This window comes from Opisthocomus hoazin, chromosome 16, assembly GCF_030867145.1.
Source record: "Opisthocomus hoazin isolate bOpiHoa1 chromosome 16, bOpiHoa1.hap1, whole genome shotgun sequence".
Lineage (NCBI taxonomy): Eukaryota > Metazoa > Chordata > Aves > Opisthocomiformes > Opisthocomidae > Opisthocomus > Opisthocomus hoazin.
The window spans coordinates 14491256-14626782 of record NC_134429.1 but is presented as its reverse complement, the minus strand read 5'-3'; the positions used below and the strand labels follow the sequence as shown (position 1 = coordinate 14626782).

The window sequence follows — 135527 nt, the reverse complement described above, 5'->3', positions numbered from 1 at the left end:
TGCTAGAAAAGCTGAAAAACTAAACTAACAGTAAGGTTCTGTCTTTAGACTTCAAGAGAGATGAACTAGGAAGAAACTGAAGGTCATGTCAGGTAGATCTGCCTGTGGAAGCAGATCTTTAATCTTATATGGGATTTTTTTGTTTGTTTTTGTGGGTTTTTTTGCAACATGAAGGCACTAATCACTTGTAAGTTTTGTGACTTGTTTGGCTGGCTAGTGATGTAATAATTAGACTGACGAAATTGTACGCTTCAAATAATTTTGAAGAGGATAATTTAAATGAGTTCAGTGCTATCACGGACGATGCCGAGATAAAATATTTAAAAATAGATTAATTAGCAGGAACCATTTGTGTGCTTGCAAACTGCCTACACTGCACTAGGTCCACAAACTGACTTCATTACTATTTTCTTTATTTCTTCACATGTGAAAGTGTAAAGAGCTGTTCTTATGGTAATTTATCATTGTGGCCTCTGGAAAAGAAAAAAAAAGGTGTGCGTGCAGATTTTGAATCCACAAAGCCATATCCTGCTAAAAAGAATTTCACTGATACTGGTGGAGAGACATCTGCCAGGACATATTTATAGTTATTTTAGCACTTCAGAAAGTACTGAGGTACAATGTTCTGTCAGGAGCGTTTCACAGCAAGTACACAGAATGCAAGAATTGCCCCTGTATCGCTTGTCTGCCTAATGAAGGACGCCTGATGGTGTTTTTAGGCTTTTTCCTGATGCATTTAGAGCTGAAAGTTGAATCCAGTCCTCCTTAGATTTACTGGGAGATGAGCCTTTGTCAGCCTTCTGCAGCCCTACCAGACATACCTGTTTACAAATATTATCTTCAGCTGCCTGTAAAGAAAGGGAAATAGTAATAAGATTCTTGAGCAACTTCTTCAGAGTGAAATGTTTTGAATAGCAATATAGAGAAACTGTGACTGAGATGCAGCTGATAGAACATTGCCAGCTACGACCTAGAATCAGAAGTCTGTGCGTGATTTTTCTGGCCAGATTTGTTAACATCGAAGTGTGTTAGCTTTCCACACCATGCTGAGGGTATTTCTCCGATTTATGTCTCCAAAAAGAAACTGGAGTGACGTGTCTGTGTCTTCATTTGAATGGTAAATGCCCTGTTCGCGTGTTCCGAGAGCTCATTATTCATTCAAGGATGCTTGTCACTAGGGATGTTGGGCAACAGAAGACTGACTTTCAGGTCAGCCTAGTAAGGGGTTTTGTTTGGATTAAGGACTAATCCATGCTCTGGAGCAAGGGTGGTCCTTCGAAGCATGAGGTAATTGAAAGGACGCTTCACAGAAGAAGTGCAGCTGCCTGCATGGCACAGGACTAGACAAATAGTTTCCAGTGCACTGTCTCCGCTAGCTTTCTCTGGCACAAAGAGGCTGAACATACGAAGAGAGGGAAGACACGGATGAAGCCATCTAATGGTTAATGTCATTAATTCTCTCCAAAATGTCGTGTCATAGATAATGGCTCCAGGCTTATTACAACAAAATTATTTCATTTCTGTTGGTTAGGAGCATGGAAAATATTGTTGCATTATCACTCATCTGTTTTTTTCCTAGAAAATACTGTTGTAACTAAACTCTATAGGACTTCCTGTGCAAAACAGTTTCTGTTCAAATGCTAACTTCTCAAAATGTGAGATTCTGCAAGAAAATCAGCTGTGTTGAGAGAGAAATGCAACACAGATTCACTTGAACAAAATTGTTTCCAGTTTTCCTAACCTGTCGAGTTCATAGGATCACAGTTTAATTCAAGTTGTAAAGGACGTCAAAGAGGTCATCTAGTCTGACCTCAAAGTGGGGTCAGCCATGAGGTCAGACCAGGTTACTTGGGGCTTTATCGAGTCTGGATTCTTGATTCTTCAGGATCAAATTCTTAATTCTGAATCCTAAGTGAATGATTGAGGACAGAGCGTCCTCATGATGACAAATGATCGGGAGATTTAAAAGCAACTTTGCAGCTGTTCTAGCTGTAACTTGGATCATCATGCTGCCCATTCTTTGGGTTACGAAGTTGGTCGTGAAACACTAACAGCAATGCAAGAGCCATTCATCTAGACCAAGAGACTACTTAAAATGCAGAAAAGTTCTCATTTGTGATCATAAGATTCTGAGGGCTTTTTAAGTAATTTGATCAAGTGGATTTCACTGCGACTTCAGCTGAAGGTAAAATCAATAGCAATTATTTCAAGGCTTAAAGCGGTATGGCTGAGAATTACATGGCCTAGGTTTCCTTGCAAAATGGAAAAAATCATATTTTTGAGGTTATTTAGCCTGTGTCACCCAAAACCCCACAACTCTGTACTTTGATAGCAATGTGGATTATACTGATGTGCAACAATACAAGAAGTTTGGCAGCTGGAGCCTTTCCTCCTGCTCTTTGTGGCTTTGATTCCTGTCTGATTTCTATTCAGTCTGTGAATAATTAACTTGAACAATGTTGGGTTTTTTTGAAGTACCCATTTTATCAGAATGGAGGTTTATAGGCATGAAAACATGGCATGCTTCTGGTATGAAAATAGCTGTGTAACGTCTCCATACTCAACTTCGCAGTCTAGTGAAGGATGAAAATGTTAGCCTGCCTTCTGGAAATGCTACAAAGCTAAGTGGCTTACTTTACGTCGTGCAGCGCCTTCCATGTAAGGAACCCAAATGGCTTTTTAATAATATAAGCCTTCTTGCTTTACAGGAACAGTGACTAATGACTAAGACTATCCCAGTGGGAAGGAAGGAGAAACCAATGATTATTCCTCAGGAATACTGAAGTGCCCCTGGAATAAGCCAACTTTCTTCAATAACCATCACGAGTAACTCTTTATACTCCAACAAACTGTTTCTGTACATGAAACAAAGTTCTGTTGCTTGTTTTGTATCATGTCTGGAAAGTGCAAGGAAGAGCTCTTCTGGGAAATAAATAAAAGAAAAATGGCCTTCTCTGGTGTGTTGACTTTGTATGTGAGGGAGAGAGAGAATGGAAGCAGAGGACTTCATTTTGAGTACCTAGCAGCTGTGACCACCTGGGTGAAAGCCACTGTGAGAGCTCTTCAGAAAAGACAGCCGTCATATGTACCTCTCCACTCTGGAATGGCAACCCCCCTCTAACATACAGTTCAAAGAAGCATTCCCACCTCATAAATCACCCACTAGACCCCTGCTGCTTGTGCCGGTGTTTGGAGAGGAATATAAATACTCCTATGTCCTGTTTGTACAGTTGCTGTTTAAAATTGGAATTTTGTCCTCTCCGAAGAGGCAGAATCCAAAAGGGCAGATCTGAGCTGTGTGACTGCAGCTAGCCAGTGCTGTCTCTTGCAGCTTTGAGTCATGGAGTGACCCAAGTTTGGAACTTCCCAGGATGGTGGGTGAATTAAACAGATGCACATGCCATCTGGCTCTGAGCTTACTGTTTAGGTTGATTGTTTTTTCACCCCTCTTCTGTGGGAGAACATACAAGTTTCAGTGTCTGGGAATGGGTCATGAATATTTAAAGCTCTTTATTACCTTGGGAAGTCACTGGTCCAGTACTCCCTTCTACTTTTCATTTACCCCAGTCTCTGTCATTGCTTGTTGGCATGTTGTCTGCTGCTCTTTTTCTGATTCAGGAGGTTGTCTTCACCACTTAATTACTCAGCACAATTTCCTAGCTATTGCATGGCTCTCAAGGACCTCTTTTCTTTCTCCCATGCTTGCTGCATGTTGTCTGCGTACCACAAGATGTAAATGCATGTCTCCCGAGAGAGAAAGGGAATGGTATAGATTGATATGGAGCTTTCCTTTAGTGAAAGCCTGTTCTGCTTTGTGCTGAATGCTGGCAGATGGAAGAGTGACAAAAAAAAATTTCCAGAAAGGAAAACACAATGGAAAACAAGTTGTGCAATATTTGTTTTTTAAACCATGCCAGAAAAGGAAGGGGATGGGCTAAGGGGCAGTCTTCAGAGTTCAGAGAGCTTGAGAAACTCCTTATCTTGCTGAGCCATGGCACAGATTTGGTCTGGGTACTACAGCAGTCCTGCACCCCCACATCCCCCTGGGCACTTGTGCGTGCATCTTGCCCACTGAAGAAACACGTTGAGCTGTGCCCAGAGTCAACAGAAGCTGAAGAGCTTGCCTGGAGCGATGGACTTGTGAAATAAAATAGCTTTAATGCTAGAGCAGCATTAAAGACTGTCAAAGCATGTTACCATCCAGGACCATTGCTTGAGCATGTCCTTGTTTTTCCACCTCCTCCCTCGCCGGACTGCATTCATCAGTCAGGTCAAAACAGCTTATTGGAAACAGGATCTCTTTCTTTCTTTCCATTTTTGAATCATTTTATCTGGCCCCAATTTTTAATTTGAACTATGTACTTTGGAGCCATAGCTCTTCTGTGGTTTGGAAAGTGTTTTTATTGAGTTCTGTGTGTGTGTGCTGCGATGCTAGCGGTCTGGTAAGGCAGCGGGCTCAGCTGGAGAGAAGAGCGTCAACCTGGGTAAGAAACAGGAGAACCAAAAGCAGTAGCAACGCTCTGAGTAGAACGACTGTCAGCATGTAGGAAAAGCTTGCTAGATGTTGGGTTCCATTGTCATTTGGTTTCCCTAGTAATGAGTTGTCCTGCCCTGGCAGGCTCTGCTTTAGTTTGAATGTGACTTCCTAGCGTTAATTCTTACTGAATATGATCTACTGTGACCCGTGGTCAAGTGGTTCTTCTGGCCCTGGAACTCAGAGGGTACCCTGGTAGATATCCATTCACAATGCATCATTTATTGATAGAGTAAGAATAATCAAAACAAATGTTCTTGCTTGTTAATATGAAATTCACCAGGGTGAGTGTGGAAGAATTGCACAATTTTACTGTAGAAAGTAGAATTTAAATTTTGTCACTACTTTTTCACAGGTTACTCGGGGGGCTACGAATTTAATAGTTTTGTTTCTCACAGCTGCCTTGCTTCTTGTTGTTTGTGTTGAGATATATATATGCATATATAACTAGCACATAATGGGCCTGTATTTGTTTTGGTTTAATTAAAGTTGGATTATTCAAAACCTATTTTTGAACCTGTCCATGTAAGCTGTGCAAAGGATCTCCTTGTGAGGAGAAGTCTCCCGTTCCGCTCTATGGTAATGAGACCATACTGTTCCCAACTGAGGTTGGAATAGGAACGGTTTCCTGCTGCTTGATTTCTAATTACATAAATGGAAGGGGGAAAAGTGGAAATTCTAAGTACCAAAAGGCATGTTAAATTTAGTATAATACACTCATCTGGAAACTATCACATTTTTCCTTCTTTCTTAAGCCTGCTGAAATCATTGCTTCATCTAACTGTAGCGTGATTTGGATCTGTACCAAAAAGTGCAAACAAGATAGGCCTAAAAAAGTCAGGTGTCCCTACCCAAAACTTAATGAGACCTTTTAGTGGAGAAGTTACTGTATCACCCTGGTGCAGTTTTAATAGGAAAATGGTGAGTATACAGTGAGTAAAGAAACCATACCGCTATCTAGGAGAAGCGAAAAAAAACACAAAAACCAAGGAGAAGCTTGTTGCTGAACAGAATTGTTTCTGAGCGTTTAACAACACCCCAAGTGCTTGACTGGCCACAAATATGACTCTTAACAGCTTGTTTAGATGTCTGCTGAGGCTTTGAGATGAATAAACAAGTCATGGAAAAGCAGAGACTGCAGGAAAAAAAAGATCAAGCTGCTTTTCTGTTGTTTATCCGAGTTCTTCATGTTTGATCAAGATACTGTCATTTCTTTGTATTTCAGTCATGCCTAGGAGCCTTAGCCAAGATCGGGACCTTGCTGTATGTGGTGCTGTACACACAAATAAAAACCAGTCTCTGCCCTGGAGAATTTACAAACTAAACAGATGGAATTAAGGGAGGTAGAAAGGTTTATAATTGCCATTTTAAAAACGGGAGAAGCTGTAGGCAAGGTCAGTGCTAAGTCTTGGAGGAAATGTGGCATGCAGCTGGGACTCTGATTTGAGCCTGGAGCCGTTGACTCCATCGGCCGTGCTTTCCGACTGCTTTTTCACTTGGCAGGTCCTGGAGCCTCGGGAGAAGGCTGTCCGCTTCATAGTCTGGGAGACTCCAGAAGAGCATGTTCTGCAACCATTTGTTATCCTCAAATTGCCCCAAATTCTTAATGGCAAATCTCTGAGATTTAAGAATTCTGTGGAGGTGATTGCTTGTAGAATTACTAATAGGTGTAAGTCACTGAGATCCTCAGTATTGACTTTGGTGTAAATCTGAATCTGGTAAGGAGAGAAAATACTGAAATGTAGTACCCGTTTTTTGCGTCTTGTGGATCTCACCACTGTGTTAGGTATAATATCAGCATAACACCAGAAGATAGTCACTGCCTTAGTAGATCTACCTTAAATACAAACTTAGGTAACAGATCGAGATAGCAGGGATGGCGTAACTCAACTCTTCCAGAGGGTTCACACGGATGATTCTCCAGAGGAGAACGAATTGGTTTTCCAGATATTTTTATTGGGTTCCCTCCGAGTTTTTGGAGCAATGCAAAAGAAATTGCAAAGGTGCTTGTTTGCAAATGCAAGCAGTGGATGTGTGAGTGGACTAAAGGAGACTGTGGTTGTTGTGGGAGTGATCTACCATGAGATACAGCTCTTACACTTTAGCTAGAAGGGAGAGGCTAGTGGCAGAGCTCGGGAACACATGAGCAGTGACCTGCTAGGAAAACCACATTTTTCAGCAGTGTTCTGGATCAGTGAGGCGTTGCTGACCCTTCCTTTTGCTCTGAGCTGGCTGGGTTTTGTTGCTTTTCCCTTCTACCACACACATCCCGACAGTAACAAATAAACTTTTTCCTCTTCTTCCACCCCACCCCTGCCTTTGTAAATGGGATTGGTGCAAATTTTGGCACGCCAGCTCCAGTAGGCAGCTGTGTGCAATGCGTACTGTGTCTTGACTGCTCTGAGTGTCCTGCCTATAGCCCACCCACAGTGAAATGCTTAACTGAGGCTGAAACTAAATGGGAACACAGTTTATGGAAATTCAGCTGTGGATCGCTGTTTCTCTTGTGACTTCTGCCTGTCAGCACTTAGCTGTACAACACTGCTAGCTATTTAGAGCTGGATGTTCCTCGTGGTGGTGGATACCCACCTCCTGTAGCTTATAAAGATGCTGAGAAAGTTGTTGGTGACTAATAAATCACTCTTCATCTATAGTCTTTATTGGTAGTGCTTGTAAAGTCTCCAGCTCTGGGTTAGGCGTGTGTGCCCCTTCCTAGAAAAGGTCATGCCCTTATCAGTTCAAATTCACTTCATAAATCTCCTGTTGTATGAAGGAGTGTGTTTCTTCTTCGAAGTTTTAGAGGGTATTCTTCCTCCCCCTCCGTGCTGTACTTGAAGCTTGTTAGTCACTACTAGTAGTGACTAACAGCTTAACCCAAAACCATTACTAATCCCATGAACCGTACATTCCCTGAGGATTTAGGAGTCCAGTTATGATAGACAGCACCTCAGTTTTCTCCCCTGTAAAATGGAAATGGTGATACTCTCTGCACTTGGTCATGGCTTTAAGACCTGCTTCTTTCCCGTGTAAAATTCAGCTCTGTACGGTCAGCTGGTGTATATTATTGTGGGGCACCACAGTTCACTGCCCGTCTGCGCTGGGTGCAATCGCACTCCACACTTCACAAAACACTGGCTTCTGCTCTTTGAAGATGCTGGAAGAACAAGGGGAAGGTGTGCTGTGGAAGGGGAGCATTTCTACACTTTTTTTATCTACCCTTTCATTTCTTCCAGTCACCTCCTTCTGTCACCTAACTGCTGCGCCTGCTCTCCAGGCCAATGTGCTGTAGCACAGAGCAATAAGGGAGAAAGGGGAAAAGAGGTTTAGGCTGGAGGTTACTGACGCGGGTTGCATCATCTCTGTTTAGCAGCCGCTTTCTAGGTTCAAAGCTTGATTGAGGCCACAGGAGAAGAAAATAATTTCATGTCCTGATGGCCCCTTGTCTGATTTGCAAAGCAATGGCACTCTGGGGTCTGTGGATGCCGTGTCTTCCTCAGGAATCAGTATAATGCTTTGTGTTATCTGTAATTTTCATTAATTATCTGGAAGTAAATATAAAACTGGTGGCAGACAAATAATTGCTATTTGGTGGGATGCTATGCAAATGAAAAAGAAAGTGGAGCAAGGTAGATTTTGATAGAGTCAAATACAAAGTTCAACATCTAGGTGCAACAAATGCTGATCATACCTAGAGGTCGCAAGGACCTGGGGGTTACCCAAAACCCAGGAACTGAAGGGTTTGCTGCTAACAGGGAGAGGCACAATGAGAAGCAATGGCTGGAGGCCGAAGCTTGACCCACGCAGACAAGCAGCAAGGCCCTGAATTATAAGCAGAGAGACTGGGATAAGCTAGTAGAGGAACGGGTGGATTTTTCAACTCTTGATTTCTTAAATGCAAGTTACTGTGCTCCATGTGGGAGTGACTGGGTGAAATCAAGTGACCTGTAACACACATGGATTCAGGTCGGATGATCTAACTGTTCTTGTTTGCCATAAATTCTCTTAAACTTCCAAGGCCGTAAAGGTTGACTGCATTGCTCCTGGGCTCTGTCCCGTGGCTTAATGCAGTAGGAACTAAAAGCAGAAACTTTTCAGCTCAAGGACCCTGTTTGTTAGACACTCCCTGAAGATGTTCCTGCTGTGGTTCTCAGATACAAGGCAACCTATTTCTATGAGGATCATTGCTGCTTTGTTCTTCCAGCTCCTCCCTTTTGGGCTGTTTTCCTTGGTTTTGTTTGAGGGAATGGCTGATGGCGTGTGCTTCCTCCGCTCCTTTTTCCAGGCACGGGGCCCGGTTTTTGTTTAATTCTCTCGGAAGATTACATGGTTTCACAGATAATCTGTCGAGAGTTTGGTATTTCATATGTCAATAAATGCATCTTTGAATGATGGATGGAAGCCTGGGGCTGGAACTGCCGGAGTGTTTGTGGGCTGGGACTGGAGGTGCACTGTGGGAGAACTGCATGGGAAATTCCGCTTAGTCCTGCTGTCTGCACCGCGTCAGACAGAACAGAGAAAGTGAATATACTGGGGTTTTTTAAGGCCTGAGAAATAATTCCCTTAAATCTTTGGGAGCATCCTGGTAGGCAACACGCTTGTGGGAGTCTCTAGTTTACTATCTGCTGAGTTGTGGATTTTATATCCATATTAGGTATAAATAGAGGTAGGCTGGGAGATAGAGAGAAGGTCACGGTGACTCCTCTGAGCACAGGATGAGCCTGTAATTATTTAACTGAGGCTTCAGTGTTAACTCTTATCATACACTGGAGCAACCACTGAGGCAGTCCCTGTTACAAAAATTAAAACCAGAATGATGAAAAATCGATACAGTGCTAGCACAGATCGCTTGGCATGTTCAAGAAAGCAGCGATAAGCTAAGACTCCTGGCCGGTTTCACGCAGTTCCTCATCAGCTGCAGTAGTGTTATCTGCATTACAAACTCAAAAATCACAATCCTGCTTCAGGGCAGGAGGAGAGGAAGGCAGTGAAAGCAGATTTCTCAGGGTCCCACATTTCTATGGTTTTATGAACCACGCCCTCTAAAATATGAAAATCCTGTTATCACCTTAAGGATCGTATTTGCATTTGTCTTCTGTAAGGCAGGGAGAGTGGGAGCAGAGGAGTTTAATCTGGTAGCGAATACATTATACACATTCTTTTTATTCTGTTACCCTCATTTTAGAAAACGCCAACGCTCTCTTGCAGTAGCAGGACTTCAGAAACTGGCGCTTTGAGACTTCTGAATTTGGGTGCTTTTCTTAAAGGCCAGAGAGTTTGTGCACGAGCCTCTTCCCATGCAGCGGCAGTGCAGTACGGCTCTGGGCTGAGTCACCCCGTTTCAGGCGGGTGCTGGTTTCCTTTCGGTAATGTGCAAAATGTTCCCTGCGCACATGTGTATGTGCTGAGTCTGTACTGCCGGTTGACAGTTTGTAGGCGCTTCAGTGCCAGAACTGTCTCTAAACACATACAAGTACCTATTGTGACGAGGCCCTGAGCTTGGCTGAGGCCTTCAGGCAGCGCTGCAAGAAAAATAATTAATATAATAAGAGGTTCTGAGCGATTGCAGCAGGGGGAAGTTGTGCAGCAGAAAAATAAGATGGTTATCAGAGGGGATTTAGCTGGTTGTAATGGAGTCGGAGGAAAGTGGTATTTTTGAAGTAGAAAGAAAAAAGCTGTTTGAACTTGTAGGGGAGAGGGCACCTGCAAACGAAGCCCAGCAGCTTCTTCCCAGCCCTCCCTGCTAGAAACTGCCCCTGCAGACATGAACTGAATAGGAGAAGGATTGTGCATGACCTGAGTTGCTGGGGAAGCGAGGGAGGGAGGGACGAAGGGGCCTACAGTGCCTGGGAGCAGGGACCGATTGGGCAAGGTGGAAAATGAAGCGATTAAACACACTTGGACTTGCTTGGAGATGGGAGGGGTACATTTTTTTTCCTGCCGCCCCAGGGCCCCAAAATGCATTGGCACGACACTACAGAGAAACCACTAATCCCAGTCGCCAAGGGGAGGGAACGGGGCTTTCTCGTTCTCTCCTGCTCGCCGAGCGCTTGGACCCCTGTTGAAGGAAAGGCTGATGGGATTAGAGGAAACAGCTGGCTCGAGTCTTACCCTGCGGGAGCTCACATTCTCGGGACTCGGGAAGAGAGGAGCGCCCTGCTGCCGAGTCGCATTCCAGGTCATTTGCTGAGCCCAGATGTTTTCTAATGAGCTCTATGATAAATCCTTTTCCTTTAGTACCGAGCCCAGTCCCTGCCAGCCAGGTCTGTCCCCAGATCTCTCTCTCTACGCATGGTCAGGCAAGTTGGACTTTGCAGTTCAAGCCAGCTAGCCAAATTGCCACTAGGACTCATGCCTTTCCGCTTTGCCTCCAAAAAGGGATTCAGTGCAGAGCTCCAATCTGTTATCCTAAAGCTGTGGCCTGATGGAGGTTGCTGGTCCAAATTCCCCCCGTGGCTGAAATTTACCCTCTAGCCTCTCCTTACTTCCATGTGTGTTATTAAGCCAAGCCAGATGCAGTGCTCAGGGTAGATTGACCTGGCGGTCTGAATGAGCAGTGAAGTGCTTCGGGTGAGTCTTAAAAAGCAGGAATGGTGTTTGTAAGGACTGCTCCATCCTTGCTCTTGGGTGCTGGAACTGCACAGAGGTGCGAGTCTCACGCTAGCAGCAGTGGGAGGATGCACTCCTCACACCCTCCCTGCCACCACTGTCCCCTCCCTTTATCTGCCTGAGATGGGAACGGGAAATCATCCTCCAGCTTTCGTAGCAGTAAAACCTTCGCCTCCATCTCCTGAGTACTGCTCCCTTCTCCTCAGGCGTGTATGCCCTTACACACAGCAATTTGAGGTCCTGAGCTGTTACCTTGGGAGATGTCTCAGGGCTTATTTAGGGACCAAGAAGTAGGAGTTCAACGCCAGCAGGTGATGGCCCGGCGAGAGAAGGGAGCTGATAAAGAGCCGTCTTTATTCCAGGGAGCTGCAATGCAATTCTGTACCCTTTTGCAAGTGAGATGCGGAGAGGTGAAGCGAGTTGGGTGATATGAGGTGGGGCAGGGTAGTTCACGGCAGACCCAGCCGTCGGTCTCCCGAATCCCTCGCGGGTCATGCCAGGAGGTTTAGCCCTTGAAAGTGCTTCTTTGGACCCTACACGGTGTGTCTCGGGGATGGTGAGCAAAACGCGAGTCGCTGGGGCAGAGACAGAGCGTGGGCCCCGCTGCGGGGGTCTGTGAAGGGCAGTTGCCTCTCATTGCTCCCCGCAGCCCTACGTGGACTCACACACTCTCACTTGCTCTTTCTTTTCCCAGCTGCCTTTCTCTGCGTGTGTTTTCTAGCATCCACCTATGGGCAGGGAGCCTTGGAATCTGCATTAAGACACAAATAAAAGGAATAGTTTTATTTTTAACTTACAAATACACCCTTTTAATTCTCACACCCACAGTTCCTAGTCCTGTCCTGACAAGCGGGGAGCCCCTGGCACTGTGGGCGTTTGTCAGCAGGCCCAAAACAGCAACAGCGGGTGAGGGAGGGAAGCTCCTGGAGAGCAGGTTTCTGCTGTGTCTCGGTGATCCAGCAGCAGGGGAAAGGGCTGAGGGGGAAGACGTAGGTGGGTGTGTGGATGTTTTGGGCAAGGCTCTGTGCACCTGTGTTTTCATATGGTGTCTGTCTCTGGTGGCAAACAACAGGCTGATGAAACGGGCTGTCGTCGGGGGGCGAGAGGAGAGTCGTGTTGTACTAACCCACGCGTCGCGTCGCGCGGTGTGAAAACAACAGCGTGGTTTGGCACGGGTGTTTCAGGGCCGGGCAGCAAGCTCCTCACAGCCTGCGAGGAGCGGGAGGTGGTAAGGGAGGGGGTGATGTCGAGCAAGAATCTAACAATGCTGCAGAAGCCAGGGACCCCGGCTAGGGGCAAGGGGCCTGGCCGGTGGGGACGGCTCCCTTTCTGCCGGTGTTGCCTCCCTGCGCTCCCTCCCGTCCACTCCCAGCTGCGGAGCGGCTGCTTCTAGCCCGTGCCTGAGCCAGTGTCTGTCCAGATGACATCTGCAGGCATCAGGTCTTCACTCCTTGTGCTGGCTGCCATACCGCATTGCCAGAGTGGAAGGGGGAAAGTGTTGGCCCAGGGCTCTGACAGCCTCTCGGCAGCTTCTTTCATCCTCCAACCAGCCTGCTCTGTCATACCGCGCCTCTGCCTGACACCAGAAAACCTGGACTCTGCTCCTGGTGCCTCCCCACCCCCAGATTTACACATTGGTGCGTTTCCCTTTTCTGCTGTTTGACTGTTTACCGAACTGGAACACGAATGAATAGTAGGAAGCTGTGAATGAACTGCACGCTCACATCTCTGCATGCAGCCTGGCAGGTTACTGGGAGTAATCGCACCCCAGTGCCGAGGATCCCACACAAACCATCAAAATACTGAACAGTGGACCTGAGACACTTGGGTGAGTTTCACCTTAATGCCCGCGGTCTGTTGCTTTGTAGCTGGTTGCGGCTACATCTTATTTTAATTCGTTTATCCACAGACCTGAGAACTTCCAAGCTTCCGATGTCTGCTGTTTCCCTCATTGTATTATTCAAAATAAAATAACCTCCTGGGCAGGAGCTCACTGCTGGTCATGCTGGCCATGAGGAGCAGGTGGAGATTATTCAAAAGCCCAAGGTCAGCAATGGATGAAAATGTTGGGAGATGAGAGTTTGGGCTCCCGATATGGTACGTGGTCGTGGCAAAAGGCTGCTTCTTTGTCTGTTGTTGGCCCTTTTGGAGCTGAGCAGTACAGTACAGTTCAGGGCCGGGTAGGTTGCATCTAGCAGGATAAGAAAATGATGATGGGATCCGGTTTTTGCCATCTGTGTACAAAATCCTATTGTCCCAGAGCTGGAAGGAACCAAGCAGTGGGAAACCGTTCCTCCGCTGGCAGCCTCCAGCCCCCTTCAGCTAACACCCAGCCCCAAAGCTGGCTTCCCCAGCTTCTGTAGTGATAGGACAAGGGGGAACGGCTCTAAACTAAAAGAGGACAGATTTAGATGAGATACTAGGAAGAAATTCTTCACCATGAGGGTGGTGAGGCACTGGCACAGGCTGCCCAGAGAAGCTGTGGCTGCCCCCTCACTGGAAGGGTTCAAGGCCAGGTTGGATGGAGCTCTGAGCAACCTGGGCTGGTGGAAGATGTCCCTGCTGATGGCAGGGGGGTTGGAACCAGATGATCTTTCAGGTCCCTTCCAACCCAAACCGTTCTATGGTTCTGTGATTCTCCCCAGGAGCATTGCTGGGCTCGGCCAACACTTCTCTCTGCACTGCTGCTGCTCTCTAGCCATCTCCTCTTCCTGCGTCTCTGATCTCTGTGCAAATCTGCACCCAAACGGGAGCCAGAAAAGCCCTGCCGAGCCTTGCCGGTATCTGTTGATTTGGGTGGTTCCCTGCCAGCGTTTAAGGTGGAGGCCTTAATTGCGCCTTTACAGAAGCAGGGCCCTTCCAGTCTCCGACCGTCACCGTCACTGAAGGATAGCAATGAGTGGGGTTTCACTGGGAAGGTGTTTGGCCGACAGCTTTTTAATGGGAAAGAGAGAAAGAAAGAGAAGAGGAGGAAGGGAAGAGAAAAGAAAAAGATAAAAGATGAACCCGTCCTTCCTGGTGTTGTAGAACTTTCCCAGAGGCTTCACTGCAGCTGGGGCTCTGCCCCAGGCCGTCTCTCTCCCAAGCAGGGCGTTTAATGAGGAGCCGCTCGCGTTCACTGAGCCGAATCCAGACTTGGTGCGAGTCATGGCGGGGGCAAACGCTGGGAAATCGCCTTCGCGGCGGGGTTGGCTCTCCTGGCCAGCTCGTTCCTAGGGACGCGCCTTCCCCTTCGCCTTCAGCCCTCGGCGGGGGCTTCACCGGCCCGGACGGGCGCTCGGTGCCCACCCCGAGGGCTGCCAGTCCGCCGCCGGTCCCCGGGACTCCCCGCACCGCTCCGCACACCGGCGGGGCGGGCCCGGCGCTCCCCTCCTCCTCCTCCTCCTCCTCCTCCTCCTCTCGCTTCCCCGCCCCGATTGTGCAATCGCGGGCGGCGGGGCCGGCGGCACCGCCCGGAGCCCGGCACCGGCGAGAGGGAAGGGAGAAGCGGGGGGGGGAGAGGACGGCAGCTCCCGCCCGCCCCGCGCCTCCGGGCCCCGCCGCGCCGGGGATGCGGCAGCCGCCGGGCACCGCGGGGCTGTAGCCGCCCGCCGCCCCGCAGCCCATGGGATGCGCCCGCCGTCGGCTGGGTGGTGAGTACCCCTCCGCTTTGTGTGCGTGTGTCCCCCCAAAACGGAGCGGCGGCTCTTCCTCCGCCCTGCTCAGCACCGGGCGTTCCTCCTCTTCCCCTCTCCGGTCTGCTCTCCCCGCTCCCCGGGCGATCGGTGAGGGTATCGCCACGGGCAGAAATCCGTTGCGGGCTCGGTTAAACTATTTCCACCGCCGCTGTGGAAATCAAATGAAAGAATAGGGTATGGGGAGCCGCGCTCTACCGGTTGCACATCTGCGGGACAGAGTCTGTCCCGGCTATTTCAGGTTTCAAACAAAAGTGCGGAGGAAAGAACGGCGATGTTCAGCGTATCGATAACCGCAGCTCCAGAGGACATAGAGTATCATGAAGGAAGGACATTTTTCTGATGGAAAAGGCAGTAAACTTTTGTTGCTTGAAAAGTTTGCACTGGGATGAATTTATATCCGTGTATCCTGCAAACAGCTTTTGTGCTTGCTGGAATGTTGCAAAGGCTGATGTCTGATACGGCTCTACCTGTTTCTTGAGTCGTAACCTAGTATTTCAGTTTGTCTAAGTATTTGTGGCAGTTCTTATTTGTTATATAAAATAATCTCTGCGTTTTATGCACAGTGGGGATTTCTCTTTTTCTCCGAAAGATGTTCTGGGGTCAGAGCATGCTTCAGCTCATTTTCAGGCTGCATTAAAGTCGATCCGGACAATCCCTTGTTGCCTGCTAACATTTCTCTTGCGAGGGCACTCTTACGAGAAACTTATGCTCTGCTCCACAGCTGAACTTTTACGTATAGGATGAACCCCATCAAATTCAAAAGCCTCTGTGAAGTGTTTGTGGAGTCAGGGCACCGTAGCTTTGCCATGCGGGGTTTTTTGGGAAAAATCTGGACCCTGCTGAAATGAGTGGGAAGGATCCTCATGATACGGCGAGGCTCAGATTTTCCCTTGTATTTTTAGCCTAAGAACTTTGTGTCCTCTTTGCAATGTCCAACCAGCCAAAAATCAGCTGCATACAATGGGCACTTTTGCTTTTCAAAGGCAGTCTCCCATCTCGAAAAAGGCAGCTCGCCTCAAATTTGCAAACCGCAGGATGGGAAATGGAATTTGCCTTCAGTATAAAAATCCCAAGTGTTTGCAAACAGCCCTGAGAAGAATCCGGGCTCTTGGCTTGACCTCTCTGCGCTGAATTCCAGCTTGGGGAGTTTGCGGTCTTGCAAAGAGGGCAAACGAGCAAAGTGTTGCTGAGCACCCGGTCGTCTTTCTGGAGCGAGGAAAACAGTCAAGCTGGAGGGAGTTTTGGGTGCCCAGGAAGTGCAGGATCTGGCCCCAAGCCAAACTGCTTTTAAAGTAGCCTTGAAGACCTGCCCGTATTGGAGTAACTTTGCTCGCGGCGTGTGTTGGCATTGCCAAGGTCGTGCTAAGCCGGTATAGTCGTGGGAAACCCGCCCGAGAAGCCGAGTAAACTCCTGGGCAGTTATTCCTCGCCGAGCTCTGTGCTGTTCCCACTGAAGTGTTAGCAATACCTCCGCCAGCTCCCGTATCGGAGCTGCAGCGACCGCGGGGGAGGCAGAGCCGGGGGCTTGCTCCGTCCTAGGGCCTTGCTCTTGCTCTTATTTTTTGAAGTCTGCTGGAAAAAAAAACCCTTCTCTATAGTTGCCCGGGCTCGGAGATCCACTGCGATAAAGCAAGGACCAGAGTGCCGGTCGGTTCAGCAAGGCTTAGGGCAAAGAAACTTCACACCCGCTCAAATCAGACTCTTAAAAATGTAAATGGCTGATAAAATCGCCCTTTTGGGGGAGGACCGGAGTGGGAATGAGGGGTGGTCTGTCCTCCGTGCCTCCCGTTAGCAATGGCAGGAGCTGTGCTTGCTCTTTCCCCAGACCTTTGTTTCTCGCCCAGCGCTGTTTAGGGAGGGAGCGACACGGGGCGGTGGGGACCAGGGCTCTCCTGGGTGTAAATTAGCTCCGATGGTGGGAACGGAGCAACCCAACACTCATTTCTACTGGTTGTGGAGCTGGCTGGGCTGCTACCCCCATTCCAGGCAAGATTTCAGCCCTTTGGAGATGAGCTTTGGAAATGGCGTCAGGATCAGGCCCTCGCTTTGGTCACTCTCTCAGATGGGGCTTAAGTGTCTTTCTTCTCTGATACAGAACTCAGATGACTTGTCCAGAGAGGGGAAAGGCCGGCAGCTGGCATTCAGTTCACGATTTGATTTCATTGTGGTTACTGGGCCCGATCCTGCAGTTTCAGGAAAGACTGTTTAAACGTCAAGTGGGAGGTCAGCCCCCAGCACGTCTGGTAGCGACTGAGAATACCAACCGGGCTGCGAGCTGTTCTGCTAGCCCCGAAAGCCCCGGCCCTGCACCGCCGCGCGTTTCTGTGCTTCGGTACTGGAGATAGTGCAGCCAGTGCCGTGGGTGAATAACACAGACGCTGGGTTTTATGTCATCAACACTGAGAAGGCTGGCGCAGTGTAAAGCAGAGATTAAAAAAGAGGGCAAAACAGCACTCAGGTTGACTGGATTTCTGCTGCTGTGGCCAGGATATGGCCCAAGCGGGTGTAAAGGGGGAGGGAAACTTCAGGCAGGATCCTGAACGGTCATTGAAAGATCCACAGCTCCAGCCGCAAACCCCTTGCTCCTTCCCTCTTTCCACCTCTTGCTCCAGCAGCTGGGAACCTGATCCTGCAAGCGCAGCCCCGCTGCGTAGGACAGGGCTTGATTTTTTATGCAAGTTTGGTAATGAATGACCGAGCAAGCCGAAAGCCAGTGTGGTTGGCATTCGAGACAACTCCCATCTCTGCCTGCGGGATGGCCTTACGCGGCGTGTGTGCTAAATTAAAAAAATAATCATCCTGGTGGCCACTACGTACTAGAACTGGTTTTATCTGGTTCCAGTTATGCTTGTTTTGAGTAAGACGAGCGGTGCCAGATTCTGATCTCATTTGCACCAGTGGAGTCATTCGGAGGAGCCGGTCCCAGTTTACCTCACACTAAGTGAAAGCAGAACTGGGCCTGCTGGGAGAAGCGCTCCCTGGGGAAATCGCTGGTGCCTGTGTGCAAATCAAACACGGGTAACAGTGAACGACTCTTGGGACCCTTCCCAGAGGCGGCGCAGATTTTACTGCCGACCCCGCGAAAGCTGTTTTCACCGAAAAAGGAGGGGAGAGGCTGCGGCTTCGGTTGCAGGGGGGAACGACGTGACTGCACGCTCCGGAGCGAGCCGGGTGCTTTGGGGAGATGCTGTCGGCGAGTGATAGTGGTCAGGCTCTCGATTAGCGATGCTGTGGAGGAGGAAAAGACAGAGCCTCTTTCCACGCTGGGTGGGAGACCGTCGCTTGCAGGGGTCAGAGACAGCTTCCGCGAGAGCAGCCCAGCTGGAGCGCAGCAGTCACGGTGGCTGCGTGGGGTTTTCACGGGGTTTCAGATCTACTGTCCACGTTTGGACGCGTGCGGTCCTCCAGCCGATAGCTCAGCCCCCGCCGGGCTGACGGTGCTGCCCGTGGCGGGTGGCTCTGCCTGCGCGCTCTGCGGCAGCGAGCGTGTGGGAAACGCCAGCTCCAGGGGAAACGCGGGAGGGAGTCGAGCCTCCGTCAGGTCCAGACATGCGAGCAAGGCCTCTGGCTGAAACGCTGCTAACAGCTGTGTTTGAAAGCGCCGATTTCTCATCTTATCTGCAACGCGCTGGGATACGACCTACCGCTAGCCAAAGCTCTCCCTTTCCCCAGTTCACTGAGGCACCCCGGTCCCTTCGCTCCCCAAAACTGCTGGCTGCTGGAGGCCGGTACCAGGCTTGTTTTCCAGGTCCCCAACGCAGCTGATCCTTGCTCCCACCCCACTGCTCTCAGCGGCTGCAGAGCCCCGCATTTTGAGCAGGGGCTGGAAGAAGAGAGGGAGTGGATGGTAGTGTGGGGCCAGGATATATTCCTGTGCTTTAGGCTGATGCGTTTTCCTGGCTGTGATTGTTCTTGATGCTGAAGAAATTGAGCAATTGAAATAAATTACCAAAAACTGTTTATAGTACTCTTGCCTTCTCCAAAGGCCATTAGTGTGTCCCTTTTCCAGCAGAACTCCTTTAGGACCCCATTCTAAGCCTATCTAAGTCCATAGGTAGCTTTCTGATTACTTTTGTAGGTAAAGGAACTTGAAGTTTTTTCCCAGCTGCAAAAAATGAGTTTCTCGAGTGCTCAGTGCGTGGTCGAGAAGCCAGATTTAAACTCCCAATGTACCAAAGTCTTTTGAAATTCTGGCCAAAGTGGGGAGGGGAGAGGGCTTTAAGAATGCTGCACTGCTTCTATCTCTGCTTTGTTTCTGAGAATCACCCACCCATGCTGGAGTGGAAATTAATATGTTACGGAAAGGGAAGCTCTAACATCTCCTGCTTTTGAAAGGAGCAGAGACTGCCAGACCCACAGTGAGAAACGACATGGCTCTTGCTCCATTATCAAAAAGTTTTTAGGATTGATTCCTGTACGTTAAATATCAGATGTCTTCCTATGGTAGTTCCCTTCTTATTTTTTTTGTAATTTCTGCCCAGATTCTGCAGCTCAGCCAAGCAAGGCTGAAGCTCTCAGCTCAGAAGAGAGCTTCTGTGTTCAGTTAAGCACTCATCTGTCTTGCTGTCCTGAAGAATTACCTCTAGACATTTTCAGTGCATAGTTCTCTTCCCTCTCCCCTGGCGATATTGTCGTGACATCGGTCAGATTAATTTGGGCTATTGCAGGCTCAACAGTAGACCCCCCAGAAGAATGTTGTGCTTTGTAATTTTTGCAACCAAATTGAAAAATGTAAAGGTCTAGCTAAATGCAAGTTTCAAACAAGAGGGAAGGATTGAATAAGGACAAGTATTGAATAAAATCACTTGTTTTGATTTTTTTTTTTTAGTACACTGATTTTTGAGGTTTTCGCAGTTTAGGTGTAAACTCTTCCTACTAATAATGCTCGCTTATAGTATTTTTTGTTCCGTGTAAGCAAATATTATTTAAGATTCCTAAGAGGCAATTCCCTGTAGTATTCAGAAGTTTCTGTATAGACAAAATCCTTTGTCTAAGGAGACCTGTGCCCTGGATCTTCCTGGGACAAGTACATGTTTCTTTCCAGTTGCCACCAAATCAGACACTTACTGTGGCTTTGCTTCCTTTTAGGTGCCCAGATAATGGGCTGCCTTTTAGCATTTACAGCTACCTGCAAGAGGGATCGCTCCTGGCCACCTCCACACGCGGGAGTGATCCCACCCGAGTCCTTGGAGAGCTTTCTCTTCTCCAAGGCAGCAAACTGCCCATGCCCTGCGTCGCAGTGTCCCCGTGTGACTCTCCCACGGCACAGCGATGTCCTGGCCTGACTCCTGCCTGCCTGGCACCGCAGTGTTTCCCCCGAGCACCTTCCCGGCGAGGAAAGCGCGCCGCACCGTGTGGGGCAAGGGCTGTTGGCAGCCGTCCCTCTGCTCCTGCCCCGGGCAGCCTCTTCCCTCGAAGGAAGTCTGGCACTCCAAAGACCTCCCCGTGCTTTCCCGCTCTCCCCTCACCCGTCAGCTCGCTTGGTGTGCGGTGCTCTTACGAGCAGGGAAACTGAGGCACAGAGCAGCGCATCTTTGGGGACTCCTCCCAGCAGCACCGTGCAGCAGCTTTTCTCAGCAAAATGGCCCAAATAACTACTTGAACACAAAGGCCTGACCCGGTACCGCTGTGGTTTGTGTCTAACACCAACGTGGGTTTGCTGTCGGCAGCTTGGTGTGGTGTAGCTTGAGAGCCAGGCTGGGTGGGAAGGACAGCCATGCGTCCAGGGACTCAGGAGAGAAAGGGGAAGGTCCCACCTCTGATCCAGACCGGGAGCTGAAACCTTCACCTCGTCCATCTCGCTGAGATCTCACGCATCTCCCACAGGGGCTTGAATCACTGAGTTAGGCACTGAGGGAAGGCCATTTCCCGGCTTCATACCTTGTTTTCCTCAGCCGCAGCGTGGAGCTGACACTATTTCTGTGCTGTATTCATAGGCTTTGAGCCTTGGCTAAGCAATGTTTGTAAAGCTTAGGGATTTCTTGTCTCTCAGACCCTGGGGTGCTGTGTGTGTGGCCATGAGCACAATATACCTGTGTCTGTGTTTTTATGTGTCTGGCAACATTGCAAGATCTTGGATCAGAAAAATACCTATAAATGTATTAAACTACTCATGAAATGTTCCCCATGTCCACCTGCAGGCTTGTCTTGTATTATGGTGTAAACTTCCCTCTGGAAAAAGAAGGTAAAACTGATTAGATCTTTTTTATTTCCTCCAGAAGTGTTTGGTTTCCAAATGGCCGGGAACAGCTGTGGGCTGGATGGTGGGAACGTGGCCTCCGAGGTAATTCCCGTGATTGTCCTCCAGCCCAAGTAATGATGTAGATTTTCCCAGCTGCTTCCAGGCGTTGGCGGGGACTGTCCTGCTTGCAGGACTCCTGAGAGTCCCCGGGACTGCCGGGATGGGAGGAAGAAGCTCTTCTAGGTGACACAGAACATCTGAGCGTGCTGCCACCAGATCTCAGAACCAGGCTTGTGGGAGGCTCAGCCGTTGACAGGACTCCTGCAGACGCTCCAGACCTGGCGGGGATGCTGAGCTGGTAGAGCTGAGACCCCCCAGCCTCGGACATTTTGCCCCTTAGCTCCTCGGGCATGGGGACAGGGTGGAAAAAGGCTCCAGGGCCGCTCACCACAAGGCTGCAGCTGTGCGTGCGCTGAGGAGTTGTTTGTCTCCGGAGTCCGGGATGTGCCAGGCTCAAGGGCTGAGTCATTTGGTTTCTCAAACGCGTGCTGAAGGGATGGCGGAGGAAGCTGCCCTGTGCTTCCCTGCAGAGGTGGGAGAGCCTCATGGGCTGATGGGTCTGCCGTTACGGAGCTGAACTTTCTGCTTGAAAAGCTTTGACTAGCAGGAAAAAAAATGTGCCCTGGTGCGGAGGAGAGAAAGAAGCCCCTGTGTGTGGGGAAGTGCTTGCTCCCGCCGGCAGGCCAGGGCCGGGGTCAGCGCCGGGGAGCACACACTTGTTCCTTTAAGGGCTGCAATGTGTAATTTAGCTTGTCACGGAGGAATGTGCTCAGTGCCTTTATTTAATCGGGAGTTTGCAAACCTGCTGGGGTGCCTTGTCTTCCTTTTTTCCTTCCCTTCCCAGCCGGGGGGAGAAGGAACACGGTGCTTTTGTCTCTGACCCTGTGGCTGCTGTCAGATGAATGGTTTTCGTGGCAGCTCTGTTCGCATGACTGGTTTGAACTATGGCAGTGAACATGCCATGGTTGTGAGCAGGCTGTTTCCAGCTCCCTCCCAAACTCAGCTGCATCAGATGTTTTCCTAGGCACTGGCATAAACCCTGTTGCTTGCTAGAAATGTGGCCCTGCGGGTTCCAGGGCATTCTTGGGAGAAGGAAGACACTGTGTGTGGATGTGGCCTGTTCAAGGCTTCAGATCAGAGGGGGACAGCAGTGCTCAGCACCCGAGTGCCCTGGAGAACGGGGTGCAGCTGCCATTACCCCAGCTCTGTGTAGGTACCCAGTTCCCCAGCTCACCGACTGCCCCTCTGCACACCGGACCAGTGGCCATGCTGCTAGGGGCCCTGGTTACAAAGACATCCCTGCTCGGGAAAGGAGAGGGCTTAAGCGTGTGTTTAAGTGCTTTCCTGAATCCAGGCCAGGTTCTGTGCTTTAGCAGAGCCCCCTCACTCGTCTTCCTCTCAGTATTGGAGGGAGACAGGAGCTCGGATGCTCAGAGATGATGCTCTGTGCCGCTGGCAATGGATCTGCTCTGACCGGTGCTGCAGAAACACCTCTCTGTTGAACACCTCCCTTCAGGACAAAGAAAGGTCCCGGGGAAGCAGAGCTGTCAGCGCAGACACAAATGTTTGTGTCTTTGCCGCTGGGTAGAGATGAAGAGAAACCTGGAAAAAAACCAGCCACCACCTTTCTTTGGAAAGAAGGAAATTGCTCTCTAATCGGGCATGTGGAAGTGAACTTGTGTGCTGACTCCAGAGGAATTTCGGCTGTTCCCCCGGGGGCTGTGATTGCTGTTTGGGTCACATCCCAGCTCTGATCTCGGACTTGCCTTTGGGAGCGGGATTCCTCAGCGCAGAGCTGCTGGCATTTGGGGAATGAGTGATGTTCGTTCCAGAAAACCAAGCAAACCAAGTGTGTGTGTGCAGCTTAGCCGTGTTCTTCTTAGCAGAAATTGCAGAATTCCCCTGCTGAAATGGAAGGAAATTTCAGGGAGCAGATGTAAGCACTAAGAGTTGTCTTCAGGACAAATGCATTTAACCACAATGCTCTCATTAATGGCAGAAGAAGTTCAAGGGCTAAAACCCTCTGCTTATGTCAGGCTGAGACCTGCAAACCCTGCTTCGTGCAGGTATTCTCACCAGGGCCCCGTGGGATTCACATGAACAAGTGCTGGGAGGATTAGGAAGCCAGGGCTATGAAGGTGTTGCTGCGTTATACCATTATGATTCCTGCATCACCAGGAAATAAGAAAATTTAGCAGAGACCCCACCTGATTCCTCCAGAGATCCACGGCCAGGGAGTGAGGATGTCCTTTTCTGGCTGCCATGGGATGGAGAAGCATCTCTCTCTTGTCTCTCTTTTGATTCACATCCAGGAGGTTGAGCTCAGTGGAGGGGTAGCAGGGCAAACCCCTCTGCCCCATAATGACCCTAAAGTATCTGAGCTGGAGCCGTGAGAGGTGCTTAGTAGGCCATCTCTGTTATTTAGGTAAACGTGGTGGGCCTCCAGCCGAGGATGTGATGGTGGAAACTGCAGATAGACAGCGACCAGGGGACTGCCCAGCTGGGAGTCCCCAGTGCGCGCTGCCTCTGACGCCGGCGTCTGATGCACAAGGCATTTTTCCTCTCGTTCCCCGGCAAGCGTTAGAGGGCTGGGCCCAGGAGCCATGGGAATCAACAGGAGTCTTTCCAGTGTGGGCTTTGGATCTTCATCTGGATAAATAAATAGAAGGAAGTAACAAATAACATGGTTCTAACAAATATTTTAGACGGTATAAATGTCTGCCTTTCACTGTGACTCCATCCAAACCCCACAAAGGAAAAAATTTCCCTATTTCTATGATGCTTTTCCGTCTGCCTTTCCCCAGTGATTGGGAGTGTTAATGCAGGCACCTTGGCTGGAGAGCGCAGCTGGCCTGCAAGGACACCCGGCGGGGGCTTGCTCTGGGGGTGGTAAGTAACCCTCTCGGCCGACCACCTTTGCGAGCGAGGTTTGTGCTTGGTGTTACAAGGACCCCCCTTGTCTGCAGACTGAGTTCCCCTCCGCCCAGTAACCGTTTGCTGAGTGCGAGTGGCTCTGTAAAAACAAATGCTGTATTGGTCTTTCCTGCGGGTGCCTGGCCGCTGCGTTGAGGTTTCCACGTCTCCTCGCTTGCTGCTGCCTCGCAGCGACATCTGCTGCGCACTGCCAGGAGGAGAGGGCTTCTCTTCCCCGGGAATGCCGTCCCTTTTCCCTGGGAAGGCCAGCTTTGGCTTTTAAAGTGGGAGAGAAGGAAGTGGGGAAGTGTGCTCCTTCCTCAAATAAAAGCATTTCTGTGGTCCGCGACTTCTCCAACCTGGCTGGGCCCGTGGCGGTGACGCTTTTGTTTTGCAAACTTCTCCCAGCCCAGCTTTGTGGGGGAAAGGACGAAAAGCCTGCTGTTGCTCCTGGCACAAAGCTCGGCAGAAGTACTGCAGGTGTCTGCCTGCCCCAGAGCTGGTTTTGAAGAGGGAAGAGGCAGAGCAGCATGTCCCGCTCCCTGGGCCGTGTTTCGGGGAGCCTCCCTGGCCGTGGAGGGAGATGCGAGTACCAACACCCTGGGAGGACATAGCTGTGCTTGTCGCAGCCAAAGACTCCTCTGGGGCTGGAGAAACGGGCCGGCTTGCCTCTTTTCCTTCCTACGAACACTTTGCTCTCTGTCTCCAGTTGTAGGATTTTGGCAGAGCTGGCCATGATGTTATGGTTCGTGGTTGGTGCCCTCTTCCCAGCGCTGCTCCTGGCCGCACCGCCCCCCATAAACAAGCTTGCCCTCTTCCCGGACAAGAGCGCTTGGTGCGAGGCGAAGAACATCACCCAGATCGTGGGGCACAGCGGCTGCGAGTCCAAGTCCATCCAGAACAGGTACAGACCCACCCTCAGCGCCGAGCTGGGTGCCGCTGACTTCCCTTTGTGGCTTTAGGGACCGTCCCTTGCACAAGAAGCCAGGCACAGTGTCCTGCCTCTGCCCGGCTGCCTTCAGTCTGTCTCAGTGGAAGGTCGAATCTCCTTCTGCCTCTGTCGGGAAGAACAGGCACCTCCCCTGAGACCTCATCCCTCCTGTTGTCTTTGCAGGGCCTGTCTGGGACAGTGTTTCAGCTACAGCGTCCCCAACACCTTCCCTCAGTCCACGGAGTCTCTGGTTCACTGCGACTCCTGCATGCCAGCCCAGTCCATGTGGGAAATCGTGAGTATCCCTGCCTGCTCCACGGTTCTCTCTGCAGGGCCTCGCTCAGGGGCTCTCAGCTCTGCTCTGCCACCGCTTTAGGGCAAGTCGTTCCCCTTCCCTGAGGTTTTCCCACTTGTAGTTTCCTTCCAGAGTGTCTCTCAGGTGACTTTACCCTTTCTTGAGATGCCTGGGTGGAAGGGGCTGCTGGAAGCAACGTGACTGCTGTGGTGAATGGTGCATTTGTCACTGTCCGCAGAAGCATCCCTGCATTATTCATCCCCGTGCTCTTCCCACGTGCCCGTTCTCTCCACCGCTCCCTTTGTCACCTCCTCCCACTTGGGAGTTTTTGCCTTCTTCGAAGTCCAGAAGCGCTTCCCACGGCCCATCTGCCAGTCACAGCTTCGTGCCAGCGTTGGTCCTGGCAGAGCCACACACCCTGCCTCCGAGGCAAGCCTGGGCACCCAGGGACCTGGGTCAGCTCTCTGCTTTGCTTTCAACTCAGACATTTGGGCAGATGGTTTAATCCAAGCTATCTGAGATGCTCAGCAACGTGCCTTGTGGCTGGCCTTTGCATTTACCACCAATATTTCTGTGCCAGGAGCGCCTGGCAGCAATGTCCCTCTTGAGTCGGTGCATTTTCCCTGGGTCTCTGCAGCTTGTGACCTTGCGAGACATCCCCAGAGAGCTCTTGCCATCCGGGCATTGAGCCTGCAGGCTCACTCACTGTGTCCTCGTCCTTCTGCCCAGGTGACGCTGGACTGTCCAGGCAACGACGAGATCCCCAGGGTTGACAAGCTGGTGGAGAAGATACTTCACTGTAGCTGCCAGGCTTGCGGCAAGGAGCCGAGCCACGAGGGAGCCCTGTTCAACGTCTACCTGAACGCAGAGGAGAACATGCCCGCTGAAGGTCCTAGCCCCCATCACTATGCCCACCACCAACAAGAGGTGGAAGAGCCTCCTGCCTCCAGCCACCACCATCACGAGGAGGAGGGCGACGAGTGACTTGGCTCTCGTGGACTGTCCTTGCAGCCGGCGGCGCGGGCAGGGGGTGTGTGCGAGGGAGAGGGCCGGGGTTTGGGGAGGGAGGGGGGTGGTGAAGTCTTTGCTGTCTCATAGCTACCCTCACGCTTTGCTCTCCACGACACCCTGGGGCTGGAGGGACGTTCTGAGGCACCAGCAGGGCTGAGGGGTGGCCGTGGGGCTGGAGCGGCAGGGTGAGGGCAGAGGACTCGGGGTTTTCTGATGCAAAACTACTTGCACATAATAGTAATAATATATTGAGAGGAGCGGGAACCTGGACGAGGGGGCTTCGGCTGAGAGCAAGAGCTGAGCTGGGCTCCCCGGGAGCTGTCTGCAGGCTCCTGAACCTGCTGTCGAGCCCGTGCTGAGTCCTTCTGGGTTTTTCTCTTGCAAATGGCTCGTGCCTGGGGCAGAGGAAGAAGGGACGCAGCCTCTCCACAGTCCCACCAGAGACGCACATCTCTCCTGGGGCGTGCAGGACCAGCAGCATCCCTCCTTGCTCCCATCTGCCCTGCCTGCGGATGCGTGGGCTCAGCGTGGACACGCCGTTCCTCCTGCACCCACCGGACCTTAACCCCAACCCTTGTGTCAGGTAGCTCTCGGGCAGTGTTTTGCCCCAGGATGTGCCTCTGGGGCTGCGTGCGTGAGGTTGCTGGGAACCGTGGTGGTGAGAGCCCCTACCTCGCTGGTCCTCGGGCCACCCCGTAGCTCCCTGGCGACGAGGGAGCTGGATCATGCTGTGGGCACTGGCGTTTTGCGTTTCGTGGCCCGCAGGGGAAGGCCAAGGGCAGGCTGGCGCTGGGGTGGTCTGGGAGAAAGGCAGCCCCTCTCCCCCCTCTCCCTGCTGCACTTTAATGGTGGTGGAGGGAGAAGAGGGACGAGTGCCGGGATGCTGATGGACCTTCGCAGGGAGCAGCTCGAGCAGGGCTGGGGAGCCTCGGGGTGGGGGGACGGCCTTGGGCCCCTCCTGCTGCCCCTTTCTCTGTTGTATAAAGCTGATTTCTTTGGCGCTGTCCTGACAAGAGCTTCCAGAGCTTGTAATCGATGCCTCCCCCTCCTTTTTACAAATTGGTGGTTTTGGTTTGGTTTGGTTTTTTTTCTGAAATAAATTAGTTCTGACTTCCATTTCTCAGTGCTCTGACGCCTGTCTGGTTTTTGGCAGTAGGCTCCGCAGTGCTGACGAGGGAGAGGCCGTTTACACCAGGACACCGGGTGGGACAGCAGCGCAGGAGGGTGCGGGGCTCGGGAGAGCGATGGTTCCCTTTGGCTTTCTGCTGCGTTCGGTTCGGGAGCAGGAGGGAGAGCCGCTAAGAGGAAAACCGACCCCAAATACTCACATACGGGCTGCATGTGGACATGGGGAGCCTGCACATCAGCTGTCCAGGCGTGGTGGTGCTCAAGGTCCCTTGTCACTGCAGGCTGGAGGGTGAAGGGCTGTCGGATCCCACTTGTGTGGGGAGTGCGTGGGGTCTCTGCGGGATCACGCAACCTTTATCAGCTCTGTTGCCACTAGGTGACACTCTTGATCCGGCGCGTTTCGTGGCATCCAGATGTTCATGGCCTGCGGGAGTGCCTCTAGAGTGGAGGAAGGTGAACTTGGACATGGACATCCCTTCGTGGGTGAGGAGGAGACGCAAGTGCCTTGGCTGAAAACCGGTGGGCTCTTTCCGAGGGTGTTTGGATCAAGCGTTCCCTGGGCAGGGCAGAGCGGGCCCTTGCAGACCTCGGGTCCCACCAATGCCTGGCCACCCACGTGGCTGTGCCCTCAGAAACGACCAGATGATGCTCCCTTGCCCGAGCTGAACCCTGGGGAAGGTCCCTCCTGCTCCTGGAGGGCCGGGAGGCTGTGCCGTGCCAGCGGCCAGCGCTTATTGCCCCTCTCTTTGAGTCCCGGGCTCTGGGGGCTCTGCACGAGCGTGGAGAGAAGATCTCCGGGTGAGGGTTTGCATTCAGGCAGCAATTGCCACAGCGAAGGGGATGGGCTGAAAAGGCACGAGCCTGGCAGGGGTGGAGGTGTCCTGTGTGTTAAGATCATGTCTGTTCTGGCTGTGAAGAGTCCTCCCAAGGACAGGAGCTTTATGGGAGAGCCAGGAGGCAGGAAAAGGTGGAGAAACCCATGCTGTCACCAACCACCATCACAGGGCCCTTGTACTGGAGTACAGTGAAAACAGGCTGGATTTAACAGGGAGACTGTTCCTGTAAACTCCAGGAGCTGCAGCTCAGGGTGTTCGGAGCAGGATGTCTCCACCTCCTTTTGACACAACCTGAGCTTCAGTGGAGGCAGGCAGCGGAGGGCTGGTTCGCAGATGAAAACACAAATGTTTACGGGTAGCTCTGCCCAAAATCTGCCCTAAGGAGCCATCCCAGTTGAAGGATGGAATGAGGTCCTGAGAGTAGATTGCACTATTGGAGGCCTCTGTGTTAAGTCCTGGATGTCCTCACCAAGGCCTCTCAGCCTTCCAGTTTTACTCATTCCATCTCACCAGCCCTTACTTTGCCATATTGACACCTGGGTGGCTGTTGACAACCTGGTTTTGCTTTCCCTGCTAGTGGTACTGGAGAGCAGAGCTGGTGGAAACCGCGGTCCCCTGCAGATGTGTCCAGAAACGCAGCACAGGGAGAGAGCACAAACAGGTCAGCAGAGCTGCCGGAGCAGAGAAGCTTTTGCAGGGACAACGGTAGGATTTGGACCTCATTTTAAGGCAGGTTTTTTTAAACACATTTTGCTTTGATCAGTTCAGATTCACTTCCCCAGCAAATGCATCCAAACTAAGTGCACGAAACCTCCCACGTGCCTCTGGCCCAGTCTCCTCTGGAGCAAAAGCTCTGGAGATAAACTGAGATGCTCCTCAGGCTGGGGTGCAGCAGGGCTGAGAAGGAAGCGTGGCTTTGCACTGTGGCACGAATTCCTCTCTGAGCACTAGCGTGGACCCAGCTGGGAGAAGTCTGTGCTGCTGCATTGATTTATCCTAGCTGGGGAGGCTGCCGCAGTGTGGGCTCGGGGGTGTGTGTTTCTTGCTTGTTCCCAGCGCAGATGGGACGAGGAAGTGAGGGTTTCCCGGTACGAGCGCTTTTCTAAAGAAACCTCCCGCTGCGATCAGAGCCTCGCGTGCGTGTCTCTGCCCTGGGAGCCTGCCAGGACAGAGCGACGCAGAGGTGGCTGGGGAGGTTTGGCTGGGAGCATCCAAGGAGAGGGTCCTGGGGAAGCCGAGGGAGGGCAGGCGCCGTGCACGAGCTCCCAGGGGAGCATGTCCTGGTAGGAGTGACAGCAGCTGTTTGTGGGTGAACAGCTTTCCAGTGGCACGGAGATGCTGGGGGGACAACGGGCTGCGTATGGGCTGTGTCCGGGCACGATGCGAGCCCTGCTTTGCATCTCCCCTGTCCCTTGCTCAGAGACCCGAAATGCCTATTCAGCCACTGAGAAAAGCACGAAAAAGTTGTTGAAAAGGTGATTAGCAAAGTAGATGTTGGTAAAAAGATGAATATCTGTTCCGGGGTGGGCAGCTGGGCAGTGCAGCCGGTGCTGGGGGTGCAGCGGGATGGGGCAGGTGAGGCGTGCGGCGCGCACAGCTGGCGCTGGCCCGCACATCTGCAGCAGCATCTCCCCAGGGGAAGCGTGCTGAAAGCTCTGGTGGCAGCGCAGGGAGGGAAGGGCAATGTCTCGCCCCGTGACCGCAGGGATAGAGGGTGGGGGCACAGCGGAGACGCGCACAAAGCTCTGGTTTGTGCTGGAGTCAGCGCCCTCGGCTCTGGTCTCCCCCCAGCAGAAATTGCAGCCGTTTGTTGGAAGAAAAAAACCTTTGGGCAGCTGGGTAATTAAAAAACTCAGTCTCTGCCAAGCACCCCGAGGTGTTGGCCCTGAAGCGTGGAGGTGGGACCGTGGGATACCTAACAGCGTGTAAAGGCTCAGGAGTGTCTTCTGGGCTGGAAGGGATGAGGGAGCCAGCAGCACCCACCGGGTCCTCTGAGATGTTGCCTCCCGCTTGCCAAAGGACAAGTTGCCGTGGGTCCATCTGGGGTTGCCCCTGCAAAGGCACCAAGGCCAGCCCAAAAAACCCCAGAGCGGAGGGGCAAGACCGCTGGCTGTCCTGGCGTGAGTGCAGCCGCTTCCCTCGGCTTCCCTCCACCCCTGGCTGCGGATTGCTGGAGAATCAGCCAGCAAGTCCTTCCCGTGCCTCCGGCTGCTTTCTGAGCAGGCAACTGTCAGCTGCTGCACGCCAGTTTTGTCGCTTTTTATTTGGCTTCGCAAAATTTTGCTTCTCATCGACCGGCGCGGAGGATGGAGCGCTGGGAGCTGCCGGTGGGGCTTAGCCGCAGAGCCGCGGGCCCGTGGGTCGCTGCCCACCGGCCAGCCGGACGCGGGGTCTGCGGCGTCGGACGAGGTGGCCGGCGGACGGGAGGCAGAGCGCGGTGCTGGCTGTCTCTTTAAGGTGGAAAAGGGAACTCTCTGGCTGCCACTTTGTGGAGTTTAGACCAGATCCCTGTTTTCATTAGCATTTCATTTCATCTCCTCCTCTCCCCCCCAGCCCCACCTCCTCCGAATCGACATTTCTGCATCCTTTTCTGTGCATCACGGAGCAGCAGGTAAAAGTCTGGCTTCACCTGCACACCCACACCCTCACTCACCCCCCCCCCACGCTGGACGCACCTCGGCCAGGGCAGAGACACCTTCCCACGCTCCGGCGTGTTGCTGCTTCCTCCTCTCCGGCGAGCTTGGCTGGGAGCATCCCTGTACTCGCCTCAGGGCTGCTCTGCTCTGCTTGCTGCCTCTGGCTGCAGCAGCAGCAGGGCTGGGGCACGGAGGAGCTCAGTGGGGCCCCAGGGAACAGAGCTCTGCAGGGAGCCAAGCCTGGCTGGGGGGTCCAGAGCTTCCCCAGCATCTGGAGCATCCTGGGGTCCAAAGCATCCCTGTCACCTGGAGCATCCCGAGGTCCAGAGCATCCCTGTCATCTGGAGTATTCTGGAGTCCAGAGCATCCCTGTGACCTGGAGCATCCTGAGCTCCAGAGCATCCCAGCACCCAGAGCATCCAGAGCATCCTGGGGTCCAGATTATTCCCTGGTCCAGCACATCCAGGGCATCAGAGCATCCAAAGCATCCCTGGCATCTCACGCATCCTGGCATCCAGAGCATCCCCAGCATCCAGAAGCAGTGTCCAGGGACATCCCAGCGCTGGGGAATTCGCAGGAACGAGGAAATGCCTGGCTGTGAGTAACGGGGAGGGGAACCTTGCTACTGCTGATCGGCTCCTGGGAATGTCACTCTGCCCTGATTGCCAGTGAAGAGAGAGAGTGGGGGAAGAGAGGGAGAGGAGGAGGAGAGGAGAAGGGAGGACGGATGCCGAGCAGAGAGAGAGAGATGGTACTTCCTCCCCTGGAGCTGGCTCCGGCGATGATCACCTAGCACAGTCGCAGGTGGAGAAAGTCCCGCCAGCTCCAGAGCCAGCCCTGTCGCCTGGCTCCTCATGGAGGGCGACTTGGGGTCCCCCAATGCCAGCGTGCTGGGGGAGCGCTCGCTGCTGGTGGGGAGCAGCTGGGTGGCCGCTTTCCTCTGCTTCATCATCCTGCTGACCACGGCGGGGAACTTCCTCCTCATCCTCCTCATCGTCACCCAGCGCTCCCTCCGTAACACCTCCAACTACTTCCTGGTGTCCCTCTTCATGTCTGACCTAATGGTGGGGGTGGTGGTCATGCCCCCGGCCATGCTCAACCAGCTCTACGGCCGCTGGGTGCTGCGGGGCGACTTGTGCTCCCTCTGGTACTCGTTCGACGTCATGTGCTGCAGTGCCTCCATCCTCAACCTCTGCGTCATCAGCTTGGACCGCTACCTGCTCATCATCTCCCCCCTCAAATACAAGCTGCGGATGACCTCCTGCAGAGCCCTCTGGCTCATCCTGGCCACCTGGACCTTGGCTGCGCTGGCCTCCTTCCTGCCTATCAAGATGGGTTGGCATGAGCTGGATTTCGAGGTCCGGTCACCGAACGTCACCTCCCGGGGGGACGAGGACCAGTGCCGGCTGCTGGTCAGCTTGCCCTACGCCTTGGTGGCTTCCTGCCTGACTTTCTTCCTTCCATCCGCCGCCATCTCCTTCACCTACTGTCGCATCCTCCTGGCAGCCCGCAAGCAAGCAGTGCAGGTGGCTTCCCTCGCCTCCAACGTAGCCACGGCCACCACCGATGAGACCACACCGCAGGTAAGGTGGCCACAGCCACGCTGCTCCTTGCAGAGCCCCGAGGTTTGAGTGCCTGGGGTGTTTCTGCCTTCCAGGCGGCCTCGGGGCTGGAGCCAGCAAAGGGTTCTGGCAACCAGACCGCAGGGAGGGAGATTTTGGGCAACATCCACCTCCCTGCTGTCCTCGGAGGTGCCCCGAGTCTCGTCCCGGCGATGGTGCGCTTTTAAGCTGCTCAGGAGCACAGAAACAGCATGAGCAGAAGCAGAGAAACAAATTAAGATACAGGCAAAAATGCTCAGCGGCACAAAATAAATGCAGTTTCGCCCCCCTCTTGGCTAGCGTCATCCCAGAGGGTTTTAATCTGATCTGACTTTCCACTCGTAAATCTTGGCCATGGTGGGCGTGAGACATATTGGGGAGAAGGAGTTTAAGTAATAGCAAATACTGGGTTCTGGAGAGCACCTTATTTTGAACAGCCAGCTTCTATTTTTGTTTCCTGGTCTATAATGGGAACCGCAAAATACCTCCTTACAGCGACTGTGGGTTAAACCAGCGTGTGTGGCTTTTATAACCAAAACGTGGCTGTGCTTGTGTGTATTTCTCCGGGAGAAGGTAATTGCCACTAAATCTAACAGCTTTAATTCCCTGAAACAGGCTTTATTGACCTCATATCCTACAGGGAAAAGACAAACTTAATTGCCTTTAAATACTGTGATTTAGTTTGTTCTCTCTCTTTGAAGAAAGGAGCCAGGACTCTCTGACCTGGCCAGCTCTCCCACACGTGATGAGATGTACCAGACTTTCAAAAGGAAAACAAGAATCAAAGAATAAACAGGCAATATCATAAAATGGGTATCTCCCCCCCTGGATGCCAGGTTTTTGGACTCTACAAACACAACCTGCCGCAGCTCTGTGGCCCCCGTGCCGCCCGCTCAGGGGCCGGGGGATGCTCAGGTGCTTTGCTCTGCTGCGGAGCACCAGCATCCACCCCCGGACTGCAGCTGAGTCCTGGGAGCCCCGAATCGGCTCAGGACGAGCTGAAAGCGAGGTGTCAGCCCGGGAACCCTCGAGTTTCATCTTTTTAACCGGATTTTTGTTCTCTTTTGGGGCAGGAAGCTGAGTGGTAACCGGGTCTTGTTTAATTGTGGCAGAGGGCTGAGATAATAATTTTAGATTGCAAGTGTGGATAGAGGACTGAGTTAGTTATGGTGTTTGTAGGCTGAAATGTTTGACGTCCTGCTTTTAAAAATATAATTAGTTTGCTGTTCTAATCAGCAGCTAGAGCTGCCTCTTTAGGGCATGCTTTATTCTGACCAAAACGTTGACTGAGTTGGATTTTTCTATAAAAGAAGCGGCCTAATGATAAAGCCCCTATTTTACAGTAAAAAAAATTAAAAATACTCTCAATGTTGAGGGTTTCTATTACTTCCTCTTCCTGATTTATGGTTCAGGGCCTGCGGCGTGTGTCATCCTCCTGCCCCTTGCAAGAAGGCAAATAACGGCGGGGTTTTTGCAGGATTTGCAGCCCCAAATGCCACTTCCCTCGGGTGGGAGGCTGGCACCGGTGCGGGCAGCTCCGGCCCGCGGAGAAGCCCTCACTCACCGCCCCATCTCCCTCTGCAGGTCCTCCAGGCCCTGAGCCAGCCCGCGGCCAGCAGCGAGAGCAGGAGGTTCGCCAACAAGCACAGCAAGAAGGCGCTGAAGGCCAGCCTGACGCTGGGCATCCTCCTCGGCATGTTCTTTGTGGCGTGGCTCCCCTTCTTCGTCACCAACATCACGCAGGTAAGCACGTACGGGGGTTTTTTATGTTGGGTTTTCAAAAGGTTTTCACTTTGAATCCAGCTGGTCTTGCTGGGAAGCCTCTGGGACAAAAGATGCAATTTCCTCGGCAAGCAACAGCAAGGAAAAACCTTTTGACAGGGCTCTGAAGGGTTCCTTTGGAAGGAAAACGTTGGCATGCCTGGGAAACCGTGCTGGATCGGGGCCGAGGTGGGAAACGCTGCTAACCCTTGCTGTGTCCCCCCGCCAGGCAGTCTGCGGCTGTGTCCCGGCCGGCTTCTTCGATGTGCTCACCTGGCTCGGGTACTGCAACAGCACCATGAACCCCATCATATACCCGCTCTTCATGAGGGACTTCAAGAGGGCCATGGGCAAATACCTGCCCTGCTGCCGGCGCTCGGGGGAGCCCCATGCCAGCGCCATCTCCCTCTCCATGAGGAACTCCAACAGTGGACCCCGCGCCGCCACGTCCCTCAAGAACGTCCTCACCCTGCAGGCTGAGACCGACTCAGTCGACTCTGGGGCGCTGGGCAATGAACACAGCCTGCTGCCGGCCGGCGACGGCTCACGGGCTCTCCCGGCCCCCGGCGCCCGCTCGGTCAACCTCTTCGACGTGGAGCCCCTGGACACGGAGCTGCAGCGCAAGCAGCTCGGCACCCCCGTGGCCTGAGCGAGGGCGGCCGGGGGGGCTGCCAACTGGCGTTATGGACCTCTGTGTGCGGGGAAGGATCCCCCAGCCCAACGCAAACTCTCCGGAGCACCGATTTGCCGCAAGACATCTCCCTGCCCACGCATTGCTCCTCGATACCCTCTTCAAACGCAAAGTGCATCTCCTTGGAGAAGATGTCATCACCGAGCACTCCCGCGGGTAGGTTTAAACCGTGCAAAGCCACGGTTTACTGCTGAGTTAATCTGCCTTGTTTCTCTCTCTCTCCATCCCTCCTTTGCTCACCATCACCAATCCCTCACCCTTCTCCAAGAGCTGCTTCTCGTGGCCTTTTCATCTCTGGTTAGTCTGAACCTCGGACTCCAGACCCCACCACCAGCCTGCGTCTCCCTAAACTTAGACCAAGGCTTGGTTTTCAGCTTCCACTCGCACAGCTCGGCAGATCGCCTCCGTCTCACCCAGTGCACCGAGGACCGCTGGAACCGCATCCCGTGACTCATGGGCAGGAGGTGTGCGGCTGCTTCGCTCCACAGAACGTCGCCTCTTCTCAGAGTTTCATCTCCTCGCCTGATCGGGACTGTGTCTGTCTTGGTTTCCTGTGAGAGCAGCGAGTTGCAGCACAGGGAAACCATCGTGTTGAATCATGAACAGCCTGCGCTACGGGGGATTAAACCTGATGCAAAATGCTCAGCGCTGCGTTTTGGATGTTCAGCACGGGTGTGGGTGTTCGACGTGTTTGTGGCTCTCCGGGTATCCTGACAGGAGTAAGGAAGGAGATGAGCTTCCCTTCAGATTTCATCCTACAGCTTCCTATTTTTGGCATATGACCATCATACTTTGCTCTGACAATCCGTCAGTTTTTAGATGATGCAATTAGAAAATACACTTTTGTTCCCGCCTTCAAATAAGAATCTAAATGAATATTGCCTTTTAAATGACAATGCCAGCCCCCCTGCCCCCCTGAGCCATAAGCAGAGAGAATAGTGAGCAATATGGTAAGTGGGCACGTGAAAAAAAACCCCAAACCACAAATGCTTTTAGCAAATTCTTCCTCAAGTGCCTTTCGGATGCAGAGATGGGGTGGTGGTTGGCTGCTGTGCCCTCCCCGGACTCGGACCCTGCGGGCCCTGCTGCCTGTTGCCCAGCTCACGCTAACGAGCTGGATCGTGCTCCTGAAGCTCACGACTGTACAAACCCAGAGCATCCCTAGGATCTGGGATGCTGGAGGAAGCAGCCACACGCCAAGCGAGTCTCGTTAGTTTTCTTTCGACGTTGCCCACGTATGTTCCAGAACTGAACAAGAAGAGTTTTTTGCAACTAACTTGACATTTATTTGCTACAAATCCCCTTGCGACCGAGGGCTGGCGCAGCGGTCAGTGCTGAGTGTCCGGGACAAAGGCAGGGCTGAGCGCAGGCTCAAACATCAAACCGCTCAGTACATTTTTGCCACGTATCTGTGGACAGATCGCTGGGGCTTGGTCTCAAGCACGAAGATAAATGTGTACATCTTTTCACAAACAGCTTTATATAAAAACATACTTTGATTACAGTTCCAGTTACGAAGGAGTAGAAGAATACACGAGGGACTCTGAAAGTCCATTAGGCAACCAAGTGAGCAGACATGGGCTTCAGGATGGACACGGAGAGACCGCGCCTTCAAGCCAAATGTTCAAAAGCAATAACACGTTCCTCTCATTGAGCCAGTCCTTTGTAACGAGGTGCTTGCCGGTGGACAAATCCTCTGATGCGGTGGTGAAGTCGTATCCCTTTCCTGCAGCCAGTGGCGTTGGCGCCAACCGGCAAAACAGGCCCGGGGTCCCGCAGCCTGTCTGAGAGCCATCCCTGTCACCCCGCAGCCAGGCACCGCTCCAGAATCAGAGCTGAGCACGTCTGAGCCCCCCTTAGCCACGTGAACTGGGGAGCGGAAAGGCTGGGCGCCGTACCCAAAGCTGCGGTGCACTGCCAGGCTACGCTGCCGCCCCCAGAAACAGCCGCGATTTCGACTTTGTGAGGAATAATGTGGAGGTGAGGTGTGCAGAGAGCTGGGGAAAGGAAGGAGAGGGGGTTATTGAACCGGCTGCTGGAACGGGGCGGGAGGAGGAGGGCTCTGTGTGAGCAGAGATTGGAAGCTGCAGTCACACTGTCTCCCCCCTCGTGAGCCAACGAGCCCGTCCTGCTCTGGCTGTGGGAAGGCATTCATACCAAGTGGCACTTGTTCTAAAACAGGAAAACACAGAGGTGCTCTCAGCAGGGCGTTTATCCTCCTGCCGTGGTCCTGCTAGATGTGTTTTCTTGGGCTGAGCAACAAAACGGGCCAGGAAAGGACCTTTTATGGAAGACGTGGATGAGTCCCATGCGGTTTGGAAGACTCTGCATGGCAGGGGATGTACAGCAGGGTCCCTCCCTCCGGTTTGAGACTGGGGGAGAAGAGAGCGGATGCCAATTTGTTTTTATGGAGGAATCAAACAGATTCATGTTTATCCTATGCCAAGTGTTGGTTTTATTCTAAGCCAATTAAAAATGACATGTCTAGAGGGGGCTTTTAAGGCTGGAGATGTGTGTGGGACACAGAACGAAAGTCTCTGTGGGTTGCTGGCTTGCAAAGCCTGGGAGGAAATTTCACCAAGTATTAAATCATAAAAAGCCCACTCTGTTTCTTCTGCTGTCTTTCACCTAGGGACTCAAAGCATGTTTCTAATAGCAATGAGGCCTCGAACGCTCATCACCCTCAGCCTGCAGATAGGGAAACAGTCTTGTTGACTGGAGAGTGCCCAAGCCCTGGCAGCAAACCTGCAGCAGACGGGCGGGAGAAGCCAGGTAGCCCCGAGCCTTTCGCCTCCCCGGTTAGCAGAGCCGAAGCGCGGATGCTGAGACGCACGGAGCTGGGCAGCCAGAGCCTGCAACACGCCTGCTCACCTGAAAACACAAAACCAGATCGAGCACTGGCAGAAAAATGTTTTTAATTTCCTAGTGACGAGCCCCTCTCCACGCTATGCTTCAATATACCCACAGAGCCACCCGCGTTCCCAAGAGTCCTATGGCAGAGACGCAGTCCCTATTGGCGACAGCTGCTTCCCTCACGAATAAACCCAGTTTGCGTGAGGAGGGAAGCGCCGCCGCTTCTGGAGAAGCAGTGCTGAGTCAGGCAGGAATCAGCCCTTTCTCGTCTGTGGGAGATGCTGTGGGCAGCTGCTCCGGAAGCTCTGATCCAGTGACATGCCAGTGCCACACTCCAGGCTCTCAGGAGGGTCTGAAAGCTGCAGCTACAGCTCTGCCAGCTCCACCGACACTCCTTTGGGAATCCCAGTGCAACGGACGGTGCTTTGGAAGCGCTTTTAGTGCTGGCTGAGCATCTCTGCCCAACACGAAGAGCTCTAATTTGCTCCTTCGCCCGCTGCCTGTTTCTTGCTGTCCCTGCTGTTTGAACAGTCTGGGCAGGGGAGCGAGGTTTGTCCCAAGGCACAGCCAGGAGAACCACGGTGGTGAGCACAGCTGGCTGGGAGAGCCTCACCGTCAGCCGCATCCTCCTCTCGCACGGTGTTTTCCTCTTCGTGAGCCTCGCTGCCTGCTGCCTGCTGTGATTTCTTGGCTAGAGGGGAGAGAAGATTGCCTCTGCCCTTCTCTTCCAGCCGACACTCCTTGGTTTTAATGCCCACAGCTGTTAGGATCATGTCCATTTGCTTCATGTAGTCCAGGTGGCCGTTCACCTGCAAGCAACAAGAAGAGCCCTGTTAGCGGGGAAGCTGCGGGGAACCCAGCTCCACCAAGTCCTTGCTGTGAGACTTGGTTTCAGCTCTGAAAGGCTGCAAGAATGAGGTCTGGAAAAGGCCGTTGTCTACTGAACAACCCCCAGCTGGCTGCCCGCTTCGCAGCACACACTGCTGCTGGATTGATTGTCCTCTGACAGATGCAGGTTTGAATGCTTGGACATTGCTGAGTTACAAAACCCCTGGTCCTGGGTGCCACGAGGGTAAGCAAGGAGGTGACCTGCCATGCCGAGAGATGCCCAGGTAGCGGATGAGCTGTCTTAGTTCAACCCCGTGTTCTCTGCTAAATCATGTGTCCTCCCTGTGCCTTACCTCCTTTGTAAAAGCAAAGATTGTCTTATTTAGATTAGGATACAGTCATTAAATCTCAGCAAAGCTACCAAGCGTGTTAAGGTTCTCAGCTGGGAGGTGCACTGATCTTTCCACACCGTATAAAACTGGGAGCCTGAGAGTTATGGGTTCATAAAGCAAATTAAAGTCAACAATATGTGCAAAAAACCCGCTCATTTTTATTGTAAGGTGATTTCTATGATAAGATAAACCCTTCTGAGATGGATGTTGGAATGCACCCTTCCAGTCAGGGCACCAGAGGGAGAGAACACCCCCTCTGCGGTGGTAATTATTGTCATACGCTGACGGCTGCCAGGCTGGAAAGGCAGAATCTGCCTTCTCTGTTTCAGGTGTCCTGTGCAAGCCGAGCGTTTAAGTAACGACAGCCAAGATCTTTCCAGAGACCAGCCTTCAGACCCCCTCTGCTGTCATGCCCACAGCCAAAATGGGAGGAGGTGCTTGGCAGCAGAGAATCACAAGGTGGATTTAAAGTGGGGTTTTCTGTGGAGCGGAAAAGTGCGGTCAGGCCGAGTCGAGGCTATTCGATGGTACGCTCACCAGCTGGCCAGCAGATTTCAGCAAAGTTTAAGGGGTAAGATATTTTGGCATCTTCGGTAAATTCTATTTCTAACAGTTTAAATCTGTCCTGACCCAGCCAGAAGCTGTCTCAGGCAACGCCGCCTCTTGTTTTCCCAAATCTCGCTAGTAACTGCGGCATTCCCACGGCAGGGAACACCCGACACCCCAGGCCCAGGAAGGCGCTGTCTGCTCCTGCAAGACAGGAAAAGCTCTTTGCTGAGCTCCGCAAGGAACCCCGGCCATGGACCCTCTGCTCGCTCCCTGCCAGCTCCGGCTGAGGCCTGGGCCGTCCTTCCTCGCTGTGCCAGCAGCCAGGGTTCCCAGCACCCCTCTGCCCAAACCTAGAGCAAGCCTCCTTTCCTGCACGAGCAAAATCCAAACCTCCTAACTTGCGTGAAGCAGCTTTTGAGTGGTAACATTTGGAGGCACTTAGGACTTGGAGCAAAATGAAGGATTTAATCAGCACGTTGGTAATGCAATATGTGACTTTAATCAGTCCAGATGGCTCCACAGGCTCTTGATGTTTTGAACAGATTAGTTAATTAAAATAACCATTGAAGGACTAATGGACTGGCTGTTAAGATGTGTACATTGTTCTCTGAAAAAGTATGAACCTTTTACTACTCAGGAGGGGGGCTTGGCGCTAAAGAAAGAAATGAGCACAGCGTTGGACAAGGCGGAGAGAAACACGAAGGAAATGGACGTACTGGGAGGGGTTGCTGAAGTCTCATGGTTTGCTGCGTTCTGAAACCTCTGCAGTCATTACAATCCACCTGCCCTGGTCAGCGCTCGGGGACTTCTCAGCCTGTTCTGTTACACGGCCATTAGTCAGAGAAAACAATTTCCCCTGCCACCCTAAGGACCAGATTTTCATAACTCCGCCGTATCCAGCAGCTTCCACTAAAACAATGGGGAATTCCTCGTCCTCGAGCACCACGACCACCGAGAGACGCCGCGTCTGAGCGATTCTGAACAGCGGAGCCTTTCCTGGTGCAGCTAAAGGAGATGCTGAGACCTCCTGACAAGCTGTCCCCTTCTGCAGGTCTGCAAATACCACTGAATCTCTCCAAAGGAAGCTTGCTTCTCTTTCCAGGATAGCGCAGGAGAGGATTCCACAAAGCCACACAAATGCAAGCCCTGAGAAGCGTAAGAGGAGGCAGGACTCTGTCCCTGCTATACTGTGACACCAAGTACTGAGCCATCAGCAGACGAACAGCGGACAGATTGCCTTGCCACTTTAAAGCTGTGCAGCCAACCTAGCAGGAAAATTCATCTGCAGTCTGAAAAGCTGAATTGCTCTGCTGGATTGGCTGTGCTGGAGAAGGGATGGGAACATCTAAAACAGAACAATAAAAACTTTAAAGGGAAATAAACAATTGTTTGAATACTTGTCAGAACAAAGTACAGGAGGAATTTAAAAGTAAACGGAATAGACAAGTGTTCTTGTAACCAAAGCAAATATATTTATGCTTGTTATAAGGAAATACAAACAGTGGGGCAGGTTTATCAGCGTGTTTAGGTGACTTCTCCCCTGTTGTACCTGATTTTATGGTTGCTTTGACTCACTGGAAAACACAAGCCAGCTGCCTGTATCACTAAGCCTGCTGCAGGACGACAGCCCCGCACAGAAAGACCTCCCAAGGATGACAGATGACAGCACTGCTCGGGTCGATCGATCAGGCAGCTGAAAAGAGCTGTCGGTTCAGTAAGGTTGGCAAGGTTTTGAAGTTCAAATCCCCCAAAAAATGTCATTGAGCATAATCAGCTGCGTTTATTAAACTCAAATGGAAGTCTTTTTTGTTTGGTACAATGAGTGCCTCTGGTTACAGTGTCATAAAACCACAGTTCAATTTACGGAAGCTTTGAAAACAAATAATGCCACCCCCGGGCCGGCAGCCAAGGCAGTGGTGGCCGCTGTCCCACGGCGAGCTGCGAGCTCTGCAGCACAGATGCTGCTCTCCCTGTTAATGGTGGCAGTCCTAGGTGGAGAGGGGCAGGGGACAGAGAGCAGCGTGTCTGAGAGGAGATGGTAATGGACTCGATTTGCAGTTACCACGCAGCAGTCTCCGTTAGCGGTAAGCCAGTGCCATCTCCACGGCTCCACGCGACTGCCGTTGCGACTGGTTTTCCCCAGCATTGCAAAAGAACGGAGCAAGCACCAACACAGGATCCACCCAGCTTTTAGGACCGAGGTGGAATCCCAACTTCTCTCAGGGTTTGAGCTACAGGCACCCAAGGTGTACCCCACAGCCCAGAGGGGAGGCTTGGGGAGCCTGCCAAGGGTGGACAGAGAAGGGACCTGGGAGAAAGGAGGTGCTGTGCATGATCCTGGCTCTGCCACGGACTCACGGAAGCACCGGCGAGACTCTTACTCCCTCACAAGACTGGGTATCCCAACGACATCACTCTGTGTGATACAGCAGAGTCGGTCTCTGTTCACTCCAGAGCCAACTGTTTTAAGGTCCTGTCCAGTTTCCTTCAAAAAGAGCTCCTCCACTGATGCCAAGCGGCCCGTGCAAAGAGCGCAGACCGGCTCCGAACCCGGCACGGCTCGCAAAGCTGTTTGCTTTGAAGGCTGCGTAATTTGCCAGAGCTCAGCTGAAAGCCCCTTGGCCCCTCTGCTACCTGCTGGGAGAGATGAAGGACAGAGCCTGACCAAATGTCCTGCGGCTCGACGGAGAGCTGCAGAGGAGCAAGGGAGGCACGCAGCGCAAGCAGCGTTCACAGGTACTCTGCAAGTTGCACGAGCATCGGTCATTAATATGGCTGAGGACGTCACCTCTTTGATTTGTTTTGAGCTTGTCGCATCCAAAGAGCAACTTTCTCATGCAGGAAAAAATACCCTCAAGTTAAAATGTCTCTCCAGAGCTTCGTTATTTCAGCAGGATCAGTAATGACGACCCTGGAGGGCATCACAGTTTCAGGGTTCCCTTTGGACAAACACGATCTGTCTCAATAGAAACCGGTATTTTGTGTGAGATGAAAAGAGTTAATAGAGTGAGCGGCAGTTTCTGAAGCTCAAGTAAGAATCACACCTCACTTCTCAGCAGCCCTTTCTTCCCACTGGTGTGTCGGAGCTGTGTGCACACACAGTGAAATGCAGACTGCCTCCGGTGGCACATCTCAGCAGAGCCGGCAACTCAGCGACTTCTGGTACCGCCAGTTCAGCTCCTGGGTTTACTCTTCGTTTCCAAGAGTGGCAGGGAACTGGTCGTTCAGCAAGAGAACCGGAGCGCAACCCTGCACTCCGAAATAAACTGCCAGCTGGTTGTAGGGTAGCAAAGATTGGTAAAGAAGGGAAGAAACTGAAATGCCACTACTGCTTTCCAAAAATCCTCAGCTCTGGATGCTGCCTCCAAACCCATGCAGCCCTCCTCTCCCAGATGGTGGCAAGGACAGACTGAGCACACGACTCCCAGGCTGTGCCAGGCTCGCGCTCGAAACGCGGGCATCGCTGCCAAGCTGGCAGCCTCCGCCAGCCACAGTTATTGCCACATGTCAGCATAAGCCTTGATTCGGAGCGCTGGGTGCATCTTGCATGACAGAGGGCATTCAGCCGGGCAGAACATGTCCGATCTGTTTTCCACAGGTTTCTGAGGGCCTTACGGCAAAGACCTAGCGCTGCCCAGGCAGGGGACGATGGCTGGGCCTGGCAAAAGCCAGCGGCAGAGCAGATCCCACAGTGAGAACCAGAAGAACATTAAACGAACCTCGAAAGAGGCTGTGGCTGAATTATTAAATGAAAATAGAAATAAAATTCTTCTGTTTGGGTTCTTAGGAAATAATGTTTTCCAAAAGAGAGGACAATGAACGCGTCCACTAATTCAGAACCTGAAATTTAAATGGATTTATTAAAAAATGTGAATTTGGCATCTGCGGCAAGTCCTCCCATGCACTACAGGAATATCCTGAGCGTTAGCGGTCCTGGCTTCCGGCAGAGGAGAAGCCAATAAAAACATATTTGAGGAAAACTTTATAGAGCTGAGTTTATTTTGAAAATACTGTTAATGTCATTTGTGTTATTCCTCTTTAATGTTCCTATTTCTGCTCTGAAAAACCGATGGAATAAAGATTGGAGCATGATTCAGCTGAAGCTAACAGGCTTTGCTTCTAAATCATCACTTCGCACAATTACAGTTCTTATGAATAGAAGTCCCTCAATTCTTATTTTTCTTCTTGTTTAAAAGAAACCTGACTGGTAAAAGTTCTCCTTTCATTACAGCGACATTTCTTGAGCAAGGCTGCAATCTTTACATGCACTCAGCTTTCAGCCACGACTTATCGATCAGGACACTCTCGCCTCCGGGACGATGACCGCGGGACGTCACCCTCAGGCAGTTTCACATCAATGCTGTAACTTCTGCCAAGGACTTTTCCCATCAAACTTCGATACGTTTTGTGGGAACATGGCGATGTTGATAATTCTGAGCAAACACTGGAGTTTTTTGCTGGATTCATCCACTGCTGAAAAACTCTGCCAGCTGTACTCTCAAGTTACTGTCACCGATTCCAAGAGGATTGTATGACGGAGAGGAATGAAATATAGAACATAAGAAGAAAACAGAGGAAATAAATGGAGGAAATCAGATTTGGAAGTCCAAAGCCCTCAGGGGGCGAGACGGAGAGCGGCCGTACGTCAGCGATGACGGCGGGACAAAGTGAGGAAGAGGGAGCTTCGTAAATTCTGAATTAAGAAGAGAGCCCTTGAAGGAGTTTCCAGGGAGAGGTGCCTTCACAAATGCCCTTCTGCGGACGGGCAGTGCACCCCGCACACCCAGCCCGCCGGCTGGAGGCAGCAGCTGCTTCCAGGGATTTTTCAGCTGTTGGCGGAGCCGCTGTTGACTGGTTTTTTTGCTGATGCTCTCACTGACAGCTGCCAGAAGTGGAATCGGTTCTTTAGCTGTTAGGTTGGTGTCTGCACACTCAAGAGTCTTTCCAGCTATATTAAAGTTGCAAAACATGCCACTCACTTTTAATGTGGCTATGATCAAATACTTATTTTTTGGTGCTAACCCAAGTGGAAATTATTTAAATTAGATGGTATAAAGAACGTTTTTAGAGGCCCAGCATAAACTGTGCATATAATTATCACTGGGGAATATTTTGAACATAATTTCTTGGCCCTCAGAGGAAAAGAAATCCCCCAAAATAAAGACTGGATCAATATATCAAACTGGAGTGTTCCTAAAAACAGCTTATAGGACCCAGATATCTGACATTATAACCTACAGCAGTCCACTGGTGACCCAAAATACCTGCTGTATGGATCAAGCCAGGATTATGGACAATTTTTCAAGAGTCCAGTTCTTCAAATGAAAACACTGAGATGTGATTTGTTCTCCATAATCAGGATGACATAACAGCACCTGCCTGCAGCAGAGGAGGACTCCTCTGTAACACTAAAGGAGACCAATCACCCTTCCTCTCCACATCTTGCTCCAGGAATACACAAGATTTGGCGGCTGGAACGTTACCATCTCCATGAAACAAGACCACTTTTGGTTAATTAAGGGAATTTTTGCTGTCCTTAGGGACAATGACCTGTTCTCAGCTTATCCAGCCCTTCACCTCCTTTATGAGTCGATGGTAATCATGTATCGGGGCAAGAAGTCTTGGGCATTTGGGAGATTTCACCAGCTATGGAGTAGTGCAGCGTCTCTCCGTAGCAATGCCATCTCCTACAAATCCATCGCACTGGGATCCGCAGCAAGTTGAAGACCTTGCCTTACCCTGAGATCACTGGGGCAGCAGGCACTGGTAAGCTTCGAGGTATTGCAGCTACATTCAGCTGATGTCAAGAATGCATGCTGTTGTAATTGCAAGATCATTAGCTGAAACTGTGCTACAGGAGAAAACCTCACGTACACAATGTGTCAGCTCAGTCGGTCTTCCCTTCATTAACACTTTTAATTGGATGTTGCAGCTGAATTTTCCTTCCATGTTAGCTGAAGAGGTTAGAAACGAAGCTCAGAACTGAACACGGAAATTATACAAAATTAGAATGTTCCAACATAACACAGGAAAAAGAAAGCTAAATTCCCTATCCTTAATTCACCTCACTGTGCTTTGTGTAGCCACTCTTGCAGAATCAAACATTATTAACGCCACTTAGGGAAAACTCCCACTGCTTTTGCTGGCAGTTTTGCTCAAGTAAAGTCTGTGTGGTCGGGACAGCGGCTTGCAGAGTCAACAGCTCGCTGCCGACCTGCCAAGAATGGAGTCTGCAATGCCTGGCTTGGCGAGAACGGTCCTATTCTCAAATGCAAGGTCCTCTAATGTGTAAAGTGTAAGAGAAAAATCTGTAAAAGGTGATGAGTGATGCAAATTGTTACACTCCACGGAGAAAGATGTAACGGTATCAAAACTTTGCTGGTTGCTCAAATGGAATAGCAGATTTCGGATGTTGAATTATATTTGATGTAAACATAAACTGCCGGTGAATCTTTCTAAAACGTGGCACTTGGTAAGCTCAGCTTTTCTGAAGGAGCGGTGCAGTCCCAGAAACTGAGCTTTGCCCAGCGTAGTCAGGGGGACCGAACACTGTAGGTACTCAAGCAGCCGTTGTGGAAACCCACCGCGAAACCACGCGCGCATGTTCCAGGCACAACGGAGCAAACGGGGAAATTACTTCCACAAGTCTGCGGGAAGGCCACACTGCTATGGCACCACGCTGCTTCTGAGTGGCAGTGCGTATGGGAATTCTGGCACCAGCCTTACGAAACAAAGGCTCAAGGAGCGCTGTAAAATGGCACGCTCTGCCTTTTAGAAGCAGCTAAATATCCCCAAAGAGGACATCAGGATGGAGCGATGCATCTGTGTTGAAGCCAGGAGGGACACCAGCCTTTGAGGTTTTGTCTGCCACAAAGCAGAACCAAACTGCAAGTTATTAATGGCTCCGTTGGTGCTTTTTTGGAAAAGCTTTTTCAGTTTCTTCCTCTGTTCTAACGTACTGACATTGCCAGCACCCTCTGCTTGCATCCCAGAGGGAAAAATGTATTTAGTATGTATTTAATGTGTGATTCTCAAAGCTCCCAAATCAACAGCAAGAAGGATCACAGAAAACTAAGCCATCAACAGCTCCAGGGTTGCAGGGACATACAAAGAGGAAGAAATCACCCCTGTGACCTTACAGCCCAGTGGACAAATAGACTTGTTTCCACAGAGACTTGCATGTCCCCCAGATGTGAGAGCAGGCTCTCCAGGCTCCTCTGAGCCGCTGCCTGAAGCCAGGTTCTGCTCCTCGCTGTTGCTCTGCTGATCCCGTTAATGCCTGTCACCATGGGAGGTGGCACTGCTCATTGCAACAAGTGAAACAAAGGGCTAATGAGACATAGGCAACCTTTTGCCTTTTGAACTCCCCAGGGTTCTTAATTAACCCACATTTTGTAACCACAACTAATCATTTCCTGCAAGTCTTGGGAATACAGGGGGAAAAATAAACCCACAGTTCAGTGCATTTGGGGAAAAAAGCCTGACTCACAGAAGCGCCAGTTGGGTTTCACAAAATTCCGACTTTTCATAGGCTTGTGGTATTTATGCACGCTGCGTACCTGCCTGGCTGAAGGCCAGACTGCCTTGAATCTGTTTGCCTTCCCTCATAATGGGAATACTGGGCTGCTCTGCTGAGAGGGCTTTAGGAAAGAGAGATCAGATATTCTTGCTTTTTAGTCATTGTCAGACAGCTTTCCCACTGCTCAGTTACAGCAGCAAAGAAAAGAAGAGGTAGAAAGCTTTGAGGTACCTCAGAGGGAAAAGGCAAAGGTGTGCTGATGTGTGATACAGATTATTCTAAAAAGAAGCTCTGCTGTGTGCCTTCCATCGTGCAGAGGTGCCGCAGGAGGTGAACACGGCTGTGAAATGCTTCGGCGTGTTTTGTCTCAATGACCATTGCAGTGACCGCTCTGCAGATAAGAGGACTGTGTCTCTGCAGTCTGTGGGCTGTACAGAGCACGGCTCTGGCGCTCCACGCGGGTGAGGAAGGAGGGATTTACTCGCAGTTGGTGTTGCCTTTACAGGAGTTCGTGAGCACCAGCAGCAGGTAGGCTGCTGCCATCCAGACAACACGCTGATGCACAATAAGGAAATTTTAGCTGCCGCCAAAAGCATGGGAAAGGAAGGAATTCAAAGTCAATGCAAAACTTTATCAAACTCTAAAGACCTTTAAGACAATTTTCACATTGGACTAACAAGAGAACAGTACTGACTTCTGCAAAACCTGTCACGATCCATCCATGATCTCTGCTAGACTTCCAGCCAGGCACTCCTACTGCCTCCAGGCTTGCAAGTTCATCCCTGGTCTCTGCTGTGGTAAAACTGCCCAGAGAAACTTAAGCACCCGATCTTGACTTGTGAGCCTCTGTGAAAACGCTCTTCCTACATTCTGACTCTGAGCATTTCTGCAGTATTCAAATGTTAATGCAAAATGTAATCTACAATATCCCATTTGAACAAACAGCAATCAATCTAATATGCTACAGCTCAATTACTTCCTTGGTCTGTTTAACAGGTGCTGTCAAATAAATCTACTGAATAAATCAGTCCCATTGTAACCATTAGGAAGGCTTTTATAACTGCATTTGCTGAGTGGGAGGACATTTTTCTCACAGTTTTTTACTGAGAGTCAGATAAAAACCATACTAATCAAGAGAGACATGCAATAAATGCCTTGGAGGTGAATTCCTGTTTATACTGAGGTCTTTTTGTCCTCCACTCATTTGAGGATTCTGATGCTACCACAGCAAAGAGATCCGAGCCCTTTGGATCCAGGCCAATTTTCATCATGGATGGACTGGGAGATGCCTAAAATACTGAGGCTGCCTGCATAATATTTTCACACTGAGAACCTCTGCATCATCTGTGTTTTATTCTTCTGTCACTGCTTGTCCTTTCTTATTCCTGGCAGAAGACTCACGGGGACCTCCAGCAAGGGCATCTGCAGGGATGGAGCTGGTCCCCATTATAGAAAATGTCTCTATGTATATTTCTGTTATGCTGCTGCACTATATTTGCAGCAAAATCCATCTTTGCTTTCTTGCCACTTCAAAAAATACTGCCCCTGAATATTTCTTTCCCATTTTTGCTCCTTTTACTTTTAAAATGTTCATCAGACTGCACTGTATTTCTTTTCATAAACCTCCACGGTCTGGAAAATGGATCAAGAGAATGACACCTACTTAATATAGGTTTTTCCCCCTGCAGGCGTTGCTTCCTCCCCCCCTCAATGCTTTGCAGTAAGATTAAGCAAGTGAAAGTGTCAGCTCTTTCTGAAACGAGAACAGCGCTGGGATTGTCTGTTGGCATCGTGCAGCATGGATACAGATGCACAACAATAGAAGATCAGCAGATAGCAGCTCTGCAACCATTATTCACTTAGCTGAAATGTAAATACTGCTCCTCTGGGGAAGAACGGAGAGGCTGCTGCGAGCCAGGCAGGATAAAGTCTGCAGGACTCCAGGGGGTTTCAAAGTTCAGGAAGCAGAAGGTCAACAGAAAAGGGGTCTCTGAAGAGAAGTCGAAGAGAGGAGAGTAACACAGACTGAACTAACAGGAAAAGTCACCCTGGTGCCACCACGGCTTGACTTCTTTGGCCATTTTTCTTTTCATGCCAGCAACAGATGTCACTGCTTACAAGCGACTAATGGCAACTCTGGGGACAGTGAAAAAATAGATGTGGGAGCATGAGGAAATACTAACCAAGGCAACCCAGTAAGATGCAAAGACAGAAGAACAGCTACAGTGCTGGACCATGTTTAAAAGCCTCTACTATACCACTTTCTGCTGGGAAGCCTACATTTTGTTCTGCAAAGTCTCCATTTTAGCTGTACAGCATTAAGCCCTGTGCCTTCTGGCAAGGGCTGTACATAGCGAAGTTATCATGAATGAAATGAGCTGGTAACAGTTGGGTATTTATAGGCTCAGCGGGCTGGTGCTCCAAAAAATCTGAAAGCATTTAAAAGTGCCTTTGGCTCCAGAGCAACGCTGACAATCCCTCCCAGCTTGTGGGGACATTTGGGAGGGGTCACAGCAGGAACGACGACAGTGGGAGTATCCCGAGCTGTGTGCTGAGCATCTTCCAGTCCAGTTTGCAGAGAGCGAAAAATGAGTTAAGACATTAAAATATGGAAAAACAAGATTGCACATCCAAGATTACTGTGAATGTGAGCACACAAGCCAATTTCTGCATGATTTTCTGTGGAAGAGCTCACTCATGAATAGAGACAAGAGAATGAGATCATTAGTTTGCTTAGGGTAATTGAGTTGAATATTGCTAGACATATAATACAGTAGCTTATCATTAATGACACGAGATAGCTTTGGGGAAACTAAATCTCTGCCAGACATAACAGGTGATTTTCTTCCTGCTTCCTGGAGACCAACACTCCAAAAACGCAGCAGCCCCGACCTAGCAAACCAGCCACCGATATCACAGAGCTTCTGTAATTACAAACTGGTTCCTGCACCGCGGCGTCAATGCAATGCAGGGGCCCAAGGTACAGGGCCTACGACCTTGCCCCTGCATGAACCTGAACAGTGTTGAAAGCTCTGCCAAGATAAGATTGCAGGTTGCAGCTGCTCCACAGTCGTGTGTTTGAGCTCCAGGGCTCCCAGCTGCTGATCCTACCTCCCTGCGGATCTGGGGCTTGCAAGACAGTAAGGTTTTTCTTGGAGAGTAACGACATTTTCTGTCTCCAGTATGAGATACTGCAAAACCAAAAAAACCCCCACCATATCCAACAAGAGAGGCAAATTCTCACTATTTTGCTCAATACTGAGCGCTGGCTGGGCCAACAGAATCAATACTGAAGTCTGAGATGAGCGTTATCTCAAAGAAAGGAAAGAAGGACAACGTACATAGAGGTGCTCTCTCCAGTATCCTGTCTTCCCATATCAATCAGTGTGAGGTTACAGTGCTGCAAGCAAAGGGCAGATGGAAGAAGGTGAGAATGTAAGAAGTACTACTTACTACAGACGAAAGGTCCATGTTTACCATCCTCCGGTCATCCAAGTCGACTGGCTGGAGGCCTGCAACATTGATCTGGGCAGAAGAGGTTCTGTACACAAACCCCAGCAGCCAGTCCCCCCTAGGAGCAGAGCAGAAGAAGAGTGTGAGTAAAGCCTGTTGCCAAACCAATGCAATATGTGACTACTGAGACTACAAGGAGAGTAGAGGGGCCGGGGAGCACAGTGATGTCTGGCCCCAGACCTGCTGCAGCTTTGTCTGACATAGGAATCAGAGCAGCTGCTGAATTCAGGGCAGGTTCCTGGGACACAGCGGTGTAAGTCTGAATTTAATCCTGATTCGTGGGTGTCCTGATTCATGGGTGTAGTCTCATTACATGCAGGTTTAAAAATCTGACCTTTCTATTTATTTCTGTATTTGCTTAGCGATTGCAATACATTCACATATTTAATCTTTTTAATGTACAGGTAGAAGTTCTCCAGCTTGTAGACGGCTGTAAACGTGATGAGGCCTACAATACCAATGTTGCTGACATAAATATCGGCTGCAAAGCTCCTCAGAGTGCTCCTGATTTATAGGTACTGTACAAATACATGGTTTCAATGACAAAACTAGGCAGAGTTTGTTCCCACCGTAAAGTATTGCCATAAGTCGCTGTGACAGTTTCAGGGTAGACTACAGCACGATGAGAGAAGGCAACGAGTCCTTTGGAAATAATAATCTCTTCTCCTGTGCTGAGCAACAGCACAAAATCCAGGCACCTAAATACTACTACACTCTAGAAAGTAGATCTAAGTTGGACACAAGTGGTATTTATGCTCTGTGGTGGCAGCAGGTGAAATGCACCTGCACAGGTTACCATTTTTGGCTGCTCCTGTCCGCTCCAGAATGGTCCGTGCTAGAAGCTGTGAGTCTATGCGGAGCTCTGCAAACTCTTTGCAACGCATCCACGCTACTCGGGCATGGGCTCTTCCAAAAGCTGAGTGAGTGTAACTGATTTGGTTAAGGTTTCCCATTAGGAATTTGTAACCCTGCTGTGAAATTGGAGGGGACAGCTCTGAGAGCGAGCTTTCACTCTCCATGTCCTTTCAGACTTCAAAGCCAAAGGAAACAAGCTACAGCAGACTGAAGCTCAACAAATTGGGCCCAGATCTCATCTTGCAGGAGTTTTAGTCAATGTAATTCATCTGACCTAAACAGAGTTACTCCTAAAGTGACAGAACGAGGCCACAATTTGTAGAAGCAAGAGACAAGAGAAATCAAAATCAGGTGGGGACTTACCACAAAATGTTTGTATAATCCTTCTCTCATGTCTAATATCCTCACACAAATTCTCCTATCTCTCAGTTACCTCTAGCTGCCCCTCGTGCTAACTGAAGAACCCTCAGATTCAGCATCTGAGGGTAAAGTAGAGAACCAGCATAGTGGAATATTTCCTGACGGTCTCCTCACGTGCTTCTTCCTATTTGTGAGCAACAGGCTACAATTTCTACATCATTTTTCATTCAGCATTCAAGACATGGGCTTGCCAAAGCAGAGACTAACCAAATTACTGCGCACACAGAGGCACAAACACACATACGATTTCACTCCAACAGTACTTGCAGGATTTGAAACTGTAATAAGATATTTTTATATATATATAGGAAATGAATACACTGCGCTTTTTGCAGTGAAATGGATTTTTGTATAACACAGGGAGGAACAACATTTGCCAGGGCAAATTCAGTTATACGCAACAATTGCTATCAGTTATGGCTTATTGGAGGAACACAGAAGCACTCCCAAGGAGGCAGCAATTGCTTTTTCCTTATGTCACATGAAGAAAGACTGTAACTGGTGTGCACATCTGGCATCTGTAAAACCTCCTGCCATCCAAAAAGGACAAAAGCAACAATTTTCAGCCTAACTGACAGAAGGGATTAATAATTTGTTAGTTTAATCTTGAATGCTTTTAATTCCTTCATTTAGTTCCTCTTTGTAAATTAATATACTATGTTAGATGCACAGTAATACAGTACTTCCTCATCTTATAGTATATATGTAGGCATACATATGTATCTGCGGATGGAAAGTACCGACAGCATTTTCAACCGTCCTTGACCTGAGGGCTCGTGGCTTTATAAACTGTCTTGACTTGCAGTTACATGCTCATTGCTAATCTTCTTGCCTGGTTATTTCTCAATTTATTTTCTCTTAGTCTTCCCTGCTTCATTCCTCCGCTTTAAATTCACCTCTTCTAACCGTGCGACTAAGCAGTCTTCTTGTCACAATTATCTTCCAATACACAGTCATTAGATTTGATACTGTCACCTGAATTCCTGACAGCTTTTATTAGATTGCTTCAGCTGTTTCGTGCCTCTGAATCTCCCTCTGCTCACCCAGCAGCTTTCACAGCTCTGCACAGAAGTTGTCTGTGCAGTTTTAACAGGCTGATATTTGGTTTCAAGGTGACCTTTCTATTCTTTCACATCCTTAGTAAATTGCTACAGCTATTCCAGCTATACCTGCTTTGTAAGTAAAATACCTTGTTCACATGGACTATCTTGACCAGAAACCGAGTCTAGGTATAAAAAAATCTTTGATTTGCTTGAGCTCCTTCCCTTCCATTCCAATTTTCACATCTTGTTCCCCACAAGCAGCCCCTAGTGAATTATATCTTGAAGCTCTGATAGATTTTAATTCACATTCTTGAACTGCTGGCGAACTTAACAACTGTATTTATAGGCCTTTACATAAAGCTGACACTTAAAGGGGCCTTAGAATATGCCAAATTATGCACACAAACACACTGACCCAGCTTTAAGCTGCCAGGGTGACGTAACCCTGCCGCCGTATGAACAGAACCTACATACTTGAGCCCCCCAGGCTTCCAGCGTGACAATGCGTCGCAAACAGCCAGAGCTGGAGACAGAGCAGCCTTCAACGGTCTCCTGAAGACTGTGATCTCCCGTTAATCTGAGGGAGAGACCTCCGCAGGGAAGAGGCCCTGGCACTGCTGTCTCTGCCGCTACTGGATCAACGCACTCAGCAGCTGAACAAATACTCACAAAAAGCTGAAAAGGGATAAATGTACCAAATCACTTCGAAGTGACGCTAGGATCACGAAGCAGGGGATGGAGCATGTACAGACCTGCAGTAACCATTTATGATCCTGCCCGACACCACTTTTGTGATAGCTTTCCAGTACTTGGTTTCTCCTTCCACTGGAGCTCCCAGTAAGACCACATCTTCAATGATCCCTTGAGAACCTGTTAAGATGAGAGCAGAACAGCTCAGATTTAGAAGAGGCATCAGGAAATACATAAGAGGGAGAAGTGGCCTGGACCCTGGCCAGAAAGATGCAGTTCAAGCAGCAAACCTGTGGAAAGTCCTTTCCACAGAGCTGTTGATCTGGGTTTGCACAGAGCCGAACTCTTACGCTTTGAAACAGGGACTGACATGCCTTACAGTGGAAAATGTTGTCATATATTAAGCACTACAATCTCTTCCCACAACCAGTCCTTAGAGCTGAGTTTGTGAAAAACATGACCTGTACACGCAACAGAAAAACCCCAAATTCTTAATATTGACTGGGAACTAGCAACAATGAAGGCACTTGCCAGGACAAAGTGATAATCTATCAAATTGATTTTCTTGAAGGGCACTTTAACCTGAATGCCCAGGGCATGATTTGCTGAAAAGGAATGTTGACTTTTAAGCATAATAAATCTTCCTCTCTTATCAGACAGCTGCAGCTGAGGAAGTTCAGTAGAAATAATGATTGAATGAGAAATATTGGGCAGCTCTGGTACTTTCCTAAACTCATAAACAATATATTTAATATCTGTTCATGAATCTTCTTTGTAAAGAGAGGTTAGGCACCTGGTGCCATAGCAGTTAAGTGAAATCCACAGCAGCACACGTCATGGGAGACTCATGGGCATAGCATGCCCAATCCGTGCTCCCCACCTGTGGGAGACCAGCGCGCGCAAGATGCGAGCTAAACCATTCTCAGGCTGGCGCGTGCAGTTTGTAAAATAATATGCTGAAGTTTATGGTGAAGTGAAAGCAAGAATGGCTGCCTACCACATCAAGTTATGATGGAGAGGTGCTGCCTGGCTAGACTTTTTAAACGTAAATCAATTTGTTTCCTTTCTCTCATAGCCGTAAAAGACTTGGAGCTGCCTGCAGTGCCTGCATCCTGCTCTGCAGGGTAAACCCCAGTGCCTGACAACAATCCAGAAGAGCTCTCGTGGTATTATTTCTTATTGCAAAGCAAATTTTGCACCAATCAAGAGAAGAACAAATAGCAATTCAATTTTGTTAGTGTAATCTGTGAGCAATAAAGTCCTGTTCCCATAATCACGGGCAATGAAAAAGAAACCCAGAGCCTTGTGAACGGGGAGCTCGTTCCAACCAAGGTACTAAATTCCATGGCCACAGTGCGAGCCAACTGAATAAACAAACAGCTAATTCATCAGGATCCTGAACATTTGGGCAAGGTACTGGAAGCTTTTGTTTCTCCAGTCCTTTGTGTAGTTTATTTCTTGCTCATAACAAAAATGTTCAGCCTTGGCTGAAAAATACTCATTTTCTTCAGATACTGACAGAGGGGGACGGAAAGCTGAGAACAAATCACCAGCCTACATAGTTGCTGACGATCTAGATAAGTTAAATGTATTTCACAGTTTGCAGATACTTTATATGATGAATAAAATCTGCACAGCAGGAAAAGGAAAAAGAAAAAAAGCAATTACTGATGGGCAAAATTTTAAAACTGGTAAGATGACGTGTCCAGAAAAGGTGCAGAAGATACAAGGTGACCCAGAGGCCACAACCAGTCCTCGGGAGCTGGGCTTTGCTCTGCCTCTAGGGTACAACTCACTGGACAAAGAGGAAAGCGTCTCGTCGTGTCAGTCCTCACTGAGAAGAGAACAGGGGTGGAATTTAGCTCTCTCTGGGCACTGTCCAGACCCGGTGCCGAGGACAGTGTTTCGTGGCAGAGTTTGGCCGCAGTATGCCTGACACCTAACCTCAGCAGAGATGATAACCAGGCAGAGACACTGATCCCCCAGGCAATTCTGTAGGACGCTGTGATCGGTGTTAGACACATATGTAATGCGTGATACCTCCCTCCTACTGAGCGCAGTCTGGCTTCGAGGTTCAGGTTCAGGCCATTATCAATTTTCACTAGTTTGCACTTCTTATTGACTAAAACGCATGGGAATCGTGAGGAAGAAATCAGAGCAATGATCTCCCCATGTAGAAACTTGTCTCTGATGGGTCATTACTACATCTTCTGCTATAATGTCATTTTCTGGAAACCTGCTAAGCTCTGGCTTCCGAAGTCATTTGTGATGAACTACCCCAAAGGTTATTTAATTGCTTTGCAGAAGAGTATTTTCTTTTAACAGAATTTGAGTTTCTGCCATGGTGTTTCACTGGATAATCCATGATTAGCTATTTGTCCTCAGAAATGCCGCTGCCATCTGCACACAAAAGGCCTGCATGACTAGGCCTTGTATTTCTTTTGTTCAAGACATCCAAGTCCAAACCCCAATCAGTCTCAGATGTCCCAGGTCCCGGCTCCATTCCTTCTGTGGCTTGTGCTGGAATGTGCATGTGAAGAATGCCTTGGCAATCTGCGCTAAACATGCTGCTTTTCATCTCGCAAACAGCTCAGCTTTCATAATTCAATTAAGGAACTGAAAAATTAGTGTACAGTGGGGAGCTGCTGCGATACATAATTACGATGCTTAGATTTCTTTAGAGTGGCAGCCAACCTTAAAGACCCCTAAGGATTTCCTTTCACGTATTACTGAGCTACGGTCCCATGTTGTTCCAGCGAGATACTGCAGACCTTTGAATAAAAGCCTGAAAGTATCTCAGCCCCTGGCATTCTTAGGACACAAGAAAAGTAGATCTAGGGCCAGGTTAGGATCTGGGTTCTGGTTTCAGTATAACTCCATTAAGATCATTCTGGATTTGATTAGATTTATTTTGAGAACAGAATTCCTATATTTGAGAACTTCCGTCTTAAACTAGAAGTGAAGTTCTGGCACAGAACTGTCAACAGAAAAATTGCTGACCTCCTCCGTCCTCACTTGACTCTGTTCCCACCTTCTTGGACTTTATTGAACATTTTCCTTTATAAAGCTCCTCATTTGTTAGTGACTCTTTGTGAGGCTAAATGGTTAATGAATTAAATTAGCTACGTAGGGGGGAAGGCAGGCTGCATGCACACACTCACTGCTGACTCAACTCCAAGATGCAATTTTCATCAACTGATCATAATGATTTTATTCTTTTTCTAAATTAAAAATAGAATCTATTAATAAACAGAACCACAACGGGTAATAAATTGACAGATTGTTTTATACTTGACTTTGGGGAAAAATTACCATGAAAATAGCAGATGACAGTGGCATTTCAGTGACTTAAATGGAAGGGAGGACTCAGGGAATCAGATACAATAGCTACAGAGAGCTCCCAATAAAGGCAAAGCATCCTCTGCCAAGATCACAGTGGCGCGTGGGCAGCTCACAGACTGATCTAGCAGTCGAATGTCACAAAATGTCAGGTTGTTGTTTACAGACTGGAGACCAGACTGACACAGTGGAGCACCTCGAGTGAAGACAGCGGATTTAATCCACTGAACTGATGAAGGTAACAGAAGAATTTGGCTCCAACTGCCATTTCAAAGCCATTTTTTAGGTTTCTGTCCTACCCTAGAGGACCCAAGCTCTGTTCCAGAAGAACTCTTCCTCTTGGAAGAAAAACTTCTCTACTAGCAGTAAGGAAAATAAAGGAGAAAAAGGTTAGAAGGCGAATTTTACCTTTTTCTTGAGCCATTTCCTGCAGGCAGAAGTAAATGACTCTTGCACCCAGACTGAAGCCAATCAGTGTGACAGGTCGCTTGCCCTAAGGGAGAAGGAAAGGAGAAAGTGCCATCAAATACTGTCCTAGACCTAGAAAGAGAGACTGGCTGCAGGACCCCCGAGACCCTGACACACAAAGCACTTATGCTTGTGCATGGTCTTTTAAACAATTGAGAAATTTGGTTGATTTCAAAGGTATTTTGTATCCTCAAAGTTATGCACAGTTCAATATTGAGAATTCTGCATATCCGAGTATTTTCTGTTTTTTGATATTCGGGAGATCAGTTGAAAGAATCTGATGATCAGAAGGTCCAATAAAGCAGATGTTTCAAAGAGAAACAAAACAGATGCTATTATTGTTTTGAAATTTCCAAATGAAAACCTAATTCAAGGAGCAAAATTTTCCTAGAAACGTTTCAAGAAACAGAAGAAGCAGCTGTGGTATAAAAATATTGACCGCTTCTAGATTGAAGACTGAACGACAGCAGCACTCTGTGGCTGTTATAAAAAGTGACGTGGGGTAAGCTTTTCTTTTGAATAGCCTAATAAGATTTTCTGTAAGATCAAAGGGAACCTCATCTCAACAACGACGAAAAATGGTCTTTGTATTAACCAGGGAGCAGGTGTGCGACGGATTCCCTAGACATCACGCTAACTAGTTTTAGACACTCCAGCACATTGGAATGTTTGTCTTCACAATAGCAAATGCTTAAAAGGCAGTAACAAATGCCTCCAAGCAAAACAAAGGGCTTGTATGAAATAAAAGTTTATTGCCTTTCCTGGGATTGTATTTTTAATGAGAATTCAAGTTTGTTTCTACTCTGCTGTTTGACATCACTGTTATTTGTGACTCGCAGCTCTGGGGCCAGGGCTCCCATAGGGCTCCTCTGTAACAGATACCGGAGTACTGTGCCTGTGAGACGAACACGTGGCCAGCAGAAAGCAGCCTCCCTCCATGCCAGTGACAGCCCAGCAAACAATGTCAGGCTTTTAGGGGGCAGAAATGTCTTTTGCAAGCCTTTGCAAGGGAGGTTTAATAACTTCTGTCACTTCTTTCGGGTACCAGCTCATTCCACCTCTCTGTAGGCACAAACATGGCTCCCAGTGCCTCTCCTGCTGCGCAGTCTGCCTCTTACGTTGCTTTGCTAGTGCCTCTTCATTATCAGTGAATATTTTTAACACTCAGTATTCTGTTTTCCTTTTCGCCTATCTTTACTTTCCGCTCTCAGATTTCCACTAGGGGAGCTGGCCTGGCTGTTTTGTGACATGGTCAAGCCACTTGTCATTTGTGACCTGGATCTCTTGTTCTTCCTTTAGAAAAGCTTTAGGTTAAATGGAACGAATCTTAGCAGGAATTCTCCAATCCCCTTGGGACTTCCTGTTTTTCCCCAATGAACCAGATACATGCTGGTCACCTTCATGCAGCATTTTTCCATTTTTCAGTTTATTATTAATTTTTGTCTCCCTGGAAAGACACCACTTGATAGTTAATTAGCATGACTATAAAACTTAACCTCCGTGGGCCATATCCCTTCCAGACATGATTCCTGGATAATTTCTAGCCGATTACCTGCTGTCGACTGAGCAGGATATGTGCTAGGTGTTTGCCTACTTCAGCAGACCGGTGGAGACACACTCCCCAGGGGTTGTCAATGACACTGGCAACAGTCAAGAGCGAAGCTGGCCAAGTCAAGGCCGTTACAATACCTGCAACACACAAAGCAAACAGCACGGCACAGTCACAAATCTGGGCTGCTCTTAGGAAACATCAAAAGCAAGACAGTTCACTGCAGTTAAAAGCTAAACCTAGGACCTTTTGTCATTTCCAGTTCTTCTTTCTCAAGAGCTGATCTGACAAATGTTTTGCTAGACTAAAGATAAGAAAGGATCTGATGTTCTGATACGGAGGCAAACAGACGCTATACATGAATGTAACCTGCATGTTTGAAAGGTTTATGTAAAGCAGTAAAACCCAGTGTAATGACATGGAGAAATAAACACAGTCACGCGTGAAGGAAGGTGTTTCCAGCTGTAATTTTTAAAGAACGAGTCAATGAACAGAGGCACAGCAATCCTGGAAAGCAGATCTAATTTACAGTTGTGGCAGAGAAGGTTCTCTGGCCACTTCTGCAGGGTGGTGCCGATAGTGCCAAGGGAGATGCCCTCTCAGAAATCTTCCCTGTTTCGGAAAGCCCCTTCAAGCAGACACCAACAGTCAAACCGCACAAGAGCCACTCAAGCAGATCGGAGACGATTTAGGCTCTCACCTGACAAGACAGTGAATTTTAGGGCTTCTTGAGCCATCATGTTCACAAAACCATTCAGCAGGGAATCTAAGGCGTTGCCAAGCTCCATCAAATACTTGGATTCCCAGGCCAGACAATATTGCTCCCTCGACCGCAACATGCTGCTCCATGGTGCTGTGAAGCTCCCTGAGAAAGGTTGCAAAGATGGAATTCATGTTGAGAGCAAACACAACAACGGCTGACTCCTGGCAAGATGAGTTCAATAAAGTATCAGGAAAGAACTCGCAGGACACCGGAATATACTAATGTACTGTGATATGAGAAATTATAATTAAAAATACTGTGAGATTTAGACTCCGTATTTCCACTGTTTTACAATAAATTTGGGCTTTGTAAATAATCATGCAGCTTTAGCTGGCTTGGCAAAGAGTCGTGAAGTATTACGGACGTTCCTCCTGTCATCAGACATCAGGCCAAGTCCTGCAGCTCCATCTTCTCATATAAACCAAAGGAGGGCCTGTCCTCAGAAAGACAAAGTGCTGAACGGCTGCACGGACTGAGTTCAGTGGGACCAGAAGCATGGAAAATATGTAAGATCTTGTCAAAATCTATCTCAGAGCATCTTCCCAGCACTTCAGTTAAGTGGGAAAGGATTGCAGTCATGGCCCTGTCTGAAAACAAGGAATCTACATTTGCAGATCCAGACTGCAATTATTTTTACTTTGCCATCTAGCCTAGTTAGCTACTTCAGTTTAATTTTTTCCCTCCAGGTGCTAATCAAAAGCAGTGCCAGGATGTTTGAGAGATAATGGATAATTGCCACTGTGCAAGTCTAATTTTTGGCTGAAATAACAATTTTTAAGCCATGCTCTCTCCTGTTTGTAGTGTAGCTTGTACTAAGTGGCCAGGAGGGTCCCGGCAACGCTATTAATGGCAGATGAATGCTGAAGGGCAGAGCAGAATTTTCATTTTAATTAACTAAACCCCTTCCCACACTGTTCCTTCCCCAAACCATGCAGGGCAGGTCGAGGCAGCTGCTGACCAAAGTGTCATGAGAGAGCCCCATGCTAGACCGCACCACAATGTCCCGTCAGCTTTGTGAACATACAGCTGGGCAGCTACTGGGAGCTCAAAAATCCCAAAGCAGCGAATTCTGTAAAACTCCTGTCGTCAGTCCCTGCGTTTTAGGGAGTCATGCAAGTGTGTAAATAGACAGACACAGCTGTGAGGAGGGAAATGGATGACAGTTCTAGTTTTGCTTTTTTAAACATTATAGCAGATTGCTAGTTATGGAAGAAGAATGTGTATCATTTGTAACTCTCTTTTAAGGGCAAACAGACACAAAAAGGTTCCTGAAGGGACACGCTTGTCTTTGCAGCAGTGCCTGGGAGCCCTCCAACCCCAAGGATTTGAACCCCTGGCAAAGAGACAATGAGAAAAGCCAAAGTGCAGTACTGTGAAGTGAAAATAACCTTACTCTGACAGCAAGCTGCAACCTAACAAGCAACAGGACAGAGACATCCTTCTGCGTTAATGATACCCAATGTTAATCATGATGCTTCTGAATAAATTGGCAGCTGTTCAGTCAGGTTGCTGAACACATCAGCAGACAGTTGACATATGTTATATGACAAGCTACACTGGAAACTAAAACACTGCAGACTTTTCAAGGTTGTTGCCTGTAAGTTCACCTCCCGAGTGCTGTGCTTAACACGATTTACTTGACAGAACTTTCTTGCCAATAAACCTCATTATCTGGCAGATACCGAGAAAGAAAAAGACACTATTTTCTGTTAATTGCTGGAGGATAAACATAAGTCTCAGAGATAGGTGAGACACTTTGTACTAGTGCTGGAAATCATCCACCCCAAACAGACCTTTCCTAGCAGAACTCAAAAGCATTTATTAACAGAAACAACCCTGCTATGACTACTACCAATCCTACTATCACTACCAATTTACTGCCCTCTCTCTTTGGTTACAAAGTCTTATGTTGAGAATTGATCTCTTTTAGTCAACAGGGCATGCAAGTGTGGGGAAGACCTGGTGCTGCGAGAGCAGAAAAACTGCCTGGAGGGGAGCAGAGATACGGCTCTCCAGGCTCCTCTCAGTTTCCTCATCTTGTTCTTACCATATTTGCCAGTGCACAGCCATCCAGTAATTGCTATGGTGATATGAAGCTGCTTTCCTTCAGTAAGTGGGAGGAATTCAAACTCTTCTATGGCTCCCACACGCTTCTTCATCTTGTATCCTACACACAGCAAGGCAAAATCACAAGTCTCAGAAATCGCACAGCAAGGACAGACTTTGCTAACAGTAGAAGTTCGTAAGAAACTACTTGGGTAATTTGGATAAGGCTTTTTTCCTTTCCAAAATCCTCAGCCACTCCATGCATTACTTGGAGCTTGGTATGGAGCCAGCATGACCCTTCTGAGCTTGTCTGATCCAAGGGAATCCCAGCAGAAGGCTTTTTTGCTGCAGATCAGACATCAGCTCTAACAGCTGCCACTCTCCACGCCAGCATCTTTCTAATCCAAAGCAGCAAGCTTTCATTTCCTTCATAAGCCACATACCAAATATTAATTTCCTACTTGGTCATCAGGGGATACACAGAATCTTAATCAGCATTGAAATAAAAATTTCATAGTTGTAAGATTACACCTTAAGTTGCTTCCCTTGCTCTGCAGAGCTGAGTTGAGTCATTGGCTCTGCATTTGCGGACATGATCCTGTCCCTCAGTAGCTGAGAAACGTGCGGTCACTCTCTTACCAGTAAGTCCAGCTCCAGCTGCTCCAAAAAGGGATGCCATGACAGCAATTCCAGCAGTCGAACCTAAAGCAGCTGCTCCAGCACTTCCAATGATAGTGGCAGCTCCCGCAGCAACCAGAGGGGCAGCAAGACCCCCCGTCAAGCCTGAAGATGCAACAAGTAGTATCACCAAACTATTGCCACTTACAAAAACCAGGCAGTCGTTTCCCTATGCTGTGTGAGTACTGCTAATGCTCCTGAAAGAGTAGAAATGATGGTCTTTTTTGCATCAACACTAAGGGGACTTTCTGAGACCTTACCCAGGCCCTGAATCTCTGCTCAGATTCTTTGACTACTTCAGTAAAAATAAAGAATAATTTAAAAGTCAAAGGAAGAATGTGAGGTAGACTGAGGTAAGCTATGCCCTATTTGCTTAGGAAACACTGATTTAGTCTCACACGGTTCCGAATTCGGAGATGAAGATCTGATGCTCCTATAACACAAAAGCAAAAGAGGAGGAAACATTTTTTAAGAGGGACGACCGCAGTTTAACACTTCCCCCAGCCAGTGAAGCTACACTGGAATAACTTTCCCAGCTCATTCTTTCAGTTTTATTTTTGCGTGGCTGAAAACACTTTTCTTGGATTTGGGGTTTCTTTTCTTGGGTTTTTGTTTGTTTGTTTGTTTGTGTGTTTGTTTGGGGTGGGTTTTTTTGGTATCTGAAGTGACATACTACTTCCAGCCTAGCAAAGAAAAGCAGCGAACATTTTAATATTACAGCTTGTCCTAAAGGTATGATGGCTTCTGTTGCCGAACGTGTCATTCAGACACCCCCCGCCCTGCGCCTAGTGCTGTACGTGCAGTTCAGGAGCAGGTCTCCAAAACGCCTAGGGCAGCCTCACCGATCACCGTTCCGCCCCCAACGGTTGCCAAACCGATCAGCAGGTATCTTTTGAGGTTTTTTCTTCTTTCTTTCCTTTTTCTTGATACTTCTGCAGTTCTGTGGGGGAAATAGAAGCACAAAAGCTGTCGGAAAAGCCTAACATATAACAGTGCTGCATCAGAATCTGCTTTTATTCTCCTCACTGTAATTTCCCTACCGGGAACAGTAAAAAGTAACATGCAGGTGTGGACTGTGACAACACACTCCGATTTATGAGCATGGACATAAACCCACAGATTTAAATTGAAACGGTTTAATTGCTGACAAAAGCCAACAGATGTTACTTACTTGGAAAACCCTTCCTAATAGGGCTGAAGCTTGTAAAAAAAGAAACAAAAAGTCAAAAGCATTTTAATAACTATATACTGCTTATGTGTCTTAAAAAAACACAAGAAAGCTAAGTGGAAACAGGAAAAAGTGTTTGAAACAAAAAAGAATAGGGGTAATTTATGCTAACAGAACAAAGAGATGGAATTAAGCTATTTTCCAACAATAGCATTCAGCTGCTTTCTAATTGCACATCACAGTATAATAATATAATAGGTATTAAACACAGTCATTAGTTCATTTGACTGTGTTCATTGAAGCTACATTTTAACAAGCTTATCAGAAACAGGTGAATAAGCCTAAAAGGAACAAATATGACTTATTAGGCACTACTTTTTGCTTCATTCCACTTTCTTTGGTTTCTCTCTTACATATGTCCCACTTCAGAGGACAGTGCAAGAAACAGAGGATACTGGAGTGAGATTTTTACAGAGGAAGGTTCCTTCTAGCCTGCTTACGCAGTGGTTAATCTGGGCCTTGAAACATGAGAATTTATCTTGCTTCCAAACTTGGATATTCTCCCTCTTAATCCTAGCCTAATTGTGGATTTTCATTATCCACATAATTGCCTAATCCTTCCTGGAACCCCCAAAGCGCACTGTAGTTTTGATAAAGACCGTTTTAGATGAGTCCCAAACAATCCGCAGCTTTGTAAAACACCACAGGAGGAGAATGAAGCACACTGGGTGAAATCCCTGCGTCGCTGAAGTCAGTGGCAGAACTCCGACTGACTTGCATGGCACAGAGACTTTGTGTCCACAGAGATCCTCCCAAAAACATCCCGTGTTACCTTCTGCAGCAGCAAACGTAGCTGTCTGCAGAGAACAACAGCGCAGCCTGCAATGGCACCTCTTCAGCAATTTCCATGTGACCACGTTCACTTTCTACCGCCCCTGGTCACACCACTATTTGCATATGCCATAGTTTGTGCATGCGGTCATCAATCTGGATGCACGGCTTTGGAAAACATTGCTCCTGGAGTTCTTTAAATGAGTGCTGCAGTCTGGCTGTTAATACCTAAGTTGGCAATATCCAGCAATTTCTGTTCTATATAGTGGTTCGTCAGCTTTTATAGTCACTGTGCTGTTGTCTGGGGCTGAAAATAATGACATCAAGAGAGCTGAAATATGGCTAGCCTGGCTTTGGGTGCAATAATGAGCAATTTGAGTTATGTGGGCAGAAAGATAGTTTGCAGCTAAAGCCTGCCTGAAGATGCAGTAAGTAAAACTACTGCCATGAGAACTTTTACCTGTCACTGCTTTCCTTCCGTAGCTGCTAGCAACCGCTTTTGACAGTTGCTTTCCTAACAGCTGCTGCATTACAATTATCACTTGATTACCAGACGGCTTTTTATCCACTGTGGTAATTAACGGCCACTTCTGGTACTTCTCTACCCTCAGTGATCTTGGATATGCAGCTTCTTGCCCGAACCACAAATTATGTGCAGAGAGATTTTATAGGTGGAATGACAGGTCATTTTCCAATGATGGAAAGCACCAGGAGCACACATTAGCAAGCAACTGGTGTCATGTTTTCCAGTTTCTTACAGAACCGTGTACAAAAGATTGGTTCACACCTGCAAGTCAGGACATGTTTGGTGCTAGTAAAATGGATCTAAGTGTTTGGAGCATTGTTCTATAGATGACTATACTGTACATTTAACCTTGCACACTCTGGGCCACAGGCCAACACACCCACAGCAGCAAAGGCGAGAGCAAAACCTTCTGTTAACAAATATCAGTAAAAAACGCCTGTGCAGAAGCTGCCAAAGCCCTGTTCGGTTGTTACTGTTCCAAAACCTCTTGCAGCGGATGGTCAAAGCTGGAAGCATCCTAAGCAGATGTCAGTGTATTCCCTGCCCCAGAAGTCTGTGAGGTCAAAGCAGTGACAGGTTTATGTTCCGCTTCCTTTCCCCACTGTCTCCTAACTTTAAAACAAAGGGTCACCGATTCCCCATATATCTCAGCCTTGTGCTAGTTCTAGTGCTGCAATAATGAGTGTTCACACTGCAGTCTTTATAAAGATTTTTTTTTTCCCTTTTATCTAATAGGTATTTATTTCTGTGGCTGCAACTTGGGCAAAGAACAAGACTGAAATCCATGGTTTTCACCACACCAGATAAGCACAAAACCCACTGGGCTGGCTGCAACGTTTGAAAGCCAGGTTCGTAAGTGTGCAGCGTAATTCTCCAGTCGCTTTTGCCATTATCAGACACATTACTATCTTTTGGGGTTGTGCTACAGGAGCCACAGGCCAGTTGATATGGAATTAGGTATTGGAGCATCATCTTTGCAAGTGACACCGCGCCCTTGGCTTCGGTGGTTTGCTGTGCTAAAGGCCCAGGATTCAGATTGTTTCCACAGCCACAGCAGAACAGTCCCCAAGAATACCAACCCTTGCTCCTGCATGCTAAGTGGTGTCCTGTTTAGCAGTCCACGATCTTTGAAATTATTCTGACTTTCCCTTTTCACAGTGCACTATAAAGTTAAGCTTAGTTTATATAAAGCTATAACTGAAAGATACCTGTCACATGCTGGACCCCACGTAACGTCTGAACTGTACTGTGTCAGGGACATTGATTAAAGCCTTTATTAGCACTCAGGTTAATCTCATAACCTGTTTGCTGAGCTGACAGATAAAAATATTAAATGTTCCCTTGAAAGTCGACTATGGACATGTTTACTGCCTTACATATTGCTAAACCTTCGCACAATTCCTGCCTGATACATGGAACATACAAGTACTACATTTCTTGTAGGTACCAATTTTTTGGCTGTTTCGCATCTGGGAAGTGGTGATCTTATAACACAGAATTAGGAGTCAGGTCTGTAAGTATCTCAAGATGCAGACTGTTGCCCTTGGAGATCTCCCTTCAAGAGGAGTGAGCTGTCTCTTTAACAGGCACAGAGAAGGACAGGTCCATAGAAAATCAGCAGCTGAGGATCTGCTCTGGAAATTTACATTCTGTAAGAGGCAGTTCTATCTAAAGAATACTGGCTCAAGATAAGAGACACAAGATCTTTCTGAAGTATTTAAGCAAAATCTACAGTCTAGGAGAAGCAACTGCAACAAGGAGATGCGGGAGTTCAGTGTGAAGTAGCCCTTACCAGCCTGCAAGGTTGGGTCTCAGCTCTAATTTTAAGAATGCTGAGCTTTCCTGCTCCTCAGTGCAGCCAAAGTGCTGCGAGAGCTCTGCAACCCTAATCAAGCCATAAATTATCGTGCTAAGAGCCATGGGGGGAATGATCAGAGACTGCACTTAGGCACAAGTAATTACTGCTAAGCTTTCAAGAACCAACAGTATTTTTTCATCCTGTAGTCAACCCAAACGTTCTTACTCTGACTCTTCCTCTTTTTGTTCCTTCAGGCTCTCAAGCAGAGATTCCTCCAGGACTTCCAGCTCCTCCAAGGGGATTCTGAGCAGCCAGGTGATGTGGCAGATCAACACCCTCGCTCGAGCATCGTAGTACCCTTAAACAGAGGGAAGCCCAGGAAATCAGTCAGTCTGCATCGCACCAGATTAAACAGCGAGTGGCATGCTCAGCTGCGCTACTGGCCCATGTCACATCAAGCATAGCTCCTTCCCTCAGGCCCTCTTCGTCTTCCAGGTACTGGAAGACAGCTGCTGTTATCTAGAGAAGGATAAATGGAAAAATCCTTCTTCCCTGCAAACCTGATCCTGTGAATAAGAGTCACTACACCAGGCAATTGTCTCCATGGCGGAAAACAGATCTGAAACCCTTCGGTCTCCATCCTCTGTGACAGAGGCCTTTCGGCTCTGGATAGGCTGCATCTTTCTTCTCAACAGAGAAACGCTGCAGCAAGACCAGTCCTAACTGGACATATATGCATATATATATATAGGTAACATGACACAGTACACCTCAACTATGCACCAGTGGAAGATATGGTATCTTGTAAAAATGCACCTCCATACCAAACCTTTATTCAGTTCATCTTGTTGGCAACAAGAGGGGCTCTGGAGTTTACAGTTACACACTGGCTCACCTTGCAGCATCACTGACAATTGTTTGCATTTATTCTTCACCACAGGAACTGCGGGAGTGGACAGTGCACTCAGACAACACATAACAGGAGTCATGACTACTCCTGGACTTACAGGCAGGTGTTTTTAAAGAAAAGACGTTTTAAATGTAATAGATTTTAAATTATTTGAGCCAACTCTTGCTTTTTTAATATGTTTCTCTCAGTAGCACCTGCTGCTTCCTGATGGTAGTCTTTTGTAAAGGGTTCTTGGTGCACTCTGAGACGAAAAATGCAATTGCTTCTCTAGGGGTGGGTGAAGATACCAGCGAGACCCAACTACAAAGTATGCTTCTGATACCCGCTGCACGTAGATCAAATATGGCATTTGGCAATCTGTTAAGTTTATTTATTTATTACCATCATTACCAAGATTCCAAACTACTTTGGTAGGCTTGACTGACGCCACTTTTAAGATGTGTGCTCGGTTGAGAAATAAATATAGTATTTATCTTCACTTCATCTCCGATACGTGCCATATCTTGCAAGTCCAAGCAGGTGTTTAAATGAGCAGCCTTCTTGCTTCCTGTCTGCTAATACACAGCTTAGCTTTTTACTTAGCTAGCTTGGCTGTAAGTCAGTGAGGCCTGAAAATATATTTCTTTTAAATTCCAGCTTAGCAAAATAAGCAGTTTTGCAATAACTGACTTGTCAATTTTCCATTAAAAATAAAACAAGAACAAAAATGGTACTTTGTTCTGCAGTGAAACAGGCTAATCAGCAACCAGTGAGTTCTCTCCTGTGAGAACATGTTAAAACACAGAGATTTAAAAACCGCAAGTAGTGATATACAACAGGCTTCTTTTAGAAATGAACATTTTGTTCAGTAGGCAGTCTTTATTTCATTAATTTTATCAGACTAATCCATGTTATGGGTTGTAAACCAGAAAATTGTTTTATGTGTACTACAATATACGAGTAAAATCACATTTATTTATAATAGGCTTCACAAGATACTCTGGAATTAATTCCCTGATTTTTTTTTTTTTCTTTTTAGGCAATAAGCAATCTGCAGAAAATTTGCTAGGCTGAGATTTTCTTAACAGTTTCACTGCCTTCCTAAAGGAAGAGGTTGCCTGCACCCATGGAGATGCTTCAGAAAAAACACCCCACTCGAGGTATTTAACTCCAGAACTTTTCTACCATCGCATATATTTGCATGCCAATGCACGGCATGTGAACATAAGGAGGTGATCAGTTGTTCAATTTTTAACAGGTATTATTAATCATTCCTAATGTAATAGTTGCTGTTCCTGTAGTGGATGCAGGGAGGGCATGTGCTAATTTTGCTATAAAGGAAGCTAAGATAAAACAGGATGGTAGCTTGAGCTTTTTGAGCATTTTAAAGTATCAGATGTAAGCTCATCTACATTATTCTTACAAAGAACAAATGCTAGGCAAACTTACCATCTCTAAGAGAGAAGGATAGAAGGTCCTAAAAAGAAAAAAAGAATATTAAAGTTGAAACTGATGATGTATGCTTGGGGGTATCAAAATGGAGGCATGAAAACCCATCGCACTATGATTTAATTACTGCCGCCTGTCGGTTCAGAAGCATGGGAAGCCAGCAAGCTACAATTCAGCAAGGCAGCACAGAGAAAAGCCAGATGCTTCCAGTCCAAAATTCCCTATATGCAGGTACAAACAGCTGGACAGAAGTAGATAATGCTTGATATATGCTGAAGCATCCCATATTTTCGGTTATTAGCGATCCCGTTGCAACTGAGAGCACTGTGATCACATCTTACTTCAAAGTTTGGAGAAACAGGGCTCTAATCCTCCTACCACTCGAAAGCCTGCTGCTCGCTATGTAGTCATATACACTCTTATTTTCAACATGAGTAGCAGGTTTGAACGCTACTCTAATGGACTAGTGGCCTCTATTTCCTTTGGCATTCTGGGAATTCACAGCTCTAGGTGGTAAAGCTGAACTGGCATGAAGTTCTTTTGGATTAAGTGCTAAAAAATAGAAAACTCAGAATTTATGGCCATCTGTCAAGACTGAGAGACTTGACTTCTGTGTTGGCTCTTCACTGAAAAAATAGGAAAAAACAATCAATCCAACAGATGTTTTCTATGGACAAGTCCAAGTAAAAAGAGGCCAGTGGTTTTACTACTGTGTTCTCCTCTTTTATTGTCACTGGCCAAATTTTAAGTTCTTTATGTAGCTACAACACTAAGCACAAGCTCAGTCTAGCTACTTCCCTCTCCTACATACAAATAAAGCGCAGCTGAATTTTACAGGGAATCCTTCAGCCCTTTGGGAACACAAAACCTGCAGCCAGAGATGTAAGAGGCTGCCAAAGAGTTTATGATTATTAGTCCCATAAGCTCCTAAGCGAAATTTGTATTGTAAAAATGTCTCTAATCTTTTCCCTACTGCATGAGAAGTGTAGAACGGAGAACAAGTCATCCTTAACCAACTCCTACTAGAAGAGGGGCAAACTGTAGATATTATCCAGGCAGAAGTAAGTGCCTGGACTCTGAATACCATTTCAACATGAGAAGAGTCTGCTATTTCATAAAGGAGAAGAGAGCTTTTGCACAGGACTAGGGAAACCAAAGGATTAGGGCAGCTGAACTCCCACCTATGGGTGCTTTTTCACCAGGTATAGCCCCAAAACTTCGCTCCACTGCTGCCTAATATTTTCACACACACACCTCTGCTGCTGCATATCTGCATGGCTGTTCCCATCCACAGGGAAGCCGCCTTTTGCTTGCCTGTCCTGCAAATCCTAATGGGATAAGGATTTCCAGAAGGTATCTGTTGGGCTGGGCTCTGCACAAAGCACTCATCACTGCTCCTTCATCCTGCATCCCAATGGCCAGAGTGCCCACCCTAGAAAAGGAAGGTCCTGCTTTGCTATCTCCAGTGTGTGAATAACCCTTTTAATTTAAGTTAGTCACTGAATCAGGTCTCCTCTGTTCCCCTAATCACCATACTGCAGAAAAAAAAGGCTTCTTTGTAGGTCCGGACACGATTAGTATTCTGTGCGTGCACACACGCTGCAGACTGTTCCCCAGGCTGGCTGGTGGGATGTGGGAACATAATTAAGACAACCCCATAATTAAGACATTAATCCCTATAGGCAGAGGGAGGAATGTAACTCAGGTTCCCCAAAGCCTCAGTGCCATAACTACTCAGGTATTCGATACATGGGCACCATCACCTCCTCCCTGGCCACAGTTTTGTGGGGAAGGGTTGGCATAGAGGTGTCAAAGCCCAGCAGAAGGTCCAGTGCTGGGAGTCCCAAGCAGAAAGTTGACCAAGCGAAGAGCCTGAAATCTAGAATAAGGTGAAGCTTGTGACCTTGTTGCCATCATTTTCCATGGACTAATGTAAGCAGCCTCTTGAACAGGGTTACTGGTTTGTGCAGAGCCCATTTGTAGGCAATAAATTCTCCCTGTGTGTTGCAAAGGGGGCCGTGGGTGTTGACTCAAGTCCTGTACAATATGCCCAGTATCATCTGTGGCACCTAATAGCAAATAACCTTTTTTAAAAATCTGAGCACTTACGTACGTGCATTTCAAAAGGTGAGGGATGGATACAGGTAATCAGGAAATAAACTGGAATCACTGTTTTTATTGCATCTGTGCCATTATTGGATTAGAGCCCTGATTCTCCAAACTTTGAAGTCCAGTCTGATCACAGTGCTTTTAATTGCAACAGGATCGCTAAGAACCGAAACTCAACTACTTCCAGTTGGTTTAGGCTTTGCAAGCACTGCTGTGCAGTCACCTGGAATCCAATCAGCATTGATTAGATTAGTTCACAAGTAGTTTGTTTTCCTCCTCTAAGCAGCAGTTACTGTATTTCACTCTTATTTTGAAGTTGGTGTTTGAATCTCCCTGTGAACTCTGAGCACAAGACTACCACCCATATGATTGAGAAACCTCACAAAGAAAGGGAAGTGATCTTTATTCAGAGTCTTTGCCAGCTTTTTATGAATTACTACAAGTTCAAAACCCATTTCCTCAACAACAGAGAGCATCCAATCCACATCGCAGTGGATACGTGGAGAAAAACACAGGAAAATGGGCATCCTCAGTATGTTCAGAGCAAAAAAACTGATTCATAATAAGAACTGCCAACATTTTCTCAACTATCATCCTTTCTTCACCTGTTTTTGTTGCACTGCCTTCTCACACCATACTCACAGACTGTGTTATGACTACTGTCCTTAAAGGATTTGGTTACCCAACATTTGCCTGTGTTAGTCATCTGCAACAAATGCAAACAAAGATAAAAATCCATAATCCCCAAATTTTTGTTGACTCAATGGTGAGCTCAGCTCTAATCTCCTGACCTCATGTATCATCCCTTCAGCACCTTTGAGATGGAAGGCATTCAAAAATGTAGGCATTAGTGCCAACAGGACCCTGCTGCTGAACACGCTGAGCAATTGCAGTGTATACTTGCTAAATAAACAGTGAATGTTGCATCAGTAGCAGCTGAATACAAAGAAACAAGAGCACCATAAAGCAACACTTCAAGAATTCAATAAGCTTTGTCCCGTAGCTTATTTATTTTCAGGTGAGAAGGAAAAAGCTGATCTGAGCTTGATACACTGAAGTTTCCCACCCACCAGTATGCTTTCCCAAAGACACCTTGCAAGCCTTTGCTGCCTTGCTCTACAAAAGTCTTTAATTCTGTCTTTCCTTTGGCAAAACCAATCACCTTGCCCATCCACATGGCTGCGTAAGGTACTGATGTTGTGGCATTAGACTGATTGCTATACCTGATCTCTGCTTTCAACTGATCCAAGAATTGTTATCTACGGCTTCTATATTCCACCTGAATCCAGGTGGTAACTGCCTCAGTTCTCTGGCTCAGAGCAAAATACCACGCACTCCCACGGACCCAAAGCCACTTTTGTAAAAGCACGTGGAGGCTTCATGCAACATAAGCTTGGAGCAAGCACAAGCTAGATTTCACCAAAATTTCACCCTCAATAAATTCAGCAGCAACGCAGGAGGACTTGCCTAAATCGAGAAAATCCATCCTGACGTAGAGAGAATGAGGGAGACAACCTGGGAAATACCAAGCCATCTAAATGCAGAAAGAACCGAGCGTGGATTTATTGATTTTGAGCAAGCAACATCAAAACAGCTACTCTTATTTCAGAAGATCTGTCCTAACTTATTAATTAAGCTTAAGATTCTCTGTCGCTGTACTTATACTGTTATAGGACTTTGGGCATTGTAACATTTGGGTGTTTGGAGAAGATCCTCTGAGGCCTTTTACAGACTGACTAGGAGATGGAAAGATGGCTGAGATAATGGGAGCTGGTCATGACAACCAAGAAAGTTCACACCTATCATATCTTTATTTATGCAGCCGTGTTCTCACATTTGCTTTTTTGTCGAGCCATTGCTAAAGGTGAGTGTGTGATAACTATTACTCAATACCAGAGAACTCTCGGCACGCAGGATGTCTCACTGTTTCCTTGTGTACAGCATAAGCGCAGGGTGCGAGGTGACACTGGCCACGTTACGCGTGGCATCAGCAGCAGCCTACCGTGCTCTTCACCCTGCATGGCATAACCTGAGGCTGGATGAGGAGATATCTTCCCCAGCTGAGCCTCTGCAGCAAAGGCGAACACCACCAAAATGCTTCGCCTCTTTTATCTCTACATCAGCTTTTACATCAGAACATTACAGAGTAGTCCCAGTCTCACTAAGACTTTCTCAGTGAAAGAAAATAAAGTCACAATAACTTATTTCCTCCCAGCCAAAGCTGACTCTGGAAAATAGAGTCCAGAAATTGTGCTATTTGGAGCATATATGTAGAGGTGTTGTGTATTACAGGTATGGTGAAGGGGCTTTTAAACAAATTAAAACCAGGTGTATCATGTTCAGTGTTTCACCAAAATCTGTAGAACGCATATATGAATCAAAACCACTGCATTAATACAAAATCACTGCAATAATACAGTCAAAGTAAAAAGATTGACCGTTCTCTGTTCTGCAGAGTGAAAGCATCAAAGACACAAGCCATTAATTAAACAGACAGTAACCATGCCTCGTGTTCATCGCTTCTGTGAGCTGTTTATGGATAGAGAGACTGCCAGTCACCCACACAGCTGCTCAGAAATATATGCATATTAGAAATATTGATTTTACTGCCCTGACTGTACAAACAGAACTTCAGTTGCAAACAGACACATATGACAAATCTCTTCTGCAAAAGCAAACAAGGGCAAGGGGAGCAAATGAACTGACCTGGGTAATGACAGCTGGATTTTCTTTCAAGATGGGATCCTTCAGCAAAATCTGGGCAAAAGCTTCTGTGCCCTCACCTCCTAAGCCACTAGCAAATGCTGTCATGGCGGGTAAGACAGCAGCGGGCAGGTCCAGCCATTTCACAAAGTCCTCAATGAATTCATTCCTGAAGGAGCTGTAAGGCAACAGCAGCAGTTCAGGCTCTGTAACTGGCTATTTTTGTAAACTTGGAGGGTCTCTGCTCTCAGATGTTGTTCACACAAAAATCAAAGCATCTTAAGAAGTCAGCAGAAGTCGAGTTGCTACACAAGCTGGCTAAACAAACAAGCAATCTGAATGAAGCTAGACCTTTCTTCAATACAGGCTTTTGAAGTCTGCATTATTAAGGATGCAATTGGTGCTGAAGTACAAAAGTCTTAAAGGTGTAAAAGAGAAAGTCAATACAATTAAGAAAATACCTAAGGTCAAAAGGATCTTCCTCAGAAGACCCCACACAGACTCTGATACCAGCTCCATCTGAGCTGCTACCCAAAAGCCACCTCCTTTGCTCGCCCCTTGCTACCCCGGGTAGTACCTTTGCTCTTTTTCGGGGAACAGCCATGCCAGGGATATCCCACAAAGTGCCGCGTAAGCAAATCTTCCTGGTTCACCCAGCCGCTGGCCCAGAAACACACATGGTTCTTTTTCACCTCCCTGTTCATGCCCACTATGCTGTTTTGAAGCCCAGCTTTCCCATTTCTCTTCTGCAGCCATTTTTACCTGCAGGTTCAAAGAGGAAAAAGCAGAAGAAAAGAAAAACCAATAAACCGTTGGAAACCAGGAAGCAAGGAGACAAATTGCCTTTGTTTTTCCAGTCACACTTGCTGTCGGTATAAAGTCAAGTCTGTTAAGGTCCAGCTTGTGTACACCCCGCCCAACATGGTGCTGTGACCAAAGAAGACAACAGGAGACTTTCTGTTCACCAGTTCTCAAAAGTTTTGCACAAAATGAGCCGGCAATACTTCACGCAGACAAAATGAGAAGTCCCTTTCGAGACGCAAAGAGACTGGGCTCCATTCAGGCAGATGATTCACATGTTTACTGCAAAAATAACATGTAAAATAAAAGCTCTGCACCTGGTACAGGGACCACAACAGCTGCCTGGGAAATAATTTGCCTCTCTCATCCTCAACCCAAATTGCTCCTCTGTTTATTTTGCTGATGGCATTAAGAAAGTTGAGTCCAGCTGCTGCCTCTGATGAGGAGGACTTTTAATGTGTCCCACGGACATTGCTATGCTCTGCTTGTAACATTCTCTCCTCTATACAACCTGCCACTGCTTTTTCCCTAAACAGAAGACCTCTGCGCCACACGGACCTTGAGCTGGACCAAACTATTATTTTTCAGAGTGCAGACGTCCATGCTTCCAACTGAACGGCTTGTAACTGCTCCCCAGGAGCTCCCCTGATGATACAAGTGGCTAACCAAGATGACCAAAATCAGGCAGACGTGACACTGTCTCATTTCACAACAGCTCATTTCACGGTTTAATGTGGGCAACAATCTGCTCCAAAGCTCGCTTACATCACCTGAAATTTCTACTGACTTCACCAAGATTCAATCGGTTTCTAAGGGGCCCAAACCACCTATTTAATTATATACCTACTATTTAAATGTTTCCTTTCTTCTGAACCCTGTAGAAAGTGGCTAAATAGGAATTAGGAGCCCGTGACACTATAACTGAATCTCAGAGGATGCAGGCACCATTTATGGGATAGTTTTAGAGTCCTAGAAGAAAGAAATACAGCACAGGAGCAGCTCTTTTTAGAGAGATTTTATTATCTTTAGAGAGATTTTATTATTGTGCTGTCTGTCATGGTCTTCCAAGAAAGGCATCTGTCTTGCCTTCCCACCTAGACATTTATTCGAGGCAATCAGTATTTCTCAAGGCTTGCACTATTTAACTGCTGATGTATAAATGCAAGGAAAATTCATCGCTCAAGGGCCAGTGTCTATTGCAGCTCGCACCTCTCTCCCTGGGAGAGCTCAGCCCCCCGCAACATGTATCTCCTGATGCTGTCTGGCTTGAGCACACAGGTCTGCGGCATCTCAGTGTGTTTCCATGGAAACATCACATTCCAGCAACATGGGAGCACAAAGTCCAGGGGAATAAATAAACTCTGTTATTTCCGTACCAACCAGAGAAGGGAAGGGCCAGATTACGCTTCCCTGGGGAGAGCAGGCGCCTGGGATCAATCCCGGCCCCGGCGTGCCCGCTCCGGTACCAGCCTCAACAGCATTTACACTTGCAGAATTGCAGCTGTGAAGGTGGCACGAGACGTGCCCTCGTGCTTTCCAGTACTTTCTTACAAATCCCAAGATTATTTTATTATCTCAGGAGCTCTAAAACCCTCATCTGGCCCCTCAAAATCCATTTCACATCACTCGCTAGGCTCTGGTCTTCCCAAACCATCTAGATTTAGGGACCAGTTTACCCAGAAATAATCTAATGCCGAAAGTTTCAATAACTTTGTAATTACTTGGCATGTCTGCTCACCTCTGGACACAGATTTATTAGATTATTATTGGAGACTGCACTGCAAATAAAATCCCCTTCCCCACTGTTATAGGATTATTTATTGACTTGTTAGCACAGGCTCATAGGAAAAGTGAAGCAGCTAAAAAGAACCCAGGAACAATACAACTGTTTAACCTTGTTTCCCAATAACATAAAAGATGTGACCAATTATGGAGCGACACCACAGTGGCTTCTTGCATGCAACTTTATTGCCATTATGCAACAAACAATTCACAATGCTGAGCATCCAGGATACCCAGAGAAAGTTTCTGAAAGACTTTCCTCTGAATATGCTCTGATCAGTATGCTCGGTGTGCATCCCTCAGCATAGACATCTATTTCTTCATAAAAGAAGGAAAATGTAGGCTTGGGTCTTCACACATGCAGCATAAAAAAATGGGAACCTGTGATTTAGTAAAGAAAACTTGGGCCAAGAAGTTTTGCCACTAAATCCAAGATGAGGGAATTGAGAGCTAGAAATATATCCAGAAAGTTATTTACAGCTTGTGGCACTGGAACTCGCGTCTCTGTCTTGAACAATGTGATTCAGCAATCAATAGCATTGCCATAATCTGAACTGTCACTTGAAATTTTTTATCACTTCCAGTGCTTTTCACACAAGGCCCTTTGTTTTCTTGAGGTGGTGTATTTAACATAGTGGCTCCCACAATCATATTTGGAAAGCAGAAAGATAACCGTTTTGTGGATCTAAAGGTGCACATTACACACATGCTCCCTATGGCTGGAAGAAATACAAAGATGCGGACATAGCATTCATCCTAAACCATGACAGAAGTGATCAAACCACTGACAGGTTAATCTCCAAGACCTTCAAAAGTTAATGAGGCATCTCATTAACTTCAGAGAAGCAGTTGTAGATAATTATTAAGATGGGGCTGGCCAACATGTCCCTTACCGATGCACGGTGGACAACAGCATGGCTGAACTGCGGTTAAGCATCGGACACAACACCATGACTGCGGAAACATTTGGGCTGATGAGTTTTCTCGGGGACTTTCGCAGGGCTCCAGAGCCACACACGTGGCTGGGTGCACCACGACCCTTGCTTTTAATCCATAGATATGGAGTACGAACATGAAATACAATTAATTCAGTCCCAGATAAAATCGTGTCTTGCCACAAAAACACGTGAATGCGATACGGAGGGAAGGGATGCCATCCAGAGGGACCTGGGCAGGCTGGAGAGGTGGGCCTGCGTGAACCGCATGAAGTTCAACAAGGCCAAGCACAAGGTCCTGCACGTGGGTCGGGGCAATCCCAAGCACAAGGACAGGCTGGGCGGAGAGTGGCTGGAGAGCAGCCCTGAGGAGAAGGACTTGGGGGTACTGGTGGATGAGAAGCTCAACATGAGCCAGCAATGTGCGCTGGCAGCCCAGAAAGCCAACCGTATCCTGGGCTGCATCAAGAGCAGCGTGGCCAGCAGGGCGAGGGAGGGGATTCTGCTCCTTTACTCCACTCTTGTCAGACCCCACCTGGAGTCCTGCGTCCAGCTCTGGAGCCCCCAGCATAAGAAGGACATGGATGTATTGGAGAGGGTCCAGAGGAGGCCACGAAGATGATCCGAGGGCTGGAGCACCTCTCCTCCGAGGACAGGCTGAGGGAGTTGGGGCTGTTCAGCCTGGAGAAGAGAAGGCTCCGGGGTGACCTTAGAGCAGCTGCCAGTGCCTGAAGGGGCCGACAGGAAGGATGGAGAGGGGCTTCTCACAAGGGTGTGTAGGGATAGGACAAGGGGGAACGGCTGTGAACTAAGAGGGCAGATTTAGATGAGATATTGGGAAGAAATTCTTCACCATGAGGGCAGTGAGGCCCTGGCACAGGTTGCCCAGAGAAGCTGTGGCTGCCCCCTCCCTGGCAGGGTTCAAGGCCAGGTTGGATGGAGCTCTGAGCAACCTGGGCTGGTGGAAGATGTCCCTGCTCATGGCAGGAGGGCTGGCACCAGATGAGCTTTGAGGTCCCTTCCAACCCAAACCATTCTATAATTCTATGATACAGACGGCCGCAGAAACACGTGCTGAATGTAAAACAGAGATGAGAGACTGAGGGGATGGGGAGATGGAAAAGCCAAAAGCTGAAGGAGCTGCAGAACTGAGCGCGCTGGATTCGGCCGATCCCGATGCCGGGAGCAGCAGCGAAGCAGCCGCGCTGCCAGCGCAGAAACGGGCAAAGCTGTGGAGAGGGACACGACCAGCAGAGAAAAACATGAAGGAGACACCTCAGCTGGGAGAGCTGCGAGGACCAGCACCTCCACGGCTGCGACGTTCACCTTTAGCGCACCTCCTTTGTGTTTGAAACGCCTTCTGCTAGAATACAGGCCTTTTTTTTATCAGAAAGTAACGCTTTTGACAAGCCCTGAGGAGAGGCAGCCAGCCGCCGGCGGTACGCCGCCACAGCCCTCCCCTCAGGGAACGGCCCGAGCAGAGGGGCCCACCCGCTCCCTCAGCCCGCGGAGCCGCAGCCCCCTGTTCCCGGCCCCGCTCCCCACCTCTCCCGGCCCGGCCCCGACCTGCCGCCGGCCCAGCCTCACAGCGGAGCCGCCGCCGCGCTCCTTCCGCTGCTGCCCGCCCGCCCCTTCCTGGCCGGCCCGCTCCGCTCTTCCCGCCGCCGCTACGCAATCTGCGTACATTTGGCGGGCTGCTCTGGGCCCTCCTGCGGCTGTACGTTTCCCTACGCCACCGGCGTAGCCAGGCGCGAAGCTTGCGGAGCGGAGAGGGGAGGCGAGCTGGGCTGAGGTGATGGCGAGGGCTGGCGGTTGGGCGCCGGGCTGGCCCTTGTCCAGCGCCCGGCCCCTTCCTGGGGGTGGCGGTAGGTCCGTCTCCGCCCTGAGATGGGTATGGCTGCTCCATCCTTGCCGCCCACCTTTATCTGCCATCTCGGGCCTTGTCTGCCGCGTTGGTGCCTTACTGAAGTTCAGGCCTACCTGGATACCGGCCCTTTTGCTCCCTTTAAAGCCCGTCTTCCCCTGTGAGAACTGCTCCCTCTCCAAGCTAGAGCTACACAGAGAGGTAGCGATCTGTGTTGGGTGAAGCTGCTCTCAGATTGCTGCCCCAAGACTTCTTTGCCACCTCCATGCAGGACAGGTCGGTGTCTCTGAGGGTTACCCTGAGGAAAATCAAAGCTTCCGTGGTGTCTCGCACTTCGGGCTGTGTTACCGGGTGCGATCCCGAAGCCATATGAACACAGAAGCTGAAGTATGTGCATGTCTGTGTATAGATATGCACTCGTCAGGCCAATACAAGGGCCGTGTATGAGTTGCATCTGATAGCAGGGACCACTGGCACAGTCGGCTCGGGATGCTTTGCTCCACTATGAGTAACTGGCCTTGCAGAAGTCCCAAGCCTTTGGAGTTAGTTCCGCTAGCCAAGAATAAGGCTTTTGCGTTGTGTTTTGAGGGCTTTAAGAAACACATTTGCTCTGGGACCAGTGTCCGGCTGGAATCCTGAATCCAACGCATAGTAATTTTTTAAGTCCATTTTTTTTCCAGGGGAGAGAGAGCAGTTTTTCTGTATGATCGTGTTTCACGACAGCAAAATTAGTCTTGGTGCTTTGTAGCTGGGGTAACTGATTTATACTTTAAAATGTGTTATGTGGGACTTCTTTATAAAGAAATTAAAAAAAAAAAATCTAGGTACCATTTCTTTTTAAAAGCCGATTTTGATTTGGCCGAGTATCTTGTCCTGACTGATTGCTACTAATGTTAGACCCTCTCAAGTTTACTCACATGAGTACTCATGTCTCATACAGGTATTTTAAGCATCATCATGTAGTCACTAAATGTGTCACAGAAGTTCAGAAGGCGAGTTGTGTTGATCCCAGTTAGGGTGCAGAAGGTATCTGCTTTACCTGTCACTTAGGTAACTGCACAACACAATGGACAAGTTGCAGATGGTTCACGGCAAGCAAGGAATCACTCGCACACAAACTGTGCTCTCAGACACAATCTGCAAATTAGTTTCTTGTAGATTTGACAGTTCTGTGTTTGAGGACCGAAAGTTCTCTCTGTACAGAATCTGAGCAACGTGGAAGTGTGAAATGTGGTATTTGTTCCATGTTTATTTTCACCTGTTTATATCTGTGTGATAATGCAGAAGAGCTGTTAAAAGTGGTCCGAAACATCAGTGGAGTGAGATGACAGTTAGGAGTGAGTTTTACCAGATGTTGTAAACTTGGGACCTTGTTATATATTTTAATAATAATCAAAGTCAGCTCAGTTATGGATAATTTAAAGTTCTGTAGTTAAAGTGAGACTTGTACATTTAACAGTAATTTGGAACACCTACACTAAAAATTTCTCAGGTACCTGTCTCGCTCTCTTATATAAGTAATGACTGCGGTGGGCGATGGTGGGTGCTGTTGATTGACGAGCAGCCTGAAAAGGCATTGGGATAGGGAAAGCTGTGGCTTTGGGAAGGGCCCTGTGGGCAGAGGGGCAGAGTGGGAGCACAGCATGACAAAAGGACAGGAGTATTTTTTAATTAAAACTGGCTTGTGTAGATGCATTGTTAAACAAAACACCTTTGAAGTTTGTGGTCCAGGATTCTGTCTATGCAGACTATAATCCTTAAATACCGCTGTTGGGTCTTACCATGCTCTTAACACCTCGGTGGGATTCAGTCTTTGTAAATCACCGTTCTCAGGTATTTATGCGGTTTGTCAGGTACAGCTGAACATTACTGCCTGGGCCCATATCTCACTATGAACCTCTCTCTTTCAGGCTACAGTGTGTTACCTAAGCACTATCTGAAATTTGGAACTAGCTAGTTAAGGCAAGCAGGGCAAGGTAATTCGGAGCTGAAACTTTCTTGCCAAAAAGACTGGCCTGAATTAGAACTGAGTACAAGCAAATCCTTGACGTTTTAGAATAGGAATACAATTTTGTTGGCCTTTTCTCCATAAACTTAGTTGCCACTTCAAAGATTTACATTGTCATCAAGTCTTGTCAGATGAGAATCAACCGCTGTTATAAAGATACAAGGTGCTAGGGCCTAACAACTCCCACCGGCGTCCATGAACTCTGAATCAGCTGATTGTTAGTGGCTCTCAAAGGCTGAAGAAACATTTCAGTTGAATTGTTGAATGCAGGCTTGGAAGGTGCTGACACAAAGCAGGGGGGGTGGAAACCTGGACTTCCACGGCTGCTGATCTTACTGTATGGATCCATGGGGGTTCTTTCAGAGGGGCCAGTCTATTACTGGTCATCATACAGCACACCTGCTTCCTTCTCACTGATGTGTACTGCCCTGAGGGAAGCCCTTTTCTGTTGGCTGTTTTTTTGACACTGTAGAAATTAGCGTAATAAAATTGAACACACCCTTTTGGAAGGGCAGGGTGATATGTAGAAATCTGATTTTTCCAGTTCATATTCACTCTCTGATGTCATTGGTCCATGTGCTGACAAGCCCGCATGGGCTGGCCAGGCTCCGTTGTGAGTGATACGGAGGACAAGGGACGCTGCCTCTATAATCTGCGTTATGTTTCTTGACTGATGATGGCAAACCGATACTGGGTGCGACTTGTACACCCTTCTGGAGTTGGTGTTGTTGGGTATCTTGCTTGATCTCTTCCCCTCTTAGGCAGAATTCCACAAGTTTTATCTTTTTTTTTTTTGGTAGAATTGGGATTATTTTATGGCTCTAATTCAGTTCATCTTTGTCATCTTATCTTTAGGACAGCCTGTTGTTTGAATGAGATCGGTGTTCTGTAGTAATTAGCACATGGTTTTCCTTTAACCCTTCTAGCTTACTCTGATGCATCCATGCATGCCACATTCAGGTCAATATTAATATGTTTGTTACAGACCTTTACAGTACCAGTCACCCAATAGTGTTGGTGAAGGGAACTCTGCGGGAAAATTGTCGATGAACTGAAAGACTTGGCAAGAGTTTCTGAAATTATTTTCAGTACAGGTGAATATCTGCTCCAGTCATTGTATTTGGAATAATACAATAAAATACTTGGGTTTAAAACTACCTGCCTTTTCCCAATTGAAAAGCTTTTTTCTGGATGGTTATTAGCAAATGTTACAACATACGTACTCTGCAGTAAGTCAGTTGCTGTTCAAATATATGAGAAAAAACCAAAGCATTTATTTCCCTTGAAGGTTCATGTTCTTAGGCAGAAAATAGACCTGTTTTTTCAAAGACTCTAGCAGGACAGCAGCACCTTACCCTCTTAGTCTAATCTGGTTTATCTGCTGGTGAGACACTATGTATATTTATATACTGAGCAACTGGAGTACATCAGTTTCCATTCTTATCGAACACAAATATTTACCACAGGCCTGATTCAAGGTCTTCTGAGATCCATGGTACTCTTAAAAATGTAACTTAACTAGAGCAAACTCCTAATTTTTTTCCAATTTAATTTTAGTCGGGTTATGGGGTATTTTCTTAGCAACTAAGTATTTTTTAAAATAAAGGAGAAAACCCAACACATTACTTCTTTGCTTTACTCACGAACTCAGTTGTACAGATTTCTTAATATGCTTTCTCAGCTGTAGTTCCTGTCAGTGAGGAAACTGTGAAATGTTTTGACATTAATTGTCAGTGAGGGATTGAAACACAGAAGTCAATGAGCAATTAACAGTATTAAACTTTAATGGACACATTCCGTATAAAAATATCACATGTGCTATGGCATAGCAATTGACAGATTTCTGTTTATCTCTGTGGGCATCTCCAAGGGCGCTGTCACACTTCCTGTAAAGAGGGCAAGAAGAGAGGTGGTACAGGTAAGCCAGATAAAGGAGTTCAGGTGAGAGGAACTATTTCTGTGCTAAATAACATGGGGGATTTGGAATGTCATGAGCTTTTGAGGGCCTTGCCCTTTGCAAGCCACAGACTCAAGATGAAGAGTGTTAATTTTTCCTCTTCCTCTCTAATTTCGTGTGTAACGTCAGATGGCACCAATTGACATACCCTTTTCCCAGTCCCTTTCCCATCCCTGCCAACAACCATCTGGGCAGTGATAGGGATTAAAGTGATCATCTGGCTTAAAACTACTCTCTTCCATTGAGGCTACGCACCCAGTCCCTGATTTAGCAATCTTATTTACCCACACTGTCACAAGAAAAAGTGTACGTGTGTTAAGAGAGTGGGAAAACGCAGCCACAGGATTTTCACAGGACATCATCTGTCAGGTGTTTCAGATAACGTTCTGCGGTGCTAATCAGGAGATGGCAGGAACAAGAACAAAATGACAAAAGCAAAACAACAAAGTGATTAGTCTGGGATAAAAATTGTGTGGAAAACCTACAATTTTTATCTCATAAATATCGACATATAAATATTTTACTACGTTTCCAGTAATGAAATTTAACACCACTGTGCATTGCCATTGAGTCTTAGTGGGATAACTTAGCCACTGTTGAATTTATTATGTGAACGATTGCTTTCAAAGTCCACTAACTGACTAGTGCGCCTAACAGGCAGCTTTGCAGGCAGGACCAGTCCACTGTCTCTAGGCAGCTTGCATTAATTGATTGTTTCAGGCAATAGCAGTGATGTGGGTCTCCTTGTGGCAGGAGGTGAGCGAGTCCCTGTTACACCTCCAGTAAAATTTAGGAGTGCAGCAAAGCACCATAGACATGACCAACCCCAAAACAAGCATGAGACAAATTACCCATTTTATCAGCCCAGAGTATATAAACGGGAGGATGAGGATAGTGAGAATCACCACGAGCAGCAGGAGCAGCACAAGTCTCTGGATAGCCAGTCTGTTGTCTGCTGGAACATTTTCGTCTCTGTATAAGGCGCCTTGGCTGCTCTGAGTCCAGCTGTTGCTGTCCAGCCCTGCGGCAGAGACGTGTACCTCAGGATTTGCATCGGGGTTTTCCAAGTGCTCCATGATGTCTTCTTTATTTTGAAGTGTGCGGATGAGTCCTCCTGACACACAAGTGGCTTTTCTGCACAGGGGGCAGGTGATTATCCAGGTACTCTCTTCTTTCCTGAGGATAAGCTTGAGGCAGACTGCGCAGAAGGCGTGCTGGCAGTCCAGGAGCTTTGGCACTCTGTAGATGTTGTACTTGTTGAAGCAGACTAGGCAGTCCGTATCAATAGATGCTGTGGTTGAACACTGGTGGTTCATTTCAAAACTGCATACTTGGGGAGAGTTTGAGGTCGTTAGCATAACAAGATGCTTCGAGTTTGGACAGTCTCTTTCCAAAATTGCTGGATTAAAGGCATCAGGACTGTGTCGGGCTGTGCCTGAAGGTCTTTCCATTTCTGTAATACGTTCTTCAGTGCATTCCAGCCTCTTCACGTCTGCAGCGGTTTCCGTCAGGGGTCCTGCTCTGCTCATTTCTGCAGCACCTTCTGCAATGGGCGCAGGACCGTCCTTTTCAGCCTGTGGTACTCCAAGAGCTGTCGATGCATTTTCATTGTTTAGCTTGTCAGCGGATTTCTCCATGGAGATAAACCGCAGTGCAGTTTGTCTTCCCTTAGCTGAAGGATTTGCCGAGTTTCTGGCTCCTTTTATGTGTTGCTTTATTCCTGTTTTATGCCTGATGGATTAGTGACAGCTTTAAGCATGTTGTGCTCTTACCATACGATGTTTTTATGAGATGGGGACCTATGTTAATGATTAACATCATGGCCACGACGTTTTACAATGGCTGATAATATCACTGAGCAATTCCTGTTCAGGAGCAGACCCCGTGACATTAACAGACTGCAGCTTTGTTCACTGTGATAGCCAGACACTACCACTAAGTAATAAAGTTAGTACTTTATTTATTTCTGTGGTCTCTAAACTCTGTTTTGCTGGACAGTGACAGACTCAGAGGAATTATCTAATATAATATTGGTGTACTTGAATGCAGTGCTTTGATTAGAGGGATTGTAAGTATCACCAATTTTGAGTGCTCTGGATAGGAAGTCTGCTCTTGCTTTAGTAATACGCACTACCCTAGAGCCATTACCCTACAGCACAAAGAAAAGAATGAGATTATTAATGTTGAGTGTCCGATTATTATCAACTCTTTTATCCTAGGAGCATCCCTGTTGGTTTCAGTCATCAGAGGGCTTCAGGTGTGAACTGAAGCATGACTTAGGGTCATGCAGGGTCTCACAGAGTCCATGGGAGAGATCTGGAAATTAAAAGCAAGGTTCGTGTCTTGGTGGGACCATCTTCTTCTGCTTGGCGTTCACAGGACAAGCTCAGGCACTCAGGAATGCCCTTGTTAGGTGGTTTTGTGAATATTCATCTCGTCTGAAAAACAAATGCCTGAACAAAATCCCTCAGTCTCTAATTTCTTTCTATGTTTTTATTGGAGGGGCAAAATACAGATGGTTTCTCAGTAAGAATCCTGTGGAAGGAAGGAAGGTAGAAAAGGAAGGGTGACTAATCCCAGAAAGCTGGACTAGCTCAGCTTTACCGGTAGAAGACACAGAATACCAAGTCTGTAGCCTCAAGCGCACCTGAATGCTCAGGCTGTCTGTGCTACCATGTACCAGCCTCTCCCTCCAATGGAAAGAGAGGAACCAACTGCAATTTAGGAGGGCAGGGAGTTCAGGAAGACTCTAATCTCATGAACTCGCTGATGGGGGGGATGAGGTGAGAAGAGCTTGTTCTTCTTTGCTGAGAAGTCATAGGTGGTTTCTTGTAAGCGAACTTCGTACAAGTGGCTGGACGTTCCTGCTGTGTTTCTGCTGACATGGCATGCAGCAGTGTTTGGTGGGCTTTTGGGTGTCCCCAAAGTTTAGAAGCCTGAAGATCATTTAGTTGCAGAAGCGAGACTCATAGCTGAAGTGCAAGAACGTCTGGAAGTGGGCTGGTGAACTGCAAGGCTACTTTATGTTTAAAACCAGAAGAATTTTCTATTGCATTTCACATACCTCTTTGTTAGTAAGTTAACGCTCTTAAAAAGAAAAGATCTGGGAAAAAGAAGACAGACCTGCCATTTTTACAATGCTTTAGAAGTTTGAAATCTAGTCTGTCAGTTCCCATGTCCAAAATGGATATGTCTTAAAATTTACAGATTCTTAATCATCACAACAGTATGAAACTGGCTTCCAGATGTTGGGAAGCTGCAACAGACACCCAGGGGGGCAACTACACTCCTAAGCTGAGAAGTTTAAAACTAGGTGGGATGAAACCATGCCTCCATGTCTGTTTGCTCTGTCTTCTGGCAAGGGGGGGTGACTTTTGCGTGCCTTTCGGCTGTATGTGCTGGAAACTCGGAGCTGGGTGAGAGGTGTGGTGGTTTTGCTACAGGTGCGCATCAGCAGCGAGGACAACTGGCTGGAGGGAAGGGGAAGCGGAGCGTGTTGTGCGTCGGAGAGGTCCCGGTTTGTGGCCACGTGGATCAGCGACCCCGGGGGAGAGAGCGTGAGCTTGGGTAGGTGCTCGGGAGGCCACAACCGTGCGATTCCTGAGCTGTGTTTTTGGCACTGCTGTGCAGAGAGTGTTGTCTCTTTGCTCAGTTTTTATTGGTCGTATTGGATTAAAAATATCTGTGCATTGGTGTCCTCTGCTGGTGAAATTTTTCTGCCCTGTGTCAAAGGACCTGCCCTAATTTTGACTCAGTTTTGTCCTTGGTGGCACGAGTGATGTTCGCTGGCTTGCCTGCAGGTTGTACCTAACTGAATCACCTATAGCCCTTTAATGCTATTTAGGCTAATTACTGTTTCATGAACCATTTCCTGTCACTTTATATACTCATCCTGTTTTCCTGCTTTTAGTATGTTTGCATAAGAAAATGTGATTCTATGGAATGCTTCTTACGGACTTGTTTATGACAGGAAATGGATATAAAAGTTGTGCCATTTCCGAATAAAATCCTCGCTTGCCGTAGGGCTGTGAGCACAACAATATTCAAAACACTCAAGAAGGTACTGTCAACAGTCCCGTGAGCTTCCTCCTGCGCTCAAGCTCCAGTTCTGATTGTTGTGACTCTGGACAAGAGGAACTTAAAAAAATATTGACTTAAAAATTGTCTTGATGTGACGCCTCTTACTGCATCCCCCGTCACCCAGCGTACGTACGAGCAAGGCAGGGACCTGCCATGAACGGGTGGTCGCCTTCAGATGTACAACCCGTCCTGTGGTGCAGCAAGGCATTTTTTACACTGAGGTTGAAAAGCAGGTTGTTCTTGGCGGTGAATAAAGCTAAAGCGGATTGTGCTGGGCAGCTGCCTCATCGCCGGTACTAACGGGTGCTGATTTGACCTGATAAACGAGACCTGAAGCGCTTCACAGGAGAGTCCTGCCTGGCGGTTTTTATCTTGCCGTGTTAGTCCGCAATGTGCTTCCGTGGCACATCTGTAACAGGGGAGTTGACTCACTCTTTATCCCAGCGTCCGTTCCCAAATTTGGTGTGTTTTCTCAGCGTTCCTCACAGAGCTGTTGGGATGCGCCTTCCGAACGGAGACCTAGGAATTAGGCACCCACTTTACGGATGCGCGGTGGTTCTGACAGCACCCGGCCATGTCTGATACCTGCAGAGCGGAGGGGGCACGGGAGAGCAGCAGCAAGGGACAGAACGGCAGCACTGGTGGGAAAGATGTTAGGGCTGGATGGCTTCTGTCGCTGGTGGGAAGAAGGCACAGCGACAGCAGAAATTGCACCCAAGGACGAGCGGGGGGCTTGCTGCCGTGCCCCCTTCCCTGGGGAAACACGAAACAGGGGTTCAGCATAACCCCACACCTTCCAGCCCCGCTTGGCTCACCCTGGGGGGATCTCTCCTCCGACTGTGTGTGCCAAACACCCAGTCGTTTCAGGGTAAATACATATTCATTGTATTTCTGAGAAGTGCTTAGCATATTCATGACTTTTCCAAGAATTAATTAGCATATGTTAATGTCTTTCACACATGTCTGTTAGCATCCTCAGGTGGTCTTTGGGGGTCTCAAGACAAAGGCTCATACTCCTCATCACGGTGTCTGCTGGTTGACCTTTGTTTCTGTGCAAACCCAGTTCTAAGATCACACATACCGTGTCCTTCCAGGTTGTTCTGCTCTGGTCTCGTTGCCCTCTTGGTGCCTCTTTCTCTCTGTGGCTTGGCGCATCTGCTCTCCAGAGGCCGAGCTGGCCAAATAACAGTATTTAGGAGTCTCTGCCTTAGAGCTTTCCTGTCCCCCCCGAAACAGCAAGGCAGGTTTGTCTGAGTAGCGTTACTGAGGAGCCTCTTTATCTTAGAGCTTTCCTGTCTTCTCAGAACAGCAAGGATCTACTTTAGTTGAATTACAATCACTCTAGTAAGTGAAAACCTTACATTTACGGGTATCAAAAGCCCCTGCGCAGAGGGGTACAATTAACAGCAGCCGCTCACGAGGAGCAGAACCTGGCGGTCTCCGGGCGAGCCGTTCTGCTACGGGACGAGGAAATGGACGGTGCCGCTCCTCGCACCCTCCCCGGCCTTCTCCCCGCGGTCAGCCCGCTCCCAGGCCGGGCTGCACCCTCCTGTCTGTCGCAGCTCCCGCTGCCTTCGATCCCTAAAGCCCTCTGCTTCCCCCAGCCTCAGCTCCCCTCCCAGCACCCACTCCTCTCGCCTTCCCCTTCCCGGAGGAATCCGCCTGGGAGGCGGGGGTAGAGCGGCGTAGAGCGGCGGCGCTCTGGCCGCTCTCGCGGCGCTCTCGGTGGTGGCGCCCCGCAGTCACGTGAGGCGCGGCCGTGGCGCAGGCGCAGTGGCCGCCCGGCGGGGATGTCCCGCAAGCAGGCGGCCAAGGCCCGGGCGGCCGCCGGAGCCGGGAAGGGGCGGCGGGCCCGGCAGCTCCCCACCGGAGCGGCTCCGGGCCCCGGCTCGGGCGGCGGGGGGCTTGCCGGGCAGCTCCGGGCCCTCGGCCTCAAGCTGCGGGAGGTGCCGGGTGATGGGTGAGCGCCGCGACGGGGCTCCCGGGCACTCCTGGGGCCGGCTTCTGTCCCCGGGGACTGAGGGCTTTCCCCTCCGGGCCGAGTGGGGCCAGCGCTCCACAGGGATGAGGGCTTCCCCGCTGTGCCCCACAGGGATCGGGGGGCTCTGCTCTGTGGCTGTTCGGGGCTGTGTCTCCTGGGGCTGGTGGCTCCCTTGGGCTGTCACTTGCTGGGCTGAGGGTTGTGCTAGTCCCGGGGCTGATCCCCAGGGCGGCTGAGGGCTCCGCTGACCTGCCGAGCGGAGTGTAGGAAGGGCCATAAGTATTGGCTGAAATCCGCTGAGAAATTTCTTAGGGGACCAACATGTTGTCCTTTGTTGCATTATGTCATTTGTCTCAGTGTCAATTTAAGACAGTTTGGCCCAGCACTCACCGACCTCCACTTGCTCTGTTGGAGCTGATGACATGCTCACTCAAAACCCTGCGTTCTTACCAGCAGTTCTGCTAACAGCAGCACCATTCAAAGTACAGGGAATAGGTGCTATCTACGTTCATATCCTCACTGAACTGGGCAGAAAGAGCACAGCTCTCCTCCTTTCCCAGCACTGTATTCTTCCTGCTGCTACACCAGTTGTTGGTGTAATGGTGTATCCATTAGCTATGTTTCAGACACACTAACTTGAGGTTTCTTTTTTGGTAGCAACTGTTTGTTTCGGGCCCTCGGTGACCAGCTTGAGGGGCACTCACGCAACCATCTCCGACATCGCCAGGAAACGGTGGATTACATGATAAAGCAGCGGGAGGATTTTGAACCTTTTGTGGAGGATGATGTGCCCTTTGAGAAACACGGTATGGTCTCCATAGGACACTAGTGGAAGGGCTTATTGTGTAGTGTGATTGCATCTCATCTGAGTACCTTCTTACTGAGCAGTTCCTTGTCCCAGAGCTAAGTTAGGGCTCCTCTCTAGTTTTTAGAAACAGTGAGTTTACATTTCTCTCTGTTCTGCTTCTGTAGGAAGATGAGCTATTAAACTTGTATTAAATTTGTCTTGGGAATTGATTAAGTTTAGGAGAAACTTGGAGAAGGAAAGACAGTCAAAAAAAGGCAAGGAGTGAAAATTTGGTGTTTTGAAAAGGAACTCACAAAAATTATCTAGCTCTATATGAATACTGGTGGGTGTTGAGTGGCTGATTTCTTTGGGTTTCTTTTTCTCCTTGACACTTCATATTTCATAGTGGTAACCCAGGGGAAGATCCAAAGCAGAGACCGATACAGCCTGTGTTCTAACAGCTTCGAGGATGTGCCGAGTACCGTGTAGGTGATGCATGAAAGTCATTTGGTTGTGTAGTAAGTGGCACTCTTCTTTCCGAGCTGACACAGGGCTGACGGCCTTGCATAATCTAAGGGTGTACTGCGTTTTTTAGAGGTTCCTGCGGTCGTTTAAGATGTATTAACTTCTGTCACTGCCAAATTCTTGCCTCAGCAGTCACTGTTTTACAGTTGGGATTTCCTTTCCAGAATTTGTTGGGCTTGTGTTGAAATTTTCTTACTCGCTGTCCCTCCAGTGCTTTTGGAAGTGTCAGAAACTAGGTTTCCAACTCTTATGAATGTTTTTTCCTTTAGTTACCAATTTGGCAAAGCCTGGTACCTTTGCTGGCAACGATGCTATTGTGGCCTTTGCAAGGAACAATCAAATGAATGTGGTTATTCATCAGCTTAATGCTCCGCTGTGGCAGGTGAGAAACAAAACTTCTATATTTTGGCCTAATTTTTAGCTGATGAATTCAAATAGTGTTGAAACTTCCTGGCTATTAAAAGAGAGCAATTGGCAGCCGTAGTTAACTGGACATGGTGTAGAGCTGTGCTTGCTTTTTCAGTCTTGAAGGAAAACACTCCAGGTTTTGGCTAGGAGGAGAGGGAATGAAAGCGAGCAATGAATGCATGAAAGTTTAAGTATGTGGAGACAGAGCAGCATGTTTCGGTTTGGCTTTAAGCTGCTAGCTTCATTGATATGTTCCTCTCTCCTGAAGGTCAGACTTCACGCGAGGTGACTTTTCTGGTAGGAATTTGAGCCAGGCTTGAGGAAACCTGTATGATAAGGTTCAGGAATACGAAAGTGAAGGTATACCAGGGCAGTCCCCGCAGTGTGTTGGAATGATGCTCCGTCAATTCTGCATGGGTTTTGGAATGAGAAGGTTTCTGACAGCTGGAGAAGCGAGGTTCTGGACTGGGCAGAAGAGGGAAGAAGTTTTAAAACTTTAAGGCGGTGTTTAATAAGCTTCTGGAAGGGACTGGGTGTATGGTTTGCTCTGACAGTGGGGCACTGGAACAGGTAATCCATCCATTCCCTCCTGCTCTCTGTTGTTCTTTCTCTATGGCAAGTCCACGCTGGAATGGGTCCACGCTTGACCTCTGCCTGTTCACTGAGCAAGTGAGAACCTTTCTCATACCAATTTACAGACAGACCCAATGAAGTATGTAGATTAAACAGGGCAATAAAGATAAAAGACCACGTGAAAGCGGTCAGTGGTGTCTTAAATACACTTGAAACAGTGTCAGGTGGATTCTTGAACCCAAACAACTGTATAAACTCTTACTCATATGGCAGCCATGGGCAGTAAGACAGCTAACCTACATATTTTTTTTTTTTAAGAAAAAGCGTACCTGACAATTACACAAATGAGTGGGAATGCTCAACTGCTTGACGTGTGAGAGTGTGCAGAGGTAGTGACCCCGCAGGAGGGTTTGCAGCGGTGCTGTTCCTGTTTTGTTACTGTTTTGCACCTGATGCTCACCTCAGTGTACTTAACTCTTCCAGGTATTTTGTATATCCTCTCAAAAACCTTGAACTCCTTTTCCCCATTCATTGACCTTTCCAGGGTTGTAAATACAGAGTCTGCGATGAGGTTCCCTTTTGCCAGAGCACAGTCTTGTTAATGACAGGTTGTCTTCGGCTCTTGAGAATGGCGTAAGTAGAGAGCTGTTAATGGCTGTAAATAAGGAGTCTCTGACCGCACAGAGGATGCATAAGGTCATCAAAGTACGTAGGGCAGCGCAACATGGTGACAGTGTTAGCAAGTTGCTAGACTCGAGTAACCCAGGACACCCTTTTTCTTAATTTTCTGTACATCTATATACTTTTTTTCCCCTCTCCCTGCTTTGGAGCCCCAGTAAAATTTTAGGGTAGATTCCAAAGAGAACATTTCCAGAGAGGCGGATCAGCAAGATGCTGGAAGCAGATCGTGTGAATATCTCCTTTGGTCCCAACTCTAAAGCAGATGTTGACTTATGCTTTAATTTTAAGAGAACCATTTCTATACACTGGAGCTAAGCTGGACAAATGTGAGCAGAAGTGTTCAGGACCTCCAGCTGTTTCTCAAGCTCTGACCTAATCAGAAGCTCTTTGGAGGTGGGCATCTCTGCATGGACTTTTAGGGCTTTAAACACCATTTATCTTTTTTGATAGTGACTGTAAATGTAGAGCTTCAAGTTAGCTCAGATGTATAGACTGGGTTATTGGCTTTTGGATAACTGCTTACCTTTTTTCAGTGTTTTTGCCTTTTCTTATCTGCAGCTATCATTTACGTACAGTTCCAGTATATTGTGGAAAGACCATGCAAAAAAGAGGCTTCACTACTGAGAGCTAAACTGGCTAATTTTCAGAATAATCTTTTAAGAGCTTTGGGATTTGTTAGATATCTATTTTGGTGCTGGCAGAGGAGAAATGTTGAAAATAAATCTTACTCATACCCAAAATGTTGACTAACTTAATGGGAAAGAAGGCAGGAGTTAAGTATAACCAAGTGTTGAGTTGGAACTTAAAGGTGAACAAGCATAAAGTAGATGAATGGAGAATATCTGTTGTGAAATCTGAAGTCATTAGTGCAACACGAACTGCAGATGTGGTTGAAAGGTGACTTGGTGTATATCCTGTAAGCTGGGATAAGCTGATTCAAAGACGTAAAAGGATTGGTAAATTCTGGAGCCCTAAAGCAAGCATTTCTTGTCGTTCACTTACTGACACCTTCTCCATGGAAGCTGTCAGATCTTTGCACTCTGGCTGGACAGATCAGCAAAGGAGATCTGCGAATGCAGTGTCATTTTCTGCATTCCTTGCAAGAGTTGGAGTGCTGTGTGGCTTTTAGTTAATAGTTTGAGACACTGATGGTCGAGGTAAGAATTATTCTTGCATCAGTACAGATAATACTCAGAGCAGGAATTTTTTGCGGAAGCTGCTGTGCTTGGAGCTGACAAAGCAAAGGAACATTTGGTTCTGAACAGTGCTCCTGAATGGAGTTAATACATTTTCATGGTTTGGCTTTGTTCCTGTTAGTCTTTCTTTTGAAAACAAAACATAGCCACTTCGAAAGCTGACTCTTAAAACAGCATCTTGTCCCAGCTGCAGAACAAAACTTACTCTGGATGACTGTTTCCACTGTGGTCATGACTTGAACAGACTCTTTTTTCCTCGTGTTTGAGGGGAAGAAGGAAGGCATTGTACACTCAATGGGAGCTGTCACTGAAATCGGGTCTGGGAAGATGATCGGAAAGCTAACAGCTCCTGTGGAAAGTTTAGAAAAAAGTTTTGAGCTTTCCACTGCAGTATTTTCATACCGTGTGTTGTTTGTTATGAGGTAACCGACCCAGCGTTGTGTACTGGTTTTCAAACATCATCCTTGAGACAGCAGCTCTGCTGTTACTGCAGACACATCTGGATTATTAGGTCAGGACTTCCTGTTTAAAGATGCTTCAGTAGCTACCTACTTTGCTTCCAATCACAGTGTTTATCTTTGCTTCAAAAAAATAATGCTTTGAAAATATGATGCTAAAGTTGATTCCAAATCCTCCTTTGCAATTTATTTGTTTCATTTAGATTCGGGGCACAGACAAAAACAATGTGAGGGAACTGCATATCGCGTATCGTTACGGAGAGCACTACGACAGCGTGAGGAGAATCGATGATGATTCTGAAGCTCCAGCGTATCTGCAGATGGAGGTCGGTTATGACAGGATGACCCGAGTCAGCCATGGCTGATAAAACAGATCAATGTTACTGCTTAATTTTCTTTCTCATTTGCATTGAGATTGAGAAAAGAATTTGGTCCCTGTGTCACGCTGGGGATAGAAAAGCCCCTAAGGTCATTGTAACTAGCGCTGCCTGCGCTCTCGAGACAGGCTGTGAGGTATTTAAATTACTGGGCTGAAAATCAATCCCAAATCTGATGCTGTGATGTGGGCTGTGTATGTCTTGAAGCAACTTGAAGCAGCCTCTTCTAAATTACATACTCATGCGCCATGAATGCAAAAACAAAGGGAAGGGAGGAAAGAGCTGGAAATGCAACAGCTGGATGCAATTGTCCTCCTCATACCTCACTTTTTCATGTTAAGGAGTAAGCTGTGCTGTGCTTGAGGTTCTCTGCACACAAGTGTGTAATGTGTGGTAATGTAATAACATTAATACTTCATTTAAAACTCCAGTGATTGTTTATTGGTATGTGTGATCTTGTAGTATGTGAGAGCTTGCTCAGCAGTGTAGGAGTTGTGGGAAGCGGTGTCGGTGATGATGGAAGTTACAGTTTCCAAGATGCTTTGACACAGGATATTTCTGAGAAAAATGTGCCATAATAAGTAAATTTATTATGATGTCAGATTTTTTTTACTGTCTATGATGAAACTGCTGCATGGCTGTGTGATCTGCTGGGCTTTGCTTCTCTTGCAGATGCTTTGCAAAAATGATTCGAATAAGGATGAGGAAGTGAAGCGACAGAAGGGTGACTCTGAAGGTGAAATTGAAGTCGAAATGGAAGATGCTGTACAAAAAGTGTGTAATGCAACTGGATGTTCAGTAAGTATTGAGTAGCCAGTTTGTGCTTAATGTCAGACCTTCCTAACACATGAAAGTAGCCTTGGGAAAAACTCTGAAAAAATACTCATCTAGGATAATTTCAGTATCACAGCCACAAATAAGGATACATTTCATCCTAGACTCAGCCCTTAAATGCAGATGAAACATGTACTCTGTGTGGACACCTAATAATTTTGGAAGGTTTGTCTTGCAATCTCTCAGAAAATTTACTTTGGAACAAATTCTATAAAACCTGAAATTCTTGGAGGATGTCTATAGTTAAACATTCGGAATAACTCGATTCTCTAAATCTTAGCCTGTGGGGTTCCTGCAGATTGCTGCTTGCACTGTGCAAATGCATAGAACAGAAGGGGGCAGGAGTGACACAGTTGCTGAAACAGCATATTCATTTTTCCTGATACCTGCAGGATTTTAAGATTTCCTCTCTCACCTTTTTCAGAAATGGAACACAGGCTAATCGAAAAGTCATAAAAGCAGCCAGCAACCCCCTCTCAGTGGTGCGGGTGGTTGTTAAATGAATGTATGTCAGTGATTTGAACTCTCTTCAGTGTTACCTTTCTCCTCTTGCGGGCAGGACATCGACTTAGTAAGCCGTATTCTGGAAGTGGAAGACTACAATATAGAATCTGCGATATTTTCTATCTTCCAAGTGAATGAAGTGGAGAGAATCGGTAAGTACACAGAGGCTGTCACCTGGTGCTTCAGAAGAACACTGTCTGACGTTAGTGTTCACTGTAAACAGCAGTTCAACAGGGACGATAGCAATCGAAGCTTGCTGTTTGCTGTGCTGCTGCCTCAGCCTTTCTGTGCTCAGGAACGTTATTAGTGGGGGCAGATTCAGCGCAGCTTCCAAAAACCCACTGTTCCAGGAATTCTGGAAGAAGGAATCGGCTGACTGTGAGACAGCTTCTGGATGTAGAATCACAGCATGGTTTGGGTTGGAAGGGACCTTAAAGACCATCTTGTTCCAACCCCCTGCCATGAGCAGGGACACCTTCCACCAGCCCAGGTTGCTCAAAGCCCTGTCCAGCCTGGCCTTGAACCTTTCCAGGGAGGGGGCAGCCACAGCTTCTCTGGGCACCCTGTGCCAGGGCCTCACTACCCTCATCATGATTCTAAATCTCCCCTCTTTCAGTTTAAAGCGATTACCACTTGTCCTATCCCTACGTGCCCTTGTTGAAAGTCCCTCTCCAGCTTTCTTGTAAGCCCCCTTTAAATACTGGAAGGCTGCTCTAAGGTCTCCCCGCAGCCTTTTCTTCTCCAGGCTGCACAGCCCCAAGTCTCACGCTGTCCTCACAGCGGAGCTGTTCCAGCCATCTGAGGATCTTTGTGGCTCTGCTCTGGCCCTGCTCCAACAGGTCCACAGCCTCAGAACTGAACGCAGGACTCGTGTAGAGTGTGTCTGAGAAAGCACTTTGTTGTTGGTAGGTGCTGAGGAGCAGCGTGATCCCCACAGCAAAGAACAGAAATCGTGTAGTAGAATTCTATGGGAAGAAAACGGAAGTGGTTCAGCAATCTTTGGAAATCGGAGCTTGCAAGGTGAAACAGAAAACAAGAAAGGACAGGCTGGATCCGATGAAGAGAATCGAGCTAGCAGAAACCCAAAGGTATGTGAAGGGTGGTTTGACAGTGATATGCACGCCCTTTAACAACTAGCGGAATGCTTAGGTTTGCTTAGTCAGGAACTATCTTCTCCTTCAAATTAAAAAGAGCTTCCGCTTACCAGATTTTGTTGCTGCTAAAGCTGTGACTTCTCTGATACAAACATTTATTAGTGACATGTGGCACTCTTCCCAAAATGACACAAAATAAAGTCCTGGTAAGTAGTTTGGAATAAACGTTCTCTGGTAGCTGCTTTGATATCTGCCTGTCCCTTTTCCAGTGTATTCTTTGTTCCTCAGCTGTGCAGAGAACATGTGTTTCCAGCTTTGTGTTTTGATCCTTCGTTTTCAGGTATCTAAAAAGCAAAAGAAGGAACAGCAGCGGCTAGAGAAGAAGAAGCGGCAGGAGGAAAGGCACCGACAAAAGGTCCTGGCCAACAAGAATAACTGTGCAGATAGCAGCAGGAGAGAGACGGACTCAAACAACCACGTCACCTTGGTGAAGGCCATGGCAGCTCTAAACATATGACTGAATGTGTTCTGAGTGCTCTGGAGAGAAAAGCAAATAAAAGTGACTGAGACAAATTTCCCCTTAAGCAAATCTCCAAGCACCCATTGTTGTCTTAAAATCTGTTTCTGCGGAGATCTCTAAGCACACATGAACTTCCTGCTGCTTCGGCTGTGGGGCGAACAGTTACTCGGTAATTCTGCATCAGCCTGCGTGTGAGAAGAGTTGTTTGAACGTAACAAAAAGTAGAGACTTGTTTTTATAATTTTGGAGTTAGATGAAGGTGAGAACCTTTTTTTCACACAGCAGTGTCAGATTTGCTTTGACATCTCTTGATGTGCTTGGATTAGCTCTTTTTATAGCAACGTTTTACTTGGTTTTGCTTGGAGGACCTTTGTTTTACCTTGCTGTCTGGGAAGGCTTAACAGTTCTCAACTCAGGGTCATTTTTTTTTCTATTTAAATTTAAAAAGTAAGGGAACGGAATCCCAGAATCCTTTCCAAAGCTAAGTGTGTCAGCCAACACTGTATCAAACAGGAGATTCCTCTTTTCTTTCCCATGCAAGAATGCAATGATCAGTTTTAATCCAACTAGAACTGGTTGTGTTGCACTGGGCTGTTTCAGAAGTTATTAATATGTGAAGGGAGAATGGGATCACTGCGTCCACGCTCGCTCCACTCTGAAGTTTGAGACGAGCCTGTTTACTACCTTTGGAGACCTTTTGAGGAAAAAAAAATAGTAATACCAGTGGACTCCTGAGACCGCAGAGCAGATTCATCCAGTCTGGGGAAGTCTAATGAGATAGTAAAATGCGACATGAGCAGGCATGAGGTTTCTGTTGAGTGTTGTTACTTGGACATCTGGAATCTCATCTCCTTTGCCATACTCGGGAGCTTTTGGGCTTCTCCAGAGCTTTAGTCCAAGCCAGGAACTCAATAGTTGTTAGTCTCCAAATGAAATTAGCATAGCCAAAAGATCAAGAGTCCTGGAAGCAAGCTTCCAAGCAGCAGTGATCACTGGGAACCCTGCCTGCTTCACTCTTCATAAATCAAGCTTTTTCCAGGGTAGGATTTTTTCATCTTAAATTCCTCTTCGGTAAGGTCACCGAGTACCGTAGAACGTACAGCTGGAAGTCTGTGATGCTTTCCTCTGCAGGACTGGGAGTTTGAACTGACGTATAAGGACTGTGGGACTTGGCCCTCGATTTATGCCTTGCAGTATTTCAGCTTCACTCAGGTCTTTGGACTTGTATCAACCACCAAACTTGAAGAAAGCACATATGCACTTACACACACAATAGATAACAGGAGACACCTCATCAGCCAGGGCAGAGGCGAAATAAAGTTTTTGGAAGTGAGGAACATTGCTTTTGAATAAATTGTATACATTCTGTGAAGTTTCCAAACCAGCACAGAAATATAACTGCCAAGTTCTGAGCTGGTACTTCTGCATATGCTCTGCTACTGTTTATCAAGATCATTTGAAGAATAAAAAGAGAGGAGCTCTGCTTGAAGTACTGGTGGTGTGGGAGAGCAGGCTTTAATGCTGTGAAGAAGTTCCCTTGGTTCCTGTAACGAGCTTGGTGGAAATCAAAAGCAATACAAAGCAGCTCTTATGCTTTACGGTGGGACATAGTGTCTGGCAAGCGAAGCAGTGTATGAAGTGCTGCTCGCAGTGGTAGGCCTGAGTAACCGCTGTAGAGGAAAGTCTGAGTAGTGTTTCATAGGTAGGAATTGCATGGATGAGCCTTGGATTCACAGTACTGTTCTTAAAGATTTGGCAAAATCCATTTTATGCCAGTCTTTACGTAGCCTGTTGTTAGCAGTGTTACTTCCTGGAATTCTTTTTCCTCAAAAGAGTCACTTCTGCAGTAGTGGAAAGAATGGGAAGTCACAGCTTAATTGGGAGAAAGTGCAGGTCACTTCACCAGTGTGAGGAGTCCAAGGCAGCGGGCGTAGCAAGGCGATTCAGGTAAATGTGTCACCTTTGTCTTGCCCAGACGTGTTTTGATTTGAAAGGTGGGTAGGTTCTGCAAGGTTGAAAAGATAACAAGAATTTGCGGTTGTACACTACCAGGAAAATGTTTGATCTTAACGAATTGCTCTTTTGTCTTCCTGAGAAGAGCTGATAAGAGGATTATTGTTGCTTCAGGCCTGGAGAGCTGTGGAGGGGGTTGTCCTGTATCCAGCTGAGCTGTTCCTGTAGGCACAAATGGACCTGGGAAACCTAACCTCATCCCTCTCCAGCATCAACGAGCAGGCCTGCAGCCCCAGCGCATCTTCAGTAGGAGGGGGAGAGGCTGAGCTTCAGCTCATGGCCTCTGATACCTGTCACCAAATATGTGGCTGAACATGCTTCCAAGAGTAATGTGGTTAAAACAGACTGTTAATGTGCCGGGCTCCTGAGTCTTGTTAGACCAGTCAATGCTCTTTGTTTTTGCAAGGATAGTTTTGTACCTGCAAAACCATTTTGTATCCAAAGGTGTTGAAACTTTCACTTTGTCTGGTTTAGGTTTTCCCTTTAGCTGTTGACATTTCCACCTGCCTGTACTCTGTGTATTTTTTCCTAGGGAGTCCTTATGCAGCGTTTCTCAGGGAACTCACTTTTATGCAGCGAATTTGCTTGGTAAACAGGTCCTGGATTTCCCTTGCAGGAGGAAGGGAGGCGAGAAACAGGAGAAGAGAAGCGTCGTGATTCATAGCTCATGTTTACTCTTTGGTGGAGCTAACTGTGCTTCATAACATGCGGTCATAGGACAAGAAGCACGGCATGTTCCCTTGGTATTTGCGGAGGATTACTGTTTGTTACTAGCTGCTAGCTTATGTCTGGGAGGGTCATGAGTGGGCAGAGGGCCGGGAGCGTGCTTTGGCTGCTGTGGGACCCACAGGGTCACAGTCGGCCTCTTCAGGGCGAGCATGCGACACAACAGTGTAGAAAGCTGCTTTCCCTGCATCCTGTCTACCACCATCACCTTCCCCAGACTTATTTTTTTCAAATCCTGCCCTTTCAGGTAAGGAGTGCAGTTGAACTGGAAGTTTTAAGCATTTAGCCCGTAAGCACGCCTTGGCCTTACAATGTGCAGGAGGACTTTTCTGATTGTGCTACTCGGATTCTGGTGTACCTCGCTTTTCTTGGAGGGCTGCCTTTCGGTTCACTGAGCTTTGCCTCATCTGCAGTGCCTGAACAGCAGCAGAAGTCGCGACATCTGTGGTATCCACACCTGCAGTGGTCTCAGATTCCTTTTTGTTGGAGTCTGTTGAAACTACAGGAGAGTTTTCTTCTCCTTTCCCCCTCCAGGCACTTGGCAGGGCACCCATTTCTGTTACCAAACCAAAATTCCTCTGGTTTTCGGATGCTGAGTGCAATAAAGGTTGCAGAGATGTGCCAGCTGAACTGTGTGAGCGGAGTCGTGTGTACGGGGCACGCTGTGGGTTAAAAGGCAAAAATTCCGGATTAATTTAACGAGTCTGCACAAGCTGAACCCTTCCTGGGGATGCGATCTGGCTGTGGGGCGTACATTCACCTGCCGGCTTCCACGAGCTTTGGAAACTTTGCTGAAAGTGGGGGAAATTAGGTCATTCTTCATGTTTGCATTCCGGTGTTGTATGAATTGGAGAAGGTTTGCGCCCGCGTCTAGCTGTACGGAGCCAGTTTGCGGGCACAAACCTCAGAGGGCAGCATCGGCTTCATTGACGCTGTCCCACCTCTCTGCTCTCGTCCCAAAGCCCTTCGGTGGCATCAGAACAGAAGAGGAGAAACAAGTCTTTTGGAGTTCCAAAGATACCCCATTTGCTGTCGGAAGCATGAGGAAGGGGTAGGGACATTGCTCCTGATGAAATGCTTGATGGAGTCTGGCAGGAGTGCTTGACACTGAAGTGAGGGACCTGGGTGTGCTGGTGGAGGACAGGTTGACCATGAGCCAGCAGCGTGCCCTGGTTGCCAGGAAGGCCAGTGGTGTCCTGGGGTGCATCAAGAGGAGTGTGGCCAGCAGGTTGAGGGAGGTTCTCCTCCCCCTCTACTCTGCCCTAGTGAGGCCCCATCTGCAGTGCTGTGTCCAGTTCTGGGCTCCGCAGTTCAAGAAAGATGAGGAGCTACTGGAGAGAGCCCAGTGGAGGGCTACGAGGATGAGGAGGGGACTGGAGCATCTCTTCTATGAGGAGAGGCTGAGGGAGCTGGGCTTGTTCAGCCTGGAGAAGAGAAGGCTGAGAGGGGACCTTAGAAATGCCTCTAAATATCTGCAGGGTGGGTGTCAGGAGGACGGGGCCAGACTCTGTTCAGGGGTGCCCAGCGACAGGACAAGGGGCAAGGGGCACAAACTGAAGCAGAGGAAGCTCCAGCTGAACCCGAGGAAGAACTTCTTCCCTCTGAGGGCGATGGAGCCCTGGCCCAGGCTGCCCAGGGAGGCTGTGGAGTCTCCTTCTCTGGAGATATTCCAGCCCCACCTGGCCGCGGTGCTGTGCAGCCTGCTGTGGGTGACCCTGCTTGGGCAGGGGGTTGGGCTGGGTGACCCACAGAGGGCCCTGCCAACCCCCACCGTGCTGGGATTCTGTGAAACTCAAAGAAAATCCCCTTTTAAAACTCTTTTATTGTAGGACCCCCACTCTGCAGGTGTGCAGACACGTCTCCGGAGAAGGCGTTACACCGCAGGTGCTTCCGTGGAGGGCTGGGTGTGAGGGGCAGCCGGCCCTGGCTCGTTAGGGCTGATTGCAGCTGTGGTGAGGGACGGGGGCTGCGGCCTGCAGCGGGGGCCTGCCCGGCTGCTTCCAGCCCCACCAGGACTTGTGGAGATGGGGTGCAAGAAAGAGCCACCCCAAACCCCTGAGACCACCACCACCACACTCCCCCATGGCTTTGGTGAGTATTAATTGCTTAAATCATCGTTAGGAGCGCGTCGGGATTGTGTTGTGGCCAAGCTCCCTGAGGGGAGCAGGGTTTGGAGCCTGGGTTGGGGTGCAGTAGTCCCTCACTGTTGGTCATTTTTTTTCTCCAAAGGTCTTAAGATTTACTGTTTGGCTGCTAAAATGTCACTTCTGGGAAATGTTTTTTTAAGAAAAAGATGCAAAACTGTGTGTATGCATAAATATTTACCTCAGAAAATCAGCCGTGAAGCGCCATGCAGTTTACCACCCCTTCCACCATCGATTCCCAAAACACAAACACTGGGCGTGCTTTAGTAGTTGCCTTTGAAAATTTATTTTTAGTTGGAGGGATTCCCTTGTTTTTATGATTTATTTGATTGCGGGGAGCGGGCTTTCCCTGTGCACTGGCTCAGGGGAAAGGTGCCGGATGTCTTTTTGGTGCAGCAGGGCCGGGCCGTGCCCCGCCTGGCGGCAGGGACAGCAAAACCGCCACGATTTAGGTGGTTTCCATCAGGTTTTGAGCCCGACCAGGCTAGCAGGAGGGAGTTGAGCCCTTGCACAGACTGTTGAGGTAATTCTTGTAGGAGTTGTTGTAGGTCTTGGCCGCCCGCTGGAAGCACTCTGCCGCCCGCTTGTCGCATTCGCAGGTCTGCTTTTGGCATGAAGTCCCGGATTCTGGAAGGAAATTTGGGGGGGATGGAGTCAGGCGAAGGGGGTGAGAGTCAGGGGATGTCTGCTGGACCATCCCCGCGGCGTACGCAGCCCCCCGCGTTCAGTCTGAGGTGCTTCAGGTAGTCCTCCTCTTACCTCTGGCTAGGAACCACGCATGGCCCTGGAGGGACCATTCAGTTTACTGGGTATACCTGCATATGTATAGATGTTTGCTTTCATCATAGGGAGTGCTTAGTTTTGATCCACTCACCCAGAAACAGCAGCATTTGCTCTGGGGAAATCGGGGCAGCAGTGCCAGGTCCCCATCCAAGACGGAAGGGTCACCTCGAGCCCTCAATATTTGGCCTCTACAGGAGGGCAAGTCCCCTCCTTTGGGAGGTCCCCAAGCACTAAACTTCACTGTAGTCCTAGCAAAGAAATGTTTGCCCTATTCCTGGCACTTTTCCCTCATTTCCACCCCCTTCCCAGCAAGTGGTTTCCAAGCCAGGATGGTCTAAAGGACATCTCGGAAGAGAAGTCCCTGAAAAGCGAGGATGGTTGTGCCTTCTCCCTCAAGGCTTTGACCCCGCGCCCTCTCTTACCGCAGGTTATCCGGCTGCTCTGGATGGAGTATTTGTACGTGACCAGCTTGGGGCTGCAGCTAGAGGAAGCCAGCTTCTTGTAGCAGCAGTCGTGGGCATGGCAGCACCTGGGAGCACAAGAGCTGCGGTCAGGGCAGGGTGGGGATGGTACCGCGGTGGGGAGCGTCTGGTGGTGCGCAGTCCCCCTGAGACACGGCTTGCATCCGTGCCCGTGTTAGGCGCAACAGTTGTGCAGCGGCCCTGTTCTCCTCGGCATCGCCCATGCTGCGGGGGCGAGGGAGGGGGACTTTCTGGCATCTTCAGCACAGCTCTTTAATTGCTTTCTCTGCTGCCGGCTTTGCAGAACACCAAATGGCTGCTTTCAGTTAGCTTAACTTAGGTGGTACTTGGATCCTGATGTATTTCTGCCTAACACTGCAAAGGCAGAAGAAACACCGATGCGCACCCTTCCCATCAGCTACTGCTACTAAGGGACATTTAAAGAGGTGTTAAGGATGAGCAAAGATTTTTGCCTTGCGATCTCAGCTCCCAGAAACAGAGGCTAGCATTCCTCTCACCGTACCCAGGGAGAGGGAGGCGAGGAGGGCTGGGGGCACCCACCCGGCCTTCACCAGGTCACAACTTACCAGTCAGTCGCATCCACCGGCTGTTTGGATCCACTCAAGCCGCAGTAGCAGCCATAACCATTGTAGGACAGTGGCGATTTCCCAGTCTTCTGCTTAATCATTGAACTGAACTGAACCAAGCTGCAGTCGGTGGGAGCCAGCCCTGCCACTGGAGACAGGGGGTTAGGAGCACTGGGAAAAGCAACCTCCCATCCCACCCCTCCGTAGCAAACCCAAGCATTTTCACCCTCCCCAAAAGGGGGTACTCACGGCAGAGGAGCAGCAAGAAGAGCTTCATGGCTGGCAGTGGCAGCTCTGGGGTTTGGGTGATCCTGAGGTGCTGCTGACTGCACCTTTTATAGCCACCGTGTACCCGCTCATCAGGGCCCCTCCTTTGGAGAACCCAAAGTGGGCAAATATTGACAATTCTCACCATATTGGTCCCGGCTGCAGGATGCCCTGCGCTGGGGGGGACTGGGATGAGTGGGGCAGACAGGGGTTGAGTTTGTGCGTGGTGCTGGGTATCTCAGCATCCCTGTGCCCCCCTGAACAAAACGGGAAAACTTGAGGGAGAACAGGAACCACTTTGTTCCTGGCTGACTATTAGTTTTTTGGTGTCTTGGTTACAAAATGCCATTCTGTATCTTATTGTTTCCACCACGACTTACCTGAGCAAGGAGAAAATTCAGCCAGCGCAAGGCATCCTCCGCTTCTGGCTTACCAAAGCATGTGAGATGCAGCGCTGTGAGAGGAACCTTCTGGTGCTCCTCCGCTACAGGCTGCAGCCAAGGGCAGGGGTGACTATGCAGGTTTTCTTGTCAGTGCCCAGGTGCTCCCTGCCTATGGGGATGCTCCATCAGTTTCCCCGTGTGCACTGTGTGCAGTCTTGCTCTAAAACCATCGCACAAGGTGTCTGGTTCACCTTTACATAGACAGAAAATAAGGCAAGCAGCAGGGTAAGGGAAAAAAAAAATGCGAGTGGGGTATAACGGAAGGGTAGAACAAGAGGACGGTTATGTCATTTGCCTGGAGAGAATCTGTAATTAAATAGGTCATGCTGAACAGTCATTTTAGCAGTTCTCTTCTGGCAGAGATTGCAGGTGCGTAGTGCTCTGCGCCGCTTTGCGAGAAACCCTGGCATTGCCAGGCACCGACCCAGGGGAAGGAAATCCCCGCCATCACGGGTAGGGAAACTGAGTCAGGGAACAAGGATGTGACTTGCGTGGAAACCGGAGAGATGGTGAGAAAAGGGAACTCAGGTCAGGGCCTCAGCAAAACCTCTTCCCCCATCTGGCACATGCCCTTTGCCTCATCAACTCTCCAGGCCAATTGAAGTAGACCCCTGGGACAGCAGCGAGTTAGTTAGCTGAGCCGGGGCTTGCCATAATTCCAGATTTTCTGAGCACACAGCCTGTTTTTATCACTGGGGAAAAAGGTATTTTTTTGTGCATCAAACTGGCTGAGCGTCCGGGTGAAAGACCCTCTCCCCCAACTCCTCTACCCGCAGCAGGTTTGCGGTAGCCCCTCTGCAATTGTGAAATAACACACCCCGGGGCCAGATCCACATCCCCTAGGAGGATGTGGGGTTTGTTTCTGTTTCCCGGTATGCAAAGCACAACTTTTGCAGCCCAGTTTATTGGAAGGTACCAAGGGAGTGCAGTATCTGAGCCAACACATCAGCACTTGGAACTCTGTATGAAAGGATCTGTACAGCCAGGTGTCCAAGCAGGAAAATACATAGATAGTTAAAATTCACCCAGAATTTAAACAGGGAGAGTGTTTTTCAGCTCATCCTGGCCTGCAATCTGTCTGCGTAATCGCCCCTCTCCCACCTTGGCGAGGGTTTGGTCCCTGATGCAAACAGCAGCTGTCGGGCGAAGGGCTGCCCACTCCTTCCTCATCGCCCCCAGGACTAAACACGGCTGCATGAGGAGGGTGGTAGAGCTGGATGCCTGGGTTACAGCCGGAGGGAAGCGTTTCTGATTTAAGGGGTATTTCCTGGTGCCGTTCGCTTCAGCTCTGGGGCAAGCCAGGGTGGGAATTACAGCTGCGCATCAGAGCCCGGGGAAATAGCGTTTCGTTGCTGTTTCTGTGGCTGCATTTCATTGCTGAGCCCCACGGGGGGTCTGCAGTGCAGAGACCTCCCAGGGGGTCAACCCTGCTGAACTGGTCTGCAGGGCAGAAATCCTGCGCCGTGGGGGTGCTACAGAGGTTGGGGGGGAAGCAGCCACTGCCTTCAGCTTCCTTTTCCTAGGGGATGTGCTGAGGGTTGTTGCAGAATTGGGCCAAAACATTCTTTTCTGGTGAGAAATCTGTTTTGTTCTGTACTGACTGTGAGGCAAGAGCGAGCTCCCGGCCACCCCGCTGCAGCAAAGTTTGCCAGCACCCGGCCCTCCCACAGCATCACACCCGCCCGCAGCCCTTTGCACCACCTTTGATTTCTCTGTCTTGGAGCAATTGCAAATTTTCAGAGCCTGAAGGCTCGGGGCTAAGCGGGGGTAAGTTCAGGGGTGCAGTTGTGTGTTGGCATCATTTTTTTTCCTGGGTATTTGAATGGGAAACCTAGCTAAGAGGTTAGCTTCTCCTCGCCGCCTGCGAGGGGTGGTCGCTGGGCTCGGCTGAGTGACGTCACACTGAGGCCCGATGTTTTGCGCTCTCTGGTTTTATTTTGGAGCAACAGAAGAGAATCTGCAGTGAAGCAAGAAGCAGAGGGAGCTGACAGGCTGCACGGGGAGCTCGAGCCAAGGGGAAATGAGTGTTGTGCAGAGGCTCGCGCTGGTTTCCGTCTTGCTGTTCGCAAGGACGAGGCGCAGGTGTCCACCCCTCCCTTGTTTTTCTGTGCTGAGACATTGCATCTGCGCTGCTCTCCCTCCTCGGATCCAGTGTATAATGATGCAACTTCACGAGAGGGTTGTTGTCCTTGTGTTGAAGCCAAAAAGCCCCGAGGAGGAGACCTGCCAGGATGGGGAAATGCTCCTACATCCCTTTTCTTACCAGATTGGAGGTGGTTTTGCAAAAAGCCCTTTTGCTTCAACACTGCCCGGCTCGTCCCCGGCACTTGCTGCGACGCCGGAACAGCCGCTGGCTGCGCAGCCGGCAGAACTGGGCTGCCCGATCGCATCGGCAGGCGCCTCTCTGGCACCAGGTCCCAGACCCTGCGGGGACCGGAGAGAAAGCACATCTGAGACCTTCTTTTAGGGACGATCCCTGGGGTGCTGCCCCAAAAAGGGCACCGCAAATGAGGGAGATGGTCAGGAGAAAGGCGTCCCGAACCGCGACTGCGGGGACTCACGGCAGGTGGGGATTCTTGCCCCGGGCACCGAGAGGGGCTGGATCGGTCCCACGCGGCACCGCCGCGCAGCCAGCCTGGCGTAGCAGCAGGCACGGCGCAGGCAGCACCTGCAGTGAGAAGGAGAGCCCGGCCTCAGCCGAAACGTGGCAGTGGCTGCTTCTAACCTACCTGAAACAGGCTCTGCAGGCAGGGTGGGGAAAGCCAGCAGCATTCGCATACTCCTCCAGCTCTGAATTGCCCTGGAGCTGCTCTTCCCTGTTCCCACACTAAGCCTCTTCTGTGCTTCCCCGCACAACCCCTGCCCAGCTCCGCCAGCCCTTGTGCATCCTGGCTTCGGGACTGTCCCTCTCCTCCAAGTGCCATCCCGTTGACTTCAGGCAGCTGTCGCTGGCACGACCCTACTGCCTGCCAGGCTGGAATGAGGGTTGAACGCTGCCTTGCTTTCCCCGCTTCCCTAAAACCTGTTCCCTTCTGTTGCTGCCCATTGCCTGGTCTGCATTTTGCAAAGCTTCAGAGGATGCTGCTGGGCTTGCTCACAAGCCCCAGCGTTACCCCGGGGCCAGCGTTAGCCCTCCCGGGGCCAGCGTTAGCCATCCTGGGCAGCATTGCTTGTACCAGTCCATTGACGTGCCGCTGCTGCCCTGTCCCGAGTAACAGGCTTGGGCAGTCAGATTTCCTACGGTGCTTCCCTCGAGTCCTGGTGCGAACGTGCGGGGGTGCTTCCCGTGAGCCGTGAACACACCTAGAGTGACCAGAAAACGGGATTTTTGCAAGTTATACGCAGAAATGAGGCCCAGGGAACCAGAGGGGAGAGGAGAGCTTTGCTGGGGGGCTCCCCATGGCATGCCCGGGGGGTTTGGGGATGCTTCCCGCATTGATGTGGAGTTGCAGCCTGACCCCCGTCCGTGCGTCAGGGAACGGCTGCACTTACTGCAGGCGGACAGCACCGCCAGTGTCAGCAGGACCTTCATCTTCCTCTCAGCGGGGCCTGGGAGGAGAAACAGGCGGCAGACTCAGCCAGGCAGTGTGGTCGGTCGACGGACACTGCTGTGCAAACCTTGTCCCTCTGAAAGCAGGTCAAATTGCCCCGAAATTCAGAGGGAGGAAGGCAGCCGTGCCCACTTGCATCTGTGTTGCTGCCTCTTGGCCAGATGCAAATGCTTTCTGCAGCTGTCCCACCACCCGCGCATCTCCCACCTCCCACCCCACCACTTTCGGCACCCAGGGCACGGCTTTGCAGCAGCAGTGCAGCCATCGCCCTGGGGCTGCAGCTTCCCAGCTGAGTTTGTATCTGAAAGCAAGGACACTTCATCTACCGGCGTGGAAAACAGCAGAAAGCAGCATGCCTGCTGCCTCCTCCCAGCATCCCCCCCGGATTTTCATTTCCGCAGCAGCAATGCAACCGCCCCACTGCAGCAGCAGGGCGAGGGTGGGAGTCGCTCACCGGGGGATCGCTCCGGCTCCGCGTCCTCGCTGCCAGCCCGTCCTCCCAGGGAGAGGCTGCCCTCCGTGTCCAGCCCGCAGGCTCTGAACTGGGAGTGCTGAAACGACTCGTCTGTCCCAAAAACACATTATGCTACGCCCCTTCCCTCGCCGGCCAAGCCTCCCTCTCCCCATGGGCTACAGCCCGGAGTGACGCAGGGGCCGAGACCGAGGTTTTGCAAAGTTTGGGGAGGATGACATTGAGTGTTTATGGGGATTTCTCTCTCTGCCCAGCAGCAGCTCACAGAGGACTGGAGTGGTTTAACGCATTTTTTATTTTCACATTGATTAAATTTACAGCAGCACTAACGTGGTCCGTGCAGGCAGGGGTGTCAGGCAATCCAGATGCGTGCTCTGGCCCCGCATCCCAGCTTCCATCACCGACACCAATGCCTGAGGTAGAAGCGGTAGCGTTTGCTGTAGCTCTTGATGCTTTGCTGGAGGCAGAGGGCCAGGCTGCGGTCGCACTCGCAGGAGAGCTGGGCGCACCAGGAGCCCTCTCCTGCAGGCAGAGGGAGGCCCATGGTCAGACCGGGCTTTCGGTGGGGCTGACACCCCCTTTGCCAGGGTCCTACTTACTGCAGGAGGGGCTGCCGTCGTGCCAGTCGTAGTGGTAGCCCTGCTTCTTGCCATTGCAGCCATAGATCAGGAGGTTGTCGTAGCAGGTATCATGCAGCTGGCAGCACCTGTATGGGAGCTCATGGGTTTGGGGTTTTTTCCCCCCCCTACCCCCAAGTTTGAAGCTGTGCAAGGATGTGTTCAGGCAGGGAGATTTTTGAGTGCGTGCTTACCTGTCCGTGTCATCCTTGGGCCGCCCTCTGCCCCCCACACCACAGTAGCAGCCGTAGGAGGAGTAATGCAGCAAGGCGTTTTTCCCCGTCACCTTCGTGATCATCTTGTGCAGCTCCCAGAGGCTCCCGTGAGCCGGGGACAAGCCTAGGGGGGGAAATCAGTGGGGCTCACACTGACACCCGGCTCCCCAGCAGCATCCCTGCACCCCTCCGGCCCCCAAACTGGTACCAGGCTGGTGATGTCTTACGAATGAGTAGGTGCGATGGAGAGGACACTTCTTCCCAGCTCGGTGCAGGAGAGTTGTTGCGTGTTTGGGAGAGGTGGTGATGGGGAGAGGTTGAGAAATCACCAGCCTGGCCCAGATTGCCAGGGATATAACTGCATGGAGAGCCATGGCATGGGTGGAAGCGAGGACACTTACCCCAGGCAAACAGCACAGCAAAGGCGAGGAGAGAGTTCATCTTCTTGACAGCCCTGGGAGAGGAAACCAAATCATTTCCCCATTCTATCAAGCACTTTTCTACTCCCCTCCTTGTTCTGGGGGCAGAGATGCTCCCCACCTCAGGGGTTAGGGGAGATGAGGGCGACGAGGATGGGCCCTTCGCCATCTCTTCGGCACAAAGCACTGCTGCGTTGGTGATCGGAAGCGATGGGAATCGGGTGGCAGAGGGGTGGGAAAAAGCAAAATGCAGGGAAAGGAAGAAAAGTCAAAGGAATGACCGGCCCTCAAGGGTTGCGCCCCGCCGCTCTGCTTCTGGGCTGGCATCTCAGATAGCCTCTCCTTTGCTCTTGCTTTCCTGGCATGGACCTCACTCTCTGTTCCACCGTGGCTTTTGGTTAAAGTAGGAAAGGGAGGGAAAGCGTTCCTTCATCCCCGCTTACCTCGGGAAAGCTGCTGCTTGCTTGCAGAGCCCTGCTGCTGGCAGGGCGTTCTTTATATAGGGTTTGCTCCCCGCTGTCGGATACTGGTTTTGCCCAAATCTTGCTGACTGGGCTTTTCTGCAAAGGAGAAGGCACCGTCCTTCCCCTTTACAGGAATGCTAGAAATCCCCCCAACGCCCCGGCTCCGTACCCCACGCACGGGGGCCGTCACTGGGCAACATGAGCAGGAAATGCAGTGACATTTCCAGCCCGAGGAGGAAGTCAACATGCTCTGCCCCTGGCTGGAGATGCCTGAGGACCTTTTTCTCCACCCTCCCCAGCACCACGGTGCCGTACCTGGCAGGGGAAATAATAGCTCTGATTCAGCTGTTACATCCCGGCAGCCGTGAACGAAGCGGGTTGGGGTTTTCAAGGGGTCGTACGGTTTGGGAGCTGTCCTTCGGCCACGCTGCAAAGGCAGTTCAGGGTGAGTTATTGGTTCTGGGAAAAGTATATAGGCAACAATAAAAGCATCCTTAAACGTGCAGTTCCCAGAAACAGAAACATGGGGTTATGCAGATACTGGATGGTTAAACGCTCGCCCACTGTGAGAAGAGAACGAAGCGAAATGGATGGTTTGGGATGAGTTAATGCAACTTCAGGTTGTTTATCTCTGTATGATTTTTCCACTTCTTCATTGCAACACCTATGCAGAACTCATCCCTTATGGAGAAACCATTTAGTCACCAACTTAACTGATCCCCTACATAAGCATCTGCCTTGGGATGGATGGGGCTTTGAAAACTTCTCTCCTCTACGGAAAACCATTCTTCAGCCTTAATTTTGGCCACCTAAGTGTCAGAAGAGAACCTCAAATCATCTCCCACATTTTCCCACTTCCATTATTCATGCAAAAATATCTTTTGGCTTTATCTTGCCTGCCCCTTAATGCACCGCTGAGTTTTAGCTCTGGGAGTGAGTTCAGCTAGCAGGAAGGGCTGTTGGGAGAAGCTAAAAAACCTGACTGCCATCAGGGCTCACCGCTGGGGGTTAACAAACCCCAGGGAGTTTTACTTGGTAGTATTTATTTTTCCCCATTCCTTGACGCAAAGTGCTTCTCCGTAGCAGAGATCCAGCAGCAGCAACATTGCTCTGCAGCAGGACAGACCTGATCAGGGAAGGAACAAATAACTGGCTGTGAATTACAGCTGCCATTGGACCTTTGGATTTTTTGGTCTGCTGTTGGGAACTTGAAAGTATTGGGGTGTCAGGCAGCTGGTGTGAGATGCAAAAGTGTTCCCCAAACTCGGCAGCCCAGATGCCACCATCGCACAGCCTCAATCTCAATGGCTCTTACAGAAAAACACTACGGAGAATAATTTTGAATACCTTTTATTCAATTATCTTTGCTGGGAAATGAAAACAAGAGAGAAAAGCAAGGAGGAAGGGACAAAAAAATAGAAGCTGATGTATCTTTCTGGGAACTGGGGGATCTCCATCCGTAATGTGTGAATGCCCTTCCCACCCTGAGCATCACCTTGTGGGGAGCCTTGATGGCTCCAGCTCTGTTCAGCCCCCATATTGGGCTTTTCTTGCTGTAGCAATGGGGAAAGCAAGTCAATATCTGCAAACTTGGGTGCAGATTTCTCCTCCTCAGCACTGCAGCTTACTTCCTTGGCATTTCAGCTTGAAATAGAAGCGGTAGGATTTATTGTAGGAATCCAAAGTGCTCGCGAAGCACGAAGCCACTGCCTTGTCGCACAGGCAGGTCTCTCTCTTGCACCAGCTCTGCTCGTTACCTGAGGGGAAGAAACACAGTGCTCTGCAGTGGCTTTTCCAGCTGGCATCTGTGATGGGGTGCCCTTGGAGCACCCCTGATGCCTGGAGCAGCCCAGGGGAAGCACATAAAGAATCGTGCTATGGTGCTCTTCCTCTCCAGCCTGCTCACATCCCTTGCAACACCTCCTATGTACACCCGACTGGGCGTCAGGCTGGTTTCATCCCCGAGGGAGATGCCCTCCCTGCTGTGGGGCTGGGGGGTCGTGGGGAGCAGAGCTGGTTCCCCACCTTCATGGGACCCCCCACTCAGCCATACTCACTGCAGACGATGTCTCCGTCGGTGACATCAAAGTAGTAGGGGGTTATCAGGGGTCTGCACTTGTCCTCTCGCAGCCTCCTGTAGCAGCAGTCGTGGGCAAGGCAGCACCTGTGGGACACACGGCCTCAAACCGCTGCCCCCAGCCCTCCCTCACCGCCCTTGGAAGGTAAAGGAAGGTCCAGCCTCAAATTTAAGGTGACCGGGAGGAGGGGATGACAAGGCAGCAGCAATACGTGGCTGGGTAACGGTGCAGAACCCCCTCTTGGAGCATGCCAGTGCCGGCAGGCTGCCAGCCAGGAGCTGCTTTAGGGACCCCCACGCACCCTGCACCAGGGCGGCGAGTGGCAATGCTTCTCCAGGTACTCACTGGTCAGTGGAGTCCACCGGGGTCCCTCTGCCCCCGATGCCGCAGAAACACCCGTACCAGCTGTAGGAGAGCAGGGCGCTTTTCCCTGTGGCTGACTTGATCATCCGCTCCAGCTCCAAAACACTGCCGCGAGCCAGCAGCAGCCCTGCGGAGGGACAGAGGGACAGGCTCATGCTGATGCGGAGCAAGGAGGCTGGCAGCATTCCCTGCACCTCGCACCGGGCAGAGGAACTAAATAAGTCTGGCGTTGCTAGAAATACATCCTTTCAGGCATGTGAACCATGAGAAGCCCCAAAAGCCCCCCTCAGGATTACACCTGGTTTCTGCAGATTCAGTCTGGCAGAAGATATTACTGCTCTCCATACAGGCTGTGCCACGCTTGTGTCCTGCAGACGGCAACGCCACATTGCCAGGATCAGCCGTGGGCTTGGCACAGGCAGGAAAGTGGGTGACGACAGGCTCCAGGGTCTCTTAAAATGGATACGGATCTGAGCATCCCAAAGCCTCACCATCACGAAGAACTCCAGGACTACAGCAGTGCTACACAAAGCATTAGAGAGAAACTGCAAAATCTAAGCAAAAACCTGAACTGTGCACAGACTCTGGGTTTGTACGTGTTTTTTGCCATGCAGACAAGATCCCAGTCTGGCCTGGTGAAACCCGGGCACTTACCGCAAGCCAAGAGCACGGCAAAGAGGAGATTCTTCATCCTCGGGCTGGCCCTGGGGGAGGAAATGGCAAAGGCAAGCGATGAGCAGCACCCCGGGGTAGGACAGACGCTGCCCTGTGCCCACACCAGGGGCACGGAGCCGGTCGGGTGCGCCCTGGCAGCACCGTGCGGTGACATCGGTGTCCCCGTGGATGTGCAGCGCTGGGAGGGCATCGCCGTGCCCGACCGCACACGGCTGACGCCCAGCAGGCCCTTCGACTCTGGTTTTGGGATGCGGCGCTGGGCAGGGATGTGTGCAGGGACACAGTGGTTGTCCTGCCCAGGGCTGATGGAGAAGCTCACCGTCTGCAGCCTCCCACCACCGCCCCCCAAGCTGCCTGATGAAATGAGAGGGCAATAAAATCCCCCCTCTCCTTACCCCGCCTGGACTTTGCAGCTCCGAGACTGCTGGCTTAGTGGGTTTGCTTTATATAGATGGCGGGGTCCACCCCCTCCTCTATCTGCGCTGACGGCAGTATTCAGCGCAGAGCTGGGCTCGCCGAGCAGCCCCTTGGTAAAGGAGAAGGTTCCCATCCTTCCCAAGAAACACTAGATTCCCCACAGCATTGTGACACCAGTGACAACGCTCCCTCTGTCACCTCACTGCTGCTCGTCGTCTGGGCAACAAAGCCGTCTCCATCTTGGGCCGACGCGGCCTCTGGATGAGGCCAGTTGAGATCTTGGCCGTGGTTTTAAATGCCGTGGAGTTCGGTGGCTGGAGAGACAGGACGGAAGCGGTTTATGCCCAGGAGGTGCAGAGCTGGCACCGCAGAGGTCGTTGCATCCTTGTTCCAGCTGCAGAGGCGGCACTTTGGCCTTGGTGTTATCCCAAAGCAGGTTTCTCTTGGGTTTTTCCCTTGCAATTGCCCCCTCAAATCCATGTCTGCATCCATATCTGGCCACGCCGAGCGGCAAGGGGAGGCAAAGGGACGATGGTGACTGCTGCGGTCTCATTTTGTGGGTCTGTAGTTCTCCTCTCCTGCCCTCAGGGCATGGGAGACTCCGGGACTGCGCGACCAAGGGGTCTGCGAAATTAAATCAGCAGCAGGGAAGGCTGGAGAGGCCATGGAAACCCAACTTGGAATGCTTTTTGAATACAGTTTATTTAATCACTATAACTGAGATATGATACAAAGACACAAGGGAGGCAGAAAACCGGAGGAGATAAGAAACAAAAGCTGCTATCTTCCCTTGAAACCGTGGGGCCGAGAGCAAACACACACACAAACTCCTCGTATCAGGCGCGCATGCAGGGCTCCACCCTCAGTAATTAACCACAATTCTAGGGAAGATTGGGGGGGATTGTGAGAACATGGCTCAGGGCTCTGTATTCATGAAGAAAATCCCTTCTTGAATTTCCTGGGAGCCGCCAAAGCTGCTCGCCGGAAGAGACGAGACGTCACCTCCCGGCTGCCCTCCGAGGCTGGCAGAGATGTCTGTCCCGGGGCTTTTCTTCCCTCTAACCTTTTATTTCCTGCTGCCAAGTGGAATAAAAAGCCATCCAAGCGTGATAAGGAAAGGATGGGTGCAACAGCTCGCCTGCCTCCCTACTCAGGCGTGCCGAGGGGCTTAACCACCTCGAAATGCCACGGTGCCAACCGATGGGCATCACGCTGATGGCCAGACCCCCTGCTTTCCCCACTGGACTTTTAAAACCGCGGCGTCCCTGATGATTAAGCATCCCCTTCCCATCTCATCCACAAAAAACTTTTGTTAGAGAAGATTTTCCCCACTGAGGTGTTCATTATCTGCACCGCTCGTGCTTGCGTGCTTTGGCGTTGCAGGTCCTTGCCCTTCGGGGCAGGTTTGCTGCTGATGGGGAAAGCCGGCCCCGATCTCCTGAGTTTTTGCTGTGGAGTTTGGCTAAACCTGCGTGAAAGGCACCGACCAGGGGCCGAAACAGAGACCAGAGGGCTGCAATCACGCAGACTGGGGATCCACAGGTGGATTTAACCAAATCCCCTCATTTTACGCCCTCCCTCCCTGCGGAGTATCTGAGGAGAGTGAGCACGCGAAGCTAAACCCTCTCTTCAATCGAGCCAGAAACCCGAGGGCTTAAAAACCACCCGTGGAAGTGATGATCTCGTTGGAAATACGGAACTTTGGGGGTATCGACCCGCGGGTCTGTTTGCTCAGGGCCTTACTGAAATGTCAATACGCCCGCAGCTTTGATCTGCCAAGCACGTGTCCTCGGTGCGGTATCGCTGAACATCCCGTGGATGGGACGAGCTGATAGGCAACGGTTTTCTTACTTTTTTAGCGCGTGGGTATGCCTTGATCTTCCCCTGTCCTCAGGGTGGAGATTCCCCATTTGATGGTAGATAAGTTATCTTAATTATTGCTTGTTTCTTGCTGCCTTTGGTGGGCATCTGTTAGCGGGAGAAGCATCTGGTTAACTAGAAGCGGGTTTGAACAGGGATTAACGGGGAGAGATGGAAACGCCAGCGTTCCGGCGCCTGGTCCCACAGCGAAGGCGGGTCGCTCCCAGCCCGGGCGGTGGGGACTCCCCCCCTGGAGTGGGTGCCCGGCTGGCATCTTGGTTGCAAAGTGTCATTTTTTTAAAGGCGTTCTCATCGAAACTGAACGCTTTGGTGTTTATTTGTCCAGTTTTGTTCAGTGATCGCTCAGGTCAAGCGGTTTAATCGCATTGCCGTGAAACTCCTGTCATGGGGGGGTTAAAACCGACTCCCATTGCTCCCCTCCTGCTGCGTTTGCTGACGAGAGGGCATTATACACCGTATTTTTAAACTTTCAGGATTTAAAAAGAAAAATTCCATTTTCTTTTGGAATTATTTTGGAAAATTGCCATTCGAGCGGGGTGCGGACGGCGCGGTTCGGCTCTGGGTGGGGTGGGGGAAACGAGGGCTCCTGCGGGAGGGACAGGGCCGACCCCGGCGTTGCGCTCAGCTACAGGGTCTGGGACCGCTGCCCGGGACAGGGCCCGCTGCGGCCGAGGCCCAGTCCCCGCGCAGAGCCCGCACGGCAGCCCAGGCCCGGCGCTCCCAGCCGTACCGCCCGCTCCCCGGCCCGGTTACGGTACCCAAGCAGCAACATGGCGGCTGGAGGACCGCGGCGGGCGGCGCTCCAGCCAACTCCTCTCTGTGGTTGCGGGGCGGGGCCTAGCGAGAGACCGGAAGTGGGGCGGTCGCCGTGGCAACGCGGCTGTGTTTGCCGGCGGGGCGGGAGGCCCGAGGCGGCAGGTGAGGGGCGGCGGGCCCGGGGCGTAGGGTCCGGGGCCTGGTTGGGGGGTTGTGGAGATGGGTTACAGGGCTGGGGCCTGGCCGGGGGGCTGTGGAGATGGGTTACAGGGCCGGGGCCTGGCTGCGGGGCCGGGCCTATGCTGTGAGGCCAGGACTAGGCTTAGTTGTGGGGCTGAGGGCTCTGCTGGAAGCTGGGCAATGCTGTGGGGCTGGGACTGTGCTGTAGGACCAGGTGCTGGGGTCACCATGTTAGGGCTCCCTGACTGCAGTTCCTCATCCCAGCCCCTCAGCCAGGCACCCGAACATAAAACACACTGTATTTAAAACAGCTCCTCACGCAAAACGTCTACTATGCACTGTGGTGAAGCAGTACAGGCCCTTGCTCAGGAGGTTCCTGGCGTGGCTTCAGGCAGGTTCATTGGTTTGGGGTTTTTGTTCTTTGAACTGGCAGTATAACTGCTGATATCTGGCAAGTGCTCCAATGCGCTCAGGGGGTTCCTCTTCAGAGGATGCGGAACTACAGCTTGTTGCCTTGGAGTGTATTTGTTGGAGGCCGTACACAAAAGGCACCCTCCCCCTCCCCCAGGCTCCAAGGACACTCTGATGTGTGACTTGGGTGGTGTGTCCCTGTCTGTAGCTCTGCTCGAGGCTTACTGAAGGACAGATCTCTCTGTCCCCCAGCAGCTCCGTACTGGTGCTGGTTGGGGCGTGCCTGTGTGCTGGGGCTCTGCCTTGGCTTTGCTCAGCACTGGCTTGCTGAGCGCTTCCATTGCACTGCGGAGGAGGAGAAACCAAGCGTTAAATAACACATCGCTGGCAAAAGGTTGTGTAACAACCACAGTGGCTGTTCCCTTCTCTTTGTTTGTTTGTTGTGGGGTGATGAGCAGCAGGCGAGTCTGACTTTATCATTACTGGAGAATAACAGGCAATCAAAGTTGAAACTTTTTTTACCCCCTTACAAATCCTGCTATGCAAACCACAGAAGAGGAAGAGGAGGTGTGTGACCCTGTCGCACTTCTGCAAAATGCTGTTGTGAAGTTGTGGCCAGATTGTCTGGGCTTTTGGATGTCTTTGTCCTGGTAAAGCATGAGTGGTCTGAGTGCAGCTGAAGTTGGGGAACACACAGCAGAATGGGGCTTCATCTTTAACAGGGAGTTGATATCGATCTCTGTTAAGCAGCTTTTGGTCACGGGAGGAGTCAGAATGGGTTTCTCTGTGTTGAACCAGACTTATTTGATCTCAAAGGTCTTCTGAGATTTTTAAAAAGTGAAATGCGGTCAGTCTTACCTGAAAGTCCGCAATGAGAAATTAATCTGTCACTGCAGGAACAGCGAAAAGGCCAGATCTATGCTTTGAAGTTCACTCATGTCCCATTTTCACTGAGTTTCCAGCTTCAGAAAAAAAATGTTTCTGTTCTTTCCATCATAAAGTTTCTGTAAGTTGGGAAGGGCACAACTTCCCGATGCTCTGGGTCAACTTTAAACAATCCCTGACAAAGCCAGCAGCTATAAATGCTCATATCCGACTGCCTCTGACTCAGCCGTTACTGAACCGTAGGATTGCTGCCTGCCTACACAGTGATGCACGAGATTTATTGCTATTATTAGCTGACATGCTGCACAAAAGTGGGAGCTATAGGGACATTACGCTCTCCAGAAGCTTCCTGGCCAATTCCTGTAACTTCTCCCTCTGCAACCCTGTCCGCAGGTGCCCTGAGAAGCAATGGCCACAGTGGCTTTCCTGAACTTAGCACCATCTCACTGCTACTTCCCTTCAAGCACAACAGCCATTTTCCTGTGGACAAACGCCGTCAACATGCACGTCACCAGGCCAAAATCTGCCAAGGGACGCACGAGGCCAAGCTTCAATTACTCTCAGAGCGTGGAAGCCTGTCCTTGCCGAGTGCCACCTGCCCCGCCACCAGCAGCTCCCCACAAATTAGTGAACAGCCGGAGAGCATCGTCCAGAAAACTGGCATTCCCATCCGGCCAGGTGTCTCCCAAGGAAATCCCAGAGCTCCTGCAGCAAGTGCCTTTGAGGACCTCCTCTTCCCTGAACAAGTACAGGGTGCTCCCCTCCATCGGCCAGAAGGGCGTGGGGAGCGGGGCTGTGGAAGCGGTAGCCGAACAGACCGACCGGCTGAAAGTGAGGGGGGCGGAGGAGGACGCTCAGAAAACCAAAACTCTTTCTGGAGAACAAGGATCTGCCAGCGTATTGTTGGAAAGCGACGTCCCTGATGCAGAAGGCTCACACGCGCAGAGCCCTCCTGAAAAGCCAGGAAGGAAAATGGGACAAGAGAGCCCTTCGACAACGACTTTAAGTTTGGAAAACTTGGAAAAGCCGCCAAAAGAAGAGTCGCACTTGCTGCTCGCTATTCGATCTCCCTCTGGTCAGAGATTTGAACATCATTTCAAGCCCACCGACAGTCTCCAGATGGTCCTTGCTGTGGCAGAACAGAAAATGTCGGCCAAATACAAACACTGCAGTGTTGAAACGATGGAGGTGCCCCGAAGGAGTTTCTCTGACCTCACGAGGTCCATCCACGAATGTGGGATTCTCCACAAGTCCGTGCTGTGCATCCAACAGGAAGAGCAGCATGATGCGGATCTTTAGGCGTGCAGAGACACCGCCACGCCGCCGTGGGTTGTTCTGCTGAGCGGGATGTATTACTTCTTCCAAAAAACTGACATTCTGATGTTTCCTGGGCCGCCTCCTACTTATTCATCTTGTCATCTTCCAAGAATTCCCCTTGAAGCCGACTTGTGTCTATGTGTATTGCAGGTGCAGTACGTGCTACGTAGATAGCTGCTTTTTTCACGTGTGCCATCACAAATTGCTTCCTGAGCACCACCAACTTTTGGCCTTTTGGGTTTTTTTTTTGAAATTGCTGATGTTCTGCGAAGACTGACGTTTCCAAGACCTCTCCCCTTGTGCTTTTCCACATTTCAGGAAGGTACCGCTTCCCAGAGCGGATCTGGAATCAGAGCTACCTGTTTGGGAAGGTAGAAACAGAACTGTTTTACTCTGGAGGACCATCTTCAGCAGGTTATCATCATCCTAACATCTTCTCAAGAGTGACTGAAAAGGAGATCAAACCTGAAAACCATCTGGAAAGAACAGTAATATCATGTTAACCCGAGAGGGCTCGGCTCTTTCTGGATAACCTCAGTGCAGCTTTTAAGAGTGTGACCACATCACTGTTTTAAGAACAAATATTTATTATTTTGGCTGTACTGGTGAGCGGCAGGATTTTCTACTTATTTTTCCTTTTCTCATTCAACTCGCGTGATCCATAGATAAGAATAGTTGGATAGTTAAGCTGGGATGTTACCAAACACTTTTACACTGAAATGAGTCAGTCCGAGAAAGCAAGTGCTGCTTTCAGAATTCTTAAATAAGAATTTATAAGAATATAAATAAAAATATATTAATTGGATGTGACTGAGGAATTGGCTCAGGCAGTAGACTGTATTTTACTAAACCGTCATTAAAAATGGCTGGTAGGGTAACTTGGCAGGTTTTATATAGACACTATGTGCTTGTGCTAAAAAAAAAAAGATGTAGGTTGGAAATTCTTATGGTTCAAAGGCAATAATTCAATCTACTCAAAAAGTGGACCATTTGCCATGCTAGTTTAAATATTTTGAGGTGAACCAAACAGTTTTTAACGTCAGTGTAATTGCCAAACCAACTCGGAACAGTACTAGTAGTGGATGGCTGATCCTGGTGTTGACCGAGCGTAGCATCTCCTTCTAAAGCACGTCTTGGGGGTCCAGCACCTTTACAAAAACAGCACCTGATGAAATGGTGTTACATGCTACTGCGGGCGAAGGTAATTGCACAGTAGCAGTCCCTGTCTTCAGGGAGACCAGGATATCAAAACATACGGGCGCTTTTAATCAGACCTCAGTGGGGAGCACAGTATTTTGCTTAGTTCCAGGACAGGAACCATTTTCTGTGTTTCAGTCAGCATTAAGTGATTTTGTGTATGCTGTTACTCCTAAGCTTCAGAGTGTTTTCATACTGTGTGGTAGGACAACCAATAAAACCTTCTAGGTGGAAACTTGAAGTTAAAATGATTTCTGTGAACTGGAGGTTTAGCCATCACCATCTCCTCTTAAACAAGAAATGCCGTTATTTTGACAGCAAATGTCTTGGGGACTGCCCAAACCAGTCTTTGGCTGGTCAGCTGCCGCCCACACCATCTTGCCTGTGCCTTCCCACTTTGTATCTCTGCGCTGTATTAAATACAGGGTCCCAGCAAAGAAGGAAACCCCTTGCATCAGTGACTGTCCGCTGCTAACCACAGAGACACGGTGACTGCCACGCAGCTCTGAGAGCGTACAGGGGCTGAAGCTTTAACCAACAGCAGAACAAAAGTAACCTGGATCACAGTGGCCAGCACTTCTCATGCTGGAGGATATTCCTCCCGAGTATCTCCATCTAAGATACAGCTGAATGAAGAGAGCTTAGTTCTTTGACTCATGCAGGCTACAGCCATCTCCAAAGATGTGCACTTTAATTATTTCCTTTTCTAAAAACCACATCAAGTCTTGATCTGTGCAAGCACAGTGCAGGGAAGACACCTCCTTTCTCTCCCCGTTCTCCTTCTCTTCCCTTCCAAAGTCTCACAGTGTGCATGCAGGGGAGTTCTTAGCAGCAATTGCTCAGTCCAGCACAAGAAACACTATGGGGGGAAGAACAGTATTTATCTGACCTCACTTACTGTGCGGTATCATTTAACGAGCTTCCTTGTGGAAACTCTTAAAAAGAATTTCAGAATTTCAGCATTAAATCAGGTGAAGTTCAGTCTGTCACAGGATGCTTTGAGAAGATCATAAATAGAAAACTCACCAGGACTCCAGGCTAGGAACGTCCTCACCTGAGGCTTTCAAACAACAAAGTATTCACGCAAGAAATTAGCGGAGGCATCGTTCAGTATGTGTTCTTTATTCCAATTAAAAGTACATTAGAAACAGCACACAGGACCAGCAGCAGCTTTCATGACAATTCAACCCAGTACTCTGCTGTCACGAGGTCATTCAGCTGTACTATTAAAGTAGGTGATTGAAACAAGTCTTCCACTCGACACGCAAGCACTCACTCACCTGCCACTTTAAATAGGTTTCCAACAGAATAAAAATAGATACACCCCAGAATACAAAAAGTTTAATTTTAACAGTTGGTTTTTTTTTTCACTAAAGCCTTTATACAAATTGATAAAAGGGTGCACAATTTCCTAAAATTTTAGGTACATTTTAAATGAGCCTTTTTTTACTTGGTAAAAGGATCCATGTTCCTGTCGTTGAACAGAATATGATGGCCAAAATTGCAAAGAAAATTCTTAGTTAAATTTACAATTTATACATTTGTTTTGAAGTGATTCCTGCACCGAGTAGCAGGCCGATGGCTGCCCACGCATGTCCCATTTTCCCCAAAAAGAGCTGTGCACCCTAAGTTCTAGTTCAGGAGCTGCCTCCTCCTGGAAACCGGGCTGGGGGAACAACCCACAGGCTTTCAGTTGTGCGCACGAGGATGGTCCCAGCCGAACTAAAGACCCGAGCACAGAAGTTGCAAATCAATCCTTCTCCGGCAAGGATCACCCTGGGGCGAGGGACTCATGACCTGTTTTGCACTATGAGCACAATGAAAGTGGAACGCTTCCCGTCTGCAATTCGGCTGAGCAATTTAACTCAAAACTCTGGTACTGAAACATACTGTAGCAGGGAAATTTGGTGTCCTAAAGGTATTTTTTTTGGTCAATACAATCTATCATTTCTTTTCCTTTATTCCTACTACTGATTAGTGAAGCCCAGCAGTTCTGTACACTATTCACGCTGAGCTTCACAGCAGCATCTTAGAACTGGCACCACCTGCTTAAGGTGACCGACCCCCACTCCAACAGGCATTAGTATTTTATGGAGGTGAATTTACTCAGAAAATTAATTAGTACAGTTCCCTTCATACTGCCCCTCTCTCCACACCCCACCCACCTCTACCTTGGTGAGGTTAAACACTTTGGATGAACTTCTAGAGCATGTACTTAAGCACTGTCACCACGGCACCGCTTTACGTAGAGTGGCCAGTCTAACGAACCAAGGACAAATTAAAAGAAAATACTGCCCAGCAAAAGCAACACGGCACCTGTGTTTGCGCATATGAGCTACTGGAGACATCCTCAGGACAACTTACATAAGGAAAAGCAGGGCAAATCCATCAGGAAGCCAGAAATGAGTCTCAAAGAGCTCAGGGGAGCGCCAAAGAGAATGACGTCCTATTTTGTACAAGTTGAGTACTTAGCCAAAAACCAGCTGCCTTGTTTGGATTTTTTTGTGGTTTTTTTTTTTCTTTGTGTTTCTTTTTTTTTTCTTTACAATGTCTATTATATATTCAGCTGTTGAATTTTAACTGATCAGGGTAATGCTGAACTTCATTCCAATTAAAGGCAATAAAGCTTTTTTATTTTTAAGATTTGTTTTAGATAATTACATACTGCCCATTTTTTAGCAAGTGTGTTTCTTAGATTTCAGAAGATCTTCCCGTTTTAAGGCTAAACTAAGAAATGTTAAAAGCTTCTGTAAACATTTCCTCTTCCTCCCCATAGTTGCACAATTTGAAGTCCAACTGCAATTTTTAAAATGAGGTAATTTTTGTGTACTCATATCTTAAAGAGTCCTGTCGGGACTAGCTGAGAGGCGTGCCAATCTGAACGCTGATCCAATTGTAGTGGGAGAGCTTCCACAGCAGGGTCCACACCAGTTCCAGCAGCTGTTCTTCAGTTAGTTATCTTCTCAATTTCATCCAAGTCGTCAGTATCCAATTTGTTTATCTTTTTGTCTGGGAAAGATGAGAGATAAGTCAGATTTCGTAACACAGAACAGAGAAGGGAAAGCTGCTTTCTTTAGCTGGTCTTGAGGAGTTCAGGTTTATCCATGAAACATTCAGTCAGGTTTTAAAACTACAACATAAAACTTTATTCTTTTATTAAAGGCACATCAGGATACTCAAACGTTCCCCGTCTCTGGGACATCCATTTTAAGGACTATCTAGGTAGCCAGCAGACGACTGATTTCTGCTCCTATCATATGTAGCAGTTCACAATCCTAAGTGACATCACACAAAACGCAGCTGATGTGCTCTTCTGCGGTCAGTTTAAGGCTTGACAAATACCCATGAGATCTGGGTATCTGACTAGCTCAGTATACAGCTAGTCAAAATTCTGCAGAAATAACATCTAATTTTAGAGAAAGTCTGTGGGTACATACTGAAATGTTCTTGGATTCTGTTGAGAATATTCATGCTGTGCTTGCTGTCCACCATGTTAATAGCCAGTCCCCGCTTCCCAAAGCGACCTGTACGTCCAATCCGGTGCAGATAAGTCTCATTATCTGGATTTCCATCTTTATCCACAGGGAGGTCAAAATTGATAACAACAGAGACTTGCTCTACGTCGATCCCTGATAAAAAGAAAGTGTCAGATTACAGAACTACATTCAAACCACTTTATAGCGGGAACAGCCTCCTCTGGCCTGACCTGCACGTGGTTTGGGCACCACATCCAGGTCACCCAACAGCTTTCAGAGAGCTGCCACATGGCTGCCTCCGCTTCGAGCGAGGAGTTAAAAGCCAGTCTCAAACTCTGAAATGCATCTTTCCCGTCGTACCCTTACAGGGTACTTCACTTTGAAATAAAAACTAACTAGCTGTAACACCAGAGAATCCCACTGCAGTGGCTAACGGAAAAGCAGTCAGGGATGCTTTAACCAGCACTTTGATATTTTGGAAACTCTCTCCTCCCCTCTGAAGCTGTAAAGGCCTCTTGTTTTTGACAAGTACTATGTTGTCTTAACTGTTCTGGGATGTCAAATTGCAACACAAGTTCCTACTGCAGTTCACTACTTTTCAGATTTCTGTGTTTCGGAATATGTTTATTTTAAACACTGAGGGCCAGCAGTACAAGCCAGGCTTGGTGCCAGAAGCATAAAATTCTCACAGGATGGACTTTGTCATCTCAAGCTGCAGGAAGGCTACACGGAATCCTGTGTTTGCCCACAGGCATCTTTATATGCACAGTCAGCAGCCCACAAGTCCAGGAATTACTTTAAGGACCCTATTTCTCCAGACTAAAACACTTGAGGATATGAATTCTCTCTGTAAGCTGGCCAGCCGTATCTTATCTTGGAAACCGCTGCTTCTGCCCCTGCCTGGCCCAGCTCTGCCATGCCCTACCTCTGGCACAGACGTTTGTGGTCACGAGCACCTTTTCTTTGCCCTCTCGGAAACGCTCTATCACCGCGGCTCTCTGTTCCACCATCATTTCCCCGCTGAGCAATGCCACCTGATGGCCTTCCTTTGAGAGCTCCGCCGCCAGCCAGCCGGCCGTCTTCCGAGTCTGAAACACAAAGCGAGGCCCATCTTTGGGAGGAAGTTTTGATGCTGTAAAGCAGGAACAAACCTCTCGGGGGCTGACTGGAATCTCTGTGGCTGCTCAGTTTTTGTATCTCGAAAGGAAACAGCTCCCACCTGCTGTTCCCACCCCCGCTCTATTACAAACTGCTCCCAGCCCTCGTATCAGAAATAGGAAAGTGTGCATCTGCCACCACAGGAACCCTTCTTTAAGAAAAGTACAAGTTTTCTTTGTCCTCTGCTCCTCAGCTTCCACTCTATGAGGGATTACATATGTATGCTAAAAACTCACAAGCGTTGTCACGTAAACAAAACTACTCAGCTTGGAAAATGTCAGGGTTTGAGCTGAATGTAGTTCTGAAATCTAACAGAGGCTCTACACAGTCTCGAACTGAACAGTTTCCAATTATGGTGGGTTTTTCAGCTCTGATTATGTCTGATGTTATTATATCTCGAGACAACCTAAAAGCAGACTGCTGCAGCAGACTCCACATACAGGTTTTGTCCTGTCTGAGTTAGCTTTACGTGGCTGCTCTGGTGCTGTCAGCACTGTTTTTTTCCTAAGAGTTATTACGGTGGCTTCCAGGGGTAAAAAAAAACCAAGTCTCTATGTGATTCACAGGGAGACCCCAGAGTTATATCACCAGTTACCCAAGGGAAATGGGAGTCCCAGGAAAAGCTGTGTATCAGCTGCAGAACTACAAGACTTCCCCATCCCTCATTCTGCCCTATTTTTAACCATTTTCCGATCTCACGGTTTGGGGTTTTTTCAGTAGTTCTGAGTAATAATTTGTTTTGGAAAACTGCGCTTTACTCTGGTCTTTGCTTCAGAGGATTGCAAGAATAACAACGACCTGGATGGACAAACCCAGAGAAACAAACCAGCTAGTGCCATGATGGCTCTCTCAAGATTTCACTCAAAGGGAGCCAGAAAAGCCACAGAAAAGGGCAATTCATGTTCTCCGTTTCTTTCTGAAAAGTGTGCCTGGCCAGGTTTTTTGCAATAGCAGACACTAACGGGGTGGCTGTGACTAACATTCCCCAGAAGGACTCACGTGGCAGAAGATCATGGCCTGGGCAATGGTGATAGCGCCATAGATATTACAGAGAGCCTGGAACTTCTCTTCTCTGTTATTGCACAGAACGTAATACTGCTTAATAGTGTCCAGTGTTTCCTCCTCTCGCTTCAGTTTGATAATGTTTGGGTCAGGAACAACTTTCTGAGCAAACTTCCACACAGAATCCTCAAAAGTGGCTGAAAACAGAAGCATCTGGCAGTCCCTGGGGAGCATCCTGCAAAAGAGAGCAAAATGGGCAGGGTTCCCACGCAACACTGTCACCCCCCTGATACCCTGATGGGATTAATGCTACGGGCAAAGCAGAACGCTAACCTCAGAGCCAGTTATTTCGGTGGCTGGAAAGACTAATGCTAATCTTACCAACACCTGATTGCTCCCTCATGGACCAGTGGCATCCAGACTTGCATTCTTAAAAATGAATAAACCCTGCTCCAGGGACAAGTCTTTTATGCTGTAAGAAAATGAAACTGCTTGTCATCCCCTGACATTCTGCCTCTATTAACTATCTGGATTAGAGCTAAATATATCATTTTAATCTTGTTGCTTTATCGGTGAAGACACCGGTCAAGAATCTAGCCCTGCTGTCCCTACGTTACAAAATAGCTATAATAAAAAGAAACAAAACCCACCTCGGGCAACGTACACCGAGTCCTTACCTCTGAATGCGGATGCTCTGGTCCTGATGGCCCTGGGTTGCTATCATCACATCGGCCTCATCCAAAACAAACACTTTGATTTTCTTGGGGTCTATGAATTTCAGTTTGGAACACCAGTCCAGCACAGTGCCGGGTGTGCCGATTACAATCTGCTCGGAGATCTTCTGACCTCTCTCCACTGCCGAGACAGAAAGGAAAGCTGTCGTAAGATGGCTGCACAGACAGCGAAATGCTCTGCCCCTCTCTGAACTAGGCTATTTCACCACCCGACTGCTCTGTTGTTTGTTTACTCTACTGTACATGAGAAACATAATCTTCTCACAGTCTGTTGGTAGCGTTTCACCTTACTCACATTTATTGCCTCGAACAGCATACGCAAGTTTCAGCTCTGGATAAAACTTTCCCATCTGTTCAATCACTTTTCCTGTTTGAAGTGCCAGCTCGTATGTTGGGGAAAGGCACAAACACTGGAGGGACAGAAGGATAACGCATTTGAGATGACCAACATCCTGGGCAACACCATCACACTTGCTTTTAAAAATGCTTATTACTGAAGTTTTCCTGAAGACGAACATGCAAGCAGCTGAACAGTTTCTGAAAGCCCATCAGTTCTGCATTATGAAACTGGGGGAACGAGTCGATGTGATACAGTGACCTAGCTGCTGGCTTTCTGCCCTCAGTTCTGCTCCTCAGGCTTGAGAGTGCAGGTGCCCTGCTGGCGGACATATATGGACAGTAGTGACAAGGAACCTAACATCTACAGTTAGACTGAGAGATAAGAACAGCATTTTTTAAGGAAAGAACTCTAGCCTTGGTAAAACCGTTCAACTATCTCATATGGAAATCAGCTTAAGAAAGCCCCTTTCTGGGCATCATCTGCTCTATTGTCACAGACATCTTCTCTTCCATCCCAAATTCCACTTACTTAACCCCCTTCAGCCCACAGTATTTCTCTGATTTAATTTGTCCCAGAGTGATATCCCCCCAGTTTAGCACCCCACAGAGCAATGCCATCCTGAGTGACGCAAGGGAGGGACTGAAAGCAACAAGCCGTGAGCAAAATCCACGCCTTTTGCATTAAAGGCGTTTTGGTAGATCCCCGAATCACCAGCCCCTGTGAAGCACTTCACATAAACGGCATCACAGAGACGGGTTCATCAAGCTAGGAATTTACTATCCAAGGTCTCAACAGCAGCCCAGCCACTTGGCTAGATGGCACTGTACCACCGCGAAACCCCCCGAAACCATCGCATCCCAGAAACTTCACCTGTGGATACTTGTTCCCAGGTTCAACATGACTGAGCATGGCCAGGACAAAGGCAGCCGTCTTGCCAGTACCGGACTGAGATTGTGCGATCAAGTTCTGTGGGCTGCAGAACATACAGCAGACATGAGCTCAACCAGACGAACCACCCGGACAACACGTGCACGGGGCTGAACGATAAAGAAAATGCAGCGAGTAGCATTTTAATACCTTTTAGATTTACCACTGCTCTGGACTGGTGCCTAACTTGACCAGCTACGCTCCACGGGGCAGCAGTTAGTTTCTGCCCTCTACCAACTCTCTCTTTCGGCACCTCTTGATTATGGAGATTTGGAAGGAAAGCTGCAATTATCTGACAGTACTTTTCCATTTTGCACATCTCCCCCTAGTGTCTTAATCCTTCATATGCTTCAGCTCATGGGCACAGAGAGGAAAACCAGCCACGCAGACAACGCAGCATCTCAACTACTCCCACCCCGCCAGGATTTCTGGAGCTACGTTCCACAGCAGCCTTATTATTCCTCCCTACACTGACTAGGAAAACCAGACTGACCTCGACTGAACACCACGGCACTGCGTGTCCAGTACCAGCCCCAGGAAAGGGACAAATCCAGGGCTGCTGTCACACAGTTCGTGACCACAGGAACGCCGTGGCATGGGCACCCTTTCACCACAGCCTGGACAGCTTCCCCGTCACCATCCTCCCCTCCAAAGTTCAGTCATAGTACATTAAATCTTTCAAACCCTTCCTATACTGGAAGGGAGTAGGAAGTACGTGTACATACGGTTCAGCAAGCATCATGGGCAGGGCATTCTCTTGTATCTTAGATGGTCTGTTGAAGCCCATGGCATAGACTCCTTGCAGGAGCTGTGGTTTCCTGAAAATAGGAGTTTTTATATCGTGACCTATTAAAGTATATTTGGTTTTCCGTTGTGTACAAAAAGGTGAGAAAAAACCTTGCAACTGGACCCGGAGCTGCCCCTTTCTGCGTACCCACTATAACAGCACCGGTGAAGTGACTACGATCAGTGCCTGGAAGCTACAACAAGTGACAGCAGGAAGTCTGGAATGAAAACTTTGCAAAACCCCCTCAATTTAGTAAGTCAGCCAGCTCGCCTGCCTTTCACAGCTACATGGAAAACCGTGTGTCACAGCTCCCAGGCTAGCGCTGGGCTTCTTGTTCTAAAGCAGCTTTTCAGGCAATCCTGGGAAGTCCCCTAGCAGAGAGCATTAATCCTGTCCTTTAGGCCAGTCCCTTTTCCTCAGCCATGCCTAATCTCGGCACCAAAAATCACTCCTTGAAGACTCAAATACGGGACAAAGCGACCTCTGTACATGAGGAACAGAACGATGTGTAACGCCATGAAATCACTGCAAGGACTTCGGTAAGTGGTGATGGATTCTGCAATACATACTGACAACACCCGAGCCCTCCTGGCTTAGCGCACAGAACTGGTAAATGACTGATGAACCCAGTTCACTGCGACTACATCGAGTGATCCATGGTTATAATCCAGCACTCCACCCGAAGTGTGTCCTCAAACGCTCATCAATTGCTTTTTCTCACGGGAGCTTTCTAGTCTCGGCAGACACTTGTGTAGACAAGGTGATCCAAGAGCCACCTAAAATTCAAGTTCTGGTGCTAGCAAACTCCTAGCCGATGACCTGCAAGTACTTACTGGAGTGCTGTGAGTGGTGCTTAGAAGCAAGGGCTTTCCTTTCAAAGCAGGTTACAGGCTTCCTGCCCACCATTTCCCGCTGTTAAGAACTTCCTACTCAGCACAACATGCTTTTTAGACGGTGGCTGGAACAAAAGCTCTTTGAAAACGTAACCTTGTGCTGCTCAGAAGCAAGGACATACAAAGCCCAACTCTGCAACAGTTGCCAAGGACGCACCAAGTCATAACAAAATGAAGACTCAATTAGTCTGGCTGCCCCCATCATTAACTCACTGGGATTGCGTGGCTTCTGAAAGATGGGAATTAGACTAACAGGCACTACAGGACCTCAGCTTTTTTTGTAGCCATTCAACCACTAACAAAGTGACACAACATCCTGACATTTCACAGTGACAAGTCTCATCAGCTCCGATTTCCCCGTGGAGCTTGCAAAAGAGCAACAAAACCGAGACCATCCACATAACCAACAACAATCCCAACAGGAGAGCCTCTTTAGCACATTAAAAAAAACCAGAAATCCATTATGCCTTAAATACAGCTGTCCTCGTTTGAAAGCTCCACTGGTATTCAATAGGAAGGGTCAGAACGTACTAACGCTCGTAGTCTCTCCAGTACATAAATCCAGTATCGCTGGCAGAGAAAAGATAAGCTTTTCCCTTTGTGCTGTTCACTGCTGCTGCTAGACCTTCACAACCATCAGAGACCAGGAGCAGAAGATGGTTGTGTTCATTACTTCTGCCAATAAAACAAATCTCGTGTTTCCCAAAACACTGCCGTGCTGCTGGAACACCTGCTCCGAGCCTCCCCACGCTTGCTGGAGAACTGGTGGCGAAATAATGACACCTCTGACACAGAAAAGGTCTCACTTTGCAATTCTCATAACCCCGGTGACAGTAGCTGTGGAAGGATGGCCCTCCCTCCTCTGTTCACCTCATCCAGCTTAGCACACGCAAGCTCCACTGTGCCTTCAAAGGCCACAAATCATACATGAAAATTCAGAAACTATACATGAAAATTCAGAATAGCGTCGCTAGAGCCAGTTATGGAAAGCAATGCCAGCTCTACAGAGACCAGGCTTTGAAACGAGCTTGTTTCAGATGGAAGCCTTCACAAGGCACTAAGATAAAATAATTCTCTTTGCATTTAAATAATACAATAAATGATATGCTAATTTATGAATGACAAATTCGCAGTAACTTGAAACAGAAACCCATGCACTTTTAAGTATTTTATCTCCTACACAGCCATGGAATCTATCAGGACACAAGGGGAGGCTCGAACTATCTGATTGGCTCCAACCTCCCATCTCCTCTTGCAGTCTCACCAAAAGTAAGTCAATGCTACTCTCCCTGAGCTCAAGAACGAGGCTTCCTACAACTGAGTGGAAAAAGAGAGTCATCAGGGAGCCTCTTTAATATTTCTGTTCCCAGGTATTAACAGCTCAACGCAGAGGAGTCTCTGGCTCATCTCAGCACTACCCTTCTAGCAGCTTTGAACCCACAGGCACTTACAGCCGCAGCTCCTCAAAAGACTTCACGGAGTAGAGAGGCGATGTGGGATCCCTCTGCAGCACCTCCACTTGATTTGTGGTGTCAACCAAGTTGCTGCGGATTAGCTTGTTCAACAAGGACTGGGCAGCTCTGTCCTCTGTTCAAAAAGGAGGTAGAAAAAGAAAAATAAATCGCAGCCCATGTCAGGTGTCGCTCACACCGAAACGCTGCGTTACTGAGCCAGTTAAAAAGGTCAAGCACATCCAAATACTGAAATTCTCTGCTACGGAGATCCCAAACTTCCCGATGAAACACTTATCCGGACATGCCAGAGAGCCACATTTAACATCCAGGAAGACAAACCAAAGTCAGTGCTGTTTTGAGAGGGACCTTAACAGATACAGAACCCTGCTATTTCAAAATATTATAGCTCAGCACCTAACGGGAAGGTAGGACAGTGTTAAAAGCCTCTTAAAGCCTTACTATTATCTGATATGTGGGAAGACACCTTTTAGGTGGGTTTTTTTGTCTTTTTAAGGACAGTTTCAGGACCAACGGTACTTTGAAAGATTCCAGGGCTGCAATGCAGCGAGGGCTGGCTTACTCTCCGTGAGCGAGATCAAAATGGAAGGTTGAACTGCTGCACTCTGGGGTTTTGCTAATAAATCTGTTTCTAAAGCAAGGGTCTCTTAAGCCACCTTCTGAAGGACTTAGAGCCGTTACCCACCTCTTCACAGCCATTTCATAAATGCAACACGTTGGTTGCTACAGCAATTCCAGCTCCAGGTTATCCAACTGCTCCTGTATCCAGTCCTGCCTCTGAGGACACTGCTATCCCCTTACTCCTCTCCACTCTAATCCAGGAGTCTCCCAAGTTACTACAGGACCCAATGGCTTTAAAAGCATTAGGGAGGAAGGACATGTCTTACAGTTAAGTCCTTGGGGCAGCATACAAGATCATCCATCCCAAGACATAAGACTTACTTTAAGTACATAGAAAACAAATTTTCTTTTCAACATTCCTTGCCAAAGCATTCTTCCAGACGCTTACCCTTCTCCTCATCCTCCGTCTTCTCTACGTTGTCATCTGCCTTGATGACAGCACCTAAATTAAAACAGAGTTTTTTGGGGCCGATGTGAGGTCAGGCCTTGGAAGCAGCCCACACCCACCGAGTTTTAGGTTTTCAATATTGTGGGGAAAGCTACAAAACAGCTCATTTTCCAGACGAGAACAGCCCTGCTCTATTGGTGCGCAGAAGAAACCGAAGTTACAGCTTGCTCCGTATGGCCAAAGTGAAGTTTATCAACCACAGCAAGCGACTCTGCCCACACAGCTCCCTGAACGCAACAGAACATGACTGACAAGAGTTAGCCCAGCAGAACAAGCGCACGAGCTGGATATTTAGTCTGTGCTGCTATTTAATCTTAGCTTTATGTTTCCCTTTTCTGGAATTTCTTGACTAATCGGGAATTTACTTTGGCAGCAGCACTCCAAACCCAACGGAAAAATATCCCGCCCATTCTAAGACCGTCTGAGCGGCTGCAACTCACCGTTGGCATCTGGTTTGGTTTTTTCCTCCTTCAGGTGTAAACTGCTCAACTACAAGTGAGGGAAAACACAAAATCAGAGTCCTGCAAAGGACCTCTGCTTGACTAACGGCCAGGAAAACCTGAGCTTTCATCAAGGCTTCCTATTCACCACCTGTGACAACTGATCGCACAGTGAAAACCCAGGCTCAACGGCGAACGAGATGACACCAGCGAGACAAACTCGATGTCAAGAGTTTTAAAACCAGCACCACTTTTTCTAAGCTGTAATGATGACACGGAGAAGGGGTTTGCTTTCTGTCCCTGCGGCCCTGCTCCCCAATAGCTCCAGCAATGCCAAATGGGAGAAAATTCACATTCCCAGATGGAAATGGGAGCTGAGGGCAGCCCCGGGCGAGGCGAGCTGTCCCAGGACGAGCCCCTCTTCGTTTTCCCACCAGAAACGTGACGGGAGAGGAGCCTCGAGGGTCTCCCTGCACTGCCAGCGGCCGAGTTACCACTCTCCACGCTACAGCGCAGCACTTGAGTGGCTCAAAAAAACCCCAAACCCCAACGCCTCAAAAAAAAAAAAAAGAGAGAAAAAGGGATTTCTTTTTTTTTTTTTTGGCTGCTGGATGAGGACTGCAGGCTCGGTGAGCACCTCTGAAGCGGTGCTGCTGACAAGGCTCCGTCTGGGCATAGGGTAGGGGGGAAAGACAGCGGACTCCCTGCCCTTCTGATACTCAAAAAAAGAAGAGGCTGAAAAAAAAAAAGAGAAAATAAAAAAAAAAAAGGAAAAGGGGTTTTTTTTGCTCCTGAAGGAAGACCCCAGGCCTGCGGGACGCCCCGAGGCGGTGCTGCCGTCAGGGCCCACCGCGAAGAGGAAGGACAGGGCCCTCCCTGCCCCTGGGATGCGCCAGAACCGAAAATGGGGAGAAAAAGGGCTTTCCGGCGCTCGCTGTTTTCTGTGAGGGGGCGGCGGCGGCGCAGTCCCGGGGGCCCCGCGCCTCAGGGCCCAGCCGGGCCGCCGCCAAGGCCCCCCCCAACCCCGGCCGCCCCCCCGCCGCCCCCGACTCACCGACTCGGCTGCCGCCTCCTGCTCGTCCACGGCCAGGGCCCACGAGTCGGTGGCCATGTTCGGGCCGCGGGGCGCTGGAGCCGGGCTCGCCGGGAGCAGCCGCAATGGCGCCGGGAGCGAGAAGGGCGCCTGCGCCGCCCGCACTCCCCGCCGTCCCCCGCCCCGCCGCGGCCCGGCGGCAACAGCGGCCGCGGCGACGGCGTTCCGGGAGCGGCGCGTTCCGGCCGCCCACCCGGGGGGGCGGTAATAAGGGGGGGACAGGAATGGCTGAGGGGATCGGGGATGGTTGAGGGGGTCGGGATAGGCGAGGTCAGGCCAGAAATGGTTGGGAGGCAACAGAAAGGGCAGGGGGGTCGGGACAGAAGTGGCTGGGAGGGAACAGAAAGGGCAGGGGGGTCGGGACAGAAATGGCTGGGAGGGAACAGAAAGGGCAGGGGGGTCGGGACAGAAGTGGCTGGGAGGGAACAGAAAGGACAGGGGGGTCGGGACAGAAATGGCTGGGAGGGAACAGAAAGGGCAGGGGGGTCGGGACAGAAGTGGCTGGGAGGGAACAGAAAGGGCAGGGGGGTCGGGACAGAAATGGCTGGGAGGGAACAGAAAGGGCAGGGGGGTCGGGACAGAAGTGGCTGGGAGGGAACAGAAAGGGCAGGGGGGTCGGGACAGAAGTGGCTGGGAGGGAACAGAAAGGGCAGGGGGGTCGGGACAGAAGTGGCTGGGAGGGGACAGAAAGGGCAGGGGGGTCGCTGCCCCACACCGGGCTGTGCTGTGGGGCGCTGGGGGGTCGGACCGGCCTTGGTGTGGGGCCCGGAGCCCAGCACGGTGGGGGGCTGGGTGGTCAGGCCCTGCCTTGCTGCCCGCTGTGGGGCCCGGAGCCCAGTGTGATGTGGGGCTGGAGGCCTGGAGCCTGGCACAGTGTGAGGCTGGGGGCCAGGCCCTGCCTCGCCGCCTGCTATGGGGCCCGGGTCCCTTTGTAGTGTGGGGCTGGGATTTCCCGTGCGATGGAGTCCCTTGGGGAGCAGAGGCTCTGGGGGAGTGACAGGGAGGCTGTGACATTTGTGAGGGAACCGCAGCTTGCTCTGTCTCCGAAATAGAGACGTAGGTGAAAAACAAGGTTGTAGAATGAGTCACGGAGGTGTAGAAGTGGCAGGAACATGGAAAAGTCGTTTGTGTCCCATCTCTCGCTGTAGGGCAGGAGCTGGTGTAGACCCGCTGGCAGACCTGTGCTTTAAAGCTGCTGGAATAAAGGCGAGAAAAAGGGAAAGTAGAAAGAAGTGTGGGAAGAGCCTGCGGGGTTTCCTTGCTGGGCTGCTGTTCCCTGCACAGTGTTTGCGCTTCCTTGAACCTTGCATGGCAGGAGCAGCCCTCGAGGAAGGTCTTAATTTGTGTTTTTATTATATGCAGCAGAACTAGTTAAATGGCCAAGCCTGTAGGCATCAGCCAGAAGTTCCCAAGACGATGGTTACTTCCTCGTCTTGATATTCACCTTCCCTCAGAGCCACTTCATTTGTTCCCACAGCCTGAAACTTTCCATCATCTGAGCTGTTTTTTCTTTCTGTGCACAGGAAATCTTGTCCACACCTCATGCAGATTGGCTGATATTGGTGCCTTTGCCCGGGCAGGACTGGGCCTTAACTAGTGCTCTTCAAATG

At 49.0% G+C, this 135527-nt stretch overlaps 12 protein-coding genes across 19 annotated transcripts in view; 5 read left to right on the top strand and 7 right to left on the bottom strand.

Annotated features, from left to right (window-relative positions):
* MICOS10 (mitochondrial contact site and cristae organizing system subunit 10) overlaps positions 1-2953 on the top strand; it is a 15363-nt gene extending 12410 nt beyond the window's left edge. The window contains exon 4 of the mRNA XM_075437137.1: positions 2709-2953. Within this exon, the coding sequence (XP_075293252.1) occupies positions 2709-2717 (9 nt within the window). The 3' untranslated portion in view covers positions 2718-2953. The remainder of the gene's footprint in view (positions 1-2708) is intronic.
* An 11609-nt stretch (positions 2954-14562) lies between these two features.
* NBL1 (NBL1, DAN family BMP antagonist) lies at positions 14563-27324 on the top strand. 3 transcript variants are annotated; one of them, XM_075437375.1, is made up of 4 exons: positions 14563-14772; positions 24681-24875; positions 25086-25197; positions 25927-27324. In XM_075437375.1, exons 1-4 carry the CDS (start codon positions 14750-14752, stop codon positions 26179-26181), a joined length of 585 nt encoding a protein of 194 aa, XP_075293490.1. In that variant the 5' UTR covers positions 14563-14749; the 3' UTR covers positions 26182-27324. The 3 variants fall into 3 exon arrangements, with proteins under 3 accessions (XP_075293490.1, XP_075293491.1, XP_075293492.1); XM_075437376.1 differs by lacking the exon at positions 14563-14772 and adding an exon at positions 21041-21100; XM_075437377.1 differs by lacking the exon at positions 14563-14772 and adding an exon at positions 23760-23947.
* A 4226-nt stretch (positions 27325-31550) lies between these two features.
* On the top strand, positions 31551-39283 carry HTR6 (5-hydroxytryptamine receptor 6). 3 transcript variants are annotated; one of them, XR_012765681.1, is made up of 4 exons: positions 31551-32391; positions 33994-34152; positions 34400-35017; positions 39264-39283. XR_012765681.1 is itself a non-coding variant. In XM_075437374.1 (3 exons), the coding sequence occupies exons 1-3, from the start codon at positions 31663-31665 to the stop codon at positions 34817-34819; spliced, it is 1308 nt and encodes a 435-aa protein (XP_075293489.1). In that variant the 5' UTR covers positions 31551-31662; the 3' UTR covers positions 34820-37035. The 3 variants fall into 3 exon arrangements, 1 of the variants encoding a protein (XP_075293489.1); XR_012765680.1 differs by lacking the exon at positions 39264-39283 and adding an exon at positions 37494-37569 and having other exon boundaries at positions 34400-36841; XM_075437374.1 differs by lacking the exon at positions 39264-39283 and having other exon boundaries at positions 34400-37035.
* TMCO4 (transmembrane and coiled-coil domains 4) lies at positions 38191-79144 on the bottom strand. 2 transcript variants are annotated; one of them, XM_075437373.1, is made up of 14 exons: positions 79042-79144; positions 74417-74601; positions 73843-74017; positions 69028-69055; positions 66915-67047; positions 63209-63306; positions 62328-62471; positions 61690-61809; positions 59580-59744; positions 58883-59019; positions 57271-57355; positions 53586-53703; positions 50456-50573; positions 38191-38523 (listed from the first exon to the last, which is right to left on the bottom strand). In XM_075437373.1, the coding sequence occupies exons 2-14, from the start codon at positions 74593-74595 to the stop codon at positions 38191-38193; spliced, it is 1833 nt and encodes a 610-aa protein (XP_075293488.1). In that variant the 5' UTR covers positions 74596-74601; positions 79042-79144. The 2 variants fall into 2 exon arrangements, with proteins under 2 accessions (XP_075293488.1, XP_075293487.1); XM_075437372.1 differs by having other exon boundaries at positions 78924-79081.
* Positions 79145-82991: 3847 nt separating this feature from the next.
* Positions 82992-84954, bottom strand: RNF186 (ring finger protein 186). Of its 2 annotated transcripts, XM_075437333.1 has the most exons (2): positions 84038-84954; positions 82992-83115 (listed from the first exon to the last, which is right to left on the bottom strand). In XM_075437333.1, the coding sequence occupies exons 1-2, from the start codon at positions 84821-84823 to the stop codon at positions 83107-83109; spliced, it is 795 nt and encodes a 264-aa protein (XP_075293448.1). In that variant the 5' UTR covers positions 84824-84954; the 3' UTR covers positions 82992-83106. The 2 variants fall into 2 exon arrangements, with proteins under 2 accessions (XP_075293448.1, XP_075293447.1); XM_075437332.1 differs by having other exon boundaries at positions 82992-84954.
* Positions 84955-89055: 4101 nt separating this feature from the next.
* OTUD3 (OTU deubiquitinase 3) lies at positions 89056-97280 on the top strand. Its single transcript, XM_075437506.1, has 8 exons — positions 89056-89226; positions 89905-90053; positions 90829-90941; positions 94079-94201; positions 94925-95050; positions 95646-95742; positions 96500-96678; positions 97025-97280. Exons 1-8 carry the CDS (start codon positions 89057-89059, stop codon positions 97199-97201), a joined length of 1134 nt encoding a protein of 377 aa, XP_075293621.1. The 5' UTR covers position 89056; the 3' UTR covers positions 97202-97280.
* Positions 97281-102571: 5291 nt separating this feature from the next.
* LOC104335955 (group IIE secretory phospholipase A2) lies at positions 102572-104195 on the bottom strand. Its single transcript, XM_009941758.1, has 4 exons — positions 104168-104195; positions 103919-104066; positions 103293-103399; positions 102572-102714 (listed from the first exon to the last, which is right to left on the bottom strand). Exons 1-4 carry the CDS (start codon positions 104193-104195, stop codon positions 102572-102574), a joined length of 426 nt encoding a protein of 141 aa, XP_009940060.1.
* Positions 104196-106557: 2362 nt separating this feature from the next.
* On the bottom strand, positions 106558-109049 carry LOC142363347 (phospholipase A2, membrane associated-like). The gene is made up of 6 exons (XM_075437277.1): positions 109010-109049; positions 108634-108744; positions 108121-108177; positions 107805-107931; positions 107190-107296; positions 106558-107052 (listed from the first exon to the last, which is right to left on the bottom strand). Exons 1-6 carry the CDS (start codon positions 109047-109049, stop codon positions 106928-106930), a joined length of 567 nt encoding a protein of 188 aa, XP_075293392.1. The 3' UTR covers positions 106558-106927.
* Positions 108943-110386, bottom strand: LOC104335968 (basic phospholipase A2 homolog 2). 2 transcript variants are annotated; one of them, XM_009941771.2, is made up of 5 exons: positions 110346-110386; positions 109885-109937; positions 109463-109607; positions 109251-109357; positions 108943-109173 (listed from the first exon to the last, which is right to left on the bottom strand). In XM_009941771.2, the coding sequence occupies exons 2-5, from the start codon at positions 109922-109924 to the stop codon at positions 109049-109051; spliced, it is 417 nt and encodes a 138-aa protein (XP_009940073.2). In that variant the 5' UTR covers positions 109925-109937; positions 110346-110386; the 3' UTR covers positions 108943-109048. The 2 variants fall into 2 exon arrangements, with proteins under 2 accessions (XP_009940073.2, XP_075293486.1); XM_075437371.1 differs by lacking the exon at positions 110346-110386 and adding an exon at positions 110024-110086.
* A 1591-nt stretch (positions 110387-111977) lies between these two features.
* On the bottom strand, positions 111978-113532 carry LOC104335954 (group IID secretory phospholipase A2). The gene is made up of 4 exons (XM_009941757.2): positions 113462-113532; positions 112790-112934; positions 112424-112530; positions 111978-112123 (listed from the first exon to the last, which is right to left on the bottom strand). The coding sequence occupies exons 1-4, from the start codon at positions 113496-113498 to the stop codon at positions 111978-111980; spliced, it is 435 nt and encodes a 144-aa protein (XP_009940059.2). The 5' UTR covers positions 113499-113532.
* Positions 113533-116615: 3083 nt separating this feature from the next.
* Positions 116616-121388, top strand: UBXN10 (UBX domain protein 10). The gene is made up of 2 exons (XM_075437309.1): positions 116616-116698; positions 118406-121388. Exon 2 carries the CDS (start codon positions 118421-118423, stop codon positions 119309-119311), a length of 891 nt encoding a protein of 296 aa, XP_075293424.1. The 5' UTR covers positions 116616-116698; positions 118406-118420; the 3' UTR covers positions 119312-121388.
* A 244-nt stretch (positions 121389-121632) lies between these two features.
* Positions 121633-134040, bottom strand: LOC104335952 (ATP-dependent RNA helicase DDX19B). Its single transcript, XM_075437230.1, has 12 exons — positions 133879-134040; positions 132825-132873; positions 132325-132378; positions 131295-131430; positions 128889-128981; positions 128107-128209; positions 127192-127306; positions 126840-127017; positions 126160-126397; positions 124928-125090; positions 123964-124155; positions 121633-123535 (listed from the first exon to the last, which is right to left on the bottom strand). Exons 1-12 carry the CDS (start codon positions 133933-133935, stop codon positions 123474-123476), a joined length of 1440 nt encoding a protein of 479 aa, XP_075293345.1. The 5' UTR covers positions 133936-134040; the 3' UTR covers positions 121633-123473.
* Between the last annotated feature and the right edge of the window lie 1487 nt (positions 134041-135527).

What these genes read in the sequence shown, in the direction of transcription:
- LOC142363347 (XM_075437277.1), bottom strand. Translation starts at nt 109,049, where the DNA reads ATGGAAGCTGGGATGCGGGGCCAGAGCACGCATCTGGATT. An exon ending in AGCGGCACGTCAATGGACTG is followed by an intron (nt 107,297 to 107,804) that starts GTACAAGCAATG and finishes TTCTCACTGCAG; the next exon opens with GTGCTGCCTGCGCCGTGCCT. An exon ending in GGCAAGAATCCCCACCTGCC is followed by an intron (nt 107,053 to 107,189) that starts GTGAGTCCCCGC and finishes CGGTCCCCGCAG; the next exon opens with GGTCTGGGACCTGGTGCCAG.
- NBL1 (XM_075437375.1), top strand. Translation starts at nt 14,750, where the DNA reads ATGCGCCCGCCGTCGGCTGGGTG. An exon ending in TCCAAGTCCATCCAGAACAG is followed by an intron (nt 24,876 to 25,085) that starts GTACAGACCCAC and finishes TTGTCTTTGCAG; the next exon opens with GGCCTGTCTGGGACAGTGTT. An exon ending in CCCAGTCCATGTGGGAAATC is followed by an intron (nt 25,198 to 25,926) that starts GTGAGTATCCCT and finishes CCTTCTGCCCAG; the next exon opens with GTGACGCTGGACTGTCCAGG.
- LOC104335955 (XM_009941758.1), bottom strand. Translation starts at nt 104,195, where the DNA reads ATGAAGCTCTTCTTGCTGCTCCTCTGCC. An exon ending in CTTCTTGCTGCTCCTCTGCC is followed by an intron (nt 104,067 to 104,167) that starts GTGAGTACCCCC and finishes CCCTGTCTCCAG; the next exon opens with TGGCAGGGCTGGCTCCCACC. An exon ending in GAGCAGCCGGATAACCTGCG is followed by an intron (nt 102,715 to 103,292) that starts GTAAGAGAGGGC and finishes ATTTCCTTCCAG; the next exon opens with AATCCGGGACTTCATGCCAA.
- LOC104335952 (XM_075437230.1), bottom strand. Translation starts at nt 133,935, where the DNA reads ATGGCCACCGACTCGTGGGCCCTGGCCGTGGACGAGCAGGAGGCGGCA. An exon ending in AACCAAACCAGATGCCAACG is followed by an intron (nt 132,379 to 132,824) that starts GTGAGTTGCAGC and finishes GTTTTAATTTAG; the next exon opens with GTGCTGTCATCAAGGCAGAT. An exon ending in TGCTGTTCGAGGCAATAAAT is followed by an intron (nt 127,018 to 127,191) that starts GTGAGTAAGGTG and finishes CTGTCTCGGCAG; the next exon opens with TGGAGAGAGGTCAGAAGATC.
- HTR6 (XM_075437374.1), top strand. Translation starts at nt 31,663, where the DNA reads ATGGAGGGCGACTTGGGGTCCCCCAATGCCAGCGTGCTGGGGGAGCGC. An exon ending in CCGATGAGACCACACCGCAG is followed by an intron (nt 32,392 to 33,993) that starts GTAAGGTGGCCA and finishes CTCCCTCTGCAG; the next exon opens with GTCCTCCAGGCCCTGAGCCA. An exon ending in TCGTCACCAACATCACGCAG is followed by an intron (nt 34,153 to 34,399) that starts GTAAGCACGTAC and finishes TCCCCCCGCCAG; the next exon opens with GCAGTCTGCGGCTGTGTCCC.
- LOC104335954 (XM_009941757.2), bottom strand. Translation starts at nt 113,498, where the DNA reads ATGAAGAATCTCCTCTTTGCCGTGCTCTTGGCTTGCG. An exon ending in CCGGTGGACTCCACTGACCA is followed by an intron (nt 112,531 to 112,789) that starts GTGAGTACCTGG and finishes TGTGTCCCACAG; the next exon opens with GTGCTGCCTTGCCCACGACT. An exon ending in CGACGGAGACATCGTCTGCA is followed by an intron (nt 112,124 to 112,423) that starts GTGAGTATGGCT and finishes TCTTCCCCTCAG; the next exon opens with GTAACGAGCAGAGCTGGTGC.
- TMCO4 (XM_075437372.1), bottom strand. Translation starts at nt 79,043, where the DNA reads ATGTACGCAGATTGCGTAGCGGCGGCGGGAAGAGCGGAGCGGGCCGGC. An exon ending in ATCCTTCTCTCTTAGAGATG is followed by an intron (nt 67,048 to 69,027) that starts GTAAGTTTGCCT and finishes CCTCTGTTTAAG; the next exon opens with GGTACTACGATGCTCGAGCG. An exon ending in CAAAAAGAGGAAGAGTCAGA is followed by an intron (nt 63,307 to 66,914) that starts GTAAGAACGTTT and finishes TTTCCCCCACAG; the next exon opens with AACTGCAGAAGTATCAAGAA.
- UBXN10 (XM_075437309.1), top strand. Translation starts at nt 118,421, where the DNA reads ATGGCCACAGTGGCTTTCCTGAACTTAGCACCATCTCACTGCTACTTC.
- LOC104335968 (XM_009941771.2), bottom strand. Translation starts at nt 109,924, where the DNA reads ATGAACTCTCTCCTCGCCTTTGCTGTGCTGTTTGCCTGGG. An exon ending in TGCTGTGCTGTTTGCCTGGG is followed by an intron (nt 109,608 to 109,884) that starts GTAAGTGTCCTC and finishes TTCCCCCCCTAG; the next exon opens with GCTTGTCCCCGGCTCACGGG. An exon ending in CCCAAGGATGACACGGACAG is followed by an intron (nt 109,358 to 109,462) that starts GTAAGCACGCAC and finishes GCTCCCATACAG; the next exon opens with GTGCTGCCAGCTGCATGATA.
- OTUD3 (XM_075437506.1), top strand. Translation starts at nt 89,057, where the DNA reads ATGTCCCGCAAGCAGGCGGCCAAGGCCCGGGCGGCCGCCGGAGCCGGG. An exon ending in TGTGCCCTTTGAGAAACACG is followed by an intron (nt 90,054 to 90,828) that starts GTATGGTCTCCA and finishes TTTTTCCTTTAG; the next exon opens with TTACCAATTTGGCAAAGCCT. An exon ending in TTAATGCTCCGCTGTGGCAG is followed by an intron (nt 90,942 to 94,078) that starts GTGAGAAACAAA and finishes TGTTTCATTTAG; the next exon opens with ATTCGGGGCACAGACAAAAA.
- RNF186 (XM_075437332.1), bottom strand. Translation starts at nt 84,823, where the DNA reads ATGGAGAAATCCGCTGACAAGCTAAACAATGAAAATGCATCGACAGCT.